Consider the following 144,179-nt stretch of genomic DNA (forward strand, 5'->3'; position numbering starts at 1 on the left):
AAGAAGAGAATGTGGAATTGAAAATTTAAAAAAAATCTTTGCCTACCTACCTATATATAGTGCGTATTTGTTATCTAATAGATACAATTTAATAAAATCTTTAATTTACTTAGAAATTGTTACAACTTGCCAGACTACAGTTCTCATGGATCCTCTACTAGGTTAGATAAGTATAATAAAAAGTCACATTCCAATAGCACTTTAATGTTTGCAAAACCTCACAACTCTTTGAACAGGCACAATATACTGAACAATTAAGTGGGTTGCTCAGGGTCAAAAAGCTAGGAACTGTCCGAGGGGGTATTCAAACTTTCTCAGGTCTTCCGATTCCAAGTTTAGCACTTTCCAGGCTATGCCAGGCTGTCACCTCAGTGCTAATACAGATCAAAATATGATGAGTGAATAGGAGTGCAAAGTGTCCTTCATTCTCAAAGAGGACCAATGACATCAGAAGGGTGATGCCTTGACTTGCAAATGAATTGGATTTAAGTGAGGCAGAGTTGTGCAGTCATCAGCTCACTCTCTCCTACAAGTCATTCAGGGTTCAGTGACAAGACATAGGTCAGGACAACTGGACATGGCCCTGAATGCAGTGAGAGACCTTGGCCTTTTTCCTAGGTGTCAGTTTGTCTGAAGCAACACCCATTCAGTGATTAAAGGCTTGATAAGAATTAAAAGGATAACTTAGTTTGTCTTCTCAAAAGAATCAATTTGGGAGGGGAAGATCCTCAGTCTTTCTGGCCTGAACGGAAACAATTGCTATTTATACTCTGAGCCATCAAAATCCAAACAATAAGCAAGTGAAGCTTGGGCTGGGACCTATTATTGGCCTGTCAATGAGTGCCAGGGTGATTTGGGTTTAAAGGTATGTTTAAGTAGCTCCATTTGAATCCCAATGGGCTTTATCAAAGGCTGGTTTTTCAGAGCTGTATTTCAAGAAATCATAAAAATTACATGAGACAAAAGGTATTTTTCCCAGTTTTTTAAAAACTGGTAGAATAAATAAGTAGGGAAGAAAAAAAGCTAGCCCCCAGCCCCCAAAGTATCTTGTGAGGTATTATAAGTGATCAAAATTTATATTCCTTGTGTGTGGGACGGCGAAGACCCCTACCCAAATTGACTACTCAGGAGCGCTCCAAGTAGGGTGCAGAAAATTTATTAGAATCTCATGAGAAGCGGGCAGTCCCACTGCGAGCCGAAAGAACAACAGAAATGCTCATAGCAAGAGGGCCGCTCCCCTGAGCTCATGTGCAGTTTTTATACATTTTAGACAAAGAACCCCGAAAATTCCACCTTCTATACATTGTGATTGGATAGATAAACTTTTCTTTCCTTATTCGTTCAATGGAATGCGGTGACTGAGGTAATGGCATAGTTCCTCGGGCCATATATATATTCCAGTTCCTTTTTAGGACAATGGTATGCAGCTCAGTCCTCATCTAACATCACATGACTGAGGCCTCCATGCTTCAGCTAATCGAGCTAACAGTTACCTATTAGTACATACCCGGACTGTGAGTTCTTCACCCATCTCATACACTTGGGACAACCACCCACATGTAAGGTATGACTAAGGAAAGATGGTTTCCACCTGGGGAATATGGTACTGTCCTGTGGATTGGGCACTGGTTCTGAAGTCAGAGAATCTGGGTTCCATTCTTCCTTCTGTTGTTGCTTAGCATCTGTGCAACATTTAACTTCCCTTGATCTCAGTTTCCTCTTCTGAAAGATGAGAGGGTTGGACCCTCTCATCAGATGGCCGGTGATGTCTGTTTTGATTGTATATTTATGATCCTGAGGCTACTAGGAGGAGATAGCATTTGATTTTGGCTTTGAAAAAAAGTATGAGCAAAGGTTTAGTCTTGGGAAAGTGTGACATGTTCAGGGTAGATTAATTCAATTTCAGCTCTGGCATGCAAAGAGAATAGTGGACATAAGGTACTAGGCTTGTAGTCAAGAAGACTTAGGTTCAAATTCCACTTACTAGCTGTGTGACCTGTCTAAGTCTCAGTTCTCTGTAAAATGGTTATAAAAATGGTACTTTATTCCCAGGATTGTAATGAGGATGAAATGAGATAATGTATGTAAAACATTTTTGCAAACCTGGTAGTGCTATATAGTTGTGAACTATTATTAGATATTGTGGAATAAACTTTCACCCATATACTTCATCAAATGGAATGAAGGAATGATGTGACAGTCCCATATTAAATACCTGCTGTGTTAGGCATTGGGATACCAAGACAAAAAAAAAATTTTTTTTGAAGTCCATATCACAGAGCTGGAGCCAGAAGGGACCAGAGAGAACATCTAGTCTAACCTCCCTCATTTGATTAGATGAGGAAACTGAGGCTCCCAAAGGTTAAATAACTTGTTTATGGTCACATAGGCAGTTAGGTATAAGAGGCAGGATTCAAACTCAGATCTCTGAATCTGGAGCTAAGCACTTTCCAGCATGCTGTGTTGCCTCTGTTTTCTCAAGGAGTTTACATTACAGTGGAGAGTTTCAAAGCTTTGCGAGACTTGGGTGCTTGACCAAATCAACCCTGTATTTTAAGCAATAGTTAACTATGACCAATCTCCAGTACAAGTTCATACCACCAAGTAATTCTTGCTGAGCAATGATGTGCTAAGCACCTTAAAATCTGTTATAGGAGAAAGTGAGAGCCAGGAATAGAATCCAAGTCTCTTGATTAATTAAATACTCTGTGCTCTTGCCACAAGAGCACAAAAATTTCCAGAAACTTTAAAGAATCAGCAACTAGGTGGCACAGTGGATAGAGAACCAAGCCTAATGTCAGGAAGGTATGAGTTCAAATCCAATTCAGACATGTTCTAACTGTGACCCTGGGCAAGTCATTTAGCCCCTGTTTGTCTCAGTTTCCACATCTATAAAATGGGGATAATAATAGGACCTATCTCTCACGGTTGTGTGAGGATGAAATAAGATAATAATTGTAAAGTGCTTAGCACACTGCTTGGCACAAGGGAAGTGTTATATAAATATAAGCTATTATTATTAGAGAATATTATACTTGGAAGGAGGCTAAAAGATAAAGTGGTCCAACAAAAGTAAATGGGTTATTGTGAGGATCAAATCAGTTAACGTGTACAACACTTGGTAAAAGTTGAAGCTTTATATCAAACCTAGCTCTCATTATTATTATTATTAATTACTTCCATTATGAGCAAGAATTGGACCTTTTGGAGATTGTGTTCCATCTTTAGCACAGATAATAATTAGGGAGAACAGGAGTCTATACCTGGAAAGAAAATCTAAGGATACTATAAACTAGGCAGTAATAACTGAAGAAGGTGGTAGAGAGAATTTGCAGGCAGTAAATTCATCAATGAATGGTAACTGGTTGAATGAAGACCAATGTGGTCTACCCACCCTGAGACACGAGCAGCTTTCACGAAAGGTGCAGAGGATTCCAGAGGAAGGGCTCTAAGGGAATTCCACAGTACAGTGAAAAGGGTCCTGGTTCTCCAGTTGGAAAACATGAATTTGAATCCTGCACCTGATACTTACTATCTATGTTACCTTGGGAAAGCCATTTAACCTTCTTGGCTCTTAGTTTCCTCATATGTGAAATGAAGGAGTTGGATTCAAAGGCTTTTATGGTCCTTTGCAGAGCTAGATCTAGGACTTTATGATCCCCTGACAGCAGAGAGGGATATTAAATGCCCAGTGGGAGCTTCTGTTGATGAACATTAATCAAGATACCCATGTCATTTCTGGACAGTGCCCTGCTAAAACTGACAGGGTATGGGACCTGGACCCTAAAAAAACGCAACCCAGTTCCTGAACTTTCCCACATATCCCCATCTAGATACTCACTTTTTTCAGCTGTCCTTTTATTGTGGCCCTGACCCAGCCCAACGCTCCATTTTCTGTTACATTTGACCCAGCCCAGCCCTTCATTGTCTGTTACCTCCAGACTACCCCAGGCTACTTGCCATTTCTTGATCCCATCCAAATCTTCCCACAATCTTTTCCCCTATAAAATAGTCAGTCTTGTCCCTACTAAATGTGTAGATTCACTAGGAATCTTGCCCACTCCAACTGGTATTTTTTTTTAGTGAGGCAATTGGGGTTCAGTGACTTGCCCAGTCACATAGCTATTATGTGTATTATGTGTCTGAGGCCGGATTTAAACTCAGGTCCTCCTGACTCCAGGGCTGGTGCTCTATCCACTGCACCACCTACCTGCCCCTTCCAACTGATGTTTTAGTAAACTACTTGGACTGAAAGAAGGCCTAAGTGGTCAAATTCTTTCAACGCAGACCTGTGCCCTTTGCCTTTGCATTTTGGGGTTCCCAAGACCCCTAGACTGCAACAGAACCATAAAGGAAGGGAAAGGAGCATGGCCAAGACCCAGCCATTGCCTTAGTGTCGAAATCAATCAACAAGCCTTAGTGAGTACCTGCTTTGTGTTGGGCATAGAATATGCAAAGATAAAAAGAAAGAAATAGCCCCTGCCCTCGAGAAGCTTGTACTGGGGTGGAGTGTGGAAAGAGGGGTTAACAGGACACATGTAAAAGAAGAAATTCTTATATATAAGCTAAAAGCAAAGGATTAGGAAATCTTTGATCAAAATTCCATAGGCAAGATCTTAGAAGCTCTGCAGAGACTAATTACCACGGCAAATTTCCATGGAAATTAAATGAAGCATATTTTTGTGGAAGTTAAATTGCCCCACGAGATCTTTGTAGAGCTGGCCCTCCACAAATTGGGAGGAGAAAAAGTTAATTTTTAAGGCTGTTCTATCCATTTCTTCCTACTGCTTTCTGGGTAACCCTTTCCCCAACTGCACCCATTGCACCATGGAAGTCAGAGGTTGCCCCATGTTCCAGATTCTGACTGTCCTTTTATTCCCTGCCTTCTCTCTCTGGTACCCAGCACCACTTCCTCCACCCTTTTAGAAGTTATTTGTATTATGTCCCATTCCCTCAAGGTTTTGATCTCTGCTAGAGAATAACCAAACTCTGACTAAATGAGTTCAAGTGCTATTGTTTATGGTTGATAATAGATGTGTAATAAAGATTTGCTTTTTAACTAAGACTAAAGGAATGGATACTGGGCACTGTGGTTGGATTTAAAACAATGCGTATGTTTGAACATGAATGCACACACAGATGGTTTGGATGGGTCAGTCTCAATAGGCATTTATTAAGTGTCAACTGTGCACCCAGGGTACAAAGGAAGACAAAAATGATCTCTGCTTTTAAAGACCTCATAGTCTAATGGGGAGACAATATGCAAAAAACCCCCCAACAACCTGTATACACAAGATACAGGGTAAACTGGAAGTAATCTCAGAGGGAAGGCACTAACTAACATTAAAAGAGGTTGAAAAAGGCTTTTTGCAGAAGATGGGATTTAGCTGAGAAGGAAGCCAGGGAAGCCAGGAGAGAAGAAGGTTCCAGTCCTGGGAGATAGCCCTGGAAAATTCCTAGTATCAGGTGTTATGTGAAGAATAAGAAGGAGCCCCGTTGTCACTGGATAGGGAGAGAAGTGGTGAAAATGGAATGAATTGTGGATTTAGACTGGAAAGGACTAAAGAAGCCATTTGGTTTGACTTCCTCATTTTATGTGTAATGCTGCTTCCTGAGTAGCTTAGACTCTATTGCACAGGTGACTTTGGGCCATGCTGGCACCTTACACAGCTTGCCTACAAGTCACAGCAGTCTCTGCCTTGGACTCTCATCACTGGAATTCCAGTGATGGAGATTTGCAGTCTTACAATTTACAATCTTACAATTCCATCTCCAATATGCCTTTACTTAAGAGGACCAAAGAATAGACATGTCAGGGACAGAGCAATGTAAGCACCATATGCATTTCTTCCTCTTCACTTGAGCTGCCTGAGTGAGACACAGGTGACTTGTCTGATTAGTGCCTTTTGGGAATACATTCATTCACTTTTGGCTTAGCAGCTAATTAAAACACTTTTCTTCAACACAGAGCAAGTGGGCAGGAAATAGTCAATAAACATTTATTATATGCCTACTATATACCAGATATTATGCTAAGCCCTGGAGATACCAAGAAAGGCAAAAGCCAGTGCCTGTCCTCATAATCTAAGTGAGATAGTCTCCTGAAGAGGAGAGCCAGGGTCCTTCTTTCTGTGTCACCATGCAGTTCCAGAGACAAGCTCAACAAAACTGCAACGCCATTTGGTAGCAAGCAGAGCTTTGCCATCGAACAGTTCCCCCATTACCATATAGATTAAAAAACAACAACAATGGAAATCAAAACTGAGGATCTGAAAGGTTAAATAATTTGCCCAAAGTCACACAGGTAGTAAATGATGGGCTTTCTACAAGTTAATTATTCAATCAATCTGACAAGCATTTAAGTGCCTACTATGTGTCAGGCACTGAGATGCAAAAGCAAAAATCAAAGAGTCTCTGCTTCTAAGGAGCTTATAATCTATAAGGGGAGACAACATGTATGCATATAGTTATATGCAAAATAAATGCAAGGTGATTTTGAGGTCTCTCAAGTCAAACCATAGAACCATAGGTCTAGAAGTGACCTTAGAAGTTGTCTAGTCTACCCCTCCTCATTTTGTTAGTGATATTACTAAGATGCATATAGGTTGAAATGACTTTCTTAATGTCACAAAGGTAGCAAGGATTCAAACTCAAGTCCTTTGGATTAAAATCTACCATGTTGTCTTCCCAGTAGGGAACTACCTTCTTAACTTGGAATAAAAGTAATTCTGGGCCCATTGATCTTCCAAAAAGCTTCCAGAGTGATGAGGGCTATTCACTGAGACTCTGACATCCATGAAATTTGACCTCAGGTGAATTCTCATTTCAAACAGAATTTCTCTTCATAATAAATTTTTGGTATTTCTGTAGATCTGATTGGTGGTAGGGATGCTTTACCTACCTGCCATATCCCTTTGAAATGTCACAAAAGAATGGAATCATTTTATTCAGTATCTGAGCAGAATAACTGAATTATGATATGGTTCTGCTCCACTTGGGAAGGTCTCAGAGATCTATAACCTCATTTCTTCTAGCTGGTTAGTTTTAGCTACTGCTGCCATATTATTTTGTGTGAATCTCTTTAATGTTTAGATCACAGCTAATTTCTGTCCATCATAATCACATTACACATCCATTGGTCAGTGAGCTGCCTTATAGAGATGAATTGATCACTCTGGGAGGAGCATTAACTCTCAGCAGTTGCTTAGCAAACAACCAATATGGGCTTTTCTCTGACTCATAGCCACAGATGGTACATTTAACCCTGGTCAGCCATCTTGACCACTAAAGGGACCAGCCAAATGAGAGACTGTGGAGATCATTGGAAATTCATTGACCATACTGGATAAAAGCCTCCAAAACAATTTGTCGAGCTCTTTCATGGCCAAAAGCATCTGCAAAGACTGCCCCCTCTAGGCCTGAAATGCATTTCCTCATCTCATAGCTTCCTTGTAAAATCCCTTGTTTCAGAATTAGTGTCCCCGCTATCTGATTCCTTCTGCCCTCATTTGATAGTGCCTCTTCCTCTGAAATTCCTCGGTAATATTTTGTGTTTATCTGTTCATGTTGTTCTTTCCACACCCCCTGACAATACAATGTAAGCTCCCTGCAGGCAAAGACTGCTTTGTTTTTGTCTTTGTACCTGCAACAGTACCTGGCTTATTGTTGTTCAGTCAATTCAGTAGTGTCTGACTCTCAGTGACCCCATTTTGGGGTTTTCTTGGCAAAAATACTGGAATGGCTTGCCATTTCCTTCTCCAGCTCATTTTACAGATGAGGAACTGAGGCAAACAGGGTTAAGTGACTTGCCTAGGGTCATATAGCTAGTAAGTGTCCAACAAAAGATTTGAAGTTGAGTCCTTCTGGCTCAGAGGGTTCAATTCTTTAATGATGATTGGAGAAACAAGGTGATGGTGAAGCCAAATTCTCTCTGGAGTAAGCCAATTATTAAGTATGAGTAAAGTATATCTAATAGATATACAAACTCTTAGCCCACCAGTATACCAGTTAATAATATACCAGTTATGTAATTTAATTTTAAATAGTTAGTTACTAAGTCTAGTTGTTTGAATAGATGTTTAATGTTAAACTCCTAATGAAACATTCAATTTTAAAGATACATGTACCAGTTAATATTTTTTTTTGGTATGGTAGGACAACAAAAATTTATTAACTTGGGATAAAAGATTTTGTGCATCCCCCAGAGTAAGTAATATCTTCTTGATGTTTAGCTTAGTCAGAGGGAAAATCTGGCCTCACTGCAAGCCATCTTCTCCAGGGATCATTTTAGAGTTGAACCATTGGTTTCCATTGTTTCAACACACTCCTGAGAAGTTGGTGAGTATGTATTTATTGGAAGGGACCCTTCTGCTGATGTCGGCATGATTTGAAAGTCAACTCTCTGAGAGAAATTTCTTTCTCTAGAGGTTTGTTGATAAATGGAGAGTTATAAGAATGGAGTTTAGGGGAGGGATAGGTGTATGTGGTGAGTAGAAACCATGTTTTGTTAGTTTAAGTAATAGGAGGAGGGAGGTGTATTGGCATGACCCCTTCTAAGGCACAAGAAGTGAATCATGTACAGCTGGGATGGCAAATTATTTGCTTGCAATATGTGCCACATCCCACGCTTTTGGAAGCCCATATTTACTGCTCCTATGAAACCCAATGATTAATTGTTAATGATGAACAAGCCTCAGGCTCCTTACTCAGATACATCTTTTCTGATGGATATCCTATGTTTACTTTGCACATACAGACCCACTTGATTAAGAATTTATGCAAAAAGCCATAATTCATGCAAATAAATGATGTTCCATTAGAAGTAATTACGACAGCCATGAAATTACTGAGGGTATTGATAAAAAGTTAATTAGGCCTGAGTTATATAAGTCAATAGGACTCTATATCAAGTGAGACAGAGATGTATTGAAGTATTTACCAAGGAAGGAAAAAACCCCATACTGTAAACACCCAGGATTACAAAGGTCTATAAATACAAATGCGAGGTCTATAAATACAAGCTCATCTGCCTTTAGGACCCCCAAATAAGAATTTTTTGTGGAAACTAGACTTTTTTCTATTCCTTTTACTGACTTTTATTAAATTTCCAGAAGACTCAGATTTTTGAGGACAAAGCTGGATTTCATGAGTTTATGAGGACCAGTTTGCCGGCACAGTCAGGAAAGGGAAGGGAATAAGAATTTATATAGTGCCTACTATGTGCCAGGCACCGTGCTAAGTGCTTTACAAAAAATATCTCATTTTATTTTCACAGTAGCCCTGTGACATAGGTATTAGTATTATTCCTATTTTGCAGTCAGTCAATAAGCATTCATTAAGCACCTACTGTATTCTAGGCACTGTGTTAAGCACTTAAAAAAAATTATCTCATTTGATCCACACAACAACCCCATGAGGTAGGTGCTGTTATTATCCACATTTTATAGTTGTGGAAACTGAGGCAAAGAGAAGTTAAATCACTTGCCCAGTGTCACATAGCTGTAAATGTCTGAGGTTGGAGCCAAACTCAAGTCTCCTCAACTCCACCACTCCCAGTGCCACCCAATTGCTGGTGGCACCCAGATACTGGAGTCATAGATTCCAGTTCAAGGCTTGTCCCTACTGCTTATTACCCGTGTGACTTGGACAAGTCACTTAATTACCTTGGGATTCAGTTTTCTCATCTATAAAATGAAGGGCTTGGACTAGATGGCTTCTGTGGTCCCTTTCAGCTCTAGCCATATTATCCTATCTTGAGAAATTCTCAGGCAATGACTACTAGACTGGTGGGAGCCAAGTCTGGAGAACACTGGCATTTGACAATATATAACCCCTTCCCTCCTTTGAACTTCGGTGCATGATTGTGTGGGGAGGGCTGTCCCCTACATGTAGCATGGTGGTATCTTTGTGTGGCTCAAAGGGAGTCAGAATAGACATCTTTAACCTCTTGTCCCCCACCCCCTCCATTCTTCTCCAAGGGAGACATTAATTCTTGCTAGGAGGGGAAGCAGGAAGTTGGGACCAGAGCCCCCCTTCTTCTCCTTAAAGAGGGTGTACCGGGATAGAATTATATCTATCTGCTCCCTTGAATAATATTAGTCTAGAGGATGTGTGGTTTTCAGGTTCAAGCTAGACTCCTAATCATTGTTCATTGTTGAGGGAAAGAAGACCCAAGCTTTATATTAAAGGCTTCGCTCTCCTTCCACCAAATAATAGTTCCACAATGAACATACCTAGCAGGTAGCAAAGAAACCCAAGTTGATAGCATAACAGAAACAAGCGAAAGTATATACCAGAAAATACACAGCAAAAAAACTCTCCAGTTGGGAGCAAGGGTCTTCAGCTTAAACAAGAGAGAAAGTCCTAGATCTTGTCCAAGGGAAAACTCCTAGAATTCTCTGGTGTGGTAAGCTGAAGATAGGGGACATGATGGAGGCTGCTAGCTCCTCTCATGCTGACTTCTTCCCAGAGTCTTCTTTTCAGCAACTTGAAGTGGGGTTGGCATGGTCCAACTTCTCTCTTAAAACTAGAAGCCAGAAGTGGCTGGAGCCAGAAGAGACTGAAAAGCTTGAAGAAATTCTGAAGAGCCTGTCACTCTACTCTTTTGCCAACTCTGCCTTTCCCCTCACACAAGCATGGGGAATTGATCTCCCTAGCAAGGAGAGAATCCCATACCAACAGGCTTTGGGATTAGGTTATATTATGCCACATAGAGTGGCATAATCATTTATATGTATCTGGATAACCAGTTTCATGGATCTGCATTTGTTATGAGGCACTTTGGGTTCTAATTTGAATTTCTTCTTTGGTGTGCTTTTCTGTAGGGCTCCTTGCCACATGGCTTGCACTGAAACTCATTTAATCTGTATGTTGAGAGGGTCTTTCCAGTAATAAGAAGTTGGTAAATGGAACTTAATGGGACATATGAGGTCCCTTTCCACTGGCCAATGTAGTCAGTCAATCAACAAGCATTTATTTATCTTAATATGAGTAGGGCATTGAGCTCAATGCCAGGGATAGAAAGGTAAAAATATGGTCCTGCTTTCAAGGAGCTTACAGTCTAATGGGGAGAGGGATTATGCAGATGAAAACACATGAAACCAGGAGATGGAATGTCATGTTTGAGGAGTAGCAAGAAGGCTTATGTAGCCAGATCATAAAGTACAGAGAAAGGAATAAAGTGTAAGAAGACTGGAATTGTAGGAAGGGATGAGATTGTGAAGGGTTTAAAAGCCAAACACAGGATTTTCATGACACTTTTTATTCTGTGGCAATCTTATTTTGCCCAAGGTCATAGGATCACAGCTCTAGGGCTGAAAAGAAATACAGAGACCATTTAGTCAAACTGCATAATTTTACAGATGAGGTAACTGATGGTTAGAAAAATCAAGTGATTTGCTTAATGTCACACAGGTACTAAATGACAGAGGTGGAATTTGCATCCAGGTCTTCTTACTCCAAATCCATTGCTATTTCCGTTGCACCATTATGTCTTTCCAAAGTCTATAACTCTTTTAAAATTTTAATTTATTTTATTTTTAATTCATGGAATACAATGAGCATTTCCATAACATAATAAAAAATGATTGCACATAAAACTGCAAATCTATCATGTACAACTTATTTCTTTTAAATATATAAGAATGCTAGTATGTAAATTTCTTCTTTCTTCCCCTCCCACTCTAGAGATAGCTACCATTAGACACAAATATGTGTGTACACACACACACACACACACACACACACACACACGTGTAAAATCATTCTATACATCTATCAGTTCTTTCTCTGGATGCAAATAGTGTTTTCTTCCATATGTTCTTTGCAGTTAAATTGGGTATTCATAATAGTCAAAATGACTTATTCACTCAAAGCTGTTCTTAAAATGATATTGCTGTTACTGTGTACAATATTCTCTTGGTTCTGCTTATTTCATTCTTCATTATTTTGTGCAAGTCTATCCATATTTTTCTAAGATCATTGAGATCATCATTTCTTATAGCACAATAATATTCCATCACAATCATCTAACACAACTTGTTTAGCCATTGCCCAGTTGATGGGCATCCCTACAATTTTTAGTTCTTTACCACCATGAAGAGAGCTGCTATAAACATTTTAGAATATATAGGTTCTTTTTCTTTTTCCCTAATCATCTTTGGAAACAGACTTAGTACTGGTATTGCTGGGTTGAAAGATATAGGCAGTTTAATAACTTTTTGGGCACAGTTCCAAATTGTTTTCCAAAATGATTGGATCAATTCACAATTCTACCAACAATGAACTAGTGTCCCAGTTTTTCCAAACCCCCTCCAACATTTATTGCTTTCCTCTTCAATCATTTTAGTCAATCTGATAGGTATAAAATGATATCTCAAGGTATAAAATGATGTCAAATGATATCTCAATGGTATGTCTTGTTTAAGTTTGCATTTCTTCAATCAATAATAATTTAGAACATTTTTATATGACTTGTTTAGATTTCTTCATTGGAAAACTGCCTATTGATATCCTTTGACCATTTCTCAATTGGAGAGTGACTAATATTCATATAGATTTGACAGAGTTCTTTATATATTTGTGATATCAAGCTGTTACTTAAGAAACTGTCTATAAAAATTTCCCCTGATTTTCTCTTCAAGCTGGCAGGCATGCGCTTGGAGCTGCAGTATTTGAATTGCAGTATTGGAACCCATCCTGGGGTTGGGGTGCACAGCTTATATGTCCTTTGAAGAGTAGGTGTTCCCAAGGGGTGCCAATCAACTCTGATTGGTTAACACACTGAGAGGTGGACTATATTAAAATGAGGATCTTGGGGTATGTAACTTAGGTGTCACCTAAATCTTGGTCAAAGAGTAGTCAATTTCCATATCACACCATAGGAAGAATCAATATTTTCCAGACCTGTCTGAGCAAACACAATAAACAGGAACACACCTATTAGCTAAAACTTAGAGTTTATTTTACTGTCTGATTAGATCTTGGCCTGAGTAAATCTTTAAGAAAGACTTCCCACATTTGTTGGTTTCTGGATAAGGAAGTAGGAAAGGAGAAAAAGTTTGGTAAGAACCTATCTACACCTAAGCCTGAGGAGAACACAATAGTCCTCCCTACCTTAGACAAAGCTATTTCTGAGTTTCGGTTGGGATTTGACCAAGATAAGGAGACTCAATGCAATCTCACTGTCACTGTGAACCCTGAACCCCATGAACCCCACAAACCCCAATTTGAATCAAATACTGTTCTAAGAAAGAGACAAATGAAATTGGGGTATATGTGTCCACAGTTTAATTTCTCAAAGTAGCTTGACATGCATTGCATAAGAATTCAGTCCCAAACTGGGCCCCCCTAAGGGGCCAGTTCAGAACTAACTCGATTTAGGATTTTGGGGTACAGTATTATATGCCCTTTGAAGAGTAGGTATTCCCAAAAGGGTGCCAATCCACCATGGGTTCCTTAGATCACTCTGTCCAAAAGGGCTGATATAGCCATCAAAGGAAATACCATCCCTAATCTTGGAAGTCTGCCTCCACCCAAACCTGAGTAGCATAAAATCAATTCTGGCCTGGGTTGGATTTTGATCAAGATAAGAAGATTGAATGCAATCTCCTTATCAGAGATGTCATTTTGAACAATTTTGGACCAAAGGCTGGCAGGGTGGAGCTCTGAGTCTACTAAGAAATTATTTTCCATTATCAGTAATGTCCTTCTGAAGCAGAAACTAAACTTTGGAAGAAAGGGGACTGGGGAAAGCGCTGAATCTCCAAAATAATGATTATTAAAAATCATTTTTCACAGGCTATACTCTTTGGTTCTAATGGGGTGATGGGATCTCGACCCCTAAAAGGAAAAGACCATGTCTTTGAAAGCAGCCCAGTACCTGAACTTTCCCATGCATTTCAGCACCTCATATCACTCATTGGCTGTTCACCGGAGGCATCTGGCCCATCCCAGCCCACCTAGATGCTCAATAATCCAGACCTTTTACTGTGGCTCTCTGACCACTTAACTCCTTTCATTGTCTGCTCCTGGCCCATCCCAGGCTACTTACCATTTCTTAATCCCATCAAGATCTTTTCACTGACCCTTTCCCTTTTTTTTGTTTCTAAGTATCAGTCCTATCCTCATCAAATTTGCAGAGTCAGTAGGAATTTCTGCCTGTTCCTATTGGCATTACAATAAACCTCACTACTTTGAAAGAAGGCTTGAGTGATTGAATTCTTTCCAGATAGACTTACCCTATACCTTTACATTTCAGGGTTCCCAGCAACCCAAACCACAACAGTTCCATGTTGTGGCCCCTATCCTTTAGTCCCCATGATGGAGAGGATAGGGGGAAACATTCCAAAAAGGACTGGTAACTGAGCCAGGAAGAGCTGGCCAAGGTGGTTACATGACTTCCGGTTACATGACTTCTCCAAGTTCATACAGGTAATAAATATCAGGTCAAAATTAGAACCTGAGTCTCCTTGACTCCAGACGTAGTGCTCTTTTTAATTCATCAGTCCTCAAGAACAGGGACACTGACAAACTAATCCATGTAAATTTATGAGAACCCAGATTCACCTTCAAAAAGCTGAATCTTCTGGAAATTTAATAAAATTCAGTAAAGAGCCACCTGCTCCTTGGGTCACTACTTCTGTTTTCTTTCTTTTGAGGTGGCCTTTTCATTGGGACATAACCAATGCTAACTCTTTCTTAGACTTCTGGGGCGGGGAGAAGAATCATTCTTCCTTTCCCATTCCCAGCACCACTTTGCTACATGAAGATGGCTATGCTTGCCCAGATGAGCCTGAAATGGGATTTAAAGTCCTTGACTCTTCTGCTTTGTATTTCTTTCTCTGAACATAGGTAATGGAATAATGATGCTGAAAGATAAGGTTTCCATCTTTTGTGACTATTTTGTGAGCTTGAAAGGTCCAGAATCATTTACTTGGATACTATGTGCCCAGTAGGAGGAGGTCCTAGCAACTCCACCCCTTCTTAGAGGAGGAGTTGAATGCTCACAAGAGGATGGCTGGCCAGAAGATAGGGATCTTGAGTGTCTTACTTAGAAAATGTATATTTAAGGTGAAAGAAAATACCTATTCAGGAGTCCCACAAAATGTCTTTACCTCTTGGGGGAGAATAATAGAAGTGATAGGTTAGAACTTAAGATTAAGTATGTATTAATATGTACTTTTTTTGTGTGTGTGCTTTGTGTTTCTTATTTGGTAGAGTAAATAAATAGCTATCTCATAGACTTAGTATAGGTTCTGGTGTAAAATAAGAGATTAACATGATATCTACTATTTTATATATTGAGTAGCTTTTCTAGAAGGGATTTTGTCAATCCCATTTGGGGAGATTTTAGATATGAGTCATGCCTAAGCTGTGTTTTAGAGATTTTCCCTAGAATTTTAATGAGCCCAGGGACTATGGGGTACGGGGGGTGGGGGGAACCTGATCTTGCCTTTTTTTGTTGTCAGGATCCCTCCAGGACTAAATTAGGAAGTGGTTGAAACTAGAGCCAGGGCACCCTGTGGGAGAGAGGACTGTTACCCCCTGGGCCACGAGTAATGCATAAATAATTGTTGCTATGCCTTTTCACCAAAATGTTCACATTATCCCAGGTGGGAAAAACTTAGGAAATAGGAGTTTTCATAGAAATCCTCTTCTAGATACTGACATGACTGTGAGTGGATATCACCAGACCCCATAAAGTTGCAGGATTGCAGGATTTTAGGATTTAGAGGTGGATGGGAACATTAAAGACCACTTAGTCCAACTCCTAAATTTTATAGATGAGGAAAGTGAAGACCATGGAGGGAAAGGAACTTGGCCAAGGTCAAATGGATGATGGGAGAGCCAGATGTTCTTGTTGTGAGTGTGTACTCATAGACAGTTTTAAGGAATATCTACTTCAAAAAAACAGTTTGAACAACATAATGATGTTTGGTTTCATGATGTTTGATTTCACAGTGAAATTAGCTGTGAAATGCTGTTTTTCACATCAATAGTCACTCCAGCTTTATTTTGATTCTTATGATATTTTGAAGATTATATTGTATGTTATTTTTTGCCTTATAGGTCTTTACAACATAATGTCCAGAAGCAAGAAACTTTGGTGCTCTTTCCCCACTGTTTCCCCCCCCCTTTCCCTTTTCTTAGAATAATAGTAATGATGGCCAAGGCATTGGCCCAGAAATTCTGAAAGGCAGTAGGGCTAAAAGCTAATTGTCTGAACTAACTCCATTACAAACATGGTGACTGGGGTAGGGATACAGGGGTTGAGGAGAGTCAGGTAATCCGGCTACCTGTGGAATGGTAAAAATGGAGCAGGTGAAAGAGAATAGGTCAAAACTTCCATGCTAATCAGCAGTGGGATCAGGTCCATCAGTGGTTGTTGCACACCCAGCCCAGGTCAGATAGAGAGATGCAGTCTCAGAAAAACCAAGCCAAAATAAAACAAGAAAAAAACCTCAAAACCCCAAACTCCCACCCTTATATAGTGCTTTAATATTTGCAAAGTACTTTACATATATTATCTTATTTGATCCTTACAACAACCCTGTGAAGTAAGTGCTATCATTATCCATCATTTAGATGAAGAAACTGAAGCTGAGAACTTAAGCAGACTGGCCCAGGGTTCCATAACTGCTAAGCATCTAAAGAAGGATTTAAACTCAAGTTTTCCTGACTTCAAGTCCACTATTTGGCACCAACTTGTACATACCTAGTTCTCTGACAGCAAAGCACTGGAAAAATTTATTTTGAACCTAAGGAGGTAGTTCAGAAATATAAGAGCTAGATGAAAATTTCAGCTAGTCGAATAAAGAGGAAGTCTGGAGGAAGGGCAGCACACACCCCCAAATTATCTAATGGAGGGTTTTTAAAGATCCTTTAGAAAGGGAAGCTGAGCATATTTGACCAAGTTAGTCCCTGGGGCAAGTGTAAACCTGATGACTAGTAGCCCTTCTCCCTACCCAGTTTTTCCCCATTTCCACCTATCTTGAGGGTACAGGATAAAGGCCATAACCTGGAGCTGGCCCAGAACCAGTGGCAAAAATCCAGAAAGGTGCATACTCCTGTCCATTTCAAGGGGACTTATTTCCAAGTTATGATAATGCAGTGGGAGTTGATTCCTGTGGGATAAATGGAGGGATGAGCCTTATTATTTATTTGAAACAGTGTAATGAGAACACAAATATATTTGAGTAACAAGGTATCATTCTATAATATTAGGTAAGGTTTTGCTGAAAACACTGGGTTTCAAGATAAAATTATTAGTCAGCATGGCAACTTCACATAGAGGATACAACAATAGGTAATAACCTATTAATGAATAAATGCATATTGCTCCCCTGCTTTGCGCAGCACTGTGTTCGGGCCCATGGGTCATAAGAAAAAATCCTCAAGATGAAATTTCTGATCTCAAGGAGTTTACAGTCTAGTCAGAAAAAACAGATTGACACACAGAAAACAAAAGAATCACTAAATAATGAGTAATCATTTAGTGTTCACTAATGTGACCAAGGGCAGCTGGAGAAGGAAATAGCAAACCATGCCAGCATGCCTTGTCAAGAAAACTCCATGAACAGTATGGTCTGCAGGGTCACAAAGAACCAGATGGGACTGAATGATTGAACAACAACAAAAATGTGGCCAAGTCTAATGTACTGTCCTTCTGTGACTGTGTATTTTGAAAGCAGAAACCACAAAGATAGGAATCTCTAAGGGTAGATTTTCAGATATTATGTAATGTCTCCTTCGCTGTTAGATTGTAAACTCCTTGAGGATAGGGGCTGTCTTTTATCTTTTTTGATATCCCCAGCTTAGCACAATGCCTGGCATTTTATAGGCACTTCATGAATGTTTATTGATTGATTGAACAGTGGTAAAAGAGATATTTTTGGACAGGGTGCCCTTCAATTCTGACCATGAATAAGCTCAGTTTTGGCTAAAAAACAGCCAGAGGAGAAGCCAGTGTTACTACCAAAGGGAACCATTTAGACCACTTTCATCATCTTCAGGGATTTCTTGACAGGAAACATTCAGGAGGTTTGATAGTCTAACTCTTGGGTAGGGGTACAACACTCATGTTTGCTAAGTAAAACTGCCTCTTGGGAAAGCCTTCACTGATAATTTCAATATAATGGATGTATTGCAAAGTCTTTATCCTAAAAGATACTTTAAAAATTGAATTTGTTAGACATTTTAAACAAATGATCCAAATACATTTCATTGTTGGGCATGATTCTATTCAATTTGGCAAGAAACAGGCATCAATACCTTGGGTAACCCAAGCAACATCCTTTAAAGTTAAGTTAAAGAAGGAGATGGTTATTCAGTGGGGTGTTTTCCTATCCTTAACTTCCTCTCTTTTGAATCAACAACCAAATACAGGGGAATAGAAACCGGTCTTAGGTGAACAGGCCAGATGCTTTTCCTCTGACTTAAACTCAGAGCCTGTGAGGCCAGGCTGATGAAAGAATAGAGCACTGAGCTCCAAGCCAATGGCTTTGAAGTGGTTCTGAGTAGGAGCAATTTTGACCTTCTCAGTGCTCCCCAGACTCTAACTTCTGCCTCTCTGCCTTTAAACAGGCTTGGAATGCATTTCCTTCTCATTTTCACTTCTTAGAACGCCTAATTCCCTGCAAAGCTTTTCCTCTATTGGAAAGCTTTTCCTGATCCTCCAGTAGTTAGTGGCTTTCTTTCCTCTGTTTATCTCATCTCTACCTCTCTACATTGTAATCCCCCACAGAAGACTATAAGCACCTTGAGAGAAGAACCCATGTTTGGTTTTGTCTTTTTTTTTTCCCCGTTACCCAGATGTGGGTAGGGCCTCTGAAGTTTTAACTGTGCTGTGCTATTTCTCTTGCCCCCACTTCAGCAACATCAGGATATTTTTTCCAGTTTGTTCCTGAGATACCACACCCTACTTAGTTCCTCCTTTTAATACATTAGTACTTCCCAGAGGATCTTCCCCTTCCAAATTTATTCTTTTACAAAGGCAAACTAGGCATCTTTTGCCTCAATTATTACCTGACCTTTAATTACCAAATGGGCATTGTCTTGGTCAAACTGAGACCTGGGAAAGACCTTTGCTTAAAAAGGCCAAGGTCTCCCACTGCATCTAGGGCAGGCCTGTACAACCTGTGGCCCACCAAAGGATTTTGGATGGCCCTTGAAAATGTAGAGGATGTTTTCCTCTACATTTTTCGAGGGCCACCCGAAATCCTTTGGCATGCCTGCAGGCTGTAGGCAACCTGGGCTGCAGGTTGTGCAGGCCTGATCTAGGGCCATAGCCAGTCATCTTAACCTGTATCTTGCTACTGGACTCTGATGACTCTGGAGGAGAGAGTGAGGCTGATGACTGCACAGTTCTGCCTTCTGGAAATCCAAATTCACTTGCAAGTTAAGACATCACCCTGCTGATGTCATTGGCTCTCTTCCAGAATGAAGGATGAACAACGACTTCCCAGAGTTAAGAGAGCCCATAGAAGAGGCTTAATGAGTTCTTTTCTAGATTAGACTGTTGAAAGTAGCTGGGCTTTAGTTTTTCCTGTATTGACATAGACGAGAAATAGTTTTTGATGGGTCTGTAAAATAGCCAGAAGTGGTCTGTGTACTATGGCATTTTTGTCAACATAATAATAACCATCACAGGCAATGCACATCCATCCTATGTTCTGGAGCTTGCCCCTTGACCAACAGTACTGCTTGATTTCCCACTTTGGGTTGAGCCTCCTCCTTAACTGAAAGCAGGGTAGTCTCTAAGTAGCTAAGAAATAATCACATTTATATGACACTTTCCAGATATGATCAGTTGATTCTCATTCAAGAGGATCTTTGCAAGAGGACTTTCCCAGTATCCACACTGCTAGTGCCTTCCCTCTGAGATTATATTCCACTTATTCTGGTTGGTCAATTGCTCACAGACCCTCCATTTTAAGGAAGAGTCAAGGACAGCCATACTCACACTTTCATTCCTCTTTGGTCTCTGGCTCTTATTCTCTGGATTTTTTTCCTCTGCTTTGCCATTATCATGGTACCTTCTCCCTTTTCTTCTCAATTTTCAGCTTCTCTTTATGTGCTGTCTTCCCTCTTTAGAATGATATCTCCTGTATGGCATGGACTGCCTCTCTTTTTGCTTCTTTTTTTATTCCCAGTGCTTAGCACAGTGCCTGGCACATAGGAATGGTTTAATACATATTGACTGACTGGCAATAACCTTCTGATATAGGCACTCCAGGTTTTACTGCCCTATTTTATAGATGAAGAAACTGAGGCTCAGAGAATTCAATCAGTTCACATGAACCCAATGTGATATTTGAACCCAATCCCTTGCTGATTCCAGTTCTTTCTCTGATGAACTACTGCTTCTATAACATGCAAATGTAGAAAAGAATTAAGAATAGTTATAAAGATGCAAGTGCTTGCAGATTAATATTGTGGAGTGAGAAAGAGGATGCAAGGTGAATAAAAAAACAGTTTGGGTTTGGGACTTGAGTTTTGGAATGTGGATTGGCAGAGAGGAAGGGAGATGGCATTCTAAGAGGAAAGTATGATGCCTGAAGGTAGAACAGAACTAAGCTTTGTAACAGCTTCAGTGGAATAGATATTGCTGTCACATATGAGATCAGAAATGAGTTTGGTGAGAAGGGTCAGACTATAAAATGATTTTATCATGAGACTTCTGGTCCAGACCCTTTGGACAGCCTACAGACTAATTCAATCTAGCCCCTATTGTGTATGCCAACCATTTATTAGACATTTATTATGCATAGAGCACCAGACTTATTCAGGGAGTTGCTAAATTGAGATAATACTTGGTCCCTGCCCAGAAAGAACTTGAAGTTTTGTAGAAGGATAAGAAACCCATATGGAAAGTTGTAAAACAGTTCTGAAAGACTTATGAATGCTGATCAACACAATGATCATTCAGGATTTCAGAGGACTGAGGATGAAACATGCTACCCATCTACTGACAAAGAGGTAATAGACTCAATAATTAGAGGTACAATTTTGGACATGACCAATGAGTAAATAAATGCCTGTTATTGGAAAAGAAAACCCAAAAAAAGAAATAAAAAATGTTACTTGGGAAGTTCCTTAGAGAGTTTTAGAAAAAATCCTTTGTAAAGTTGGAGGGAAAAGCCCTTAAGAGCCAAGGGAATAAGGAAAAATTTACTGAAGGGGGCGTTTGAGTTGACATTAAAGGATGGAAAGCAGGTGGAGAGAGGGCTCTTGTGTAAACCTAAAGACATGGAATTATGAAACTGCTGAGCTTGTTTGGGTGGTGGTGGAATGGATTGTTCTATTACTGCCACTGTAGCCTATTGAAATCATTTTGTGAAAATCCTGCTCGGACCTGAGCCTCTGAATGTTAAAGAGTAAAGGGTTATGAACAGTGGTAAATCAACTAATTGTTATTTAAAAGGACAACTATAAGGGGCAATAATACTCAGAAATTCAGACCTGAAGTAGTCTCTAGGAACAGGAGTTCTTAATCTTGAGTTAGTGGTTGTTTTAAAAAACATTTAGATAATCATATTTCAATATGATTGATTTCCTTTGGCATGCTGCGATGAAACATTTAAAGCTTCAAGTTTGACCTCAATGAAGAGATGAGAAAACACCCTCATCAACTTCTTTGCCGAAGTGGGGAACCATGGTTGTAGATCACTACAGATAATGTCAGACTTTTTGTTATTGTGATTTGAGAGATAGATTAAATGCTAGCTTTTAGGCATTAAAAATATTATTCTGAAAAAGGATCCAAAGGGCTCCCTGATACAGAAAAGGTAGAGAACCCTTGGTCTAGGTCATGACTAATGGTTTGTCTATCTATTCAGAATCCACTGACCTTTTCTCTAACTCCTCTCCCATCCTCTACTTATGCATATCCTACTGCTTATTTCCACTTCCCTCTTTTCCCATTTCCCAGTTGGCTCTAAGCCATAGCTCCTCTACTGGGACCATCATGTTGACCTCCTCCTTCAGGGTAAACTGGCCTCTATCCTTGGTCACTCTGCTCTAATAGATGAGCTTTAGCCTTATCTTGCTGAGTCTTGGGTCTCCAAACCACTTTCAAGGCTGCTTCATGCCATACGTCTATGGGTGTAACCCTGTCTCCCTCTTTTCAACTCATTTTTATGTGTTATCTTTCCCCACTAGAATATGAACTCCTCAAGGATTGTATTGCTTGCTTGTAGTTGTATCCCCAGTGCTCAGCACAATGCATGGCATGTAGTAAGCATTTAATAAATCTTTTCCCTTCCTCTCTTCTTCTCTCACTCTCTTTCTCTTCCTTCCTTCCTTTCTTTCTCTCTCTCTTTCTCTCTCTCTCTCTCTCTCTCTCTCTCTCTCTCTCTCTCTCTCTCTCTCTCTCTGTCTCTCTTCCTTTTGCTTGCCTGTGGCTGTTCCCCCTCCCATCTACCTAGCTGTCTCTTTATTTTACCTTCCCTATTTGATTTTTTTTTCTTATCCCTTCTTGCCTTTTCGCCCTACCCCATTTTTAGCTAACCATAATAGGGAATTGAATATATTAAAAACATCTGTTTTATTTATTGAATAAAATTATATATTATTTGATGCTAATTTGAAGCTAAGGTGAGTATTCAAAACAAAATAAATTAAGTTGCAAATAATCTATGAGGTAGCATGTTGTCATGGAAATAACAGTGGTCTTGGACACCAAGGCTTGAATCCTGGATCTAACATTTAACTATATGTGTGATGCTAGAGAAGTCACTTAACCTCTCTGTGTCTCATTTTCTTAGATGTAAAACTGAAATATCAACATTTGCCTTGGGTTTATTACTTATTGTGAGGTGATTTTAAGTCTCTATAAATCTTTTTATAATAATTTTATTGGTAGCTTATGTTTTTAATATCACCCACATTTCCCACTGCATTCTTCCCTTATCCCTTCCTGAGACTGATTCCCTCTAATAAAGATTTTTTTTGAAAAAAGAGGAAGAGAGAAGAAACAAAGTCCCTCAAAATTAACATATATTTTATAAAGTCTGATATTATGTGTAATGATGCACAACTGTGGTTCCCTACTTCTGCAAAGAAGTTGGGGAGATGTCTTCTCATATCTCTTCTTTGGGGCCAAGCCTGATCATTATAATTTCACAGCACTGAGTTTCAATTGCTTTGTTGTTGCTGTTCTTTCTATTTCATTGTGGCAGTCGTTGTGTATATTGCTTATATGTATCTTAACTGTCACTATGGAGTTAGTTTCCACTTCTCTGTAACCCTTGATTTTTGCCCCCTGTGTACTTGAAGAGAGAGGTTCTCAATTTTTACCCTAGACCTTCTGGTTTGCCATTTACCAAGATATTTTAAAAAATTGCCTATCTAAAAAAATTCGGATAGTAATGTTGTAGTTCTTTTAGGATTATTTTCCCTGAAAAATTATGGAACTGAAACAGTCACTGAGTTCCTGGGATCTGTCCTTGGTTCTGATCTGTTCAATATTTTTAATCTATTTGAGTTGGATGAAGACATAGGATGGCATGATGCAGATATGAACCTTGGAGAGATTGCTAATACATGGTTGAAAACCAGGATCCAAATGGATGTGGTTGAGCTAAAATAATAAGCGCCCCCCCCCCAATTTTGGTCTCAGTCTATATTTTCCTTAGTGTAGGTAATTACTGGTGATGAAACTCCTATCAGTGCAGATCACCGACTGTTTTGCAACTAAGGGTCTGAAAGAATTGCCTGGGAGTACTGAGAGGTTAAGTTACTTGCCTGGAGCCACATAGCCAGTGAACTTCAGAGATGAGACGAACTCAGATCTTCCAACTGCTAGGTCACCCAATCATTCTACCTCTTTAGGCCAAATATAATATTAAATTTAATGAGGGAAGGGAAATAAAATGGGGAAAATGACACTGCATTTGAAGTCAGAGAACTTGGGTTCAAATTCTTGCTCTGCTACTTGGGCATTTCATTTTTCATTTATCTAGACCTCAGTTTCCTCATCTGAAAAATGAAGATGTTGGACTAGATGATTAATAAATGATAATAATAACTGACATTTACATAGTTCTACTATGTGCTAGATACTTAACAAATATTATCTCAAACACTTCACAAATGTTGTCTCATTTGATCCTTACGACAACCCTTGGAGGTAGGTGCTATTTATAATTATCCCTCACTGAAGCCATCAGAGGTTAAGTGACTTGCTTAGGGTCACAGAACTAGTAAGTTTAGGACAGTAGTTTTAGTCTAGATTTGAATTTAGTGTTTCCTCACTCTGGGGCCAGCTCTGTCTACTGAAACACCTAGCTTGCTAGTACCCTAATACCTCTAGATATATGGTCCTATATTTGGGTTCAGTATGCCAACTATGGAAATATAGGTTAGTGGAAATGTAATTAGACAATTCAAGGGGAAATGATCTGGGGATTTGATGGATCACAAGGTCATATGAATGTGTACACAATGGCAGCCAGAACCTAGTAGCCTCCTGATAGGATCTTTCTTTTACTCTGAACCTATGACTTTATCAATGTGGTGAACTTCTGGTGTTGAAATTCCATTACACCAGTGCAGATCTGCAGCTTTCTTAAAAAATTGCCTGAAGTACTGAAAACTGTACTGATCACATGGCCAGCATGTGTCAGAGGCAGAACCTGAATGGAGATCTTCATGACCCCAAGGCCAGGCTGCCTCTCAATGTACAATAGGCACATTGTATCCAGAACAAAGGCAGGGTTAACCCAGCTTCGCTCTGTCCTGATCAGTTCTCTGTTGGAATATTATGTTCAGTTCTATGACCCACATTCTAGGAAAGCAGTTGAATAAACTGAATCAAGCCTAGCAAGAGAGTGACTAGGATGGTAAAAGGAGTGGAGACAATGGTAGAAGAGGATCAGTTCATTTGGGAGATGTTGATTTAGATAGGAAAAGATAACATCTGTAGATATAACAGCCATGGCAGTTCTGGAGGTGGGCAGGGGAGTAATTGTCTTCAACTATATGAAAGGCATTTATGAGGCAGAGAGGTTCTATAATTTGTTTTGCTTGACCTTATAGGAGAGAAGAGGGAGTGTTCGATAGGAGATGAAAAGAGGAAAATTTGGGCCTGATGTAAGAAAAACAATAATTGGAGCTGTTTAAAAGTGGGATAAGCAATATCATCATTCTTCCTTCTTCTCTGGAAGATTTTAAGAAGAGGTTGAGTGACAACTTGTTAGGCATATTAGAGGGGTTTTATTTTATATATATATTTTTTCTGTTTAGGTAAATCAAATGACTTTTGAGTTCCCTTTCAGTTCTGTGTTTGATTTTTCTTTTGGACAGTTATGGTTTTAAAGGATTATAGATTCAGAACTGGAAGAAACCTCAGGGCTATCTAGTCAAATTGCCACATTTTACAGATAAGGAAAGCAAGACTCTAAGGTGGTTAAGTCACTTTCCTTGGATCACTCAGGCAATACATCACAGGTAGGATTTTCACCCTGGACTCCGGAGTCAAGGTTCATCCAACTGTACCACATTAATCTTTGACTGTTCTTTCTCCCTCTGATTCTTTTCTTTGCTATCTGTTATTTCTAACAGTCACTGACAATGGAGATTTTATGTGGGTCAGGAGAGACAAATGAGCTTTTTGTTATAGCTGGACACTTTGGTTTGAGTTCTAGGAAACCTAGCAGCTCTTTTGCCTCACAGCAGTGATCAGTCCCTGTACTCTCATATGAATTAACAGCCCCTCTTTCACACTCATTTCCCTCCTATTTCCTCTCTACAAGGCCAGAGAAGTGGATACAGACATCCATCCTCTCATTCTGACATGGTTGGCTTGCCTCTGGTACTTGGTCACATTATTGGCTCCAGGCTATGCTTCTGGTTAGGCATGTGGCCATTCCTTTTATTCAGAGGAGAAATGGCAGCACCCTGGATGACTCACCCTCCAGCCTCAGCTTGCCACAAGCTCCTTCTTCATGTCAGCTGGGCTGGAAGAGGGGGTGTAGGGTATGAGTTATCTTCACAATCATGTCCCCTTGACTAGGAGAGTCATCCAAGCATTATCTCTGTGTCAATCTACAACATTGAGCAGAGACTAAAATGACCTACTGATAATATAGATTGTACTACAGGGCCAGTCAATCACTAGGCCTTGGGATGGGGGGTGGGTGGGATTTGCACATTTTATGTGAGGGAGTCGCAGGATGAACATTGCCATTCTTCCTTTCTTTACCCTCTATTCTTTCACCACTTACTCTCAACCTCATGGTGTCATGGAGATCATAGAGATTCTGACTATTTGTTAATTAATGTTCCCCAGTGATGATGGTTTGATGATCACTTAAATGATGGTCATTCTCAGTCATAGAGAATGAGCTCTCAGGCCAGATTAACAAGACCCAACATCACCATTTAAATCCCTTCTTGGGTATTATCCTCTGTCTTGCCCTTAGCACAGTTGTGAGGAGAACACAAACACATCACAGGAGCATCTAACAAACCTTTTCCAGATGTGTAGCCAACAGGGGTGCACACAACACAAATTAGAAGGATACTCTGTATACAATGTGCCTATTGTACATTGAGAGGCAGGGTGGGCTTGGGGTTAGGAAGATCTCCATTTAAATCTTGCCTTTGACACATACTGGCCATGTGATGAAAGATGAGTAGCTTAAGTTTCTTGAAGCTTTATTGGCCATTTGCTTTTTGACTCTCTCACACTGTAATACCAATCTCTCCAAGTATGAGCTAGTTTATTAAGGATGCTGGAGATAGTACAAATCTTTTTTCTTTTTGCCAACACAGGTCATTTTCTCCAGCATGTTCTTGAGATCTGGTGGCCTGTTTAGTGCCTTCTTTTGACATGTGAGCATCTTCTCTCGAGGATTTAAAAGTATGACAGTAATATCATCCAAGTCTCAAGCAGACTAATTGATATAATTTCTTCTGAGGTCTCCATAGGATGGTCAGAGCCTGCCTTATACTACTAATCCTGCCTAATCCTCAGAATGAAGATATTTGATGAAATGATCTCTATGGACCCTTAGCAATTATGAATATATAATCCTGTAATGAGAGGCAGGGTGGTGTATTGGTCTCAGATCTGGTATCAGAGGTAGGAAGGACTGGGTTCAAGTCTTGCCTCTCATATCTACTAAGTATGTGACCCTGGGAAAGTTTTTTCATCTTTCAGTGCTCTAGGCAGCTCTTTTTTCTTCTTTTTTTAGGCAGCTCTCTAAGACAGAGTATTGGGAAGAGTAGGCAAAGAAGAGGCAGAGAAACATGTTGATCCATATGGTAAACAAATTTTCCTCAGCTGAGCACTTGTACCAATGGAAGCACAGGTCCAAATCTATCCCTATGATGATCCAATCAAATCCCTGGGACATGGTATTCATGGTCATATTCCTGAATTGTTTTGTTTTCATAGAATGATTCTCAGCATACTTACAGAGACAGCCAGTTTAAGTGACAATGCTAGCTATGTTTACTTAGGTAAAATTTGAATGGGGAGGGATGAACTTCATTAATACTACATTCATCTCCTTGAGTTTCATAGACTTCCTTGGAATCACTGCATGTTTAGTGTTGTGGAACTTGGCGATCCCTGCACATATTGTAGAGGACTGCATGCTCATGTGCACCAATCCTGTACGTGTGTGGACTTGACAATGATGCTCTAACTGTTGGTGCATTACTGGGACCCATAATTAGATGAAATGTGTCTGTACCCTTAGGAAAACACCATATGCTTATCTGGCATCCCTGTAAATCACAGAAACAGTGGAAATAGATTGGAGATGGAAAGGAAATGCATGGTCACTTAAAATGACTTTGAGAATCATTTTTTCCCCCCTGCTGTCTGGTTATAGTGAATAGAGCAATGGACAGGAAAAGCAGTGTTCAAATCCTGCTCTTACTAGTTGTGTGACCCTGTACAACTCACTTCATCTGCCTCATTCTCCTCATTTGTAAAATGGGGATATTAATAGTACCTACCTCAAGGGGCTGTTAGGATCAAATGAGATGTCACACATTCTTCTTTTTCTACTATGATCCACAGTCAGTCTTTGACAATTTCACCATCAATTATTTACTCTAAAAGGTCTGTCCTTCACCATTAGGAATAGGGAAGTGGTTCTGAGAGCCAGTGCAGAGGTCAGTCTAGGTTCTTTTTGGGAGGCGATGAGGCTTCAGGGTTTCAAAAAGAAGGGAAAAGAAAATGGGCCATTGGCTGAAAGGTTGGGGGAAAACTAGATCCTGGTGGGCATCAATTCTCACCAGGTCCTCCAAACACTTCTAGATGGTGTCTGGGCCTGCTTGTTGGAAGAAGAGTCAGTATTCATACTAGATATAATACAGAGAAATGTAATGCATGTTGGAGTTTTCTCTGTGTGTCTCTCTCATGCATAATCAGAAGATTCATGATGGAAAGAAAAACCAACCACCTCTACCTTGATTTAGCTATGTATATTTGCACTAAACATTTTATCTTGTAAGTAGCATAATGATGTTTTTATTCTTGTTCTATTCAAATAGTCACATTTATTGATATAGTTAATAAATTCAATTTATCTTCTGACAAAAAATTGGGGGTTTTAGGTCTTTTTTAGTTGCCCTCCAGATCCAGTCACTGGTTTCAGGTTGAAATTACTTTTTCCACACCATCCTGCACCACGAGCTGGTTGATTTTTGTGTTTCCCAGCCCTTTGGCCAGCCCATCCTTTTCCTAATGAAGATAGTCTCTGCAAGAAAGAATTATATCTTTATCTCACTGAGGCAGCTAAGTGGTTTGGTGGATTGATCACTGGACCTTGAGTCAGGGAGATGAGTTCAAATCCTGCCTCACACATTTCCTGTTGAGTGATCCTGTTAACTGCTCTCAGCCTCAGTTTCCTTATCTGTAAAATGTGAGGACAAATTGAGATATTGAATGTAAAGCACTTTGAAATCCCTAAAGTAGGATATAAATGGTAATTATATGTATTTTTATTTTCATATGTATATATTTTTTAAGACTTGGACTTAATTCCACAAGCAGCTGTGCACCCTCAGCCTCTCTTGTCCTCACTCTAGCTTTTAGTGCCTCTCTTATATTTCTTTTTCATTGAGTGGATTTGTTCTCTTTCCCTGGTATGACAAATCATGATTTCTCGAATCACATGTCCTCCCCTGGAATGCTGATTCTCTGGCTTGTAGGCGCCTGTCATCATAGTTTTGTTTTTCTCATTGAATTCTGACTCATCGTGAAATTAGTATCCTCTATACCCCCAAGAAATAAGATTAAAAACAATCTAGGGGCAGCTAGGTGGGCAATGGATAGAGCTCCAGACTTAGAGTCAGGACCTGAGTTCAAATCTGACCTCAGACAAATGATACTTACTAGCTTTGTGACCCTGGGCAAGTCACTTAACTCCAATTGCCTCACCAAAAAGCAAAAAAAAAAAAAACCCAAAAAACCAAAGATCAAAGAACAGTCTAGATCAGAGTGTTAATTTCCCAAGTGCAGCCTGAGCCAGATTAAAATGTAATTGGGAAGTATTTAACAAAATGAATAAAAATACAATACTCTTCATGACCGCATTTAGGGTTTTCTTGGCAAAGATACTGGAGTGGTTTGCCATTTCCTTTTCCAGCTCATTTTACAGATGAGGAAACTGAGGCAAACTGAGGCATTAAGTGACTTGTTCAGGGTCACACAGTTAGAAAATGTCTGAGGTCAAATTTGAACTCAAATCTTTGTGTTGGTGCTCTTAGTGCCACCTAGCTGCCCTGACTTGGAGATACAAGCTATATATTCAATTGATTGGTTATCTACCCAGCTGAATATAGCTTGTACCCCCAAATTCCTCGAACTTCAGTCAAATAGATGTTGCATTCCAGAATTATGTGAATATTATGTTAAAATATAAGTTGAATTGATTATGATGATGATGGCAGATGGAAGCACAGTGAGCATGGGGTCTGGACTTAGATAGACCTGAGTTCAAATTCATTCTCAGAAATTTACTAACTTTGTGACCCAGGAAAAGTCACTTAACTTCTGGTTTCCCTTATATAACAGGGGCAGAACAGTAGCACCTGCTTCACAGGGTTGTTTTAAGAATATAATTAAATAATATTTGTAAAAGTGCTTAGCACAGTACTGGTACATAGTATGTGCTAGATACTTATTCTTTTTTTTAATATACTTATTCTTTTCCCTAACCTTTCCTCCCCCTCCCCATCTTTCCCCTAATGATAGCTAATACACACATATGTTTGTGAAGTATTTTACATGTTATCTTATTTGATCCTCACAAATAACCCTGTGAGGTAGTTGCTATTATTATCCTCATTTTTCAAACTGGGAAATGGAGGCTTAGAGAGGTTATGGGAATTGCCTAAGGTCATTCTGCTGGTTAAGATTCTGGGTCAAGATTCAAACTCAAGTCTTCCTGACTCAAGTCCAACACTCTAACCCCTGGGATACTTGGATGTTTATATGTAACCCTATAAATTAATACATATCTCAGTCAATCCAAGGTGCTCTAAAATATGCATCTAATAGAGATGACATGGGTGATCTTAGAAAAACATGGAAAGAATTGCACAAAATAAGAGTGAAATAAGCAGAACCAAGAGAACGTTGTATACAGTAACAGCAATGTTGTTTTAAGAATGACTTTGAGTAAATAAGTAATTTTGATTATTATAAATACCAAAAGTAACTATAAAAGACATGGAGAAAGCTCTATCTGTATCCACAGAAAGAACTGATAAATAGAAGTATGTATAGAATAATTTTACATCTATATCTATTTCTATCTAATGGTAGCGCTCTCTAGGATGGGGTGGGGAAGAAAAGAAAAAAAAATTTACATGATAACTTTTATATATTTAAAAAGAATAACAAGTTGTACATAATAGATATGCAGTTTCATGTGCAATAATCTTTTTTATTATACCATATTATGGAATTGCTTGTTCTATTCCATAAATTAAGATAAAATAAATTTAAAAATTTTTTAAAATATACATCTAATAGAGAAGACATGGAGGAACTATTTGTCACACATCTTAAAAATAGTTTGATGTAGGCTCACCAACTGCTTTGTTCCATCCTAAGAGGTTAGTACCACATGCTACTGCCTCAACGAGTTTTCTTCACCCATAAAATGGAGATTTGAGTGTCCTCTTAGGCCTCAGTAGTAGGATGTGAATGGATATCTCTGAGCAGATCTTGTATTAAAGATCCCTTTAAGGAGGGATCATCTGAAGGTTCTGGAACTACATGCAAAATCTCAGCTTTATACCATTCAAAACACAGCTTAAAAGTTCCTGTGGTCTTGTACCAGGGCATGCTGCAAATTGCTGGCTTTATTCTGAGATGCTGAATAGATCCAATTGAATTACACTCCAATCACCATTAGCCAGAAGAGGTTAGTGATGATGGCCTGCGTATCCACTCCCAACTGCTGGGTAGAAAAGGAAGATCAAAGTCCTAGGAAATTATTTGATCTCTCATCAGCAAATAGGGTCCCTAGGAGGACACAACACTAATTAATTACCATTGAAAGGAAAGCCTTCCTATTGAAAAAGCTGGGAACAAGTTGCTTTTGACTGATAGCTCTGCCTGTCTCATAGGAAGATGATGCTACTGAGCCAGATCTGCCTGACATATAGGTGAACTTGGTCATCCCAGATGGGGGGTGATTTTAGGAATTCTGGGAAGGTCCTGGTCTCCTTTTCCTCTCCCCTACACCTCTCCCCCTCTGCCCATCCTGCCTCTCCATCACTTAGCAGATAAGTCTTAGCTGGTACCTGAAATTCTATCTTTGAGGCTGCATACTTTAAGGCTTTTAGCAATCAACAATCAATCAACAAAGCATTTATTAAGCCTGTATGTGCCTGGCTTTGTTCTAGGTGCTGGCAATACAAAGACAAAAATGAAACATACCTTGTCTTCAAGGACCTTACATTCTTTTGTGGGGGAGGGGTCATGGAAATGTTCAAATGTAGGGAAATATAAGATACATAGAACTAACTGCAAAGTAATTTGGGGGAGGCCACAAACCTTTAAGGGGAAGAGGAAAGGCCTCATTTAGAAGGTGGCACTTCAGCTGCACTTGGAGGGAGTTAGAGTTAGAGACACAGGTGAGGTGGGAGAACATTCTAAGTGTAGGGGCACCCTGGTTACAGGCACAGAATATTGAATGTCCTCTTCATCTTCCTCATCATAAGAGCAAGCATATACGTGTAGGGGCACCCTGGTTACAGGCACAGAATATTGAATGTCCTCCTCTTCATCTTCCTCATCATAAGAGCAAGCATATATGTAGTTAGTGCTTATCTAATTTTATCTTTACAACAACTCTGGGAGGCAGATGCTATTATTATCCTCATTTTACAGATGTGGAAACCAAGGCAGGATTCAAGTGACTTGCCCAGGGTCACAGAGCTAGTGAGCATGTGAGGTCAAATTTGAATTCAGGTCTTCTTCACTCCAGGTCCAGCAGTCTAACCACTGAGCCATCTAGCTGCCTATATGAGGAATAGCTGGAACATAGAACTTGTGAAGAGGGGCACTGTATAATAATCCAGGAAAGATAAGTTGCGACTAGCTTGTGGAGGTTATTAAATGTCATTGTATACTAGAGTCAAAAGGAAGTCTCTGACGATTTTTCAGCAATACAGTTACATGGTTAGACCTGTGCTTGAGGAATTCAATAAATACTTTATATGCAGCTAGGTGACACAGTAGATCAAGGGCTGGGCTGGAGTCAGGAAGACTTGAGTTCAAATTCAGCCTCAGACACTTAATAGCTGGGTGACCGAGGGCAAGTTACTTTCCCTCTGTTTGCCTCATTTTCCTCAACTGTGAGATAATATTTGTCAAGATCTTAGTATATTGTGACATTTACTGTTCCCTTTACCTCCCAGCTTTGTGGAGCACAGATTTGGGAGAGCAGAGACCTGAAGAAGAAAGATCAGTTGGTAGACTATTGCAGTTGGTGGGCTGGAGGTGATGAAGCCCTGAACTAGGGTGGTTGTGATATGAGAGGAAAGAAGGGGAGAAATGCAGGTGGTGTGGAAGGGGTAGAATTGACAAGACTTGCGATCTGTTTAGATTTGGGGGTGAGCAAATATGAAGAGTGGAGGATGTGAATCTGGGTGACTCGAAGGACAATGGTGTACTCTACAGAAATAAATAAAAGGGGTAGGTTTGGGGGTGGGGTTTGTGAATCTGGTTAATTGCAAATATTTCTGTTAGGGCTAACACTTTCTGCTCTTATGAGTCATTTATGCCTTTTCCCTTCCTCCTTCCTTCCTTCCTCCCTCCCTCCCTTTCTTCCCTCTTTCCTTGGGAGCACAGACTTCAAAGAGCTAACTCAATCCATGAGATCACTCTTCCAGTTCTGAATTTTAAAAAGGCTATATGGGGATTGGTCTGATTTCAGAGCTAAAATCCTGTCAAATAATATAGTTTGATTTGAAATTACTTGCATTAATGGGAGATAGTAATTGTATTTCTCCAATTACTCCTAATGGTCTGAGAGGGTGTTAGCAACATGTGCCCTGAGGGAGGAGGCACTCTTTTCCACAATCTCTTTTTCATCCCTGGGGAATTGCCACCCTGTTCTTTGTTATGTTTAGGGAGGTAGGAATTCAGAAAGCTGGGCCCCAGTGTCATACAGAATATCCTGGTAAGATTGCAAGGAGGGAAGACAGGGATTATTCTTTCCATTTTACTGATGAATCCTAGAGAGGTTAGAGAGGGACTTAATGATTGTTTTTCTACCTAAAGCACAGAGGAAGGAAGAAATCTCGGAGATCATCTATTTCAACCCTTTCATTTTGCAGATGAGGAAATTGGTGCACAATAAAGTGAGTACACCAAGGGCACATCGCTAGTTAGTAGAAGAGCCAAGGTCTCCAGAAATCTTTCCAATAGAAGATGGTTATCCTTGACCTATTTTCTTAGAGACCATCCACACCAGATATAGGCATTGAAAGCAAACCTGTTAGTTTCTTCAGTTACGGAACACATCTAATAATAATTATACTGCCCTAAATGTTGATTCCCTAAACACACTGTAAGCTCATTGAGGGCGGCGGTTGTTTCATTTTTGTCTTTGCGGCCGTGCACCCAGCACAGGACTCAGTACATATTGTTGTTTAGTTGTGGCCAACTCTTTGTGACTCTGAGAACCATACTTCCCATGGGGTTTTCTTGGCAAAGATACTGGAGTGGTTTGCCTTCTCCAGTAGATTAAGGCAAATAGAGATTAAATGACTTGGCCAAGGTCACACAGCTAATATGTATCTGAGACTGGATTTGAACTTAGGTTTTCCTGACTCCAGACTCAGCAATCTATCCACTGAGCTACCTAGCTGCTTTGGTCTGATACATAGTAAACACTTTATGTTTCTTGGTTAATTGATTGATAATCTTAAAGGACTTTCATATGTGTTCTCTCATTTGAGGTAATGTCAGGTGTTATTGTCCTGTTTTACAGATGAGAAAATTGAGTTTGTGACTTGCACAGTAAGTGGTAGATCTGGATATGACTATGTTACTCCCCTGATCAAGAAGCTTCAGTGGCTTCCCATTGCCTCTAGGATAAAATGTACATTCCTCTGGCATTGAATGACTTTTGTAATTTGGCTGTAGACTATATGTCTAGGGTGATCACACATGACTCCCCCTCACATTCTCTACCCGCCGGTGAAACTAGCTCATTCACTCTTCCTCCTCCATCTACCCACTCTCTATGCCTTTGTATAGGGCTATTTAGCCTTCATGCCTAACAGGTTGTCTACCCATACCTTAGCCTCAAAGTCAACCTTTAAGTACCACCTCCTATATAACACCCTTCTGATTTATCCCATTTTCCAACCCCCTCAGCCTCCCCCCATCCCTATACTTTGTATTTCCTTTGGATACATTTCATATCTACTTATATGAGCACACATTTTCTCTAGAAAATGTAAGCTCTTTGAGGGGAGGGATTGTCTTATTTTTGTCTTCTTATCTCCAGTCACATAATAGGTAGGCATCTCAAAATGCTTGTTGGTTGCTTGTTTTTCTGATTCCTATTCTGAGGTTCCCTCCTTATGGTCAACCAGTCAATCAACAAATATTTATTGAATGTGTGTGCCTACTGTGTAAGGTGAAATACTTGAGGATCTACTTTGTGCTGAACTATCACTTAAAGTTATAAAATTATTCTGTCCCGAAGTATTACTCTTTTGTTGGAGGCAACAAGAGGGTGTGTAAATTGATCTGACCCAAATTGGGAAATTCTGTTTATGGGACACCTTTTCCTTGTTCCCCTCTTCCTGTCTCCCATTTCCCAGCATTGCTAGCCCTGGCAGAAAAGACTGGATATCTAGTTGTGTGTTGGCAAACCATCTGGACTCATCTTTTCTACACCAGGGTCCTTCGTCCAAGTCCTTTTTCACTCTCTGAGTCTTTTGAGAAGTGATTTGATTTGAAAGCAACACATTAACCACAACACATTCCCCCTTTATTACCATGGAACAGGAGTCGATAAATTGCCCAGTTCTGGTCTTTGTAGTTTCTGTATGGTCTGGTTGTGTCCCTGCTAATCCGTGATTGGGGGATTGGGGGTGGTGCTGGCAAAGCTGAGGCTGTGGACTCAGCCACCAGGAATCCACAGGCTGAGTCTGAATGACAGGCTCTCAGTCACGTACTGCCTGGACCCCAGACTTGCTGCCTTAAGAAAATGTAATTATGACCACATATATTACAGACCTGATTACCATTCTCCAATGTTTGGAAAAGGACTAAAGGGGAACTTAATTATTCTCGGTGGCTTATTTGGGGGTGGGGTATAAGGATTGTTTTCAGATCTGCAAACAGTTTTCAATTAGGCTTCATGGAGCACAATTAAGAGAGGTCAGGGTATGATGACCTGGTCAAAGGAAATTGTCTTTGCTGTCATTACCTCCCTCCCCCATTTTTCAGGCTAGAGGTAGCCTAGTACCCCTGACAGAATGTTGATTTGGGGGTTTGAGAACCTGGATTTAGATCCTGGCTTTGCCACTTACTGCTAGTGCATGTCCTCACACGACATAGTTCGTGATCTTTTAGTTCACTCACCTGTAAAGTGAGGGGACTAGACCAGATTATGTCTAACTTCTTTCCCAGCTTTAAATCTCTGATTCTATCAGAGATTGGTTGTCCTTTTGGTTGTTGTTTTAAAATTATATATATTTTTTGAATCAGCAAAAAATGATTTTTTCCCCTTTCCATCTCTATTGTCCCAACTGGGGGAAAAAACAAACTCATAACAAATGTGAATAGTCAAGCAAAACAAATTCCTGGATTAGCCATGTCCCCTAGAGACTGGTTTTCCATCAAGTCTAGCAAATTTATTCTGAATCTTCCAATTCAGTATGGATCACCAGAAACCTTCAGGTTCTATAATTTTCCTTACTTCTTCTTAGGCTCATTGGATTTTAGGCTTGGAAAGGACTCTACAGTTTACTAAGGTAAATTCCCTTTTCTCCCTTCTCATATTCTTTTACCACTTTTTCACCATTCTCTTCATTATTACCATCTAGTTCCGTTCTCTGAATCTTTTCTGAGATCCTACCCCCCAGTACCTGATTGATTGTCTTTGGATCCCATATTGATAAAAACCCCTCCTAAACTCCCCAGGCATCTGAACCCAAATGGGGATGTTTTGTGTGAATGTAAAGATAATTCTTTGATGTAATAACAAAATATTAAATCCAAACACCTCAATAACTTGTGGATATATCATTCACTAAATAATTTAAACCTTTCTTGGATCTATTTTCAGCATGGGTAACCTGATTTTTCAAAAGGCAAGGACCGTGCTGGGAACTGTGCTTATTTTGTATGATGCCTAACTTGATGCCATGGGCAGATAAATACAGTGTTGACCTTATGCCATATTGTGAAGTAGGAAAATTTTGTCCTCAATGCCTATATTATCCTTTTCTGGTGCCCTTTAACCTACTCTCAATGTGCCTGCTCAGGCTACATCAGAAGAAATCTGGCCTCTATTGTTACTCTCTTAAGTAATGTCTTTATTGCTGAATATCATGGCCTTTTCTCAGTATTGACACTGTAGAAAGCATTCTCCTGAATCCCTGATGGTGTGTTTCCATTTAAGAAATAAGCATGCTGATTTTATTAACTCTTAATTAAGGCATTTACTAAAAGAAGGTAAAGCAAGATTAATGATGACATAACATTGTATCCATAAACCTGGGGCATGTTCTATTACCATGGCAAAGGATATCTGTCAGAGAGAGTGTACACAAGCTTAAAGTATTATTTTAGTGAAGCACATATACAGGGAACACATGTGCCATTTTATTTCCTTAGGTAAAAAAAAATCAAAGGGGTTCGTCGTCAGTGTTGGATGGTTGGCTCTTTTGCTGGGCCACTCCTCTTCTGAGCTGCTCACTCATCTTTGATGCTAAAATAGTGCTGTGAGGTTTTTGTTTGTTTTTAGAAAGGTCAAAGACCCTTAGCCAAGAATTTGGCTAGTCACTGAGAGGTTTCTACCTTCTAGGAAGGCAATATCAACCAAAGAGAGATAAAGTCCCTGTTTCCATTCACTCCTTTTGAGAGGAAGTGCAGAGAAGGGTTGTAAAGTTTGTCATGAGTAAGCCAGCTCTTCCAAGCCGCTAGTGGCAAGGCAGGGAAAAATAAATTGGCTCAGAAATCTTTCTTTAAACCTTTTCCTGGTCTAAAACTAAGTAGTTTTGGTGAGAAATTTCATTTCTAGCTCATGGTGATTAACACAATCTTCATTTCTGTTGGCTAAGCCATAATCAGGAAATGTACATTTGCGTAGTAATCAAAACAGTTTTGATGTCCAGGATTTCTCAGCTATCAACTCTCAAGTATCCTTTTCAGTCATGTTCAAATTAGATGCTAGTAAACAGGATATACTGAACTTATTTTCTTAGAGTTTTTTAGATATACAAATCTTATATTTGCTTTTGTTTTTAAACTTTAAATTTGAAAAATGGTCACAATCTGAAAAGGACATTCCCTTACACTAATAAATGAATCTTTTCCAAGATGTAGTTAATAACAGTGCATTACCTCTTCCAGAATTGTTTGCATTTTTCAAATAGGATGCTTATTAGTCCAAGTGAATGCATCTCTAATGGTAGAATTTCAGAGACCCTCACTGAACAGAGGAGATATTTTTAGGTAGGAGGTAGGGGGAAGCTTTCCACACCCCTAAAATGTTAACACGAATGTTAACCTGAAGTCAGCATAGTGTAGTGGTTACAGCATTAAACTTGAAGTCAGGAAGACCTGGATTCAAACTCTAGATACTACTAGCTGTGTATCACTGGAAAAGCCAACTATCTTCTCTTAACTTCAATTTCCTCATCTTATAAAATCAATTAATCCATAAACATTTATTAAGCACAAAAATGGAGATGCTAATAGCACCTGCCTCATAGAATTGTGAGCATCAAGTGAGATAATATATGTAAAGCAAATTGCAAACTTATAAGAAATGTATAAATGTTAGCTGGTATTAACTCTATTATCTATGTAGTTCTACTTATTCAGCAGTCATGTATCTGGCAACCTCAACCTCCTGAAATAGCTACAAACTTATAAGTAAATTGGAGTTTTGAAAATGTTTCTGGGCCTTGCAAAAATAGCTGCATAGAAGATCATGGACTTTATTATTTTTATTTTTTTTTTGTGGGGTGGTGTAGAACTTATTTATCTTAATTTTATAGCCAGTTCTTAGTTGCTTGATTGCCCATGACAATCTTTAGTTTTATCCATGTGTCATATGTTTAAGCTATGGAATGTGAGAGATCAGCTATTGTACCAAAAGATAGTGAGGCATAATGGAGGTTGTGCTGAGCCTGGAGTCAGGATCTCTGAGTCTGAGCCCTGCCTCAGTCATGTAACAGCTGCCTTGAGATCATGGGCTTTAGACTCTCTCAGAGCTTTAGACCCCACTCACATTTGTGCAATAATCACAAAGCAGTTCTGGTGTCCAACGGCAAAGTGCTTCTGTCAGTCTGATGCAAATTAGATGCTGGGAAACAGGAAGTTATAGCCATCTTCACCCTGATAGGATATAATATAAAGTGGGGATAATAGTGCTTGTACTACCTACCTCATAGTCATTGTAAAGAAAGTGCTTTCCAAGCTTTGAGTGCTGTATAAATTATTATTATTATTTTGTTCAGTAGTTTTCTGTTGTATCTGACTCTTTGTGACCTCATCTGGGGTTATCCTGGCAGAGTTACTGGAGTGCTTTGCCATTTCCTTCTCCAGCTCATATTACAGGTGAGGAAACTGAGACAAACAGGTTAAGTGACTTGCCAAGGGACACACAGCTAGTAAGTATCTGGGGCCAGATTTGAACTCAGGAAGTTGAGTCTTACTGACCATAAGGCTGGTGATCTATCCGTTGTACCACCTAGCTGTCCATTAATAAATCATTAATGAAAAATATAGCATACAGAATATTGTTATAACAACAGGAATTAAACAAAACAACTGAATAGGAATAACAAATTGCTTTTTGCTCATCTTATATAATGAGGGACTGGCCGATGAGGGTCCAGTCCTTGAAGGTTGCACAGGAGAGGCTACATAATTGATGAGGCTACTTCTGGAAATGTTTAATGATGTGGAATAGAGGGTCCCTGCTCTCTATTTCAGAGCATACATATTGAGTGAGGAAGGAAAGCATTTTGATTGGTTGCTGAGTTGGAAATGAGTGTTTATATGAAAGGCACTGAGACAAATCAATCTCTCACTTCTCTGATGACTAACAATAATTATAGCTAATAATAACTAGCTAGCAGTTACATAGAGCTTTAAAAACCAGGTCTGGGAGGGAAGTCTTATTATTATCCCATTTTTACAGATGAGAGAATTAAAGCAGACAGGTTAAGTTAGCTGCCCTGGGTCACAGAGTGTGACAATGTATGAGGCTGGATTTGAACTGATTTCAGGTCCATTATTCTGTCCACTGCACCACTTAGCTGCCCCAGCTGGTAAAGGAAAGGAACTGCATCACAGCTACAGAAGCAACAGCAGAGCCGTTCTTTCCTTGGCCCTTGATGAGGAGAATAGACCATTGGACTTACTTTGCTCTCTTTACATGGAAACTTACAGCAGTCCTTGCCTATTTCTTATATGATTTTCTTAGTGTGAAGAATATTTCTGTTAAAAAAAAGTTTATTTTATTAAAAAAAGTTGCAGTGTTTCAAATATTAAGTTTTAGTTTTCTGAAAAAGCCATGTATCTGGAATATTCATTAATTGGCAAAATTAATTGTTGGAACTTCCAGTTAAGATAGTCCTAGAGGAACTGAGCTCTCCCATCAAACACTGCAACAAAAATATGAAATAATGAGAAAGAAGGCCAAAGAAAAATAATATAGTCTAGAATTGTACAAGATAATGGCAACAAAGCTCAGAGACAATGCACCAGGGGAGGTGGAAACAAAGTCAGAGCTAGTAGTTAACTATGTACTTTTGGAGCAATAATATGAAAAAGAGCCAGCCCTCACAGGTCTCTACATAGGGAGGAAAACTCTGACTACAATGAAAATTATACTATACGTTGAGAAACCCCAGAGGCAAATACAGAAGAGAGTAATTCAACAATATGTATACATAGAGCTTTGAAGAAAAGAATGGCTTGGCCACAAGGATTTGAAGAGCATCTAGAAGAAATGAAGAAAGATTAAAAAATTAAATTAGAAATGAAATTTTAAGAGGTCTTTCAGGAAAACAAATGGAAAGAAAATAAAGAGCTTAGAGCAGAAAGTAGAAAACTTACCCAAGAACTGGACTCCCTGGAAAACAGAACTCAATGATTCCATGAGATAAGAGCAACAACAGGACGGAGTGAAAAGACTGAAAAATTGAAAGGGCATTTTAGCTATCTACTACCCAATAACCACTAGCATTTATATACTACTTAAAAGTTTGTAAAATGCTGTATGTATATTATCTAATTTGATTCTCATAACGATGCTAAGGTAGGTGCTATTATTATTCTCATTTTTCAGACTGGGAAACTGAGGCTGAGAAAAATTAAATGACTTGTCTAAAGTCATACAAATAGTGTCTAAGGCAGAATTTTAATGTAGGTCTTCCTGATTCTAAGTCTAGCACTCTATCCACTGTGCCACCTAGCTGCCTTTAAATTAGGGTTCAAGTGAAATACTCAAAAGGGACAATATTATGTCATACATGTGTTATGGTTTCCTATACTTACTAGACTAACTGTATGACCCTGGGAAAGTCAGTTAGCCTCTGTCTGACTCAGTCTTCTTGATTATAAATTGAATTAATAATAGTATCTACTGTCTGGAATTGTTGTGAGGATCAAATGAGATAATATTTAAGTCCTTAGCACAGTGCCTGATACAGAGCAGATACTTAATAAATGCTTGTTTCCTTCTTACCTTGTAAACTCCACATGTGACATAGTATATGTGGTAATACATGCCTGTATGATATTTCCTTGGAAAAAGATGAAAAGAAGATATTATTATATCTCCTCAACTTCTCCTCTTGGAACTTCTGGTTTTCTTCAAGACAGCTCAACTGGTACCTTCTACATGAAGTCTTTACTCTTTTGCCAGTTGCTAGAGAGTATATCCAAACTACCACGTATTTATTTTGTATATATTGTGCCTGAACTTGTATGTGTAGATGTTGTCCTCTCATTAGATTATGAACTCCTGGAGTGTAGGGACTGTTTCATTTTTATCTTTGTACCCCTAATATTTAGCTCAATGTCCAGCACATAGTCAATACTGAACAAAGTTTCATGACTGAAAACAAGATGCTCAACTTTTATTTCTTCCACTTTTCCTTCAGGGGATTTGGATTGCCCATGGAGTAGGGTGAGTTACAGTTGATTTCAACTTCATCTTCTTATTTTTGCCTATTACATGCTAAAAGTTAGAGCATTGGAGTATGATTCAAAAGACCTGGATTCTTGTCCTGGCTCTGCCACTTCTTGGCTGTGTAACCTAGGGAAAGCCATATAACTTCATAGGACCCCAGGGTGGGATGGAACCTGAGACCATCTAACCTAAGCCATACTGAAATAAGAATCCCTTAATATCATCCTCAGTGAAGGCTATCCAGACTACTTTGCTTGAAGACTCTAAGTAGAACCCATTTCCTCCTGAGGTAGCCCATGTCAGTCTGAATAGTTTTGCAACTTAAAAAGTTGGCTTGCAAACTCATGGATTTCAAGTCCTTAGAACTGGGTTTAAATCTCACAAGTGGAATGAGCTGGATGGCCTTAGCCAAGCTACTACATGTCTCTGAGACTCAGTATTTTCATCTGTAAAATGGGGATATAAATGTGTACTACCTACTCAAAGTGGTGCTTGTGGAGAAGGCATTTGCACTTAAGGTATCACACATCATACCTCTTACAGATTTTTGTATCTTTCTCAGTTGCTGGTGTACTGTGCTGAGCACACAACTCCTTAGTCAATGACGAGTTTGAACATTAGCCCTGGAAAATTTCTGAAGCTTCTGTTCTATTTTGAACCTCTTTCAGTATAAAACCCAGAATCTCCAAAGGCCAATTCAGCCCTCTACCTATTTATTTCTCTTAATGTTCCCAGGTTCTGCTTACCTGTAGGAAGAACTTACTAATTCTCCATTTTACAACCAGGTTATCTCATGCCCTCCACTTTTGAGTTTAGAATTCTAGTGCATTAGCTCTTGGATGCTATAGCCCAATTGTGCTCATTCTATTGCTCATATAATTTTTCTTTTGCCCCAATCCTAGCCTTCCCTTCCAATTCTAATTAGTGCCAACATATGCCAGTTTCACCTGATTATCTAAAAGATATTCATTGCATTGAAGTGCAGCATATGGTACCACAATCTCCTTACTCTCAGAGCAGGCAGCTTTGCTTGTGAGGCACTTAAGGGCCCTGCTCTACTTTCCTATCTTGGAAAAGAGAGAGCTGGTGGAGTTTGTTTCTAGGTCACACTGACAGATCATATTGTAAGCACGAGCTCCGTTATGGGAAGTATGTCCCATGGCAAAGGAAACTGTGCCATTAATTAAGATTAAGCTGTGACCTGGTAACCTGTAGTTACTACTATGCTCCAAGTGCAGGCTTGCTTCTCTCTGTTCTAGAAGAGAAGGTGAAGGGACTTAAAAATGCTTTTCCACTTTCCGTGTTGTTAAGGATATTGAAGAGTTTCTAAAGGACATGGAAATGAGGCTTCAGCAGGAAATATAAGGGATTTTAGGTGGAGGAGGGGAGATAGCCCTTGTCAAGAGGTTGGGAGTGTGGAAGAGTGTCACACAGAGGTGAAAAGGAGGAAAAAGGACAACTGCACATTTGGAGCTAAAAACCAAACAACTTAGTTGAGGATATTTTTTTTTGAAGAGAAGGGAGCTAGATGCTCTAATATGAAGAAGCTACTCATTCTCTAAAGAATGACTTACTAGAACTTCAAAAGCCAGATGAAAAACATTAAAGTCGGGGGAGAAGCCAAAAAAGCAGTGGTTGGTAAATTCCTGTTTGGGGTACTGAGGTAACAATTTGCACCTTGATAACAAAAACAGCAAGGTCTGGTCTGTGTCTTTTTTTGACATATATTAAAAATATAACAGAGTCTCCCAAAACTTTTCAAGATGGATGACTACTACCCAATTCTAATGATTACTGCCCAGTTCTGGTGGGCACCCATGATGCTGCCAGAAGGAACCTAAAGAATATTATTAAAAACATTGACAAAGTGTTGAGCAATAAACTGAAGAGAAAATCACAGGACCACACATTGTATTTTACTCATTGTTGCCCATTGAAGTCTGGGGGCACAGAAGAGAAAAATTGCTTGGAGAAGTGGATGTCTAGCATGGAAAGTGATGTCTCAGAAAATGATTTGGGCACACTTGAAACAGAGAAACACACAGAGTAAAGCTTTGGCTAAAGTAAAAAAAAAAGAAAAGAAAAGCAGGGATAGCAATTCTGATCTCAGATATATCAAAAGCAAAAATGGACCTAATTAAAAGAGATAAGGAAGGAAACTACATATTGCTAAAAAGTACCACAGACAATGAAGTAATATCAATGCTAAACATATATGCATCCAAATTCTTAAAGGGGAAGTTAAGTGAGTTACAGGTTCATGACCAAACAAGAGTTAGAGAGCATTACAAAATATAAAGTAGATAATTTTGATTATATTAAAAAGAGTTTTTGCACAAACAAAACTAATGCAGAAAGCTGGGAGACAATCTTTACAGGAAGTTGTCTCTGATAAAGGCTTCATTTCTCAAATATATAGAGAACTGAATCAAATTTATAAGAATACAAACCATTCCCCATTCGATAAATGGTCAAAACATATGAACAGGCAGTTTTTCACATGAAGAAATCAAAACCATCTATAAACATGTGAAGAATTGCTCTAAATCACTTTTGACTAGAAAAATTCAAATAAAAACAAATCTGAGATACCACCTCACACCTTGGCCAATATGACAAAAAAGGAAAATGATAAATGTTGGAGAGAATGTGGGAAAATTGGGACACTAATGCAGTGTGAGTGGAGTTGTGAACCAATCCAACCATTCTGGAGAGCAATTTGGAACTATGCCTGAAGGGCAACCAAACTATGCATACCCTTTGATACCATTACTAGGTCAGTATCCCAAAGAAATCATAAAAAAAGGGAAAAGGACCTACATGTGCAAAAATATTAATAGCAGCCCTTTTCATTGTGACAAAATATTAGAAATTGAGGGAATGCCTATCAATTGGAGAATGGCTGAACAACTGTGCAATAAGAAATGATGAACAGGCCAAGCAAAGTGAAGTGAGCAGAACCAGGAAAACATAGTACATAGAATCAGCTCAGCTCTTCTCATACAGCACAATGATCCAAGACAAGTTAAAAAAATCCCAAGAAACTCACAAAGGAAATTGTTATCCACATCTAGATAAAGGACTGAAAGACTCTGAATGCAGATTGAAGCATATTTTTTCACTTTATTCTTTTTCATGGGTTTTCCCCCTTTTGATCTGTTTATTCTTTCACAACTGTTACTAATATGGAAGTGTATTTTACATGATAGCACATGCATTACCTATATCAAATTGCCTACCATTTTAGGAAGAGGGGAGGGAGGTAGAAAAATTTGGAACTCAAAATCTTGTAAAAATGAATTCTAAAAATTGTCTTGACATGTAATTGGGAGAAAAATAGAAATATTAAAATAGTCCTAATAGAAATATTAAATAGATTATAGATATTATTAAATAGATACTATTAAATAGAAATATTAAAAAGAAAAAAAAACAGAAAAAAATAGAGCCTGGGCCTGTGTTGGAGTGCTACTAAGAAAGGATGGTAAGAATGTACTTGTCTGGCATCTTGTAAATCTAATCAAAATAATGTTTCACTAAATGGAATGGTAGAGAGAGAAAACTGCCTATGTATATTGAGCAAGATAGATACAATAGAGCATATGTATGGTGGAGGAAGAACAGCATGCCCAGAAACTAACAGGAGGCAAAATCTAAGAAAGGCTCTAATAGCAAAACCAATAACCTCATATTGCATATACAAATGCCTGAAGTTCAGGAAATATGCAAGAGACTTAATGCAAATAGGTAACTTTGACCTCATAGGTGTCACTGAGACTGGACAGGATGAATATCATGACTGGAACGTGGATCTGGAGGGGTATGCTTTATTTAAAAGAAACGGGATAAGTAAAGGGGGAATAGGGTAGTGTGTATTAAGAAGGCATATTCATAAGGAAATCAAAGAGCCACTTTTGGAAAACGTTATAGAGAGTGTAGAGCTCAACGGGAGAGAAGCACAAGTGAGTTTGTCATGAGACAAAATTGCCCTCTGAGTCGAGGAAGTATGGACCAGCTGGGGAAAAAAAAGAGGAAGTAAATGAATTCAGGAAAAAATGACAAACCTGTCACAGAGGCATAACATGGTAGTAAAGGGAGGCTAGTTATCTAGATATCTGCTACAGCTCTCTATCAAAAGCAGAGGAGCTAAAAACTTTGACCTTTTTAAAAAAATTGTAATTTCATCTTATAAAATGTGGGGGAACCAAAAAGGGGAAATTCTGTACTGAATCTGATTCTGACTAACAGGGAAGAGCTGGTTGCTGGGGTGGGAATAATAGAAATCTGACAGAGGGATGATGATAAGTGATCAGTCAGAGCCAGGCACAGTAGATTTGAAAGGGTTCAAAATAAGGATAGTTAAGATCCTTCAGATTAAAATTATATTGGGAAAATCAACTTAGGAGCATGGCCAACTTGTAAAAATGAAATTTGGAAGACACAAAGGGAAGCAATTTCAATGAGGAGGATAAATGTGAGTTGTCTAGAGAGACCTATATGATGCAGGGGACTTGACAATCAACTTAGATTAAAAAAAAATAAGTGAAGAAGACATGGGTAGGTAGCAGAGGATGGATACAAGAGGATATCACTGGCATTAAAAAGGAGTGTAAAAACTCAGAATCAGTTGAGACCATTGAAGGAGGCTCAGGATAACAAAAATGATTTTTCAAGCTATTCTGAGAAAAGAAGGTGCTCAAAAAATGTTGCCCGCAACCAGATTGTACACCGAATGGAGAGGTGTGAAATAACTTGTGACATGGGCCAGGTGGAGCAGAATTACTGACTCAGTTTATTCATCTGAGGGCACAGGATAGATAAAGAAAATCTAGCCTAACTTCAAAGAGTCCTCCCCGTGAGATACTCCCTAGAACATCTGCTGAGGATGTGACAACATGAATTTCCTTGTTATCAGGGTTCCTAGATTGGGTTGTATTTTCCAAGGTTTTCCCAGCCCCCTTGGTGCCACCTGCATAGAGGAGTGAATGTGTAAATCTAAGGTTCAAAGAGTGAGAAGGAATATCTCAGGGACCTCCTAATCAGGAAGGAATTGGAGAGCTGTACCACTTAATCATTGAGCCCTTTTGGGTAAAAGCCTGGGAAGAGGTCAAACTCTGCCTTGGATCTTAAACCCTTATCAGACTCTTAAGATCAGCCCTCAACAAAAAAAGGAAAAGGGGTGGTCCTTAGAGTGGGTGGAACAATGATAAATAGACAATGGAGAGGTGGCAGAGTTGCTCAATTTTTACTTTGCTTCTTTGTTCTCTTCTGGAGAATGGTGTTTGCACTATAAATGACAGAACAAAAATAGATAATGAAGAGTCAATACTCAAGATAAGTGATGAGATAATGTACAGGGAACATAAGGATGTGACCTCAGTATAGTCTTCATCTTAGATGCATATCATGACTACATAACCACTCATGTGATCATGGGCCATTCTTTGGCACCAACTCTACTTTATTCTGTTCATATATAAAATTCAACTAGATCTGAGTGCAGTGCAGAGATCTATCACTGTCCTGCTGCTGTCCAGCACTGGCGTTGTATGTGAGTCTCTTTGAGTAAACCCTATTTGCTACCATGTTGATTTGAGTCACCTCTTTCTTTGTTATCTCAAAATGGTGAGACTCTCCCTCTGGATGATCTGCTCCCTGACAAATGGCATAGTTGGCAGGAAACCAAAGAAACAGGCCTGGGGAGAGAGGCTTCTGGAGAGGAATCCACATCCATGTGAGGAAGGGTGGTCTGTATGCTAGATGCAGCCCACCATGTGAATATAGAGATATGCCTTCTTATTATAGTTGGATCATCCCTCTGGATGGTCTGCTCCCTGACAGATAATAAGAGAAAATCTAGTTGGTCTTGATGAATTTAAGTCACTTGGCCCAGATGAACTTCACTATTTGGTTCAGAAAGGACTGGCAGATATGATTGGCAAGCCACTGTCAGTGATATTTCCAAGATCATATAAAGTAGTAGTGGTACCACAGGATTGGAGAAGGGCAAGTGTTAACCTGATTTTTAAAAAGTAAAAAGATGGAGTGTGAAACCAGTGGCCTATGAGCTTAACTTAGATTCCTAGGAAAAATTTTTAGAACAGATTATTAAAGAATTGATTAATGAAGATCTGGAAAAAGGAAGCAGGGACTTCATTAAGAATAGGTCATGACAGACTATACCTTTTTTGAAAGGAATAGATCAAAGAAATGTACTAGATATACTCTACATAGATTTTAGCAAAACATTTAATGAAATATCTCATGGGAAAAGATGGAGATAGGAATAGGTGGCAATACAATTAGATGGATTCAGGACTGTTTGAACGGCCAGACTCAAAGAGAAGCCATTAATGGTTTGGTGTCAACTTGGAAGGAGATCTCCAGTATAGTACCTCATGTATCCATGCTTGGACTCATATTGCTAAATATTTTTTTGACAAAACTTAGATAAAGGTGGAGATCTTATGCTTATAAGCATTTCAGATTACTTATAGTTTAAAGGTAGAGCTAACACCCTGGATAAGTCAGGAACCAAGAAGATTTTGACAGATTTGAACATTAAGTTGAATCTATTAAGAATGAAATTCTTGAGGGATAAATGTAGTCTTACATAGTTTCAAAAGTCAAATTCACAAGGTCAAGATAAAGGAAATATGGTTAGACAGTAGTTCAGCTGAAAAAGGCCTGGAGATTTTAGTGGATTACAAACTTAGTACGAGCCTAGACCATTGTATGACAGATTAAAAAAGTGCCATGTGATCTGGGGCTATTTGAGGAGAGTATACCTTTCAGGAATAAGGACATTATTGTTCCACTGTATTACATCTGGGATACTATGTTAAGTTTGGAGCATCATAGCTTAAAAAGGCTACTGATAGGCTGGAGAGTGGCCAGTAGAGGACAACCAGGATACCATACCATAATTTAATTCATTGAAGGAATTAGGGGTGTTTAATTTGGAGGACTCATGGTCATGATGACTGTATTTTTAAAAGGCTGTAACAGGTTAAATGGATTAGACTTTTTCTATTTAGTCCCAGAGGGTAGAACTATGAGCAATGAACAAAAGTGATAAAGAGGAAAAATTTAGGCTTGTGGTCAGGAAAACTTCTTAAATAAGGATGTCCACGAGTGGAATGGGATTCCTCCCTCTCCTTGGAGGTCTTCAAGTGGAGTCTGGATAACTACTTATGGTATATTTAGTAGTGAGAATTCTTTTCAACTATGGGTTGGACTAGACAATGACTGGAACCCCTCTATGCAATGAAAATGAATGTGGTCTCTTGAAATTTCCAAATATACAGATCACCAAAGATCTGAAGGTCATTTGGCTCTTCATTCTGTCTCAATTCATATTTAAAGAATGCCAGGCAATCTCTCATAGTCCTTAAAAGCTTGAGAGCCTGTATGGTGTAGCTCAAAGAGCTCTAGATTTCAAGTAAGGATGAGCCACCAAGCAGAAAAACATTTATTGAACATTTAGTATATTATAGACACTGTGCTAGGTACTGGGGAATACAAATACAAAAATGAGGCTGACTCTAACTTTAAGATGTTCCCATCCTACAGAGCACCTGGGTCAGTACTCCAGTTCTTCTGATTACTATCTGTGTATATCTTGTTGCTCTTTCCTCATCTATAAAATGAAAGGGTTGGACATAAGTGATTTCTAAGTCTCCTTTGAGCTCCAAATCTTATAATTCTCTTAATAAATCAACTTATACTTCAATAGAAGTACTCCTTTGAGTGATTCGAGAATCATGACCCATCTAAAACTTCCCATAATAATTATAACTAATATTCACATAAGGTTTATATTTTGTCATAAACCTTTAAGGTTTGTCAAAGCACTTTACATATATTATCTCAGTGGATCTTTACTATAAGCCTATGAGGTAACTGCTATTATTATTGTCATTTTACAGATGAGGAAACTGAAGTTAAATAACTTGCCCAGGTTCACATAGTGAGATAAGCCAGGATTCTAACTCAATTCTTCCTAACTATGCCATCTATTTGCCTGTCATTTTTTTTTTTGATTCTTATCCCAGGCTTCTCACAAGTCCCAAGTCCTTCATGTGGGTAATGTGGAAGAAAAACTTTGAACTTTGAATTTCTAGCCAATTTATCTCTCTTTATGTATGTATGTGTGTACACACACACACACACACACACACACACACACACACACACGTAATACACACATATATCTATAATATAATATCTATATTGTATACATCTGTAGATAATGGAGACACTGAATGTTGTATATCGTGTAAGTCTATATCTGTCTATCTATCTAGGTATCTATCAAGAGCAGTGCAGGGAGAATGACAGTGGATAGAAAGCTGTCCTTGAATTCACTAAAATCTGGGTTCAAGTCCTGCCCCTGGCACATGCTGGCTGTGTCACTTAACAGCAGCAAGTCACTTAACCTCCTAGTGCTCTAGGCAACTTTCTAAGACTATAAATCAGAGAGAAGGCACTGCACTGGTAGAGGGATCTTCTTCATCTTGGAGTTTTTTATGCCAAAGAAATCACAGATTCAGTCTCTAGTCTGATATTAATATATGCACATTATTGTTTGGAGGGAAGTCCAAATGAGAAAATATCCTCTACTGATTGAAAATTTCCCCAACAAGCCAAAGACAAAATTCATTCAGCAATATAAAGCAAGGTATAAAGTTTAGGTTATGGCTTTTGATCTACCAAACAGAACTACAGAAAGGGTAATGTTGGAGGTAAATGCCTGGAGATCATCTAACTTCCTGGAAAACTAAAGAATCTTCTTCAGGGAAAACAAAGGATCATCTCCCTTGAGTGTCACTTTCCTTTCCAACTTGGCATGTGTTGCCTTTCAAAAGAAAGGGAAAATTGGCTGCCTGCTGAGACTGACTCATATATTTTTGTGATCATATTGTGCCAGCTCATTTACTAGAGGTATCTTCCTAGAGATCTCTCTCATTCTGGACAGTTAATATAACAAAGTAATAAACACATCTCTAGTAAATGTGTGGTTCTGAATCCCTAGACAGTTTATAAATGTCAAAATTCAAATTGTGCTTACAAACCTCCAAATTATTTCTCTCCTTTTCAGTTGTCTTCCCCTGCCTTCCAATCCCCCCTTGTAAATTCAGGGAAATAGAGCTAGGTGTCACAGTGGATAGAGTGCCATGCCTGAAGTCAGGAAGACTTATCTTCCTCAGTTCATATCTGGCCTCAGACACTTATTACCTGTGAACCTGGGCAAGTCACTTAACCTTGTTTGCCTCAATTTTCACTTATGTAAAATAAGCTGGAGAAGGAAATGGCAAACCACTGCAGTATTTTGCCAAGAAAACCCCGAATGGGGTCATAAAGAGTTGGACACAACTGAAACAAACGAACATTAACAAAGCTTTGATAGCTATGTGGTTTTAATGTTTTAACTATATAAGAAATCCAAAAAGCTACATAAAGAGGCACCATTTAAAAATGTTAGCCACCAAGTCTTGATATGTAGGGGGTAGAAAACTAGTAGCTTTTACCTTTTTTGCCTTGTTTCCTGTTGGGATGGATAAAAGCAGGAAGTAGGTAATGGCAGAGAAGAGCAGGGTGGTTCTCCACTCCTAGGAGAGCACCAGGAATAACCCAAGCTGGTTTCACTAATAGACACTTGCTGCTTCAATTCTGCTACTGGTAGTAGTTGTTGGACCATCTCTTTTCCTGTGTAGCTGTATCCCCTGTGCTAAGAACTCCTGTTATCCTGTTAGGATAGTAGTGGTCACTGAGCCCCAGGCTCTACCCAGGCTGGAAAAAATCAACATAAGGACCTTGGATAGGGCTCATCTTTGCTATCTCTTGTCTAGCACCACTTCCATTGTCTTTCCTTTTTCCCTTGGCATCTTCTCCAAACCAGTAAGAACTAGGAGGTTCTCCAGAGAAAACCTTTACAGCCCCATATTGCTTTCAGGTCTCTGATTTTCACTGGGCTTAGTGAGGAGTACCACAGAAGCCTGAAAATCTGTTCTTTATATGGGCACAGTGGACCATCTTTATTATTCCTTGAATCATAGAGTAAGTCTCAAAAATGCCCTCCCTTGGAATTTGTTCTAAGACATTGGAGTGTTGCATATAAATGTGCTCCATCTATTCAAACTGGTGGTTTTCCTTTTAATTTTGGTCAGATTTGGATCCCCTTGAGTTCATAACAAGCTTATGAAACAAGGTAGTATTGTAGAATTAGTTGTTAACCCATGGAGCATTAATAACTTGGAAGAAAGAAATAGAATCATGGTTAGGGGCTAAGAAAATGAAGAAAGTGTCTAAGATTCTTTGTAATCTGCAAATATGTTATGGACTCCTAATAATCTCTTCTGAAGTGAAAATAGCCTTGAGTTAAATGGCTACAGAGAGGCTCTCTAGCCATGTAACTTTTTTTTTTAAACATATCTCCATACTCCAGGAAGAAAAATACATCTCTGGAATCCAATAATGCCACATAGAGGAAAGGTCTTGTTATCACAAGCTCTCACTCTGACTCCTTGAGTGAGTTTTCCTTCCACCTGAAATCAACAGGCAAAAATCAATGATAGTAGGCATTTGGTTCATTGAGCAGTATCCTTGTGGATAAGCTTAAGGTTGATGAAAGTGAAGGAATAATGACAGCACTAGCTTCAGCCAAGCAATTTAGTGCCTGCTACTGCAGACATTGCTTCACTGAAGTTCTCACATGGCCTCTCAATTTCAACTTGAATCACCATCAGCTCAGTCATAGGCAAGTGTCGGTCCCTAAGCCTCTTTAGTACTTAGTCCCTCCTTCTCTCTCTACTGTCTGGACATTTTTATAGGGTCATCCATCAGGAGACCTCCAAGGGTAATCAAGCCCAGCTCTTTGCCTCTGAGCATGACTAAACAATCTCAAGTTAAGACAATTAAGTATTGGTTCTATTGCCAGAGGTCTCTTGGGAAGTGGGAAGTGATGCATGCTTCTTATTAGATGTTTTTCCCTAAGACCCAAGCATGTTCATTGACAGGATGTTCCTACTAATGCCCTATTTGTAGTATTTAGAGCTACGGTGGACTTTTGTTCAACAGTCTCACTTTATACATCAACAAACTGGGGGTCAGAAAGATTTAATGCCTTGTGCAGCTAGTAAGAAAAGCTGGACTTCAGACCCTGGCTTCCTGGTCCCCGTGACTTTAGATCTAGTGTTCTATTTACCCCACTCTTCTTCTCAATATACTACAATGCCTCATCTCACTGGCTCTGATTTAAACTCCTTTCTTTTTACTTTCTTTGCCAGAAAAGATGGAAAAATTGCTAGCCACTCTTAATGGGACAATTCATGGCTCCATGTTATATTTTCCAACTGGAGCCAATCCTATGACATAAAAATCTAAGGTCCTAGCTCTGTGTGCCTTGCCTCCTCACTTCCCAACATTCTAATAAAGATGACTTTGAAACAGGATGTTAGCCAGAGGCTTTTCAACTCCAAGGAGAGAATAAAAACAAATAGGATGATATTTTGTACAGGGGACTTTAGATTAGATATAAGGAAGAATTTCCTGATGGTGAATGAGGTTAAACTGCTGATTATGGAATCATCTTCTCTGAAGATCTTTTATTTTTAATAAGAGAAAGAATGGACTGTCTTTGGACTGTGGATTGGTTTACATGTCATTGGGTGACTTTGGATCCCTTATTCTGTGTAACATCACTGAGCTGAGTTTTCTTTGAATATTGGAAACAGGACCCTGCATACTGAGTCATTGAGAGAAGTGTGACATTGTTCCTGAACCATTCTTTCAAATTTGGTTTAATCAGGGAGGTGGCAGGAATGGAGCTACACTTTATGGTCAGTATAAACTAGGACCAGGGATACCAGGACTTTGGAAGAAACTGGGTATATAGCTGCACAACCATAACATCTCATGACCTAGAGAGATGAATTGACTTGTCAGTGTTGAGTCATTTGTGATGACTTTAATCTTTGTCTATTAGGAGCCAGGTTATTTTTTTAAATCAATTAATAAGAATAGTAAGCCTTTCCCTCTAGCCAAGGAACATATTTCTCCTTGGTTTTCTCTTAAGAATCCTGGAGTCACAGTTGACACGATGAGAACCAGTCCCCTCACAGACCAATAAAATTGATTCCACTTTCTCATCACCAGTTAAATAAGTGATCAGTGTTATAATGGGATTAGTAATTGATTTGACATAGCTTCCCATCTTTACATGTTGACTGCTGAAGTGGTTTTCAGTATTGAGGTGTTAGAGGAAAACTGTTTGGTAGAAAAGAATAATATAACATGACATAACATATTTCATAGTATTAGGTATAGAGAATGGACAGCATGAAGATTTATGGTTTTTCTCCTTTACTTTTAATCCTTAATGTTTGGTTGTCCTCTGGTGAGGCTGCTGGGCACAGGGAATAAATGCCATGTACTGCTCTCGTTCTCTCCTGTCTATTTCAGTATTTATGCTGTGTAGAAGGTGGAAACTGCTGAAACATTTCATGGCCAAGTCATTTCCTCCTGGCAGTGACTTTCCTGCTCCTGGAAGGGGTTCCAGCTTTTCAAAGCATACCATGTCAAGTAACACCTTCTACTTTGTCAGTCCCTTGAGCTGCTAGAACCTTCCCCTCTAAGGCTACTTTCCATTTATTCTGTATGAATCCTGTATATATCTATTTGTGTGTGTGTGTGTGTGTGCATGTATATATATATATATATATATATATATATACACATGCACACACACACACACACACACACATATATATGTGATACAGTCTTTCCTGCCCTATTACAGTGTGAGCTTCTAGGGGGCACGGGCTGGTTTTGCCTTTATTTGTATCCCCAGTGTTCAGCACAGTGTCTGGTACATTGTAAGCACAAATATTTATTATTTGTTGAGGCTAACTTCTGTACCCTAGTCCAAGGCACTGCAGAAAATGGTTTTGGATTCTGTATTGTCATGTGGAACTGACTTGGACAAAGCCCCATAGTATATGTTAGAAGCATGCTTTCTTTTGGGAGCTTTTGTTAATAATTAGATTGAATGTCACTGGAGGAGTGGTTCCCACCCTACCTTTTGGGACTTGTGTCACTCTGAAGTTATTTTTACTTTTGTAAAATATAAGTGTCATATGGCATGCATGAATATTTAATTAAAGTCAATTAAAATGTTTTTTAAAACTTTTGAGAGTTGTATAACTCCTTAAGATAATAAAAAACAACCTGGGGTATTACCAAGTCAGAGTTGGGAATCACTGTCCTAAAAAGTAGCTATGTTCCCACTAATAGTCTGGGAAGTGCCCACCAAGGCTTTGTGTGGGTGAAGGATTTCAAATAGACTCTGCTTGAAGACAGTAATCTCATTGATATGTCTAGAAAGGATCAACAGGACCTTTCATTTCTTGGTCTGTAGGTATGGTAACAACACATCTCACTTGTCTCTGGGTGGTTTGGGAGAATCAATGGACCAAATTTGTAGAATTCCTAATTATTGAGAAAGAGGGAGTAAAAGTTAGAGAGAGTCAGAAATATGCAGGAGAACATCACCAATTTGGATTCATTGTGGGAAGTCCATCATGGATTAGTAAAACATCTAAATTAAAAGATCTTTGAAAAACAAATTTAATTTCTTTTAAGAAGTCCAACAAAATGTTGCCACATAGAGGACTTTACAAATCCCTGAACTAAAAATTAGGCCAGAATAATTTGTAACAAGATAGTCATGGTAGCTAGATTAGTCCTTCAAAGATAATTCAAAACAGTTTATCCATATATGATTACTTCCTCCTGCATTCTGATTTATATAACGTACTTAGCAAGTTCTCTTTTCAAAGATAAGCTTAATCTCAGCCCCTGAAGTGTTACATTCTGAATTAGTAGGGTATTTTGTATGAGCTTTACTTGCTAATTTTTAAAAGAGCAAATATTACCAAAGGTGCCCAATTTACTGATAGAGGGACTAGAAAAATCTGGATTTGAATCAAGATATCTTAAAGGTGTAGACTGATTTTTCACAACAGATAAGTTGTATTTATATTCATAGGATTTTAGAGTTGGAAGGTATATAAGAAATCATCTAGTCCAAAGTCCTCACTTTGCAGATGAAGAAACAGAACCAGAGAGGTTTTAAGATCACAGATTTAGAGCTAAAAGGACTATAGAGTCCATCTTGTCCAACAACTTTTTTGTGCACATGATCAGATTGAGGTTCAGAGAGGCTAAGTGATCAAGGTTCACAGATCTGGAATGCAAACCCAGGTCCTATTACTCAAAACCTGCAAAAACCTATTACTCAAAAACTTTCACTACTGTACCATGCTGATTCTCATCAGTTTCCATAGTCACTCTATTGCTTTTTGTAAATGATATTAACAGTAATTTTCACATGATTCTTCAGATTGTAAAAAAGCAGTTACTAACTGCTCCTGCTCATAGTAAACTTCATTGACCTAAGTTTCTGTATTCATACAGTTTTCCCCCTTCTTAGTCCCTGTTCAATTTGTAGCTGGTCAATTTTCTAAAAAGTGCAGTAATTGAAGTACTTTTAAATTCATTTAGTGTCCTGATATATACAGATATTGTAACTGCTAACAGCAAGTGAAGATGGCTAAAGTCCTACATTGGGTCATATAACTATGAATGTTATATGTCAGAATAGTATTTCTCAACTGTTATGCTATAACCCTTCAGTGCATTTCAAAGCATTTAATGGTGTTTCAAGGCAAACCAGGCATTCTTTATAGCTCTGGCTCTAATTCCCCACTGCATGGATTGTAATGTGACATCCTGAAATCCATACAGCAATTTAATGGTAGAGCTAGGACAAAAGCTAAGATCTCCTGACTCTCAGTCCAGTCCTCTTTCTACTAAACCAAATTTTAATAAATTAAGTCAATATTCTACCAATTCAATTAAATAAATGTTGGGTGAATTGAATTTGCTGGATATTTTAAGTATACTGGTAGGGTTTATTTTTAAAATGAATCTCACTATGAAAAGGTATTATAAAATCAGCAATCATTTTACAAAAAGGAATAATGCTCCCTAATTCATTTATGTGTGCATCTGTGTGTGTATTTGTGTAAATCTGGATTTTCAAACATCAGATTTCACCCACAACTATGAAATTAATGAAACTAAAAGACTGTAAAATGATTTCAGAACCATGGACAGAAACAAATCTCTTTACTCAGGAGAACTAAAGCAAAAGTGAAATAAGTTAAAGCTATTTTAAAGAGTAGGTGCTACATAACTGCTGGAAGCCAACACGAAGGGGCAGAAGGCGAATACTGGAAGGGCTCTTTATGTATTGCTGCCATGAAAATTAGATCTGTATCATTTTAACTACTGTCGCCTAAACTTGTCTGCTCTTGGTGGTTTTTAGCCAATAGGTAAGTTGCCTTATAGTAAAGGATCTTGGAATATGAGGATAAAAGCTATGGTCTACCATGAATTAGAGGATTTTGTTATTCTAAATATCAAACATTGTTGATGCATTGTAGGTACTGACCTGGTCGTCAAGAAAACCATTATTATATCTGCCAGGCTTAGCTCTCTAAGCTCTTAAGCTCTCACTGGACCAATAGATTAAAATATTGGGAAAAATAAGATACTATCAGACTTATCACAAGTAATTCTAGAATACCAGTGAGAAAGAAAATTTGAGATGTTATTTTAGTTTGTCTTCAAATAGAACTAAAAGGAAATCATGCCACAGAGATGAGAACCCATATCATTAAAAAAAAATTCTGTAAAGAAGGACATACCTTATCTTCCCATGGGAAGCAATTCAAATATTTAGTAAACATCAGGGTTGATCTTTTTTTTAAATTATAGCTATCCTCCTTCATCAGTGTCCCATTCTGACACCTCATTTGGAGTTATGGCAGTAACCATGGGTTCTTAAAGATTGGGTTCCTCTTTGGCCCAACCTTGCTCAGTTCTTCAGTAGTGGCCTCTACTACCCAGCATAGATCTTGAATTGCTCTGGGCATTTGTCTCCCCTCCTCCATCAATGGGATATACTGTGATCTCAACCCCACACATATGCAAGGTCTCTTCTCTCCCTTCAAAAATTATCTTAAAACATTAATTGAAAAATGCCATTTATCTTGTTCATGCCAGATACTTTTTATAGTGCTTGTCATGGGTACCAGAATTGCCAGTTATGGCTCTGATGGTGAAAGAGTTATCAATTTTTAATGTAGGACCAGTCTTTCTAAGAGTGGTAAAGTTTATCTTCAGAAAGCTGGATCTCAGGTAAGAAGTTTTGTTGTTGTTGTTGTTTTACTATGTCAGCCTATGAAACATAGAAGGGTTGCAGTCTTCATCAGTGAAGAAAGTATCTACACTATTGAAATCATGACTCTTTCAAAGTATAAAAGTATATCTAACTGTGATCCCTAGATGCTATCATTTAAGCCTATTTCCTCATGTCTCATATGCATGGAGAATATGATGGAGAATATTCAATGACCATTCTGTAGGTAACAATACTCCATTAACATGGTGATTTTAACATCAGAATGTTGATGATGAGTTTGTTTCCCCTGCAGTTTCATTCTCCTTTTAATCAGAGAATTTCTTTCCTCTATCTTTCCTGGCATGACAGTGACACATCCTCCAATAAACCCAGGAAATTCACAGTTCTATTTATCTCAGTAGACACAAGCCTCCTAACCACCTTGTTGTGTCTGGCAAATACAAGGGATTAATTGCATATTGCCATAATGGCTGAGCCATCACATTTAGCTGAGTGCACTAATAAAAGGATTATTATTTAACAGTTTGGCTTCCATAAACTGCCTTTTATCTTGCTTTCCTGGATTGGTAGGAAAATTAGAAAGCTAAACCCAAACCTATAAGCTTTACTCTGAAGTTATAACACAACTTTTCAATAATTTTCTTCCATATGTTTGTATTGTAATTTTTATTCCCCAAATTTATTCCCCAAGATTGAGACTAGTTATGTTAGTATGAATGGCCATTTGAGTGGAACAATGTGGAGCCTGGAAGATAAGTAGCCAGGATTTCTGGGCACAATCAATGTTCTATTCTCTAGCATGGTCAGGTAATGGAGCATCCTAATTCATCCAGTCTTGTGGTTAAAAGAAAGTGATCCTATGTATCATATATGAATCACCTATAATTGAAGGATTAGAAGATCATAAAATATATTAAGCACTAAGATTATTAACTGAACATAATTCTCTTTGGTGATTGAGAATTTTGCAAAGCCTCAGGGTTATTATGTGACTTAGAACTATAAGGGGCCTTAGAAACCATCTAGTGCAAGCTCTTTTATTTTATAGGTAAAAAAACTGAGGCCACAGAGAAGGGAGTCACATGGGAAGTAAATAGCAGGATGAGGATTTGAACTGCAAAGCTACTTTGACGACATCATTCTGTCTTTCATCATTATGATCATCATGCATTGTTGTATCATAATCATTATATTAACATATGGCTTTACACGTACAGGAGAGATTATTGATAGAGAAATAATGGACTTTTCTGTAACAGAGTTGACTGGTTTTATTTTCTATGCTTACAAGAAGAATGGTGTCTCTTCCCTTCAAATGTATTCCAAAGAAACAAAAATGTATCTTTTGGTCACAGAGTAGATGCTACTCATGCTTCCTTCACATAAAACTAGTGTAATGCATACGGTGAGACAGGGCTCTCTTCCTCTTGATATTGCCTTTAGTTTTCTTATATTTGTGTACATATTACATCCCTCAGGTAGAATTTACATTCCTTGATGGCAAGAAATTATCATAGATCATAGATCTGGAGGTGGAAGGCATTTTAGAGGTCTACTAGTCAAACTCCCTCATTTCAGAGAAGGGAAAATTGAGGCAAAAAGACTTCACCAATGTCACACAGATAGCAAGTGGTAGGGCTGGGATTTGAACCAAGGTCCTCTGAATCTGAATCTAGTTCTCTTTCCACTATATCATACCTTCTCCATGACTTCTTGGTTGTGACTTTGTATCCTCAGTCAGTAAGCATTTATTAAGCACCACTATGTGTCACGTACTTTGTTAAGTGTACCTTGTACAGTACCTTGGATGTAGCAAATTAATAATGGATGTCTATTGTATTGAATAGGTAAAAGGCACAATTCAGATTTATCATTTTAGCTTTTCAGTTGCTTACATAAGTACTCCCAATAGCCACAAACATGAAAAACAAAGTGTGCACCAGGTCCGAATTTATTATTCATACAAACCAGTTTGCCAAACACAATATAGTATTTACTTAAGAAAATATGAACATTTACAATTTAGATATACTTCTTATTCTTAGACCTGGAATACCTAAAATGCAATTTAACTTACTTAGTCAGTTTAGACGTTCCCAACTGGCCCCTTAGTCACTTTTCTCAAGCACGTTACTGTAATAGACATTCAATCCTCCGTAAATTGATTTTTCTTTATCATCTTCTCTTTCTTCCTCTCTCTTCCATTCCTTGTCCCTCTAAGGCATTCTAGTTCCCAAGTGGTTTAATGAAAATACAGTATGTGCTTGTTTAACTTTACTGTATGCCCACAGGAGGTCCAAATCATATAGCAAGATTTTGGCTCATTAGCAGTCTTTCCAAGGAGCCTCACAGACCAAAAGTTAGGACACAACTCATGGACAGTGGCTCCAATATGGCAGATTTCTTTAGTCAAGGCTTTGTTTCCCAAACCAGCCTAAAATAAAAGTCTTCAGAGCATCTATTTTCATTTATTTATTTATTTTCATCACTATTAATAATAAGTTAAAGCCCTCGATTTCTCTGAAGCAAAACTGTTCAAGAGACACATAAGAGACACAAAAGAGACACATAATGAAATTGCTCAAGAGACACACAGAGACATTCATGTGAATTCTAACCAGAAGAGAGTAAGGATTTGGTGGAATGGCTTAAAAAATCAGATCTCTTTCATATATTACTTATAAAAATATAAAATATAATCCAAAGGAAAATCAATGACACCACTAGTCGATAGAGTCTCTATTGTTAAGAAAAGTAATAAATTGAAGCACGTGGAAAAACATTCTTTATTCTCAGTCTTAAAAAAAACTTAACAAACCTCAACATTCAAGTTTATATGTGATTAGTATAGAACAATGGAATTCATATAAATATTGTCTTCCATGATAAATACATTCACAAAAATGAATCACTTAATCTTTATAGATATTGCACTTGAACTCATTCACGTAAAACTTAAACTAGCATTCCTTGTCACTAAGCATTTAAAAAATAAATAGACCTATTATGTATTGATACACTTTGGTAAATATAAATCCACAAGAAAGCACTCATTTAAGGAGTTAATAGAGAACAGGTAGGGCCATGAAGACTGAAACAGTAAAATATAGCCACTTCTTGGAATTTGGGCTGCCCAGGGGAGTCATGACTAACTGCAATAGAGTGGTCTTTTCCCATTCATCTATTGCAAGTCCTGTTCAAATGGATACACATACACACTCAACTTTGGGACCCAAATAAAGTTAAAACAGATCACTAAGGTAATTTGTTCTAGTGAGAACCTTATGAGATTCTCAAGGAAACAAGGGCCGTTATTGTAAAAGCATACCATTTTGAATTTTCAGAATCATTTTGGAAGGATCACCTAAAATTCTTCTAAAACAGGATGATTTTTCAGCCCTATAACTTCAGGCAGAGTGTGGTGAGCTATTGAAAAATAACTTTCTTGAATGGATTTCCTTCCTTAAAATGGAGAATTGGATGCATATGAACTCAAATCATTTGGGTGTGTATGTGTATATGTTTGTAGGATATCACAGGGAAAACCTGATTCATTGACACTCTGTATTGTGTTTGTTGGGAGTATGGAAGGAAATAGGTTATCATCATTATAAACGTCCAGCTATAAATCAGAACTAACCCTACTGGATAATGGGAGTCTGATATGGAGATGCAGGTATGCTTCCCTGTTATGTTAACAGCTTCTGTTTGGGAAACGCTTTGGGAAAGCTGATTGTACATATAAATTGTTGGGGAGAGTTGATTTTGTCCTTGTTTAAAACTTGGAGAACTCTCATAACTGAACCCGAAATATTTGGCCCATTTTTACCTCACCTCAAAAAAAAAAAGCAGATCAGAATGTCTGTACAAGAAGAAGTGTGGATCTTGTTTTCATTGATGCATGGCTTCCATAAAAAGCAAGCTTGAAATGCTATGCTTAAAAGGTTTATTTGGATTGTTGAAGAAAAAAACCAACATGACGACAAGCCTTTTAGATGAAAAACATTAGAGTGCTGTGTCCATGTATAGTTCCACAAACTCATGAGCCTCTGGAAAATCTAATGAAAACTAATGGCAATAATTTGCTGCTGTTGTTGTTATTTTGGGCTCAAGAAATCTTCCTCTTCTTTTACTTCCCAGAAGATCCTTTGTATTGGGTAAAATGAAAAAAATCTATACATAAGGTTAGTTTGTGGGGATGCTTCTTGGTTTCCCAGGAAATATGAACAGAAAGTATTTTGTTCTAGAGATTTTTCCAAGAGAGCCTATCAAGAGTGAGAAGGACAGGTAAAGATTCTTCTATTTCCCAAAGTGTCATCTTTAGCACCAGCGACTGATGAATGGGGAAATACGTCAAGTCAAAAACCCCTTTTTCGGTAAGTGCACCAAATGCAAACACCTTGAAAAAATGCAGAGACATTCAATCTTAGGAGCTAGGAATAGCATGATGAAGAGATTACCTTAGCTCATTGAATAAAGAATATAGTATCAGTCAAGCACTACTGGGTTTTGGGTGTATTGAAAAAATGAGTTATTTCCAGTGACCACATAGAGTGCTGAGACTTGACCACATACTATTTTTTATGCCATTGGTCCATACAGACCCAAGAGCAAAGTACTCTTGCCCTCCATAAAGGTATCAAACTGGCAGGGATTTTCGCTCTTAACATGACTTGCCAAAAAAAACCAAAACAAAATTATGCTTCTTTTCCTTTTCTACCAGACCAGCATTCATTCTACCAGTTCGATAGTCTTTTACGCTATAGAGACAAGAAATCTGATTACCACTCTTGAGAAGAGAAGTTTCAGCAAGTATAATGTGAAGATCTCAGAGCCCCATTGAATGGAGCGGAAGTGAAAATAGCAACCTGGTCATGGGGATACTTTTATAGGCTTCCCATTTTTATCATATTGATAAACCAGCATTTTGATACAGTGGGAATTGGCTGGTGAAATCCAGGGACTACTTGTTATTGAGAAGTTATGATTAGTATAGAACTGGACAGGCTGCTTTTGACACTTAAAGAAAGCTTTCAGTGTTCCAGCTGCCATGGTACGGAATCGCTTACTGATAAAACAATAGAGGAAGAAATTGATTGCAGTGTTTAACAAGGCCAGCATATTGGCAATGTCTGATATAATATGCACCAGCCAGCTATTGTGGATAGGTGACACATAAAGATGATATAGGATCATTATGATTCTGGGTGCCCAAAGTGTGGCAAAAATGGAAGTGATGGTGAACAGGATAGCTGTGGTTTTTCCTGTGGAATAGCCACGGAGTCGGAAATTGCTTTTTTGCCTAAGCTTATATACAATGATAGAATTTAAGATGAAAAAAATGGAGCAGGGCACCAGGTACACGGTGAAACAATGAACCCAGATGAGGACATGGTGCATAGAAGTGCTGATATAGTCTTCAATCCATATATTGGGCCACCAGTAATATGGGATGCTGGTCAGAAAGCAGGTAATATAGACACTTACGATGACTTTCCGAGTGCGAGCTGGATAGGAAACAGTGTGGTATTTGAGTGGATGGCAGACTGCAATATACCTGTCAATAGTTAATGGAACAGTAATCCAAATGGAGGTGTGGATGGAAGAAAATTCCAGAACTTCTATGATTTTGTCTGGGACATGAGGCATCTGTTTGTTTAAGATAAAATCTTCCAGCAAAAAATCTACAAACACAATGAAGAAGAGGACCATGATGTCAGCAGCAGCAAGGGCTAAGAGATAGTTATAGGATGACTTCTGTCTACGTGCCACTAGCTGGGACAGGATGATCACAGTTAGGATGTTAGCTGCAGAGAAAAGAGAAATTAATACTGTTTAGAAGTGCATATGACTTATTGGTTAACATCAATCCCCAAGCCCACATCTCATGGGTTTATGCGGTGGCAATCATGCAAAGTGGAGACAAAAGGCCCAAATTCTTTTAATGGGTAGTGTGCACTTTACTATTATATTAGACAACCATCATTTAAATGGGTCCTGGCAGGATGCATGGAGATTGACTGGTTGAACCCTTGAGACTTTTCTCCTCCATTAGACTGTGAGTTCCTTAAGGGCAGGGAAAGTCTTTTGCCTTTTTTTGCATTCCTGTCACTTAGAGTATCTGACATATAGTAGGTGCTTAATAAATGTCTATTGATTTATTGATTTCTGATTGGGGATTCTAGACTTAAGATTCTAAGAGAATGATTTTCAGGTTCATTTTCAATTCCTCTTCCTCCTTTTGTATCAGTTTCTTTAGTAATGGGCTATCTTTATTCAGAAGATCTATAGATTCTTTGGAAATAGTTCACTGAATAACTCTGGGTAAATTTATCTTTTCGAGCCTCAGTTTTCTCCTCTCTGAAATGAGAAAGTTGGACTAAATGATATCTTTTTTTGAAGATTTTTGTTGATCTATTTTATTTTTATATCTCTTACGTTTCCCAATATTTCCCTTTTCTCTCCCTCCCAGATAGCTACCCGTTATGACAAAGAAAGGGGAGTAGGAAAACAACAGTTCAGCAAAACTAAACAAGATATCAATGAAGTTTGACTTTATATGCAGAGTCTACCATTCATAGTCCCTTCCCTCTCCATTCCTCATCCTCTCATCAGTAAGAAAGAGAACTGCATTTTCATATTTTTTTCTGCTGGGACCAAACTTGGTAATTATAATTAATTTTTTTTTAGAATTCTGAACTTGAGCAACAAAAAAGTACATTTCCGTACACCTAGCATACTACCAAAAGAGGAAAGTATATTAAAGCTTGAATCACTATTTCGCTTGGCTATCTTTTGGAAAAAAAACTAACCACTATAATAATTCCATGTTATTTTCAAATTGTTCTGTTTGTTGTATTTCCTTCTGAACTTACTTCTTTCCTGTGTATTAAGAAATGTTTCACTGGCCTACCTTTTGGGCATTACCAAAATGTAAAAAAAAAAAAAATCATTTGAATGAGTAAGCCTAATTAAATGAAAAAGAAAAAGTGGTCATATGCAAAGATATAAATTTCTTTTTGAATCTTGAGTTCATCATCATTTTTCTCAGGAGATGGGTAACATGCTTCATTGTAATTCTTCTGGAGATATGGTTGGTTATTGCATTGAAAGGAGTTCTGATATCTTTCAAAGTTACTTATTTTTATAATATTATTGTTTTTGTTCTGATTTCTCTCACTTCTCACTGCATCAGTTCATATTACATAAAATCCTTTACAATTGTAATTTTTATCATTTCTTGTGGTGTTGTATTATTTCATTGCATCCATATACCAAAATTTTAAAGCCATTCCCTAAATGATGGGCAGTCCCTTAGATTCTAGTTCTTCATGCTTTTTGCTTTTTCTTATTTAAAATCCCTTTCAGTATCATGGAATTCGTTTTGCTTGTAACTATTTCTTCCCCAGCATTATCCTCCCTTTTAACCCTTCCCCCCCCCATTATGACATGTTTCTTTGTTGTATTTGAGGTACTTCTACATTAAACTTTTTTTTGCATATGTATGTGTTCAATTTTCCTTTGTCTATTTCCAACAAGTGATGCTCATTTGATGTTCATTTCCTCCTACCCCTTCCTCAATGCTTGTATACCTTTTCGCATGCACTCCAATGATAAGAAATAGCAAGTTCTACTCACATCTTCTTCCTTTCTATGTAAATGAATTCCTTTTACTCTCCTTTTTCAAATACTCTATAAATGCTAGCTATTATTTTACTAAATTTTTATTTTTTTAATATAAATTTATTTATTTTTAGTTTTCAACATTTACTTACACAAGATTTTGAGTTCCAAATTTTCACCCCATCTTGCCCCTCCCCCACCCCAAGATGGCATGAATTCTGAATACTCCTTCCACTAGTCTGCCCTCTCTTCTATCTCTCCCCCAGTTCTCTTATCCGTTCCCCCTTCTGTTTTCCTGTAGGGCAGGATAGATTTCTGTACCCCATTTCCTGTATTTCTTACTTCCCAGTTGCATGTGAAAACATTTTTTTTAAACATGTGTTTTTAAAACTTTGGGTTCCAAATTTTCTCCCTTCCTCCCTCCCCACCCACCCTCATTGAAAAGGCAAGCAACTTAATATAGGTTATACATGTGCAGTTATGCAAAACACTTCCATAGTAGACATGTAAAAAACAAAGTATATTTCCTTTCATCCTATCCTGCCTTCCCTCCCCCCACCCCGTTTATTCTATTCTTCCTTTTGACCCTGTCCCTCCTCAGAAGTATTTACTTCTGATTACCCCCTTTCCCAATCTGGCCTCCTCTCCATCATTCCCCTGGTCTTTTGTCCCTTTCTCTCCCTATTTTCCTGTAGGGTAAGACAGATTTCCATACCCAAGTGTACGTTGAGTGTGTATGTTATTCCCTCCTTAAGCCAAATCCTATGAGAATAAGATTCACTCATTCCCTCTTACCTTCCCTTGTTTCCCCTCCACTGTAAGAGCCTTTTCTTTTCTGCTTTTTTTCTGAGATAATTTACCCCATTCTACCTTTTCCTTTCTTCTTCTCCTAATGCAATCCTCTCTCATCCCTTAAGTTTTATTCTCCAGATATCACCTCTTCATTTTTAACTCACTTTGTGCCCTCTATCTATCAATCTAGCTAGACATATAATTTTTTCCCTCCAACTACCCCAATACTGACAAAGGTCTCATGAGTTACAAATATCATCTTTCCATGCAGGAATGTAAACAGTTCAAACTTAATAAGTCTCTTATGATTTCTCTTTCCTGTTTACCTCTTCATGTTCCACTTGAGTCCTGTATTTGAAAGTCAAATTTTCTATTCAGCTCTGGTCTTTTCATCAAGAGTGCTTGAAAGTCCTCTATTTCACTGAATGACCATTTTTCCCCTGAAGGATTATACTCAATTTTGCTGGGCAGGTGATTCTTGGTTGTAATCCTATCTCCTTTGCCCTCTGGAATATTATATTCCATGCCCTGAGGTCCTTTAATATAGAAGCTGCTAAATCTTGTGTTTTCCTGATTGTGTTTCCACATACTTATTTTTTTCTGGCTGCTTGTAATATTTTCTCCTTGACTTGGGAATTCTGGAGTTTGGCTACAATATTCCTAGGAGTTTTCCTTTGGGGATCTGGTTCAGGAGGAGGTCGGTGGATTCTTTCAATTTCTATTTTGCCCTCTGGTTCTAAGATATATCAGGGCAGTTTTCCTTGATAATTTCTTGAAAGATGATGTCTAGGCTCTTTTTTTGATCATGGCTTTCAGATAGTCCAATAATTTTAAAATTCTCTCTCCTGGATCTATTTTCCAGGTCAGTTGTTTTTCCAATGAGATATTTCACACTGCTTTCTAATTTTTCCATTCTTTTGGATTTGTTTTACAGTGTCTTGATTTCTCATAAAGTTACTAGCTTCCAATCACTGTATTCTAATTTTTAAGGAAAGTATTTTCTTCAGTAAGCTTTTGGACTTCCTTTTCCATTTGGCCAATTTTGCTTTTTAGGGCAGTCTTCTCCTCATTGGCTTTTTGGACCTCTTTTGCCATGTAGGTTAGGCTATTTTTTAAGGTATTATTTTCTTCAGTATTTTTTTGGGTCTCCTTTAGCAAGCTGTTGACTTGTTTTTCATGATTTTCTTGCATCACTCTCTTTTCTCTTCCCAGTTTTTCCTCTACTTCCCTTACTTGCTTCTCAAAATCCCTTTTGAGCTCTTCCAAGGCCTGGGACTGATTCATATTTTTCTTGGAGGCTTTGGATGTAGGAGCTTTGACTTTGTTGTCTTCCTCTGGTTGTATGTGTTGGTCTTCTTTGTCACTAAAGTAAGATAATATAGTCTGACTCTTTTTGTGCTGCTTGCTTATGATCCCGGCCAATTACTTGAGTTTTAAACTCCTTGTTAAGGCAAGAGTCTGCTTCCAATGTGGAGAATGTATTGTCCCAAGCTTCAGGGGTTTGTATAGCTGTTTTCAGAGATACTTGTAGGGACTTGTAAATTTTCAGTTCTTCCAAGGTGGTATGAGAAGGGGTGAGATGTTTACTCTTTTCCTGGCCTGTGCTCTGGTGTATGAGTAACCACAAGCAGTCTTTTCTGTCTTGGAACTGTGAGGAGAATTTCTTCTTCACAGCCACTACAAGCTCCACCATGGCAGCGCTTCTCCTTGCCCCACGACTGCCACCCAGAACTGTGACCCAGATCCAAGCACGGGCAAAGCAAGAGATTCCTGCCTCAGCACTGGCAAAGAGATCCCTGCAATCCCCCTCTAATCAGCCACCTGATTTCCCCTCAGTCTGTGGGCCAGAAGCCGAGGAGGCAGCTGCTATCCTGGGCTGCGCTTGGGACTTTTGGCTGGGGTCTAGCTTCTCTCTCTCTCACCGCAGAAACAGACTTTTCCCACTGACCTTCTAAGTTGTCTTTGGTGTTCGTGGGTTGAGAAGTCTGGAAACTGCCACAGCTGCCCAGGATTCAGTCCTCTGAGGCCTGTTCCAGGTTGGTTGCAGCCTGTTTGCCCATGCTGCACTGCAATCCTCTACCTGCCTGGCACGATATACCTTTCTGATCAATGATCCAGGTTGTCTTGGGCTGGAAATTTGCTTCACTCTGTCTTTTTGTGGGTTCTGCTGCTTTAGAATTTGTTTAGAGCCATTTTTTTTTTACAGATATTTGGAGGGGTTTGGGGGAGAGCTCAAGCAAGTCACTGCTTTCACCCCGCCATCTTGGCTCTGGCTCCCAATGCTAGCGATTATTACTACTGCTAGTAGTCATCATTTATATAGGCTTTAATGTTTGTAAAGCACTTTGCAAATATTTTCTCCTTTATCTTTACAAAAACCCTGTTTTACAGAGAAGGAAACTGAGGTCGCTAGATAGTCTGTAACTTACCTAGGGTCACACAATAGTAAGTATCTGAGGTCAAATTTGGACTCTGGTTTTCTTGACTCCAGGTTCCATACTCTATATGAACTACCTACAGGCTAGCTAAAGAGCAAAACTTGTAGGTTGTACAATTGTGACCCGTGGCCCATCTTACTGGCCAAAAAAATGAAGTAGATAGGTGCAGAGAGCTAGTAACCCCAGGACAGACTGGTAAGTACATTTAGATTACTCAGATTTTTAAAAAATGCTTTAACTCAGGTAGCCCATAGAGGCTGTATGAACATCCCCAAGCTTTGGATTCCTGTAACAACCTCTGGCTAGAGGCTAGAAACAGTGGCTAGAAAGTTTCCTTGGTTTCCTCATCTATATAGTGAGGTTTTTGTAAGGTCAAAAGGAGAAAATATTTGTAAAGTGCTTTGCAGTGTGTAAGACAAGCTCTTTGGATTTCAATAAGGATAAACTTACCCTCTGAAGACCCAGGGGGCCATTTAGTGAAATCTCCTTATAGAATAATCTTCTTAGCACAATATAAGGAGATACTTAGCTGTTTTTCTCCACAATGTAACCACAGTACTTCTTGCTCATGCTTGAAAGGCTGTGTCAGAATTGGTTTTGAGAGGCCTATTCTTCCCCTTCCCCATCTCAAAATGCTATGGAAAAGTGTTTTGAAGTGGTGAAGAATTAAGTGTCCAAATCACATTACAGGTTGACTGGCTCTGGGCTCTTACCTTGTCCCTCTCTGATTTGCCTTGATCATTGCACTAAAAGCTTTGTATCTTACTTGTATGCAGAATAAGATGGCAATCAAATTGCCAACAGCTTTCATTGGAGCTGATAGAAGTTTACCCACATGATTAGGGATAATTCAGGGGTTTGAGTTCACAGTGTGCATGGGAACAGTGTTGCCACAAAAACTAACTGGCTGCAAGGCTATGAAATTAAGTTGAGTAAAATAAATGCTGATCTGGCATTAGTCCAGCATTTAAATAAAAACAACACTCCCTTCAGTAGGCCAGTATGAAAACTGAGCTAACCCTTTTGGGGTCTGAGATTTGAGGTCATTCGGAATCAGGTGAAACCCTAAAGCTTGAGTGGGGGCACATCTACCTCTTGAGCCAAATCTTCCCCAATGGTTGCAGCTGGGGGGTGCAGTGGACAGAGAGCTGGGACTGGAAACAGGAAGACATGAATTCAAATCTAGCCTCAGTCACTTAATAGCTGTGTGACCCTGGACAAGTCACTTAACCTGTTTCCTCATCTGTAAAATAATAGCACCTACCTTGCAGGGTTGTTGTAAGGATCAAATCAAATGAAATAATATTTGCAAAGTGCTTAGCACAATGCCTGGTACATAGTAGGTGCTATATAAATGTTGGCCATTTTTATTATTATTATATTTATAAAGTACTTTGCAAAGTTTAATATGCTTTACAAATGCTAGTTATTATTATTAACTAGCTTGCCACCACAGTGGGGATGCTCAAGGACTATCATTTAAGTATGAAGTTACTTTAGTGGCTACGCTTTACTTTATTCAACAGAAATCATCCTGGAAGAGTGTGTAATTTGATTTTTTTTGGGGGAAGGGGATAAACAAAATTCTGTTTTATACAAACATTTTACAATGAGAGGCAGTCTGGGGGCAGTGGCTAGAGTTGGTCTGTTAAGTCAAGAAGACCTAGGTTCAAGTCCAACTTCTGACACATACTGGCTGTGTGACCCAGGGAAATTCACTTAACCTCTCAATGCTCTGGCATCTCCCGACGACTGTAAGTTGCATTGAAGATGCCAACCTATATTGGTTAGAGGGGGTTTTCTCGCCTGGGAGTTGCCTGTACCAATGTAATCACAGATCCAATCACTGTTTCTATTCTTATTTTACAATAGTTGGGCAATTAAAAGATCCTATTGTGAAGATTGCTTTTGAACATGAAATAACAATGCCTTTTAATTTGCTATTTTCTCAAGTTTGTGCTTTCCTAAACTGAGATATGCTTAAAGTAAGGTATACCTATACTGATTTGTACTTGCTAATAAGTTGCTTTCAAAAGGATTAAAAAAAAACCCAAACAAATCATCTTTTCCATGTGCATATGTTTAATTTGGTAAGAAAGTTTGGAACCTTCATTCTGACAGCTAGAATGGTATAGTGGATAAAATGTTCAATTTGGAACCAGGAACATTGACATTCAGATTCCCCCCTTCCTAGCTGTGTGACCTTAGGGAAATCATGTAATGTATTTGTGCTGTAGTTTCCTCATTTGTAGAATGAGGGTGTTGGACTTGCTGATTTCCAAGGTCTCTTCTAGTTCTCAATCTATAATTCTATGAGCAATGATGTTGCTTTGAAGCTTTTGTATTCAAAATAGTCCCACCAACCAGCAACTTCCAATCTAGGTGGAGCTGACAAGACATGCATATAGAAGAACAACGTGGGCGTTAAGCATCAATGCAAGATGAATATGAGGCAATGTCTGACTAAGTGATGGACCAAAGAAACAAGTGTGTGTGTGTGTGTTCAAGGATGGAGAGCTGGCACCTGGTTTGCTTCACTGGATAGATGATGAGAAAAGGGGTACCAGTCCAAGGACATAAAAGAATGTAAGTTGTATGTGAAACGGGGCGTGGACAATGGTGGATTCTAGGGCAATGGGAGTATGTGCTTTGGGAATGTAGACTCTTTGATTTAGAGCTCGAAGGGATCTTAGAGGTAACCCAGTCCTAGTCCCTCTTTTTTTTTTTTTCAGAGGGGGAACTGAGTGACAGAGAAGTTAGGCAAGTTGCCCAAGGTTATACAGTGACAAAGCTGGGAGTTGAACTTATGCTTTCTGATTCCAAGTAATAAATGTATTTTCACCTACCCATCAAGCATTTATTAAGTAACTATTGTATCTACATCATTGTATTGGCCATTGTAGACGGGGGATTTGGGTCTAGGGTGGTAAAGATTCCCAAAGAGGTAAAATACATCATCTGTGCATTGAAGGAGCTTACATTCTAGTTCCTGGTTGCAGATGTCTTAATAATCAGTGATTCAGTAGGACCTGGTCACCTGTTTCCCTGAGATAGCTTCCCTTGTCCTGGCTCTCCCCCATGCCTGGAATGATCCATCCCCTCACCTCAGTCTTGGCTTCTCTGGCTTTTTTCAGGACCTAACTCAAGTCCTACCTTTTCCAGGAGGTTTTTTTTTCCCCCATGCCCCCTTCTCTCCCAGCCGCTAGTATCTTCCTCTCTGATACTGTCTTCCATGTACTCTAAACACACTTTGCGTGTACCTAGTTATTTGCATGTTGTTTCCTCAGTTAGAATGTAATCTTCTTACAGTGGCCATTTTGCTTTTCTTTGTATCTCTAGTGCTTAGCACTGTGCCTGGATCACAGGAAGTGCTTAATAAATGCTTATTGATTGATGGTTGACTTCCACAGCAGTTTACCCTCAACGCAGTTCATCGTCATGCAGAATTCAGTCCCCAGGAAGTATCTGAGGAAGCCCCACTCTCCTGCCAAGTTGATCCAGCAACTGAGAGCCATGTTTTGAATTTGTCAAGGGCTAAGAGCAGCAACATTTTCACCCAACAGACGCTCTTAGTCTCTTCTCCAACTATGAAAAAAATATTGTGTCATAACTAGAAGAAACAAAATCTTTTTTCCTCTCCCTTGGAATGCCCCCCAGGAGCTCTTTTTTCCCTCCTCCCATTACTCATTGCTTCCATCCATCTTTCCCAAAGTTTCATTGATTCCAGACTTCCCATTGGAATGAAACATGTTGGAGGCAGATCCGGCTGACTCAGTCTTTTGGGAAAGGTAGCAATGGTGTTAGCTGGTTACAAGGGCTTGCAGGAGAATTTTTGGGCCTGGGACCACTTTTGCTTTTCAGGGTAATGATTGAGAAAAAAGGTTTGGTGTTGTTTGACCTTGGGCAAATTATGTGCCTGTGAGCAAGTCACTGTACATCTCTGAGCCTCTTTTTCCTTACCTACAAATTTAATTCAGTTCAATAAATATTTATTATATACCTACTAGATTCCAGGCATTAGGTAGTAGGTACACAATAACAACAACAACAACAACAACATTGTCTTCTACACTTAGCACAGTGCCTGGCACATAGTGGGCACTTAAATATTGTTTGATTGATTGAGGAATTTATATTCTATTCATAGTTGGACTAAGTCAGGAGTTCTTAACCTTTTTTATATCATAGACCCCTTGGGCAGTCTGATGAAACTACTCAGAAGAATGTTTTTCAATGTATAAAATAAAATACACAAGATTACAAAGGGAACCAATTACCCTAAAATACAATTATCAAAGCACTTAAAAAAAAAAGAAGTTCATAAATCACAGCTAAAGAACCTTTGGAAATGATTCCCAACGGTTCTCTCTCAAAAATCTATAAATCAAAATCCTTGAACTTTGAGGTTCAAGGAAATCATCTTTCCTTATTGATTCGGAACCAAGAAGTGATGACATTAGGCTACTGGAGTAGTCTTGCTACTTTCTGTATTGCCCAGTGGACTTGTAATCCTCAACCTATTTTCTTGTGTTCCCTCCACTCCCCTCTTCTGCTGTTGAATGGGATAATAGAAAGTCACAGCAGAGGCTGTGACAAAATCAGAATCATAACGGTAGTCACAAGGAAAGGAGAAGACCAAGCTCAGGTAGTTTGGAGGCAAAAAGGTTCAAGAATAGCTATAAAGGACTAGAGGCAAGACAGAACCAGGCAGTCTAAGGTAAAATACCAAGAGGAGCCCAGAAAGACTATTATGGAGTCAGGAATTGTGCTGAGTGGTTTATTGGTGCCACAAACCTCTCAGGCTTCTTGAGGCCTTTTACTGAGTGGATGGTGTAGCGGAAAGAACACTGTAATTAGAAGACCTGGTTCAAGTCTTGGCGCTGCTACTTTCTCTCCTTGGTTTAATATGTTTGGACCTCAATTACTTCATCTGTAAAATGAGGGTGTTGGAGTTGATGATGTCAAACGGTCCCTTTCCCCTGCCAGCTCCAAATTTACCATCCCATGATCCTTAGTGAGCCAGCATTTATTAAGCACCTACTATGTCCCAGGCACTTTACTTAGTGACGAAGATACAAAGAAAGGCAAAAGATATTCCTTGTAGTCTCTGGTTGACTGTGACCCCTAGAACAGAGTTCTTTGGGCTAAAGGGACCCCATCAGCCTCTTGAGGTGGGGAAATCGTTTATATTAGTCAAAGAGCTTTATTGTAAACCTTAAAACATAAGTGTTATCTACTATTTTGTACTATATAAATTCTGCTATTAATTATTAATAGCAAATATTAATATTGATAAATCTTCATGATTAATAAAAGCAGTGTTTATATAGTGCATAATAGTAGCCACAATTTATATAGCACTTTAAGGTTTGTAAAGCACTTTGTAAATCTTTGTTTACGTAGCACTTATATGCTATAACAGCTATATAAATGCTGCCTCTAATAACAATAAGTAACAATAGCCAGTATTTGTATAGTGCTTTAAGATTTGCAAAGCACATTATGTATGCTAACACATTTGATCTCCACAATAATTCTGCAAGGTAAATGCTATTATTATCATCCCCATTTTACAGATTAGGAAACTGAGTCTGAAGAAAGTTAAATTACTTTGTCCAGATTCACATATCTAGTGTCTGAGGCAGGATTCAAACTCACATCTTCTTGGTACAACATTCTATCTATCTACTGCACAGCCTCAAGATAAGGAGAAAAAACCTTCTCACTGGGGAATAAAACCCCAGTCTCCTGTTTGATAGGCCAGGAAACCCTTCCATTAAATCAAAGAGGATTGTAGTATCTTCTTCTTCAGAGCTGTTTCCCATAAAGGTGAAAGAACTGGATCCTGAGACCCCTCAGTTATACACTTGACATTGGGGTAGCTTTAGTATATTGGTTTGGCCAGTCCTGTCTGAGTTACCCTGCCCTATAAATCTAAGTTGGCAAGAAATTTCCCCAAAGTCCATGCAGTGGGGTGAAGTATATTGTTCTAAATCAGGGATCTGTAACCTTTGTTGGGTTTTGGGCTCCTTTAGCAAGCTGGTAAAACCTATCCCTTCTTGGAATAACATCTTTTTAAAAAATAATAATTGAAGGAAAGGAAATACTAAATTTCAGTTCCAAATTAATGGAAATAGAAGTAATTTTTTTTCCCATGCAAGTTCACAGCCTGCTTGAAATGTATTCATGGGACCCCTTGGAAGGCTGTGATCTTCATGTTAGAACCCCTGCTCTAAATCATTAACAAAGATGTTAGGAAAAAAAGGGCTTGTGTCCTTGAAACTGAGAAGTGCTATTTTGGGAGGAAACTAACTAGATAAATGGCCAAGATCCACACACAGACCTGTGATGGAGGCAGCATGGAGTGGTGAGACTGGAGTTATAAGACCTGAGTTTCAATAGTAGCTCAGTTTCTTACTCTCTGTATAACCCTGGACAACTCACTTCCTTGACCTCACTTTCTGAATGAATGAATGATTGAAGTATTTATTAAATGCTAATACAATGAAGAGATTGTACTAGACAATCTCTTAAGAGCCTTCCATCCTGGGTCTATGATTCTAAAATCTTAATTCTATACTTCACATGAGAAACTAAGCTCCATTCTTATGTATATGTTTGAGTCCTAGAGGCTGGACAGGACAAGAAACTCCTATCTCTTACCATTTTCACAAACTGTCCTTTATTATTTATACTTCTAAGATTCTGGTTTCATTGGGGTTAGTGCCTCCTCCACTGACACAGATTACAACTTCACAACTAAGTAGATGGTCTCTAAGAGTTGCTCATCCTGAAAATTTTCATTACCCAGTTTCCAACCTGGTAATGAGGTTTATTATTTATATTCAAGATTAATCGAGTTTCTCCTTCAGAGGCTCCAGGCTTTATAATGAAGACTGAACAATTCAACACTCTAATGGCAGAGATAAGAAATAATGTAAGGGAGGAACTAAGGAAAATATGGAGGAAAAATGAGGAGTCAGAGGTCGAACATTTAGCAGCTATTTAGTTAGGGTTGTGCAGGTGCATATGATTACATACTTGCACACAAGTGTGCCAAGAAGAAAGGGAGACAGAGAACTACAAGGGCACCTCAGCCTTTCCAAATCATTAGAGATCTTTGATTAAAGAGTGAGATCAGCTTTGGGAAATGAGACACACTGAAAGCCTCAAAAGGTGACCTCCACGAGTAATCATGCTTCTTTATGAGCCTGGAGATAATGATATCATTCACATGGGCTATTGACCTGGGATGAAGGCCTTGCAGTTATGCGTCATTGGCCATCATAGTTGGCAAAGACATAAAGGGTCTCTGAAAAAGACCCCGAATCTGACTGCTTAGCTTCTTGGAGTCAGAGCTTTAGGGCCCCTGGCATGAACAGGCAGTGTGAGTCTTGTTTTGGGGTCATGGAGTTTCAATGTTAGCTGTAAGATCCAGCCTCCATTTGAGCAGGTGAGGAATCCACTGGGCAAGCCAACAGGTGTAGCCAAAGTCCAGTGTAACTTAGCCTTTTATCACACAGTTTTGGTTACGCTACCAATCAAATCATGATGTTGAAACATAATGACCCACATGAATAATAGTCACTTAATCCCAGAATTTGAGAATCAGAAGGGACTTCAGTGGCCATATGTGAAAGGAAACCTGACCAAAGCCTCTGCTTGAAGACTCTAAAAAGGAAGAAACTGCCACCTCTTTAGGCAGATTGTTCTACTTCTGGACAGCTGTAATTGTTAGGAAAGATGGTCCTGCATGAGCCAAAATTAGCTTCTTTTGAACTTCCATCTGTTGTTCAAGGTTCTCCCCTCTGTGAGTAAATGGAATATCTATTCCCTTCTCCCCATTATAGCCTTTCAAATACTAGAAGACAGCTAACACATCCCCCTGAGTCTTCTTATTTCTAGTTTAAACATGCCCAGTTCATTTAAGTAATGTTCATATGACATAGACTCAAGGTCCTTCATCATTTTGGTTGTCCTCTCTTGGGCACTCTCCACTTTATCAATGTCTTTCTCAAACCATGGTGCCTAAAACTGAACATAAAACTCTAAATGGGGTCAGATGAAGATAGCATACAGAGGGATTAACACCTCCCCAGTAGCAGGATTGGAATGTCAATTAAATTGTGCTGTGCCTGTTCCCCCTGCCATCATTTATTTCCTTTCATTGAAAAAAAGTTTATTGATGGCTTTTGTTATAACATTATTTTATAATCAGAGAAATATAATTAGAAATATTTGTAAAGTACTTTGCAAATCTGAAAGTGTTATATATATAAGTACCAGTTGTTTTTGTTATTACTGTATTATATTACAGCAGTAATTCATTTCAAGATATCCCCTATTCCCTCCCCACCTTTATGATAAAGAAAAATAGTTAAACAAACTTTACTAACAGTGACTATGTCTGAGAATATGTATATATGACATTCCATACCCATAGTCCCTCACCTTTCAAAAACAAGGAAGGAAATCTCACCTCCATTTGTTGTGTCAAGCATGGTCTTTATGTAAAGCATGTTACATTCTACATTGTAGACAGCTTACATAAACTTTGTCATAGGCTGAGATGTAATGATTAAATGGAAAACAAACTGGGCTAGAAGATAGGACAAGGGCCTTACTCCCTAAACTGCCCTTGACTTCCTTTGATAACTTGGGTGGATGCCTTAGTTTCTTAGGTTTTCTTAATCGTGGAGGTGAGGGAGGGAGAACATTCCAAATATGATGGCCCACTTGTACAAAGGCAAAGAGGTTAGAGATGGAATAACATGTATGGGCAAAATCTAACAAGCCAGTTTTACTGGAATGGAGATTGCAACAATAGCAGCATTTATATGGCACCCAGCAGTAGCCAATATTTATATAGCCCTTTAAGGTTTGTTGTTGAGTTGTTTAAGTCATGTTTGACTCAGTGACCCCATTTGGGATTTTCTTAGGAAAGACACTGGGGTGGTTTGCCATTTCCTTCTCCAGCTCGTTTTATAGATGAAGAAACTGAGGCAAAAAGGTTAAGTGACTTGCCCAGGGTTACCCAGGTAGCAAGCATCTGTGGTCAGATTTGAACTCAGGTCTTTCTGGCATGGTGCTACCTAGCTGCCCCTTTAAGGTTTACAAAGCTCTTTGGTAAAGGCCCATCTGTAGGGTGTTAACCAAACTCTCTGTCTCCACCTCTTAGGAAGCTACCAAAGATAAATAAGAAGGTTTGAATGAACTCTCATAGGTTCATCAGAGCAAAGTAGCTTTTGTAAGTGAAGGGGATAACATTTTTTTTGCCCCCATTATCAGTTTCTGTTGAACCACAGATGGACTTGGTTTGGTATGTTGAGCTGAAATTTCTATATATCAAAACCTTTATTTTTAAATATTCTAACCCATTTTAATTAGTGCTTTAGTGATGCATCCCCATCCTACTGACAAGCTAAATTGCTAGGTATTTATATTTGACATTTCTCTAAGTTTGTAATAATTGCCTCTCTTGTGAAGCGAACTCTTCAAACATTGAACATTTCATTTCCTTCGTACAGATATTTTCTTTCCCACTACCCCCCTTGCCCCAAGGCAAATAAAGAGCAGTTAGAAAATGCCTAGGGATCTTAAGAAGAGGAAACCTGGAGGGGATAGAAATGATGTTTGTATATGAGACTTTGGAAAAAAAAGTGAAGAGTCATATTTTCCACCTCTTATTACTCGACATTTGGTGTAACTTTCAACTTCCAAAATGCCATATCAGCTTAGTTTTTCACAATGGCATTTTTTTTTAATCCTTGGAAGGAAAAGGCTGTGGATATTGGTTATGGCTGTATTTGTGTTTGTCTATGTGTCTGATCTTTTGTACATGTAATGGTTAGGTAGATTGAATTGCTCAAGTAATCAAATAAGATAATATAATAATAATGGTGATGATAATAATAATAATATTTTGTTCTTGTTCTTCAGTTGTTTTCAGTGGTGTCTAACTCTCTGTGGCCCCATTTAAAGTTTTCTTGGCAGAGATACTAGAGTGTTTTGCCATTTCCTTTTCCAGCTCATTTTACAGATGAGGAAACTAAGGCAAACAGGGTCAGTGACTTGCCCAAGGTCATGTAATTAGTAAGTGTCTGAGTCCAGGTCTGAACTTTAGATCTGGTATTTTATCTACTGTGCCACCTAGATGCCCTAATAATAATGCTAGCTAACATTTATATAGCATTTACTATGTGCCAGGCATTGTGCTAAGCACTTTATAATTATCTCATGTGACCCTCACAATAATCCCAGGAGGTAGGTGCTATTATTATAACTCCATTTTACACATAAGAATATTGAAGCAAACAGAGGTTAAGTGACGTGCCCAGGGTCACAAAGGTAGTAAGTCTGTGGCCAGAACTGAAGTCAGATTTTCCTGTTTTAGGCCCAGTGTTTTACCTAGTGCTCTGCCCAGTTATCTCTAAATTAGGGATATAGTGTGCTTTGCAAAAGTGCCACAAGAATATGATAGTAGTGAAAGCAATAATAGTAACTATAATCATAATCTCTATCTACAATTCCATTTCTTTAATACACATTTTTTAGTGAGCCTAGTTCAGGATCATATCACCTCTCACCTGGACATCAGGAGCCTCCTAACTGATTTCCCTCCTCCCAGTATCTCCTCTCCATTCTCCATACAACTCATAAATTTAGAGTCCTAAAACATAGATTTTACTGTTACTCCCCTACACAAAAATCTTCAGTTGTTCCCTGTTACCTTAAGGATAACACACAAAATCATTGGCCTGACACTTAACAGTCTTTGCCATCTGGATTCTACTAACCTTTCCAGTTTTATTTTGTTTTCTCCTCCTTCTCCTCCTCCTCCTCTTCCTCCTCCTCTCCATTCCAATGAAAGTGGCTCATTGGCTTTTCCCCACTTATCCCCCACCTCTCTACCTTTGTACAGGTGGTCCCCATGTTTGGAATGTGTTCTGTCCTCACCTCCACCTTGTAGAGGTATGCTCCCTTCAACACACAGCTCTGGTGTCATCACCTACTGATCCCCCCCACCCCCATGCACATTGTTAATGTTTTCTTCCTATTGAAATTACATCGTATTCCTTTGTATTTACTTGTGTACATATATTCCTCCCTCCACACTATGTAATCTCTTTAACTGAAGGGACTGTTTTGTTTTTGTCTTTGAATTTCCTGTGTGTTACATTCAGTAGGTACTTAATAAATGTTGGGTTGAATTGAATTTAATCAGTTAAAGCAAGAAAATTTATCTAGTTAAGACCACAGCATGGAACCCAAAGCAACTGCTTTCATGGGAGCTGGATTAAATTTGGTGATCAAAATATCAGAGCTTCCAAAAAGTAAATTCTTTCCCCGCAAATTGTCATCAAGACAATTTAAGCTATCCAGTATGTTGATAGGTTCCGTCAGTTTTGCCTGTTGATTATTTCCAATTTATCTTGTATATAGCTTATTTTTACAGTTATTTACATGCTGTCTCCCCCATTATATTATGAGTTCCTTGAGGAAAGGGACTGTCTTTTACTTTTCTTTATATCCCTTGGAGGCAGCTGGTGACGCAGCAGAGAGAGCCCTGGGTCTGGACTCAAGAAGACCAGAGTTAAAATCTAGCCTCATACGCTTCCTAACTGTGTGATCCTCGGTAAGTCACTTAACCACTGTTTGCCTCAGTTTCTTCAACTGTAAAATAGGGATAATAGTAGCACCTAACTCAAAGGGTTGTTGTAAGGATCAAATGAGGTATTTGTAAAAAGTGCTTAGCAACAGTGGCTGGCACATATTAGGAGCTATATACTTATTCCCTTTCCCTTTCCTAGTGCTTAGCATAGCGCCTGGAAAAGAGGCTGCTCAGTGGATAGAGCACTGGTTCTGAGTCAGGAAGAGCTGAGTTTAAATCCAGCCTCAGACACTTCCTAGCTGTGTGATCCTGGTCAAGTCACTTCACCTCTGATTGCCTGATAAAATGGATTTGCTGGAGAAGAGAATAGCAAACCATTCTGGTATCTTTGCTAAGAAAACTCCAAATGGGGCCACAAAGGGTCAGACATGACTCAAACAACTGAACAATAAAAGAGGAAATGGGGTAAAATTTTGGCAAGAAATATTTAGGATATACGTAGAGATGGACTTCTTATTAACCACAGTGATTGGTGGAAGAAGAAAATGAAAGGAAACAGGAAAGTATTATATTCAAAACCCTGAAGGTCTGTTAAGTATAGGAAAAAGCAACCATGTGCCTTGGGTGGTTTTTCTAGAGACAGGGTGCTCAACTCTACAGCCTTCGAAAGTCCACTCCATATCACTTCATCCTAAGAAATAACAATGAGGAATTCAAAGAATCATACTAAGACATTCAAGTGAAGTAGAATGAAGAACAAAGAAAACGATATTCACATTGACTACAACAATGTCAATGAAAAGAACAACAAAAATGATGAAATGGAACATTGCCTAATTTTAATGGTCAAATTTAGTCTGGGAAACGACTTGAGAACCTTAACCTTCTCTCCTCTTTGTAAAGGTGGAGGACTAGGGATGTGGACTATTGCATATATTGACAGACTTTGTCACTGTCACTTGATTTTGCTGAACTGCTTCCCTCCCCCTGCCCCCATTCAAGTCTCCCTTATGCTAAAAACCATTCCCTCAGTCCTTGTACCCTCTCAAGTTATCACCCTCTATCTTTTTATACCTTCATTGCTGAACCTGTGGAAAAGATCAGTCAGTAACAATTATCCCCACTGCCCCAGAAGCTCTCACCCTTGTCATGAGCAGTGTCAGATTTCATTTCACAAGCCCTGCATCTTATAGGGATTTGCTCCTAGGTAGATTGATGCCATAATTCTTGCCTGGTGGCTGCATAGAAAGTGCCATCCTTTTGTAATTTATGGCTGGTCTCACTGAGCCATCCAGAGCTGGGATTTCACAATGTGTTCTACTGCTTCTATTTATGCTATTATAGTAGATAGCATGCTGGCCAGAAATTTGGAAGAACCTGGGTTAAAACACTTCCTCAGACACTAGCTATATTACCATGGTCAAGTCATTTAACTTTTTTGGGCTCTAGCTTCCTCATCTACAAAATGGAAATAATAATGCTTAATGTTTATACAGCACTGACTACACAGAGTTGTTATAAAGATGAAATAAGATAATATATGAAAAGATCACGACTAACTTTAAACATTTAAATATCATTTGTGATTACTACCAGTTTTCTTTCACTGTCTCCTTCTCAAACCTATCTGCTTCCTTGGAAAAGGGTCTTAGGAAAGGTGAGGAAGAAGGCTAAGGAGCTCAGGTATGAGCACAAATCACCTTGTGCTCCTCATCTGAATCATGGATAATACCTTGAAGCCCTTTCCATGTACCTCTGGCAGAGGAAGTTGCACTCACCCTAAAGGTTGTGAGAGACATGGGAGGCATTCATTCACCAAACTGTCTGACTGTAGCTGCTGCTCATATAAGAGATGATTGTGGGCTTCCTGGTGTCCTGCCTTCCCAAATCTCAGGACAGGGGCTTCTGAATGTTGTAGCTTCTTGTAAGATTGCCTCATTTCAATGGATCATTTAGGGCACATGAGTTCCAACGGCTTCATTAGGGGCGGGGACTGGAGTTCTGGAGTACAGTTACCCAATGTATAGTCCTGAAACTGCAAGAGAACTTTATAGGTGGAATAGAATAAGCCTTTCATGTGCCAGGCACTGCTAAGTACTTTACAGTTAGTATCTCATTTGATCCTCACAACAACCCTGGAAGGTAGATGCTATTATATGCATCATTTTATAGTTGAGGAAACTGAGACATAACAGAGGTTAGCTGACTTATCCAAGATCACACATGTTTGAAGCTGAATTTGAATTCAGGTCTTCCAAACTCCAGGCCCAGGGCTCTAGCTGCCTAGATTGTGGAAAAGGACTAGGGACAATTCTATTGATCTTTGTATCTCCTCTCACCCGGCAGAATCACAGAATGTTAGAATTGAAAGGGACCTCGGGAATCATTTCTTAAGAAATTTTTATTTTCTAGATGAGGAAACTAAGTCCTGGAGAGGCAGGAAAGTGACTTGTCCAGGTGACTCTATAGGAAGCCTAACTGAGACTTGAAGGCAGATAAATCTTGGGGTCATATAATTTAGAGCTAGAAGGACTGTGTGGCTCTAATTTCTACTGTCTGTGTGTCTATAGGCAAGTCCTTTTTCCTTTCTGGGTTCCAATTTCCTCACATATAAAATGAGCAAACTGGATTCAGTCCTTTTGACTCCAAGTTCACTGCTTACTCTAATAAATAATACTTTTTTCCCACAACAAATATAATAAATATGTGTTGAATTAATTTGAATTTAGTCCATCCTTGGCCTCTGGGCTTAACTTCACCCAATGTATCCAGGTGAACGAGCAACTTTAGGAAGGGAGATGCCACAACCTCCTGCTACCCCCTATTCCAGTGCCAATCATATATCGCTGCCAGAAGGCGCTTCCTTACAGCGAACCTAAATCCCTCCAGCTGGAACTCAATACTTTTCTCTTGTTCTGTGTATAAGGGACATAAAGCTCATGTTGTTTACCAACTTTTATTCATTCATTCATTCATTCGTTTGTTTGTTTATTTATTTATTTATTTTTAGTTTTTAACATTCACTTCCACAAGATTATGAGTTCCAAATTTTTCCCCATTTCATCCCTCCCATACCCCAAGATGGCATGCATTCTGAATACCCCTTCCCCTAATCTGCCCTTCCTTCTATCTCTCCCCCTTCTCACATCCCCTTCCCCTTTTATTTTCCTGTAGGTCAGAATAGATTTCAATACCCCCTTGTATAGCTTGTTTCCTAGTTGCATGTGAGAACAATTTTTTTTATATTTGTTTTCAAAACTTTGGGTTCCAAATTTTCTCCCTTCCCACCCACACTCATTGAGAAGGAAAGCAACTCCATGCAGGTTATATATATGTGTAGTCATGCAAAACACTTCCATGTTGTGAAGAACTAATATTTCCCTTCATCCTATCTTGCCCTCCATTTATTCCATTTTCTCTTTTGACTGTGTCCCTCCTCAGAAGTGTTGCTTCTGATTACCCCCTCCCTCAATCTGCCCTCCCCTTTGTCATCCCCTGCTCTGCTATCCCCTCCCCCCCCCCCATTTTCCTGTAGGGTAAGACAGATTTCCATATCCAATTGAATGTGTATCTTATTCCCTCTTTAAGCCAAATTCAATGAGAATAAGATTCATTCATTCACTCTTACCTTCCTCCACTTCCCCTCCACTGTTAAAGCCTTTTCTTGGCTGTTTTATGTGAGATGATTTACTCCATTCTACCTCTCCCTTTCTCCTTCTCCCAGCATAATCATCTCTCACACCTTAATTTTATTTTTTAGATATCACCCCTTCATCTTCAACTCACACTGTACCCTCTATCTATCTATCTATCTATCTATCTATCTATCTATCTATCTATCTATCTATCTATCTATCTATCTACCTGTCTGTCTATCTATCCATCTATGTAACCATAAATTTTGTTCCCTCCAACTACCCTAATACTAATAAAGATCTCATGAGTTATGAATATCATCTTTCCATGTAGGAATGTAAATAGTTCAACCTTAATAAGTCCCTTATGATTTCTCTTTCCTGTTTACCTCTTCATGCTTCTCTTGAGTCTTGTATTTGAAAGTCGAATTTTCTATTCAACTCTGTTCTTTTCATCAAGAATGCTTGAAAGTCCTCTATTTCACTGAATTCCCATTTTTCCCCCTGAAGGATTATACTCAGTTTTGCTGGGTAGGTGATTCTTGGCTGTAATCCTATCTCCTTTGACCTCTGGAATATTATATTCCATGCCTTCCAGTCCCTTAATGTAGAAGCTGCTAAATCTTGCGTTATCCTGATTGTGTTTCCACAATACTTGAATTGTTTCTTTGAAAGACATTTTAAAAATCACCCTTAGAAACATAAGGATATGACTATAAATTTAGAGTAGGATATGATCCCATGGGTTCTTAACTTGTGGTCCATGAACTTAAAAATGTTCTGAAAACTAATATTTTGATTTCCTCTTTGGGGTCTACTCCCCGACTTTTTCCATCATGCCCCAGCATCCTTCTTCCTTTGGAAGTTCCTTACCTTCTCACACAGGAAATACACTCTGCCCTTCTGATTGGTTGGTTACACTGGAAGGGCAGCCACGCTTAGCACATAATAAGAACTTAATAAATGCTTGTTAACTTGTTGACTAACTGTATTTCAGCATAATGGACTTCTGTTGTAATTCTATATATTTTATTTTATGCATTTATACACATTAAACTGAGAAGGGGTCCCTCGGCTTTACCAGACTGCCAAAGAGGGTCCATGACACAAAGAAAGTTAAGAACCCCTCATCAAGGCCAACCTCTCATTTTAAAGAAGAAGCAGCTGAGGGATGTTAAATGACCTGCCCTAAGGCAGGAAGCAAATGGCAGAGTTGGGACTCAAACCCAGGTCCTTTGACTGCAACCCCCACAGTCCTACTACTGTATTCTTCATTGTTTTAGCCTTTCATGAGTCTAAATTCACCAGTATTTAAATTCAAATTTAAATGCAGTTGGCTCCTCTCTTAGTTTTCCTTACCTTTCTTTTGTTCCTTTGCCCATAGTTGAATGTAGTCCCCTAGCATCATACGGACAGCAGGCAATGTCTATGTCATCCTCTCCTTTTGTCTCCCTACCCATCTGTGTCCTATGCCCTGTGTCCCACATTGAGCCCATTTGTTCAGTGATATGGTTGGCTGGTTCATCCTTCCTCCTTTCTTCCCTTTCTCCCTAGAGCTGAACATGATGGTGGCTGCCAGGGCCTGTCTGGTACCTGCTGAGAACCAAGAAGCCTTCCCCTTGCCAAAGAATTGTAACCAAGGTGGCCAACAGCCAGTGGAGTCTGACTCAGTTGCGGGAAAAGTGAGTCAGCACTAGGCCCTCAGTGTTAGAGCCAGCCAAGCCAATGAATTGACCTTCTCTCTACAGCAACTCAGATCTGTTGGCTGCCAGTTCCCTTCTCCAAGCTGTCCACCAATGGCAGCTTCCTTGGTGGCTCTGGCCTTTCAGTAACCATAGCAACTCCTAGGCCCAGGCAGTGAAAGTACTAATAGTATTGGTCAATAGATGCATATCATCATCATCATCAAGAATTAATTGTTTTAGGTCTATACAAAGTAATTAAGGGAAATGTGGAATCCATGCCACTTTCTCTGGAGTTTACATTATAAGCCAAGCAATATGGTTTTAAAAAACAAGAACCTTGTATATTATAGGGATAGGGACTGAACCTGAGATTTAATTGGAACAGAATTCCTAGATTAAATTCTCTCTGTGTGAGTTGGCACCTTCTCTGGAACTTACAACCTTGAGACTTGCTTAGAGCATTGAGAGGTTAGGTGATTTATTTACCCTGGGTCACATAGCCAGTATGTGTCAGAAACGGGACTTGAATCCAGGTCTTCTTGGCTCTGAAGTCATGGCAGGAAAACAATCACATTTGTTGGTTATCTTGAACCGTTGTGGCTTAGGGCCAATGAGTATGAGATGTAGAAGAAGTTGAACATTGGTGAATGACCACAAGCCTCAGAGAGACATATAAGATTTAATCTTTGCTTCTTTGAAGTTAGATATTTCCTACCTCCCTCCCTCCTTCCCTCCCTCCCTCCCTTCCCTTCCCTCCCTCCTTCCTTCCTTCCTTCCTTCCTTCCTTCCTTCCTTCCTTCCTTCCTTCCTTCCTTCCTTCCTTCCTTCCTTCCTTCCTTCCTTTCTTCTTCCCTTTCTTCTTTTCTTTTTTCTTTCCTTCTTTCTTTCCCTATCTCATTTAGGCTGGAAATACAGTAACCACTCATGGTCCGATCTGGCCCAGTTCACTTTCCCTTAAGCAGCGCAGTTGGTTTTAGCCCTGCTATAGCCCAGAATTTCTGGATTCAAATGATTCTCAGCTTCTCCAGAAGCAAAGACTAGAGGAGTATGGCACCACAACTAGTCAGATATTTATTTCAAAAGGTGATTTTAAAAATAAGATTAATTTAAAATAATATTAATTCCTTCCCTCCATTTAAGGAATACATACCATATTTGCTCTCATAGTATCATGGAGATAGACTTGGTATTCTGGAGACAGATTAACTATACTACTCATGCAATAGTTTCCTCTTTAGGGTATCAGCCATTTATCAAACTTACATACTGTGTTTCTATTGAACTTTCTATTTAAGAGGATGATTTTCTTTACTTAGAGCTTCTTTCTTGATTATAATCCTTAGTTAATGAGAATGTGCTTGGATTTCACAAATTTGTTAGAATTTCACACCTGGGAGCCTTTCACATTTTAATAGCTCTCAGCAAGGCAGGGAGTCCTTACTTAAATAATTAGCCTTGGGAACAGTAGTATAAATAAAAACACAATTCACAAGTGCTGGTTGCTCTTCCCTCTGTATGACCATTAACCTATGGTCATTTGGACAGATACAGCGAAATTCATTTTTGAGTTAGTGGACAATAAGGGGAAGGTCAGGATGGTCTTCACAAAAATCTCACAAAAGGTTCACAGAATCTCCCCCAAAAGTTGGAAGGGACTTCAGAGACCATCTTGTTCTATCTATCTCTGAGCAGGAATCTCTTCCACAGTATCCCTGACAAATGGTCATCCAGACTTTTCTTGAGGACATCCCGTGATGGAGATATCACCCCATTAAGAGTAAGCCACTTTTGCTTAGCTCTAATTGCAAAGAAGTTTTTCCTGACATTAAGACTGAATATCTCTCTCTCTGCAACTTCTGCCATTGCTTTTAGTTCTGTCCTCTGAGGCCAACGAGAAAAAGTCTAGTCCCTTTGCCACAATTGCCATTAAAATACTTGAATGAAGAGAGCTGTCACATCTCTCCTTTTTTCTTGGTAAAGCACCCCCTTTTCCTCCAACTGTTTTTTTTTTTGTGCTTTGCTCTCCAGTCCTCTCAACATCCTTGTACTAGACACAATGCAGGTTTTTGCTGTCCATTCTAAGATGTGGCTTCCAGAGATGAACATGATATTTTGGACCATGGTCTGACAAGGCAGAGGACAGCAGGATGGTACTTCCCTTGTTCTAGCTAGTAGGCCTTTTGATTCAGCTTAGGATAGGCATTAGCTTTTTGGGGCGTTTTCATATCACATTGTTGACTAATAATAACAATAACAATAATAACAACAACAATAATAGCTAACATTTATGTAGTGTCTACTATATGCCAGGCACCATACTAAGTAATCACTTTACAAATATTGTCTCATTTAATCTTCACAACAGTCCTGGAAGGTAGGTGCTATTATTATCCCCATTTTGCAGTTGAGGAAACTGAGGCAAACAAAGATTAAGTGACCATATTAAACTAGCAATCCACCCTAACCCCAGATCTTGTACAGAGAAAGATGTTATCTAACTATCCCCCACCTCATCCTGTAATTTTTATGCTGCTTTTTAGAATTCATGGATAGATATTTATATTTTAATTTGTTGGATTTGGCTCATAATTTTCATCTGTTGAGACCTTATTGGTGCTTTACTGTTTTTTCCACTGTGTTAGCTTCCTCCCAGTTTCATGCCATCTGCAAATTTATCATCTATTACCTTTTATGGCACCATTGAAATAATTTATGAAATTGTTGAGCAGCGCAGGGCCCAAAGCCTTATTCCATGTTGACAACAAACCATTAATTGATTACTCTTTCAGTCCATTAATTCAATAAGTTTCTGCTTCTACCTAACTGTATTAGAATCTAGCCCACATCTCTCCATCTTGTCCACAGGATGTATCATCTGAATCTTTCTCATTGCTAAAATTTAAAAAATAAACAGAAGGGAGGAAAAAAACCTAATTCCTTCTCGGGGATCCACCTTTCAGTCCCAGGAATTAAATTGAGACCTCCTTCCACTGCCAATTTCAATGTCTAGTGAACATTCACTATTGGAAACTTCTTCCTACATGTAACTTTAATCCAAAGCTCTTCTATCTCTTTCTCTCTTTCCACATGCAGAAGTTTTGCCAGTTCTACTTATTGTCAAATATACCATCTGGTGGCTGCCTTGGGGGAGAAAGAGGTTCATTTGTTTTTCTGTTTTCTTGGACCCTGGGTGGTGGTGACTGGATAGTTGGTGACCAATAGAAAGCCAAAAGCATCAGATGCTCTTCATCTGGAGCTCAATGTAGATGTCAGAGGCTAATTGCAATTTCTATCTGGTTTTAGCTAGTTGATTAAATATCTTAAGCTAAGTACTATTCCATCTGTCTCTTCAACAGTGGGTGCCAGAGGCAGGTATTTTTAGCTGTGGGGCAAATAGTTTAACAGTTTTGCATATAAAATTTATCCATTCTGACATTGAAATTCAATCATATCTTTCTTCCTCAAGAACAAATGGGGTTTCAGTTTTATGATTGTTTTAAGAATGATACCAGTATTAGTGTCCTTTTAAGAATGACACTAGTATTGAAGTTATTTCCTTTACAGAGGCCACACCTTAAAGGGACATTCTTGCTTCCTTTTAAGTGGAATCTGCTTAGAAGGGATTTGGAGTTCATACTGATTTTTTTATACCAAACCTTTCTCCTATTTATGTTTCCCCAGGGTGTCCACTTCAATTCATCCAATTTAAAAACAAATAAGGCAAACCAAATCAATCAGTATAAGAGAACTAGCATATTTGGGGCGGGGACTTCATTTCCCACAAACATATGTGAAGAGCAGTAGGTGATGATATTACCCCAGCACAAACTCAAGCTAGATTGGAACATTTTAAATGAGAGATTAAATGTTGTCTTACAAGAGAAAAGAAGTGGGAAGATTCAGAAAAGAGGGGAAAACAGATGAAGGAGCAAGTAATTGTTCTATGCCATGTCCTACTTTTTGTTACTCACAGAAGTATTTCCTATTCAGGGTCAATGTTAGATTCAAATGTGCTTGGCTTCCAAACTTCCAGAGCTTTCCCCATTTTGTGCCAATTTAGATGTTCGGATTATGGTATTTTTCTTTAGATAGGGAGACTCTCCCCACCTCCCAGTTTGTGTACAGGACCCTGAAGCTTCCCTGTCTAATGCCAAGAGACAATGGATTTCCAGGCATTAAGACTTTAGCATTTATCCAATGGGTAAGTCATTGCTTTTTTTCTCCCAATGGTTCCTTGCTTGCAAAGCTAAGTCAACAAATGGCTCAGGGAAGTATGGTCATGTGGATTTCTAGCTCCAGCACCACCAACCTCTCTAGGAAACATGATGTGTGGAGGTTGTACTTGGGGACCTGAGTGGTGAGAGAATATATAGACTTTATTGTGTTCCATGTTACTTACCTCTTATGTTAAGTAAATTGTCTTTTTTCACTAATACAATTTGAGACCATGTGACTGATTTGTGGTTGTCCAAGGGTATTCAGAGAAGGGAAAATGGAAACACTTCTCTGTTCTCTGTGTTCTCTATGAATGTAAGTTGATGATGGAACCAAACAAGTTGTAATAACCTGAATGTAACATTTGGAGTTTTAGTAAATTCTCTAATCTCTGGCATAGCTGGAAAATAAATTCATATGTTTATTCATCACTATATCTTAGAGATGCAAGGGAAGAAATAGTTCGGTTCTCAACGTAGAGTCCATTTTACATTCTTAAGTGTCTGTTCAATTCAACAATTTGTTATTTATAGTTTGCAAAGCATTGTGCTAATCAGTGGAGCAGGAATAAAGATAAATCCCTGCCTTCATAGACCTTACAGTAAGAGAGTTAAGAAAAATATCACAGAAAATGATAGAAAATGGAATGCGATGAATGCATTAGAAAAACACAAACAAAATCACTTTTGACTGACAGTTTTAAGGAAGACTTCATGAGTGAGTGACACTTGAGCTGAATCTGAAAAGAAGATTTTCAAGTAGTTGAGATGGTGGAGAAGATGACATTCCAGGTATTCAGCATGCCTGATGGATATTCAGCTTAACTTGGCTTGAACAGTTTCAGTGATGGTTAGGGGTGTGCTGGAGCCAACTTAAGTCAGTTGGAAGAGCTGATTGTTAAATTTTCAGTGTGAGCATTTACACCTTGAAAATTGGCAAACTACAAATCTAGGCTTAATTTATTGTTTTCTTGATTGTCTAGAACTTTAAAAAGTACTAATAATTCAGATTAAACCTAAAAATGTATCTAGCATACTTTCTTTCATGGAGAGATGGTTATTAACATTAACCAGCAAACATTTACCAGGAAACCCTTGGTGATAGTAAACTTACTACATAATAAGGTGCCACTTTTCATTTTTAAATAGCTAGAAAATTCTTTCTTAGATTCTTGCTAGAACTAGCAAGTTCTTAGAGATACTAATGTGAACTAACATTAGTAGCTCTAGAACTTCTAGATCTGTCCTCTAGAACAACATATATAAATTGCCTCTCTGTTCCCCGTGAGACCTTTCAAATATCTGAAGATAATATCATGTCCTTCCTAAGTGTTCTAAATATCCTCTTTTCTAGGCTATATTTAGAATCAAGTAGGAGTGGCTAGGCCATTCCTAATCAGTTTCATGCCTCATGAAAAACCACTGTATACTCCAATATTTTAATTCAGGTGAAGTCCAATTTTTGTTTTCTTCCCAGATATAAAAAAAAATGGCCTAACCATATATATTGGGAAAAAAAATGAATGAAAAATGTGTGTTGCTCAGACTATGACGTATGGTTGGACAGTTAGAACATTGAATTTGTCTGTGAATATATATGTACATATATGCACACTAAATTCACAGGTTTTGTGTATATATATATATATGTATATATATATATATATATATATATATAAAACTTACAAACTATTTAATACACAAAAATATAATATGTATATTACATACACTATACATATAAACTTGAAAAGACATGAGCAGAACTAGGAAAATAATTTAGGCAATGATTACAATATTATAGAACCTTTTTCTAAAAAGACTTAAAAAACGTTAAATTAAAAAAAAACCTTTAGAACTTTGATCAACCTAAGGATAAACTAAGAGTCCAGAAACATGAAGATCAAACAAAGCCTCTCACCTCCTAGACATGGTCTATTTGGGAATTTATTTTGTTTGATTATATATATTTATAACAAGGGTTTTCTTTTTCTTTTTAATGGGAGAGATAGAGAGAAAAAAATAGATTTTGTTGATTGAAATAAATAAACAAACAAATAAATTTATGCTATTTAACCTCAAGTAGGTTCTTACTGAAGCAAGATGATCTTTTGCTTCTTTCTTAATTGATTCTCTATCTCATTCTTCATAGAAGCTATTCCAAACATTCTTTTCTTAATTCAATCCTTCTACACTTTCCTGTCCCTAAACTCTCTTGAGTGAAGACTTCCTTTCTTAATTTTACTGTAAAGATTAAGGCCATTTGCTATGAGCTCCCTCTTCTCATAACCTCTCAGCATTGTAACTCTTCTCTTCTCTTTCCTTCAGTTTCCTATAATGCGATGGCCCTTCTTGTCAAAGCCAATCTCTGTACAGGTACCCTTGATTCCATCTCCCTTTTTTCTAGCATTTGACTCATCAATCTTCCCTTTCTAATCTTTAATCTCTATTTACTGGCTTCTTCTATCATGTCTTCCACATTTCTCCTATGTATCTTCTCTCCACTCACATGGTCACCCCCCTAATTTGGGCCCATATTACCTTTAGGCCCATATTACTGTTACAATGATCTCCTAATTTGGCTCCCTGGCTTTTAAAGACCTTTCCAACCTAGCCTGAAAGTATCTCTGGGGTTTTACTGTATTTTATTTTTCTTCTTGGATGCTTTGATCCAGCCAAACTGGCCTTCCTTTTGTTTCTTACACACAGCATTCTATCTCCTGTCTCCATGTTTTTGTACTGCCCATCCCCAACGCTTGGCAATGTATGGCCTTTTAAGTTTCAGCCCACAAAATCTTCTTTTGAGTCACTGCTAAAACATCACCTTCTCTATGAAACCCTTCCTGACAAGCCAGTTGTTAGTGCCCTCCCTCCCTACAAACCCTGTATAACTTTATCTTGATTTTTCACATACATGTACATGTTATCTCCCCCTCATAGAATTTAAGCTCCCTAAGAGAGGGACTCTTGCACATTTTGTATCTGTATCCCCAGTAGCTAGTGGTTAGAGAACTAGACCTGTCAGGAAGACTTAGGTTCAAATCTGGCCTCAAATGCCTACTAACTGTGTGATCTTGGGCAAGTCACAACCTCTCTCTTCCTCAGTTTCCTCTTCCATCAGATGGGATCACAATAATAGCACCTGCCTCCTAAATTAATTATGAGGATCAAATGAGTAATATTTGTGAAGTGCTTAGCACAGTAACTGGCATACCAGGCATTTGATAATGTTTCCTTCCTTCAAGCACACAGCCAAGTGTGGGCACATAGTAGGTGCTTACTAAATGCTTGTTGATTTCCTGACTGATCAATAGGATGAGGGAACAAAAGCTAGACAGGGTGGGTGAATGCTACATTGGTACCCCTGAATTATTAAAAGATCTAGAAGAAAGTTTTCCAGCATATATGGGTAGGTTTTCTATGGGGGAAACAATATGTATAAATATAAATAAATGCAAATTAACTTCAAGGAGGCATTAGTAGCTAAGGGAGGATCAGAAAAAGCCTCTTACAGGAGTTGAATGTTGAGCTTGGATTTCGGGACAGTGAAGGATCCTAGGAGGCAGAGATGTGGAGGGAATGCACTCTAGATATGGGGGACAGCGTGTGCCAAGGCATGGAGATAGGACTGAAGAGGAGCAAGAAGAACAATGTGGCTAAACCATTAAGGGGAGTGATATGTAATAAGCCTGGAAAGGTTGATCCCACATTGTGAAGAGATCGAAATGACCGTGGAGGGTCTTGAGAGGGGAAGTAACTTAGTCAGAATTGTGCTTTAGGAAAACCGCTTTGGCACCTTAGTATTGGCTAGCATTTATATAGCATTTTAAGGTTCGCAAAGTACTTTATATTATCCCATTTGGTCCTCACTAGAGTTCTGTAAAGTAGATGCTATTATTTGCATCATTTCATAGATAAGGATATTGAGGCTGAGAGATTATGCTCAGATTACTTGCTTAGTATCACACAGGTAGTAAGTGGCTGAGACAAGTTTTGAACTCAGGTCTTCCTGATTCTGGCTAGCACTTTCTGTACTGTACCCCCTAGATGCCTGCTTAGAGGCTAGGACAGAATGGGGAGAGAAGGGAAGAGAGACCAATTAGGAGATTACTGCAAAACAGAAATAAAAGGTAGGATCAAGAAGATTTAGCAACTGGTTGACCATGGTGGGGAGGGGAGAGAATAAGGAATCAAGGATGACTTTGAGGCTGTGAATCTGGGTGACTGGAAGAATGGTAGAATATAGGTAAGGTGCCTTCAACAGAAATAAGGAAGTTGGGAATAAGGACAGTTTTGGGAAAAGGTGCTAAGTTTTGTTTGGACATGTTGAATTTGAGGTGCCCATGAGATATCCAGTGAGAAATATCTAACAGGTAGCTGATGATGTGGATATGAAGCTTAGCTATATAGATATGAAAATTGCCTGCATAGAGACAGTAATTGAACCCATAGGAGCTAATAATAACATTGAGAGAGAATGAGGAGAGAGAAATAGGCCTAGGACAGAATCGGGGGGGGGCGGGGCAGGGAAGGACAAGTATGAAGATCCAGCAAAGAAGACTGAAGAGAGGTAGGACAAATAGGAGAAAAAACAAAAGTGAAGATTGTAAGGTCAGGATTGTTTTAAAATAATAATAAAAAAACATATTAATCCATTCTTCTTTCTATCCATCTATCTATTCATTCCTCTACCCATTTATTTATTCACCCTTTATTCATCTATTTTTATTTATTCATCTGTCCGTCTATCCATTCATCCAGATATTCTCATCTATTTATTCATTCAGTTATTCATCTGTCATCCATTTATCGATTCATTCATTAATTTATTTATTTATTCATTTATCTGTTAATTTTTTATTTCTTTTTAGTTTAATTTCAAAATTCTCTCCTTTCCTTCCCCTCTCCCCCACCAATTGAAAAGGTAAGAAATATGATATCCATTTTTTCTAATAACAACTTGTAAAGACAAAGTACTTTGAAAGACCTAAGAACTTTCACCAACCATGATTCCACGGGACTGATGGATGAAGCATGCTATCCTATTCCTGTCGGAGAGGTGGTGGATTTAGGATGCAGAATGAGACATACACTTCTGGATGTCACCAGTGAGGGAATTTGTTTCACTGGGCTATGTATATTTGTCACAACAGTTTAGTTTTTCTTCTTTTTTCAGTGGAGGTAGAGGTGGTGGAAGAGAGAGAATATAAGTTCTTTAATTGGGGGAGAAAAGGTTTTAAAAATCTCAAGAGAAACATTCTCTGTAATATCCCTGGGAAACATTCTGGTGTCTCTCACTGCATAGAATTGGAAAATTCTTTCTTATGTCAAACTTAAATCTCTTCTGCTGTGGTTTAAGCCTGTTTCCTGCTATGGTTTCAATGAAAATATAAAACCTGCTGGTGGTAATTTACTCAATCCTAACTCAGGTTTCTGTAACACCTTCAGCTTTATGAAATGCTTTTCTTACAACTACCCTGAGTCAGGTGGTACAAGCATGATTATCCCTATTTCATAGCTGAGACTTGGAGAGATGAAGTGGCAAGGTCCAAATTACACACTAAATGGCAAAGTCAGAATTTGAACTAAGGTATTTTTTTTTAAGTGTTTAAAAAAAATTGTTTTTTAGGCATTTGGGGTTAAATGACTTGCCCAGGATCACATAGCTAGTAAGGAACTAAGGTCTTCTGACTCCAAGTCCAGGTCTCTTTTTACTACACCAAACAAATACTACTAATGTTTACTAATAATACTGTTGTTCTTATAAATAACAATAACTTCATAAATCTAGAGATGGAAGGGTCCTTATACACCATGTTATCCTACTTTCCCCTTCTCCTTATTTTACTGAGAAATAAACTGAGGCCATGGAGGGTAAGTGTAAGTGTCAGAGGGAGGATTTGAACCCTCAGTACTTCTGACAGTGGTCAGTGCTCTTTCCACTGAACCACAGTGACCTTCATTTTGTTCAACCTTCCCTTCTCTTGTTCAGCCTATTTTCTGTCCTTTCTGCTAGACAGCTATGTGGAACAGTGGGCAGAGTCAGGAATACATGAGTTCAAATCCATCCTTAAGACATTTACCAGCTTTGTGACCCTGGACAACTCTGTCTCCCTCAGTTTCCTCAAGTATAAAATAATAGCACCTATCTTCCAGGGTTTTTGTAAGGATCAAATGAGATAATATTTGTAAAGTGCTTCACACAGTGTCTGGCATGTAGTAGATGCTTAATAAATGTTTGTTTCCTTCCTTTGTGTTATCTTTCCAACCATCGTAGCAAAATGCCTTCTCTTCATCCTACTCTTGGAAAGCAGAGGCTACAGCTGTGGGGAGAATCAGTGAGAGCTATTTTCATTCCCCTTTTATTGATGAGGGGAGAATCTCCAAGAAGCTGTTAATGTTGTCAGAAAATTTCTTATCACATAAACACTCACCAAGGTGTTTATTTTATTTTATTTTTAAATTTTATTCATTATATAATAATATTAATTAATTAATAGTATTGATGTACTATCTATTATTTTAGATGAATGCCAGGATACTTTATTTCTCTTTGGTTCCAACATTATAACATGAGTTCTCTTGGCATTATAACATGAGTTCTCTTGGACTATAGAAAACCAAGGGGCCACCTGGGTCAAATGACTGCAACATCAGCAGTCAGGCAATGTCATCTCCAGACAACAGGCATACCAAGAAGAGAGTAGTCAAGCCCCATTATTCAGAGACAGCAATGTGGTAATTTTCTTCAGTAGGAGAGATTGTTTTTGTTCATACAGTGAATGCAGACAACAGAATGACATTCAGGTCAAGGAGACATAATTATTATGGAAATGGTTTACTCATATTTGGCAACTTAAAAAAAAATCAGTAACAACCCCAAAGTCTGTAAGCAACATGAGGAAGTGGAGGGGCACAGCAGTTTCTAACATTAACTCTAAATTTTGAGTTTTGTTCCTTTTTTAGAGATGTTAGGGAATATATTTTCGCTTTAGCTTCATGTCATTCGGAAAAGAAAGCAGATCCTACCCATGTGGCTTACAGTACTCAAAGAAGACACATAAATCAGAGTCTCAGGTTGGGGGGGCAGAGCCTTTGCCTGTTGAAGGTGTGTCCTTTCCCATTGACTTCTACTGTGATTTTGAAGATGCTCTGTTTTCATTTGGGAATATATCTTCTATGTCTTCCTAACACTTTAGCCATCTACAACCCTTAGCCTCACAATCAAGTAATAATAGGTAACATTTATATAGCACTTTAAAATTTGCAAAGCATTGCCACAGGTTATCTCATTTGATCCTTACAACCACCTTAGGAGGTAGGACCTTTTATAAATGAAGAAGGGCTGAGGCTGAGTCTGGTTAAATGATTTGCCTAAGATTACAAATAAGTAGTTAATGAGCCATTAATGAAGATTTAAGTGAATTTGGGGAGCTTTCTATTTGGAGGAACTCTAATGAAGTTCTTTTTTTTATTTGATTCAGTTTAATAATTTAAAAGATCCAGTGTCTATTAAATACAAAGCATGGTAATAAGTACTGGAGATTCAAATAAAAAACCAAAATAATCTCTGCCTTCAAGCCTATATTTTGTGTGTGTGTGTGTGTGTGTGTGTGTATTGGGAGGATAGACAGACAGTTTAAGTATAATACATATATGCTAGGAATATAAGCTCTTGAGAATTCTTATCTCAGATGAGATGTGTCTGCTAGCAAAGCTACATCTGATGTAAATTCTTATATCAGCTCTTCTCTCCTCATTCTCCCCATCCCCTCATTTCTGCTTCGTAATTTTGAATGGGGGAGGGAAGGAAGAATTTTGATTTACTGAGTTTTCCTTTATTTATATAGATTGGCACGTGTGTGTGGCAACTTAGGAGAGTACTGCCAAACGTATATATAAAAAGTTAAATGACTTGTCCAGGGTCACAAAATGTCAGAAGGAGGACTTGAACTCAGATCTGTCCTGACTCTGAAGCTGGCTTTCTAGAAAGCTGCTATGCCACAGTGCAACTCTTTGACCATTGGACTTCAGCTGGGGCACGTATGAATGAGAATGGGAATTTTAGGTATGCCTTAGGAAGACTCCCTCCTCCCCCTCAACTCCCATTAGAAATGCTAGGTTACCATAGGTCTAGCACTTTAAAAAAGTCAAATAAGTTACGGTTGAGAAGAAGGAATTCATCTACCTGTTCTTACTTGAAAATAATTTTAAATAATTAAATCATCTGCTTCAGGAGACGGACATGGGGACAACAAGAGAGCCATCAATCAGTGAAGATGTAATAGTCAAAGTGCCTGTAAAAGCAAGGGCTGTGGAGACCAATCCAAATTAAAAATTGCAAGGACAGAGAGAGTGTTCTGAGTCTGTGCATTCGTAGAAGGAATGACCCTGATGTGCTTTAGCATTGACTTCTGCAGGATTGTGAAACACACACAGACATCCACCAAAATAAACAAACCTGCTAGATTCAAAGGTGGCACTGGGCTTTCCCTTTATTTAGCCTTAATGGTTGGCATAGAAATCACAACCACCCAGATCAAGAACCTGAGTTCTCTGACAAGAGCTCTTGCTATGGCAACTACCTCTCCAGCAGCATACTTAATTGTTGCAAATGGGGAAAAAAAAAACCACCACAAAACACCAGCAACAAAAAACAAGTACTCAGTACCTGTTCGTTAGTGATTTTTGGCTGTGACCCCCTAATTTGGTTTGTCTGCCTTGTTGCTGCCACAGAAACCAATCTGGGTTCCTTGCATTCATGAGGCAGAGGAATGTTATTTATCTGCATTCACAAGACACCTGGCTCAGGGAGTAAATTTCTTTGACTAAACACTTAGGAAAGGCAGCATTAAGTTGTAGATCAAGAAGCAGCCTCATTTGGTAGGTGAAGAATCTAAGACACAGATTAAGCGACTTGTCCATGGTCACACAACTAGTATGTTTCTGACCTGGGAATTGAACCCACGTCCTTTTGACTCCAAACCCAGTGCCCTATCTACTAAGTCATGCTTGGGGTTTTATTATTTTTCTCTTAAGCACCTCTATGACAGATCAGGGTAAATTGACTAAAGCCCAAGTTTTTCTTCAGAGGGAAATTATTTTTTTAGTAAGTACAGTGTAACCCATGTGTGAATTGAAGCATGACCCCTGACAGTATAGATGTGGGTACAATCATTGGTGGGGGCAGGTGTCTTTCAGAAGATTTCAGTGTACCACTCAGGGTTTCTTTTGGGTTCAATAGAATCTGGTTTGTATTTCTCTTGAAATAGGTCCTTAGCTCCCCTGCAACAACCCAGGCTAACAGGGCATTAAGCATAGGAGGGGTTTTATTTAATCTGAGAGAAAACACAAATGGGTTTATGCAGAAACTCTTCCCCGATCAGGAAAACTCTCTTTTTTTTTCTTGAGAACATCCCTCTGCTGGATCCCATGTTTCCTCAGTACCTTTACCAGTCATAAGACTTATAATATCTGTGAAAGGATAGCTATGGATTACTTTTCAATGAGTGAGATTCCCTGCTATACTGATTTTTCTTTCCTTTCAGCACTATAAAGATAGTGTAGCCTGTGGACCCCCTCTTTAAGTCTAAGTGAGGCAGAGATGCCTGGACTCCTTTTTCTCCTTCCTCCAGCTAGAGTGGAGAGCTTCTCCTAGAACGTCTATTGAAGCGGGGTGCCCAAGTCAGCCCTTCATTTCCCACCCAGCTCATACTTAAAGACTTCTCCATCTTTCCTCCATGTGTACTCCCCCACACTTTTCAACTTCCTTTTGTGTATTGTATTCCCTCATTAGACTGTATGCTCCTTGAGGGTAGGGACTGCTTTTGTCTTTTCTTTGTATCCCCAGCCCTTAACATGGTGCCTGCTACTTAAATGTTTGCTTACTGACTGACTCCCATTTCTGCTTCAAATCCCTTTCCTCTCACTGAGGCCCCATCTCTCTTTCCACACATGACTTACCATCTGACATTGGCCTTTATGTGCCTGGAATTTCCTGGCAAGACTGCATAGATTTGCTCAGGCCTCCTTCTAGGTAGGCAAGTATCTTTGTGTCTCCATATTTGACCTTCTGAGCCTTGTGTGTGTCTCTATCTGTCTCTGAATTTATATCTGACTGTCTGCTTCATTCCATCTCCTTTAGATGGCCAAGCTAAAGGTCCAGCTCAGGTATGGGAAATCTTTCATTCCAGGGGCATCCCTTTGGGCTTCCTCATTGCTATTGTCATTTCTGAAGCTATCAATTTCATTTAGTGCTGGTAAAGCAATGAGAACTCAAGACAAAAATTCTCACCTTTCTAGGGAATTTATATGCCATTCAGGAGAGCAGGGGGGAAAGAGTGACATCCTCCCCCCTACGCACTTATCAAGACATGCATGCTTTGTCAGAAGTGGCAGGAAAAGAGGTAGCTTACAATCTCATAACTTGAGACAGTTATATAGGACTGAAAATAGTGCTTGTCTTTTTCTCCATCAACAACCATAGACCAGTCCTGAGAAAGTTCACCTAACAAATTTTCTATAACTCCCTTGAGCTGCTTAGCACAATGCCCGAATACAGAATAGCTGCTTAATAAAATGTTGATTGATTGATTGATTGGATCAACCTGGAAAACTTGACTGTCGATGGGAACTCCAACTTTTGTCACCTGTTTTGAAGAGGTGCAATGAAATTTAGCCTTTCCCTCTCAGAATAACCCTGGTGGTCCCCCCCCCCCATTCCATCTTAAATTATAGTACCATTATTGGGTTGCTCTTGGAGAAGTTAACCAAAGAGTAGCATTGATAGTTCTTTGGAGATAAACTCTGCCTGTGTCCAACAATCCATGGAAGATGATTTCTTATAGCAGCATTTATGATCTTTGGTACAGATGTACGAACTCCCAAATCTCATTAGTGATTGGAATTTCCAAAGCTTCTATTTCATTAACGAGCCACTCAGAATCTGAATATCCCTGTCCCCTGGCAGAATATAATTCTGCAACTCTAACACATAGTGCAGGACATTTGACATAGGGTTACTTCATCTAGAGACAGATTTAAGGCTATGGGGTGAAGGCTTTAATTCTAAAACTGTGAAGTAAACAGAGCCAAGAAAGTAATACACACAATGATTATAGCAATGTAAATAGAAATAATTACCAAAAAATAAAAAATGAATTGAAAAATTATAATGAACAAGCATGGCTTGAAAGAAGTAATATGGGAAGACACTCCCACCTCATCCCATTGCAGACCTGGGAGGTCCACAAGTGTACACTGCACCCAGTTTCAGACTGTATTGATTAATTATGCTGATTTGTTTTTGTTTGCTTTCAAATACATTTTGTTATGTGAGGTGGCTTTCTGGGAGAGGGAAGGAGAGGAATCCTGGGGAAAAACTATATAAAAGTACATCAATACAAACATTTTACAATTTTGAAACTCAACATATTCATATTGATCTTCGTGACAAGAAGGCAAATCAACTTTTTAAGAGCAGGATAATTTTGTTTCCTCCCTGTCCATCTTATTCCCATAATCCATATGTTTTGAAGTTTTACTGTGGGAATCATGTGTTTAATAATGGTCTAGATTTTAATCATTTAATCATAGATTTCAAGTGCTAGAAGAGAAGGTAGATATCATTGAGTCTAACCCTTCACTTTATTTTGTAGAGAAGGAAACTGAAGATCAGAGAATAGTGATTTTAGTTAGTGGCAAAGTCAAGACTAGAACCAAAGCTTCTGAAATCTAGATCCCTGTCATTTAGTGATGCCTTTCAATGTATTTTAAGGACATATACCCCAGTGAGGTCCAATCATAGAATCTTGGAGTTGAAAGGGACCCTGGAGGTCATCTAGACCAACCCATATTTGAAGTAGGAATCTTCTTACAAACATTCTTGATAGGTAGTTGGTTATCTCTCCTCCGCTTAGTCAACTATGTAGGAGTAAAGGAAACTGTCTTATTGAATGGCCAGTGAATCTTAAATGGAATGGGACCATGGGGCGTTTTTGTTTCCTGTTACTGCTATAGTGCAGGAGCATCCTTGCTGTGCTTCTGACTCCATGAACTTTGACAACATGATGCCTTCTCATTAGAACCTCTTTAGCCTCTGGAGTCTTCTTACCTGGAACATCCCTGCACTACACTGGCCCCCTTCTGTCACTGGTGAATTCCTTTCAGGCCTTCTTGTGGGGGATGGCCAGCCATGCGTCATCCCTTTCTCAGCTGTGTTTGAGGGCTTTCAACATTATGCCTTCTCATGGCTATATTCTGTCTATCTCCCTTCAGCTCCCTTTTATGTGTTCTTTTTTCCTATTAGAATGTAAGCTCTTTTAGGGCAGGTACTGTCTTTCTTTTTGTTTGTATTTATATTCCCATTAGTTAGCACAGTCCCTGGCATCTAGTAATTGTTTAGTAAATGCTTGTTGCTTGACTTGTATCAGTAGATGATGCTAGCAAAGAAATGAGGCAGGCACAAGATGCAGATGTTGAATGACACTATGTGGCCTTTTCCCAGACTGATCCACGAATACCTTCTAGTCCTAGTCATGGAAGTTGACAGAATCAGGAGCTGTTACAAGAACATGGCCTTTTGGATCCCCAAATCTTCTCTTATTCCTATTGCCTCCACTTTTTCTCCTCTCTTTGTGTGCCTTTGGTAAAGAATAAGAGAACTAATGTTGAAGCATGGTGTTCACTTCCTCACAGAGAAAATGATGGACTCAAGGTGCAGAATAAAACACCCATTTTGGGGATGTGGCCAATGCAAGAATTTGTTTTGTTTGGATATGCATATTTGATACGAAGATTTTTCTCCAACACCTTTTCTTCCCTCACCCCCAACCTCCCCAATCCATACCCAGGGAAGCTGTCAGAGGGAGAGAAAATTTTTGTTAATTGAAAAAAAATAAGAGGCAAAATGGACCTAAAAATATTCTTCCTTTCTTTTATAGCAGGGTAATGGAGACTTATTTTCTGTCGTAAAAGAAAAAAAAAGGCCTTGGCTACAGGAGGCTCTGGAGATGGAGAAAATAAATGAGTGTTGAAGAAACAGTGTTGTTTTGCCCTTGAGCAGGAGGAGAAATCTTAGGAAAAGTTGGATGAAGAGTGGGACACAGGGATGATTGAAGGAGTTTGGCCAGTTTGAGGGATTTAAGTGGAAAATTTGATTTAAGTGAGAAAAGTGTGAGAGAGGTGGAAGGTGACCAGTATGTCTGATAACTTCTTTAGCTTTCCAGAGGATTGTTGAAACAGTCTTGGCCTCAAGGAGTGTCTGGAGTGGACAGATCAGTTGAGGGGACTTTCTTTCAGGAAGAGTGATAAGAGCAAAACTTTCTGTGTCTCCTCTATATGTCCCACCCCTCATGTCTGACAGGACAGGTGTTAAATCAGAAGTTTTCTTATCCTTTAAAGTTTGTTTACATGTTTCTATAATTAGTCCTAATGCTTGTTTAGATAAAGTGACTGATCATAACTGCTTCTAGTTTATATACTTCATGATTTGTGAGTAGATAGTGTCAAGGGAAAGGACACAAGTGAGAAAGAAAAGGACATAGAGCACGGACCCTTTCTGTTGTAATTGTGGCTGAGGGCCGTGGAGATAGTGAGAGAGAATCTAATTGATTTCATATTTTATAAAATATAATTTTCCAAAGCAGAGCAAGCAGGAATCTGATTTTTTTTAAAGATCAAAATGAGAGGTGAAAATAGTAAAATTATCTCTGTGGGAGAGGGCAGAATAGCTGTTGTTGTCATGTTGCCCATTCCCCCATTGTTCCCTCTTGCTGTGCTCACAGAGACTCAAGCCCACCCTTGTGCCCGACTCCTGAAGGGTGAGAAGTAACCAGAGAGTAGAACACACCAAAGAGGAGGAAAAGAGGAGTGTATGGAGATTGAAGACACTCATTTACCAAGTGTGGGAGCCAAAGGAGAGAGGGTGAGAATCCTACTTCTCCCTTCCTATAGTAGTACAACTGATGAGTTTTTTGCTTCATGCAACAAACCCTCAAAGTCACACTATTATAACAGGAAAAAGGTACCTAGGACAGGTGGAAGGAAGTAGGTGGCGCAAATAATAGCAACTGACATTTATGTTTTGCTTCAAGGTTTGCAAAGCTCTTTATATACATTTCCCCCCATTTTCATGACAATCCTGAGAGTGGTACTACAGGGTTTGGGGTTTGGACCTTTTATATTATTGATATATTTATTATAAGAGAGTTCCTGTTGAAGAACTTCCTCTATTGAAAATTGTAAAATGGCAATGTAATTTTTTGAATTAGGAAGTTGGCTGCATCACTGAAAAGTTGAATAACTTGCCCAGAGTCACACAGACAGTCTATGTTGGGGACAGGATTTGAATCTCCATTTTACTAATCCTGAGGCCAGCATTATTAATTAATCCACTACATTATTCAAGGTGTTTAATTTCATTTTCAGGATGCAGTCAAGAATGGTACTGTCTTTGAAAAATGCTGATCAAGTTTGGTTTGGGTAAACATATGAGAGTGATTCTCCTGTATTTTGAAGGGGATTGCCATCTAATTTTCACTAACCAAAGAATTCTAGAGATAGGAAGAACCTGGTCTAGCTTCCTGCTTCAGGCAATGACATGCTAGGTATATTGTAGGCAATCAAAAACTATGTATTGGGAACTTGGCATCTATTGTGTTATGAGAGAATCAAGCTTTCAGAGCATAAATGATGCTCCTGTCATAAAAACATCCCACACTCTTCTTCTATAGCCCTCTGCTGGCAACCTAAGTATTTGGCCAACAGTTATACAAAATCTTGGGTTCTGCTTTGAATAGATTTATAAAATGTTAGAGCAGAAAGGGAACTCTGATGAAGGAATATAGTGCCCTTGACTCCCTTGATATGACCAGTAAGTTTCCTTTCCAGGTCACTTTCCTAATCACATCCCCCTATTCTGTAGTCATGAGGATATGTTTCCCTTATAGACTATCAAGGGTCACTGGTATTGCAGTGCTGCTGTGGCCCATTCTCTCTGTCAAGCTGATCAGACTAAATGCCTTTCATTTGTGAAATGATGGCCATGAAGGTGACATTTCTCATCTTCCTTCACTATGCAGTGGTATTGCAGGGAGGCTCAGTCTTCTTTCAGTTGCCTAGACTCAGAAAAAAATGACAGCTTGGTCATCAGTGGGAGTTACTAACTGATAGTACCAGGATGAGAATTTTCTTTGTGCCTCAGGCCTTCTCCTAAAGTCTCCTTAGATAGTGCTTTCTGATTTTCGCAACAAAAAGGTGTCCTTGCTAGGAGGACATCCTGGATTCTCTCATTTCTCTTTGCCAACATTTTTCCTGGAGGGTAAAGATGGGGGTGGGTAGGGGGCAGAAAGAAATGCTTTAGGAAGGAGGGGGTGTGACAAGTGTGCTTCTGTGCATAATATATGAGGTATGGTGACAAAGTAATGTTACTGTTTTTTAAATACACAACATCCTTGATTGTTTGAGCTAGAGAAGACCTTAGAGTACATCTAATCCAACCCTGTCATCATATAGCTAAGGAAATTGAGACCCTTGGAATTTAAATGATTTACCCAAGGTCATGCAGTCAGTTAACAGCAGAGCTAGAATTGGAATGCAACTCTCCTATGCTATTTTCATTATACCAAAAACATTCTGAGCTTCTCTTTGGAAATTTCCTTCAGACTCTGTGGCATATTATGTTTTAAAAATTATTGTCATTATTACTAATAGCAACCATATTTTGCATATGTTGAAAATACTTTTACATATTCTTGTTTTTGATTGTATATGTTATCAAATTAATGACTTTAATGATGACAAATTCATCATATTTTGTTGATGACTTTGAGAAACAATAAAATTTATTGAGGGCCAAATGTAGTAAATAAGTTAGATTATTAAGCCAGATCTGGTCTTTTTTTTTTCAGGTTTGACCAAAGTAATTAGACTTTATTACAAATAGACCCATTTACTTTTGTAACTGGTAGATTTTTTCTGAAGGCAATTCCCACAGAGGGATTCCAAATAGATTTCAAACAATGGCATCCTTGTTGGAAAAGGAGACCCTTTAGAAAGAGTCAACATTCATCAATGGACCCATGCATTTAGGTATGCTTATCAAATTTACCTCATTGCTGGACAGTTACGCATAAAGGAATGAAGATTCGAGTGATGGATAGGTCACTCTCCCCTTCCCCCAGATGTGTCTTGTCAAGTTCTCTAGTGTGATAAAGGTAGACTAGGTTAATAAGCACTGCCGTTTTATAACAAGCAAGCCAGGGACTAAATTCTTCCTTTTTTGTGTTCCAGAGCCTATTCCTCTGTACCACAGGACACCTTTTACTTATTTGTCTTTTTCTGCCATTGCCCTATTTCACCACCTTCGAGGGATGCTATTCATCTTCTTTATTAGGGCAGGTGATGTTGCTTGTACTCTTTTCCATGGAGTTGTGCTGATCAAGCAAAGGAGTGCATGGGAACAATTGGAATCTAGCCATTGGCCATCTCTAGCCTGTGCTGTGCTGTGATGTATGTGTGTGATTCCCTCTGTTCAAAACAATTTAACTGATAACTTGCCTTTCACATTAGATTAGAATGAAAAGAAATGGATGTAGCAATATGTTATTCCCCTGACTCTGCCAATACACAACACCTTGGCAAACCAGAAGAAAAGTTAACCCCTGATATTTAGGCCTTCATGTTCATGGGCTTCAGCCCGTTTCTTCCCTCCAAACTAGGGAGTAATTTGGTTTATTTCCATAAAGGTCAGGGCCAGATGTTTCTCCCATTCTATCGGCTTATAATATATCAAGCATATTGAGACTCAAGTGGGTAGCAGCAAGGTAATTAAAAAACTTAAAATTAAAATGTGCTGCAGTTGAGAAAGCACTGGCCTGAGTGTCAGGAGATCTCATATCTAGTCCTGACTCTGCCATTATCTAGTTGGTTATATCACTTGACCTACATTATATCATCTATAAAATGAGGTGGCTAAACTAGACAACCATTAAGGTCCTCCCCAGCTTTAAATTACTATGGTAATTATGGCATTTGGTTGAGGCAAAGGATAAAGTGCTGGATTTGGGCTTTGGGAAGATCTTGGTTTGAATCCTATCTAAGACACTTACTAGCTGTGTGACCCTGGTTAAATTACTTACTTTCTATCTGCCTCATTTTCCTCTTCTATAAAATGGGGATAATAATAGTACTTACCACCTAGAGTTATTGTGAGGATCAGATTCTATATCTATTTACTATCTATCCATATATGTGTGTATATATCTATATCTATATCTATATCTATATCTATATCTATATCTATATCTATATCTATACACACACACACATACACACACGCACACATACATACACACATATATCTACTTGCAAACATGAAAGTGCTATATAAATTTCAACTATTAGTAAACCATTATTTCTTCCATGGATGACCTTGGGGAAGTTACTTTACCATTTTGAATTTCCATGTTTGAAACATGTGAAATGGGGGGGGGGGATTCAGACTAGATTAATATTTCTTCCAGTTGTAAAATTCAATGTCTCTGTGATTTAAAAGCAGCTGGTCCATGATGAACCCTCCTCTTGAGAAAATAAACTATGACTTACTTTCTAGAAAAGTGAAACTTCTCTCTTAAAAACCCAGTACATTCTACCAAGAAACCCCACCTCCCAATCTTGGCTTACTTAAAGGTATAGAACCTGGCCCTTCCTGCATTTCTTTGTGTTGATACAAAGAACTATCCCTGACATGGTATAGAGTAGGAGTTTTTGGCCTGAGATCTATAAACCTCCAATAAGTCTAGAGGCCTGTGAATTTGCATGGGGAAAAGATTTTTTTCAGTAGCTTCTAACTGAAATTCAATATTTCTATCAATTATGATTTAGGCAACAATTACTCTGAGACGGGGGTGCATAGGCTTCACCAGACTGCTGAAGGGGTCCATGAGGCAAGCAAACAAAGGTTAAGAATCCCTGATGTAGAACAAAGCCCTCTAGAGGATTGAGGTGGTAGTGACAGTGGTAAGAGAAAGGGGTATTATGGGTTTGTGTTATGAATCCAAGATATAAATTGTAGCTGTAAAATTAGGAACTGGAGTCTTGGGTTCTAGGCATGGCTTTGCTGCTGCTGTGCTCTATGATCAGGGACAAATCACTTCCCAGAATGGCTCCCCCCTCCCCCTTTAGTCTAAACACTTTGCAAACTCATATCTGAGCCAAAGTCCGAAGCTTACCCTAAGATATTTCATGCTATTCAAACTTTCCTGGCTATTCCAGTTCATTGAATCAGAGTCATAGTTAATATTTCTTTCTTAGATGCATATTTCAGTTTCTCTTTTTGTTTTCCCACCCCAGTCCTCATGAACCTGGCTCACTCTTATTCCTTATTTGGTGTCCCACCCATTTTTAACCTATGGATATTCTGGGATGCTCTCTGCAGTGACTTCTATATCAACATCACCTATATTTTGGGGTATAGGACACTGGCAGTGCTGATGTTAAACTCCCTGCTCCGCTACCCCCAAAGCCATATGAGAAGGGATATGCCAAAGGTAGAAGAATAGCTGCTACCTTTCTATCTTTATTAATGGCCCCAGCTAGTCAGTTTAGAGGTAAGATTTGTCCATTTCAATCACCAGATGCATTTTGTAGCTTTATATGAGGTTAAACAACATCTGATCATTTCTAGCGATTTTACTGAACCAGATACAACTATTTGAGGTCAGGGAAAAATAAGCTCATGCGTCATTCTCCTAATATTTTGGAATCTTGCTAGAACAGGGTCCATAATAGAATGTGGCTTGATACAAGGCAGTTTAGACAAAGCATTGAATTATTAGATGTCAGTTTTTGAAACAACTCCAGAGATCATCAGAGGATCATAGTTCTAGAGATAGAAAGGGACCTCAGAAGTTGTCCAGTCCAACGTTCTCATCTTTAAGATGAGGAAATAGAGGCTGAGGGAAGGGAAGTGATTTGTTCTCAAAATTACTAAGTGTCACAGATGGGATTTGAATCCAAGGCCAAATCCTTTGACCCCAGAGCCTCTTTCCACTTTGCTATGCTGACTCTAATTTGATTCTCTCATTTTACTTCCAAGCCGTGGGCGGCAAAGTAATTTAGCCAAGGTCATTCATGTAATAGGCAACAGGGCTGTGACTAGATTCAGGTGCCCAACATTCTGTCTCCTACACAGCTCACCTGTAAGGCAGCTTTATGAGAAGGTATATTGCAAACCTAGTTGGAGGGAGGTCCTGTATTAGGAGAATCTATTCATGATGTGAAAACAAGAACAACTTTACAAGTCAAACCAGCAAGCAGTGGATTTAGGATTTTGCCATATGATGTTGCATGCTGTTCGATGAAGTGTCCAAATAAGCTCTCATCTGATCTTAGTGAAGAATGTCAGAGGGTAAAGTAGGTATTTTTTTTGTAAATATGTCAGAAGTTCAAGCATCCAAGATGTCATTGTTTTCCTCACTATAAGTAGAAGGCACAGTTCCTTGGGGACTGTGTAAGTAGAATGGCTTCAAATGCTACTTTGGCCCAAACAATCTGTTACCTGTACAATCTCACCTTGACCCTCTTTGAATGTAGGTAGGGCTAGCCTTTGGATGACATATGTTGTGTCTTGAATTCTAGATTTGGGATTGGGAAGACCTGAGGTCAAGTATAATCTCTGACACTTACAACGAGCTCTGTGGCCATGAGGCAGCTGGTGGCTTAGTGGATAGCATGCTGGGCCTTGAGACAGAAAGAACTGAGTTTAAACCTGGCTGCAAACCTTTATTAGTAGTATGATCCTAGGCAAGTCACTTACTTAATCTTTATGTGACTCAGTTTCTTCTACTGTAAAGTGTGGATAATAATGATACCCACCTCCCAGGGCTGTTGCAGAGATAAAATGGGTTAATATTTGTAAGTTGCTTAACACAGTGCCTGGAACATAGTTGGCATTTAATGTTTCCTTCCTTCTTTTCTTCCCCCCTCCCTCCCCTTCATGTCCCCTCTCCTCCCTTTCCCCTACCTCCCTTCTCTCCTCCCCTTCCCTCCCCTTCCCTTCTTAACCTTCTGTATTTTAGTTGACCTATCGGTAAATTGGAGATGATATCTATAGTTTCTACCTCACAAGTTTGTTTGAGGCTCAGATGAGCCAACATACATAAAATACTTTGTAAACTTCATAGTACAATGTAAAGAACACTTAGCTCTGAAGTCAGAGATCTAGGTTCAAATCCAGCTTTAGATGATTACTATCTTGGTGATCTTGAACATGTCACAAATCACTGGACTGGTGAGGTTTCTTGGGGCTCTCACTCTTTGATCCTAAAAATAGCCAATTTTCAGCTCCGTACTTGAAACCTTTCCAGTTTGTTTGTACTGGCAAGAACTTACACATGGTTTTAAGTATACAGGTATCTTCTAATAACTCCTAACAACCACCCCCTTTATTATTAAATAACTCCATTACCCATGAATATTGATTGTGTACCCATTATGGGTTTCACAACTGTAATCCATGTGAAAAATGACTAAAAAATGGCAAATGGAGGTTTCTATAAGAGACCACTGGGTTTGATGGTATTGCTGAAAACTGTCACTTTGACACTGTGAGCCTCAGTTGCTTTATCTGTAAAGAGAAGGAGTTAGACTAGATGAATAATAAAGTTTATTCCAACTCTAAATCCTATGAGTATGTGACTGGCATCATAGATCCCAGGGAATCTTTGTTTTTGTTGTCATTGTTGAGTCATTCAGTTTGGTCCAATTCTTCATGAACCCATGGACATGGACATGCCAATGTTGTCCATGGGCTTTTCTTGACTAAGGGAACCTTAAAGGCTATGAAGTCCAATCTCTTCATTTCACAGATGAGGAAACCGAGGCACAGAGAAGCAATTGGTCCAGGATCACACAGCTAGCAAGTATCTGAGATGGAAATTGAATCCAGGTCTTGAGTCTAAGTCCCTTACCCTATGTATTATATCAAGACATTTCTCAACTATGTGGCCTTTCACAGTCCTTTCCTGCCATGTCTTATGATGTTGGACAGTTTCTGGAGAGGATTGCTCTCTCCCTCCAGTTACCATCCTGCTTCCCCTTCATTGTAGCATAGCTCACACCCACTCCACATTCAACTCCAAATTCCCATAAACATTTCCTACCCACAGTGCTGTGCTAATTTGGAACACTTTGGGTGAGCCCACTGCTGGGAACAGTAATTCAATTAAAATCTCAGTTTTCAACAATATCATCAAACCCTGTGGTCTGTTACTTCACACCCAGCTTAACTGTGTGTTCCTGTCAGCTGCAGAATAATGAGAGTTCTCTAATTGGGGGGAGGGGGAGGGTATTACACTGAAAGTCTCAGTAATAGGAGTAATATGCTGAGCTAAGTACTTTTTCTTTGCCTCTGCCTCCTCAGGCTCTTCCCAGGCTGATGGGTGAATCTAGTCGGTCATTCAGCTCCTAATAACCACCTGCATTTTCTGTTAAATAACTCTAGTGCCCATGAATATTGCTTCTGTATACACTGCAGACTTCACAACTGTAGTCAGTGCAAAAAACAACTAAATAAAACAATGCCTTTTCCCGCTCAGACATGACCCTTGAACCACCCTTGCAAGCAATTTTCAAAAATCATTGGACCGTGAAATTTGCACATGCCCCATCCCCATCCCCCATTCCCTGCAGCCACCCCCTTTTTCATCTGGCCATATCTACTCTCCTCCCCCTTGCCTTACACAGCGAGGCTGGAGCAGACACCTTCAGAGTTCCCTTCCCCACCCATCAATGATTCCATACAAAATAAGATGTCCAATTTTTCTTTTCTTCCAAATGCCCCATTTTTACTCTTCCTTTCATCTTGTTACTTTCAGGCTCTTTGCACAGGCTCCTGGTTGGGGGGGGTCGCTTTCACTTCATGGTCCTCCTACCTCTTATTTCTGTCTGGGCAAGTCCTTGCTTTTGAAGCTTCCTTAATTGGCATCAGATCCAGACTCTGAAGGTCTGAGCTGTCCAGCATTTTGTCACCTAGAGACACAAGTCCCCATTTTTGGCGCCATCACCTTGGGATGACATTCTGTCCCTTCAATCTCTAAAGATGATGTAGCTAAAGGAGAAAGGTAGGAAATGAGGTGAACGCGGCTAGCCTGCCATCCTGAGGGAGAAAATTCTGAGGTTAGTAAACTATTACTCTGTCTTGGCTATGTGTACTTTGGGGAGAAACAGGAGATTAGTGTTTCCTGTTTTCCCTCTGGCACTTATTGCCACTAGAAAACTCAGTTATCAAAGGGTGCATCAGGAAGGAGCAAGGGAAGCCCAGGAGAGAAAAATTTGTTTGCTGGACAAGAATTATTCCATATGTACAATACTTACAATATATGTTCTCATTTGCCTGGTCTGACAATAATTTGCCTTCTTTTTTTCTTCTAAGATAGCAGTGATTAATTCTTAATAATCACATTGTGGAGTTTCACTTATATTCAAGAAAGTGGAGAACCTTGGAAATGAGTACTTTTTTTTTTATGGCTATCCACTTCAGTGGAACAAAAAGGAAATGAGATAAAAACAAACAACAGTGATGGTTGATGGAGACCCTGAGGCTCTTTGAATGCATTTGGAGGGTAATCTCAAGATTCAAATCAATTAACAATCAACAAGCATTTATTAAGCACCTGCTATGTGCCATATACTGTGCTGGCTGGGTATACAAAGTGCAAATTGGAACTGTTCCTGTCCCCAAGTAGTTTGCGTTCTATCCAGGGTAGCCGTGCATAGTCTCAGTTCAGGCTTTCTTCTTTCTCCTCCCCCATCCCCCAGGCCTTCCCAAGTACTGGTTGTAAAGGATGGATCTGTGGCTAAAGTGTATATGTGTATGAGGGGAGGGGGGTCTATAGGGGTGGGGTTCTGAAATTCCTGATTCCTCCTGAGCCTCTTGAAAGGAGGTATCCAAAGTGCAGTGGGCTCCCTCACATAACGGATCCGAACATAAGAAAGAAAACCCACACTCCTTCCTTCCTTTCAGGAATTCTGTACGAATCTCAGCTACACTTTAGGTAGAAGATGGAGAGGGTTGGGGCAAAAGAATAATCTCCACAGCGCTGCCTCCTAGGACAAGAGATTAGAAAGAAAAGCAAAGCCAAGGGGCAAGGACGGTGCTCAAGGAGACCATCACCAGGGAGGCTGTGGTGATATGTGTGTGTGTGTGTGTGTGTGTGTGTGTGTGTGTGTGTATGTGTGTGTGTGCATGTGCATGTGTGTGCGTGCGCGCGTGCTCTCATCATTTCTAAGACACAGATCGAGGAGATCTATCCCATCCCCCCTGCTCCCAGCCCCCTCCCCAACCATTCCTTAGATCCCCTACTCCCTGGGGAACAGTAGATCTGGAATACAAAGGGACAGACAAAGTGCACTTTTCCATCCTCTTTCCTCAGAGAAAGATCAGTAGTGTCTCCTTTTTGATCTCAGACTTGATCTTGGGGTTAAGTCAGGACAGCCTCTCCGGCGCTTGGGGGGGCAGGGGTCTGGACAACCAGAGGACTCAGGAAACTGACTGTCCCAACCTGGGCTGGAAGGAGGCAGAGGACAGGATGGGCGGGCATCTTCTCATCCCTCCCCTGCACTTTGCCAAAGCAGCTGTCTACAATGCTCCAAGAGCAGTGCCCCAGCTGCAGGCATATCCCAGGTGCTTAGTGGGTATCAACTTTCCCAGCGGAAATCCCTTCGCTGCCTTTTGGGTATAAACTTTTCTGGTATGGTCAGCTGGGGATGGGTGGGCTGGGGGAATTGGTGGTAAGAGTTCAGCATAGTGGGGAGTCAGGGACTTCGGTCATACCACCACCCCCTCCTCACCTCGCAGTTGATTTGCCCCGCAGCCCTCACGCATCTTCCCTTACAGTCCCCTCCGGAAGCCACACATAGGCACGCAGACACCCTGACACCCGCATACACAGACCTACATGCCACCCCCTCCCATCCTGTGTCTTACACACATATACACATGCACACGTCCCTTACCTGGCAAGCCAAGGCAGAGTAGGAGGCTGTAGTAGACGACCGGCACCAAGCCCAAGCCGCAAGCATAGCGGTTATGGGAGAAGAGTGAGCTGTTGGTGAGATGGAAATGTGTGTGCTCCATGAGATCTGGGGAGGGCTCTCCGGGGCGCACGTCTTAGCCGCCTCCCAGTCCGGTTCTGGCTTCCAGCCTCCAAGCAGCCAGTGCAGTGGCAGCGGCTGCTGTGGCTCTTCAGCGCCTCCTTCCTCACAGGACCTCCTTCTACCCCCAACCCCCGCCCCTCTCCTGAACTCCTTGCTCCTTCCCCACCCCCTCCTTCCTTTCCTCTCTGCCTCCTGCACCTGCCTGTCCGCACTTGCTGCGCCCTGGAGTCCTCACTCTATCTTCCAGATCCCACCCTACCCCCCAAGTAGTCTCCAGGGGCACAGGCTCGCTGCAGTGGTTTTTTAGGAAGGCAATAGGGGATAAGGTGGAGGATCCCCATTATCCCTTCTCCCCCAAACTGTGGCTGATCAGCTTCCCAGTGGGAATGGAGAGGAGATATCTCTTGCTTTTGGGGGTGGTGGAGGCACTTGATTCTCTTGTCCCTAAAACCTAGAAAGGGATTCTGAAATGTCTCTTCCTAGCCCCTTCTAGTCCTCAGAAGAATGGGGGAGCTGTTTCACTCAAAGAGCAGGCAGGCTGGAGTTAACAGGGAGGAGGGGGATGGGCTATGAAGGAGAAGGAGGGCTGAATGTAAGGACAAAGTGCTCCCTTTCCCCCCAGGAGGGGCTTGATGTGGGTATGACTTGTAATTTCCAGCAGAGGCTCAGGTGGCAATGAGAGTTGAACACCTCTTGTGTCCTCATTTTGCCTTCCTCTTCCCCCTTCTTTTCCCGGTTCATTGTGCATCCAGACTGTCTAATCTCCCTCCCCTGCCTCCCCCCCCATTCTTTCCCCTCTCTCTCATCTACACCAGGCCTAAATCTATTCAGGAGAAGCTGCACTATCCCTAGGCTTTGATCCACACTTGGCAAGGACAGAAAAATATCAGAGGTGTGTTTTGGGGTGTGGGAGTAGGAAGAGGGCAAAAGGTTAATAGGAAACCTTCTAGGAGACTTAGGAGATAATAAATGCCAAGCTATTGGTTATTTTCCTCTATATATGTACCTCCTGGGAGCCTTCCCCACAGGACTGGACCAGAGATACTGAGTCTGCCTGCCCTGGGGAAGGAACATAAGCTTTAGGAGCATTGAACTTTCACCACAGGGAAGGGGGGGAGGGAGAGAGAGGGAGATGTATGCATGTATGTATGTATGTATGTATGTATGTTCCTGGAGCTGCTTCCTTTCCTGTACATTAGAAGATGTAGGTGAGATCCCCACCTCCAGGGCACAGTAGGAGAAAGCTTAAAGGGGTCATGAGGCTTGGGCTTGAGACAATAGCTATTATGTTCAGTGTTAGCCCTACTTGTCAGTGGAGTAGGTGGTGACCTCATATTCACACCCCCCCCCCCCCTTGTTTCCCTGCCTAAAGTCTTACAATTTGAGCTACTACTTAAGGTTAATACACTGAATTTCTGGAAGGCTCTTGTGGAAAAGCAACATGAGCTGAGAAGGTTGGTCATAAATATACACTAAGTTTATCAGATTAGCAAATGGGTCCTCTGGCACCTTTTCCCAACCCCTTTACCCAGTGAAGTACAAGACAGTCCAGAATAGAGGATACCCGTGGGGAGGAATGTCCTTGATGAGGCATTACCTGCTGTGGCAGGATGTCAAAACTAATCAAGAAGAAAGTGACATATCATGGCATTATAAAAAGAGTATTAGATTTAGCATCAGAAGAGCTGGGTTTGAGTCCCAGCTCCAATACTTGCTCTCCATATGACGGGCATTGGGGAAGTTACTTTCTGACCATCAGTTTGCTCATCTGCAAAAATGGGGATAATAAAGCCACTTCACAGGGTTCTTGTGAAAATTGAGTGAGATCATGCAAGTAAGGGGTTTCGAAATTATAAAGTGCCAGTTAAATGTAAATTACAGTTTTGATGAAATTGTATAGTTCCTCCAGGAAAAGGAGGTAATCTAGTTTAGTAGAAAAAGTCCTGCACTAAGAGCCAGGAAAACCCAAGTATAAGGCCTAGCTCTGCAACTGAGACTTGTATTAATAACCTTGGACAACTCATTTCCCTTTGGTAGACCTTGGTTTTCTCATCTTTAACATTGATTTAATCTATGTTTGGCTCATAGTGATTGCTTTGAGCAGTTTACAAAACTTTTATTACCAAATATCTTTTTTTTCTTAAAAACTATAATTTTTAAAAAGCCCTCATTATTTTCCAATTGCTACTATCCCCTTTGTGAGTCCTGTTCCTCTTTGGATTTGATCATCTTTTGGATTGGATCTTTCTCTTGGGGTTCACTGTGTGTGTTCACATTGCTGCTGCACTAAGACTGTAGAAGACGCAGGGTTTTATGGCAGAGAATTCAGATATTTTACTGGTCTGCAGTAAGATTTAGGCTGGAGCAAAAAAAACCTGTGTTTAATGAGATAAAGTATTTTTGGTACTTGCTCGACCCTCCTTCTCAGGCATCACAGAATCCCATCCTATTAGAGGTGGAAAAGACACGAGAAATCATTGAGTCCAGTGTTTCCCAACCGAAATCTTTTTTTTTTTTTCGGGTTCTCCTGCTTTGACTGTAGCCAGTGTCATACTGAGTCCAAAGAGTATGATTGACTGAGTGGGAGGAAAAACTTCCAGGAAGTGTATGGGATATGATCATCTTGACCTTCCTTGCTCCTCCACACTCAGAGTCATAGCCCTTTGGAGTTGTGCCTTAGTCTAGAGCAAAGAGTATCTGGTCCTTAAGATCTCAGGACCATAGGTTTATAGTTCTAGAGCTGAAAGGGTAACACTAGTGGCCATCTAGTCCAACTTCCTTATTTCACATATGACAAAATTGAGGCCTGAGGAGGTGAGGAGACTTACCCAAGGTCACACTGGTATTTCGTGGAATCTGAACTTACATCCTCTGTTTCCAGAGCCAGTGGCTATGAATGTAAAGCCACAGATAAATTTCCATGTCACATCTTAAAATGAGGACTATCAGAGGCCATCTTTCATTTGTATTGACATAACAATAATAACTCATTTCTATAGTTGTAGTGGCCCAGATGACAAGTGGCTTTATAAAGGCTTTGGTTTCCACATTAGCTTTTAACTGCTTTACTGCCACTGTCATTTTTTTTTCCTCATCCCATGTAAGCTTCTGTTTGGTTTTGATTAAGTAGGACAACCACAGTACAAAGGGCCATGGCTTTATCAGTATCCTGAAACAACAGCATATCTGGTTTATTGATTAGGATTTATTGGCCTGTTTTTATATCTCTAACCTAGAGTAACTTATAGCAACTGTTTTCTAAAATGTTCTTAGGTGTGTTCATAGAATACCGTGTTAACACTTATAGTACCCAGAGTTGGGCAATTAGGTGCCACAGTGGTTAGAGCACCCAGCCTGAAGTCAAGAAGACTCATCCTCAGTTCAAATCTGGCCTTGGACACTTATTAGTTGCGTGACCCTGGGCAAGTCACTTAACCCTGTTTGCCTCAGTTTCCTCCTCTACAAAACAAGATGGAAAAGGAAATGGCAAACTACTCCAGTGTCTTTGCTAAGAAAACCCTAAATGAAGTCACAAAGAGTAAGACACGACTGAAACGACTGAACAACAATACCCAGGGATATCCAGGGCTTCATGGAAAACCATTGTCTTGGGCAGCTAGGTGGCACAGTAGATAGAGCACTGGCCTTGGAGTCAGGAGGACCCAACTTGAAATCCGGCCTTAGACACATAACACTTTCTTTTTTATTTCATTTTATTTTTTAAAAATTTATTTTATTAATTTATTTTGATTTATCAACAATCACTTCCCTATGCTTTTGATTTTAAAATTTTTCTCCTCCTTCCTCTCCCCCACCCTCCTCAAGACGGTGCACAATCTGATATAGGCTATATGTTTACATTTCTATTAAACATATTTTCACATTAGTGAAGTTGTAAGTAAAAATTAAAACTAATAGGAGGAACCATCAGAAAGAGGAAACAAAGCTCAACAGAAGAGAAAAAAAAAGATAGTGATTCAACTTCCATAGTTTGTTCTTTGGATGTGGATAGCATTTTCCATCACTAGGCCTCTGGAGATGTCTTAGATCCAAGAGTGGGTTCTTATCCCAGAAGCTGAGGTTTTGGGTTTATCAAATAATAGATAACAACATATTGTAGGATTATGGTTTTTAATCCATTCTGCTATCTGCTTCCATTTTATGGGAGAGTTAATCCCATTCACATTCAGTTATGATTACTATCTGTGTCTTTTTCTCCATCCTTTCCCCCCCTTTATGCTTTTCTTTCTCCTTTCTCCTTCCCCCCCACTAATGTTTTGCTTTTGACCACCACCTCCTTCAGTCTCTCCTCGCTTCTATTATCCCTTTCCCTTTTCTTCCCCTTTGCCCTTACTGCTTCTTCCCTCCCTTCTATCCCCCCTCCCTTTTCTTTACCCTTTTCCTTCCTACTGCCTATAGGGCAAGTTAGATTTCTATACCTAAATGATTATGTTATTCCCTTCTTGAGCCAAATCTGATGAGAGTAAGGTTCAAACAATGCTCACCCCCTCTTCCCCACTTTCCCTCTGCTGTAATAGTATTTTCTGTCTTTTCCTATAATGTAATTTACTCTTGTCTGATTCCTCCTATCTCAGTACATTTTCTAAGATCAGACTAAATCCACTTACTTGGATCCATTTAACCCACTTGATTAGATTTTTTTAATATTATTACATCAAAGTCAGCTAATATCCACCCCCTTTATGTATATGCCTTTAACATGGTGTTAATAACAATACAGTTCTCAAGAGCTGCAAGTGTCATCTTCCTTTGTAGGGATGTAGACAGTATGCCCTTATTAGCAACATTTTGCATCTTTCTGTCCCATTTACCTTTTAATGTCTTTCTTAAATCTTGTACTTGAAGATCAAATTTTTTGTTGAGCTCTGGTCTTTTTATCAGGAAGGCTTGGAAGTCTCCTATTTCGTTGAATATCCATCTCCTCCCATGAAAAACTATGCTCATTTTTGCAGTATAGTTGATCCTTGGCTGCAATCCAAGCTCCTTTGCCTTGGGGAATATAATGTTCCACACCCTGTGGTCTTTTAATGTAGAAGCTGCAAAGTCCTGTGTAATCCTGACTGTGGTTCCATGATATTTAAATTGTTTCTTTCTGGCTGCTTGCAGCACCTTCTCTTTCACCTGGTAATTTTGGAATTTTGCTATTATATTCCTTGGCGTTGTCAATTTGGGATCTCTTTCAGGTGGTGAGCAGTGTATTCTTTCTATGGTTATTTTACCTTCTGGTTCTAGGACTTCAGGGCGGTTTTCCTTTATGATTTCCTGAAAGATACTATCTAGGCTCTTTTCATCATGATTTTCAGGTAGTCCAATGATTTTTAAATTGTCTCTCCTGGATCGATTTTCCAGGTCACTTGTTTTACTGATGAGGTATTTTATGTTTTCATCTATTTTTTTCATTTTTTTTTTTTGTTTGACTGATTCTTGCTCTCTCATAGAGTCATTAGTTTTGTTTGTCCCATTCTAGTTCTTAACAGATTGTTTTCTTCTATTAGTTTTTGTACTTCCTTCTCCAATTGGCTAATTGTATTTTTAAGGGACTTGTTTTCTTCAGTGTACTTTTTTTTCCAATTGGCCAATTGTATTTTTGAAGGACTCTTCTACCTCTCTCATTAGACTTTTAAAATCCTTCTTGAGCTCTTCTAAGAAGGCTTTTTGGGCTTCAGACCAGTTCATATTCCCTTTTGATGTTGCAGATGTGGGTTTGTTGACAATGTTGTCCTCTTCAGAATTTGTCTTGATCTTCACTCTTCTCATAATATGAATCTATGGTACATTTCTTTTTACCTATGGTTTCTTTATTCCCTGGCCTTTAAAGAGATTGAGCTCTCCTGCTGGGGAACAGAGGGAACTGACCTAGGCTTCTTGTGTTGGTAGCCTAGGTCTTGGTCACTGGCTTTGTGTGCTGGGGCCTTTTATGTTGGCAATTGGAGGCTGTAGGGTTTTGGCAGCTTACCTCATGTTGGGCTGGAATCAGCAAGGCTTGAACTTTCAGGCAATTCTAGGTTGCCTGCTTTTCCTTTCCTTTAGCTTTCTTCAGTTCCTTTTAGATGGGTGCTGCAGGGTGTTTATCTGCCTGGGGTCCCTTGCAATGCTGCCTCCCTCGTTTGTGCTGATGCACTGGGAGATGCCTTTGCGGTAGAGTGCTGAGGCAACTGGTGGTTTTCTGAGCTGGTTTCCACCGGTTGCCTCACTCTCACTGAGGCACAGGTGTTGGTGTTTGCCTGCTCTACCACCTGGGATTCAGGATCTCCTCTTGATTGACAGTTGGAGGCTGTAGGGTTCTGACAGCTTACCCAGTGTTGGGTTGGAATCAGCAAGGCTGGGACTTTTGGAGGACTCTAGGTTGCTTTTCTTCAGCTCATTTTAGATGAATGCTGCACCTGGGCCCTTTGTAGTGCTGCTTCCCTTATTTTTGCTGTGGTACTGGGAGACCTGTTTGCTGGGCTGCTGTACTGCTGTTCCCTGTTCAGCTCTTCCAGGGTTTTTTTTTCTTTCTGGGGTGATATTTTCTGGGTTTTCAGAGGTTGATAGGGGAGGGTTAGAGCGACTACCTTTTTACTGCCACTGTCTTGGCTCCCAAAATGAAAGCCACATAACACTTTGTAGCTGTGTGACCCTGGGCAAGTCACTTAACCCTGATTGCCTCACCCAAACAAACAAACAAAAACCCCATTGTCTCAAGAAGTTCTTTTCTCCCCATCATTATCCTGCCAGGTGACTAGAGTGGGACAGTTACAAATGGGGAATCAGGTTATGTTCCCATTATACCAGGCCATTAGGCAAAGTTTTCTGGAGGTGTAATTTCACCCTGTGTTTTCTCATTCCTTATTATAATGATAGTAGCTAATATTTATTTACTGCTTTGAAGTTTGCAAAGTACTTTATAAATATTATCTCATTTTAAAAGAGAGATTAATTTTAAATGAGAAATGCTCTTTTGGTGATCAACAACCTGGGAGGTAGGTGCTATTTTATAGAAGAGGAAACTGAGACAGACAGAAGTAAAGTGACTTCCTAAGGATCACATAGTTAGCAAGAGTCTGTTGTGCAGGCCTGCTATAGATCAACAACCTGCCTTCTGCTCTGATATGTCCCGCTTCCCTCTGGACCTTCACAGTGCACATGACTCACAGTATAAGTAAAGAGCTAGGAGCAGGTTGCTCTTGGAGGTACATGATTTCCTGTGATAATAATCCTTTGTTTTAACCCTTGGAGCTGCTCAGGCGATGTGACTTGTAGGCCTCTTTTCAGGTCTGAATGAAACTGACCACCGCTGTCTCTTCTCTTACCTTCTTTCACCAAGGCTGAGAATCTTACACCTTTCTTTGTTGTTGTTTTGCCTCTCTCATTCTACATCTCTCTTTCAGATGCCAGCACCTAGGGATACATCTTTCCCTGTAGAGGTTATATGAGTATGCAGGCCTACTTCAAGGACCGGGGGGGGGGGGAGGCTGGCATTCTCTCCGTGGGTACCTTTTGTAGCATACCAGTGGATTCCTGAAAAGGGGGAAAATCTCATCTGAAGGTTGGTTGTGGTGATCGTCAGATGATTTATATTGTCTGCACTGTTTTAGCTCTTGTTAGCATGGCCAATTAGGAGCTGACTGTCACTAAAATGATGTAACTTTGGGTATAGGTCTTTTTTTCAGGGTTAAATGAGCGATTTGAACTCAGAAAAATGAGTATTCCTGATTCCAGGTCCTGTGCTCCATCTACTGAGCCACCTAGCTGCCCCTTAATGCTAGATAGTTCTTGTCAATTTTGTTTGCAATATAAGTACCTGGAGGGAAGGACCCATTTCTCTTACACGTTCTGTACAATTCTGAATGTGTAGTGTCTGAGCAATGAACAATATAGAGACACAATGGAACTTTAGATGGTTGCCTAAAATACTATTCACAGCCAGCCAGCCATGAGAAAATTCTGCTGGTCTCTTGGGTTTTCTTGTATTTTAACCTTGCTCAACTGACAAAAAAAGTCCAATTTTCTTTAAAAGTTGCTGAAATGTGGGAGAAATGTACTACTAAGGACTGCAAGAGGAAAGGTACTTGCCGGAAGGCTCCCTGCAGGGATAAAACATAGAAATACACAGAAAAACATGACTCATCAATGCCCGGAGAAGGCAAATTTATCAGGGAAGCACAATGTGTACAAAAGTGAGTTGGATCTTAAAGGATGCAGATAACAGCAATCTTGTAGTCCGTGCCTCGGCTAGGGGCAGAGATGACCTGGCTTGGTTGTCCAAATCTTGTAATATTCTGAGTATCTGGGTTTGATCCTCTCTTCCTGGGAATGGCACTGAAGTACCAGAAAGAATTAGTCACTCAGATGAAAAAGGGATTTGCCAACTCAAAGCCCAGTTTACGGAGGTAACTGGGAGGAGACTAACGGACAAATAAGCATTCAAGTATACATATATGTATATTGCATATATCTGTATGCATATGCATATATACAGATATATATACAGTATAAGGATACAGAATAAATATTGTTCTCAGTCCAAAAGATGGAAAGGCTTTTAATGTATGGAGGTGGGGTGGGGCAAGAGGAGAGTTACTACAATAGGATTGGAAGATGATCTGGTTGGGAATCTGGAGTCAGTGAAATGTAGTGAATTCTCATTAGTCACCAGAGCCTCAGGGTATGAGCTGGAGATAGGGTTGGGAGGTGTACAGCAAATTAGCCGTATAGTGTCATAGCAAATGATATATGTACCTATGTACATATATATGTGTGTGTGTGTGTGTGTGTGTGTACATATATATGTAGAACCTATCTATATTATAATGTATTTATACACATCACATATACATAAACACATATAACACAGAGACATACATTTTTGTGGTTAAGTCATTTTAGTCATGTCTTACTCTTCGTGACCCCATTTGGGGTTTTCTTGAGAGAAATACTAGTGTGGTTTGTCATTTCCTTCTCTGGTTCATTTTACAGTTGGGGATCTGAGGCAAACAGGGTTAAGTGACTTGCCCAGGGTCACATAGCTGGTAACTGTCTGAGGCTGGATTTGAATTCATGAAGATGAGTACTCCATCCACTGTACCACCTAGCTGTCTCTACATGTTAAAATATAAGGAGACTATATATATCAATATATCATACATATATGCATATAAGCACATAACACACATAGGTATATATGCACACAAATATACACATACATGCATGTATGTGTGTATAAAAGATTGTTCCTTTCAGACTATGGCAAGATAATGAGATGCATCCCATTTAAACTTCATTTATACCCTATACAGGGTGAGCCTTGTTCAAATTTGAGTGTATCATTTTGTGTCTTGTAAATTACATAAAACTTCAAGGAGTCTTTTTTGTTCATTGTGAATGATATGAGGTGTTGACTGGATTGTTTGTATAAGAAAAGGCCAGGAAAACAGCTGAATAACCAGAGGAGAAAATGAAGTTGCCCTTCTTTTCCCCCAACTCACTTATTTGCACGGACCAATAGGTGAAATTCAGAGTTTAAAAAATCAAAAGAAAACTAGGGAAAATAAAAAGCCAGAAGTGTTTGGTAATTATTGGGTGATTATTGACTATCTATGGACTGACCGATAGAGAGGAATATTTGGAAAATGTACTTCCCCCCTAAACCTTTCCCCCTTCTCTCCACCATCTCCCAGTCCCTCCGTCTTATAACCTAGAAATAATTCTGGATTCCTCATTATCTCTTAAACCCTGCCCCCTCTCCACATCCCCCATCCAAGCTGTTGCTGAGGCCTATCACAAGGAGTGTCAGGATAGATGTCATGTGACTACACTTCCTTCCTCCAGACTATGCACCCCTCTGACGTATTTTTGTATTTCCTTTCACTCATTGGGGTCTTCTTGGGGACCTGAAGCCTTTTCTTCCAGGCTTGGGGAAAAATTTTTTTCTTTAACTTTATTTTTCTTGTTTTTCTTGGTTTTTTCTTTTTTAAAAATAATTTATTTTTAGCTTTCAACATTCATTTCCATAAAATTTGAGTTTTAAATTTTCTCCCACTCCCTCACCTCCCCTCTCCCAAGATGGCATGCAATCTGATTATAGGCTCTATTTATGCATTCTTATTAAGCATATTTCCCATTAGTCATGATTAAAGAAGAATTAGAACTGATGGGAGGAATCACGAGAATGAAGCAATAAAACAAAATAACAAAAAAAGGAAAGCAAATAGTATGCTTCCATATGCATTCAGACTCCATGGTTCTTTCTCTGGATATGGATAGCATTTTCCATCATGAGTCTTTTGGACTTGTCTTAGATCCTTGCATTGCTGAAAAGAGCTAAGTCTATCAAAGTCATTCACACAATGTAGGTGTTATTGTATACAGTATTCTCCTGGTTCTGCTCATTTTACTCAGCATCAGCTCATGTAAGTCTTCCCAGGTTTTTCTGAAGTCCTCCTACTCATTATTTCTTACAGCACAATAGTATTCTATTGCAGTCATATACCACAGCTTGTTCAGCCATTCCCCAATTGATGGGGCATCCCCTCAATTTCTAACTCTTTGCCACCACAAAAAGAGCTGCTATAAATATTTTTGTACATGTAGGTCCTTTGCCTGTTTTTATGACCTCTTTGGGATATAGCCCTACAAGTGCTATTGCTGGGTCAAAGGGTATACACAATTTTACAGCCCTTTGGGCATAGTTCCAAATTGTTCTCCAGAATGGTTGGATCAGTTCACAACTCCACCAACAATGCATTACTGTTCTAATTTTCCAATATTTTCTTCAACATTTATCATTTTCCTGTACCTCAGAGAGTCATTTTGATTTGCATTTCTCTGATCAGTAGTGATTTGGAGCACTTTTTTCATATGACTATAGATAGCTTCAATTTCCTCATCTGAAAACTGCCTGTTCATATCCTTTGACCATTTGTCAATTGGGGAAGGACTTGTATTCTTATAAATTTGACTCAGTTCTCTATATATTTTAAAAATGAGGCCTTTATCAGAGACACTGGTTGTAAAAATTCTTTCCCAGTTTTCCTACTTCCCTCCTAATGTTGGTTGCATTGGCTTTCCTTGTGCAAAAACCTTTCAAGTTAAATAGAATTAAAATTATCCATTTTGCATTTCATATGTTCCCTGTTTCTTGTTCGGTCATAAATTCTTCACTTCTCCATAGATCTGATAGGTACTTTGTTTTGAAGGTTTATCATCTTTATAAAACAGTAAACATGCTCTCTGATTCTCTTTCATAATACCCTCTTCCACCCAGGTTGTTACTGTCCTTTTCCTTGAAGTTACTTTGTTTTCTCCTCCCCTCTCATATTAATTATGTTGTGAAAAAAGAAATAGTTTGCAAAATAATTACAGTTTGCAAAAGGAAAGAAACACAAAAAATAAAGAAAGTGAAAAAAGTATCCTTTGATTTGCATTCAGACTCCATCAGTTCTTTCTCTGGTTGTGGATAGCATTTTCCATCATGAATGTTTTGGAATTATCCGGGATCATTGCATTGCTGAGAAGACCTAAATCCATCATAGTTGATCACTGCACAGTGTTGCTGTTACTGTGTGCAATGTTCTTCTGGTTCTGCTCATTTTGCTTTGCGCAAGGTCGTGTAAGTCTTTCCAGGGTTTTCTAAAATCTGCCTGCTCATCATTTCTTGCAGCACAATGGTATTCCATTGCAGTCATATACCACAGCTTGTTCAGCCATTCCCCAATTGATGGGCATCCCCTCAATTTCCAATTCTTTGTCACCACAAAGAGAGCTGCTACAAATATTTTTGTACATGTAGATCCTTTCCCTTTAGTCATGATTTCTTGTATTACTGGGTCAAAAGGTATGCACAAAGGGTATGATTACCCTTTGGACATAGTCCTGAAATTGCTTTGTATTTACTTTGGGTATTTAACATTTCTTTTTACTTGGTTGTGTTCGTATTATTCCTCTCCAATAGAATATAAACTCCTTGAGAATGGACTAATTTATTGTTGTCCTGATATCCCCAGTGTCTGGCGCAGTACCTGGCATTTAGTAGGTACTTAATAAATGTATGTTTAATTGCATGCTTGTTCAATTAGCATTATGAACTTACTCATGTTTTCTATATGTAGAACATGTTTCTACACATACAAAAAATTCTATTCGGATGTATCTTAATCCATTTGTGGGAAGTTTCCCTTCCCAAATTTACTATTTTTGGTCTTTGAAAACATGTTTGGGGGTATAGACTGTGATTTAATTGTTGTAGGGAATTCCTAGTGAGAGTACTACCTCCAGTGCTCAACAGCAACTACTGTGAAATTTCTATTATTAGAGTTTCCTACAGGCACTGAGAGGTTAAGCAAGGGACTCACTATCGGTACGTGTTAGAGGAAAGACTTGAACCCAGGTCTCCCTAAAGCTGATACCTACTCCTCTTCTGGGGAAATTAGGTGGTTTTTATGTATTTATTTTTTTATTTCTGCTGGGATAACTTTTTGGAGAACTATAAGGATTTTCAAACCTGTTGTCAATATCTCCACGGGATCACCTGTAGTGGCAACCATTCCATGGAGCATGTGTGGGGATAGAGGTCTGTCCTACTTCTTTCTGGAGGGAAGCCACATGTGACTCCCATGTATTCTGGCCCCTTTGCCAAAAGGGTTCCTGTGTCTGGGGTGTATGCTGATTGATTGGGAAATGAACCAGAAAGAGCTGCCCACTGAGTAGGCTTTCAGAGGAAAGGCCAAAGTCTCTATCTCCCTCTTCTTCTCTTGAGTGTGTTGCTGGGGGCTCTGCCAGCTCCCCCTTGGACTTCCTGAAAGGAAGGGGTGGGGAATTTTTCCCCCTCCCTGTCTTTAGAATCAGCCCTATTGGCTCTGAGCAAAAATATGCACTTGTTAAACGAGCTTGTGGCTAGCTCTCAATCCATGGTTACTTCTTTGGCTTTGTGTGTGTTTACCTGAGCCCAAGTGAGCAGAATGCTATCCTGAGAGATGCATTTCCAACTCTAGTAATAATTTTATGAGTTCAAGTGTTTGAAAGTTTCTGGGTTCCACTTCTAAGAGGCGAAGATGACCATTAACAGGACCATCCTCTCGCTGAAAAGACCTAAGCCTTTGCTGGTTAGAAGACCAGGATTCATATTTGTTGCTAGGAGAGAAAAAAATTACTAAGAAAATGAAATCTGTTTAGCAAACTCACAATGTCCTGGAAAATTTTACTTTCTTCCCAGGAGAGTATCTAGGGTTATTTGTCAATGCACACTTTTGTATTGTAAGTCTTTTGGGTTGTAAGCATTTCTTTTGTGGCAGAGGAAAGAAATATCTGTCCTATACCTGATAACTGCTACTTTATGCACTGAGTTACTTTTCTAAAAGGGATGCTGCTGATTCCTTTTGCAGAGATTTTGGACATGAGCCAAACTAGGGACAGCTAGGTGGCCAGTGGATAGAGTGCCAGACCTGGAGTCAGGAAAACTCATCTTCCTGAGTTCAAATCTGGCCCCCGATACTTACTAGCTGTGTGTCCCTTGGCAAGTCACTTCACCTGTTTGTCTCAGTTGTCCCATTTGTAATATGAGGTGGAGAAGGAAATGGCAAACCACTCCAGTATCTTTGCCAAGGAATTCCCAGAAAGGGTCACAAAGAGTTGGACATGACTGAAAACGACCAAACAAACCTAAGCTTGATATCTATCAAGAGATTTTTCTCTGGAGTCCAGGATGGGAGAATAATGAGTCAGGGAGTGTTAAAAAAACCTGATTACCTCTTTGGTATCTGGATCTCCCCAAGAATGAACTCAGTCTACGTGAGCCTTTGCCCGAGACTGTTGTGGGAAGGGATCCTCCTTGGATCCCGGGTAACACAAAGAATCTCAGAATTGGTGGAAACTTTAGAGGTCACCCTGAAACTGAACAGGAATCTTCTTTACAGAAATTCTCATCCAGCTTCTACTTAAAAGCCTCTAATGATGGGGAGCCTGTAGCCACCCATTCCATTTTGTTAGAAATATTTTCCTCATATGGAGATAAAATATTTGCTTTTTATAACTGCTTCTTACTCCTAGTTCTTTTCTCTAGGACTAGGCAAAACAAATCTAATCATTCTTTCAGTTGATAGCCCTTTAATTCTTGAATACAAGTATAATTTCCCTCCTAAATCCTTTTCCTCTCTGGGTTAAACTTCATTAAAGTTCTGACCACACCATTCCATCCCCTTCTAGAAACTTCAGTGGTTTCCTATTGTCTCCAGGATATAATACAAATTGCTCTGTTTTGTATTTAACCATTCACAATCTGTATTCAATCTTTATTTCCAGATTTATTTTATATTACTCTCCCTCATGTGATCTACTTTTCAGTGAAATAGTCAAAACCTGTTGTTTTCAATGCACAGAATTCCTTCTTCTACCTACATGCCTACGTATAAAGCATTTCCTGTACTTAGAATACTCTCTTCTGTCTCTTGGAATTAATATCTCCCTTTAAGGGTAGGTTCAAGTATAACTTCCTACATGAGGTATTTCCTGATAGTCTTGGTTTTAGCATTCCTCCACTTGCAATTACTATATATCCATATATATGTAATCACACTTATACATACATATATATTTATTTTGTATTGAATTTGTAAATGTCATTTTTCCAGGGTAGAATATAAGCTGCTTGGGGCAGCTAGGTGACACAGTGGATAGAGCACTGACCCTGAAGTCGGGAGGACCTCAGTTCAAATCTGGCTTCAGATACTTGACACTTACTAGCTGTGTGACCCTGGGCAAGTCACTTAACCCCATTGCCTAGCCAAAAAAAAAAAAAAGAAAGAATATAAGCTCTTTGAAGGCATGGACCTATTTTCATTTCTGCCTTTATATCCTCAATACCTAGCACAGTGCCTGGAATCTCATGGGCACTTAACAAATGCTTATTTAATTGAATTAATTCTTGTGTGGTATAGTTGCCTGTCTCTTCACTATATTAGATGTCCTTCTCTGGACATAATCCCAGGGGTGCCTTCTAGGTCCTTGCGTGCAACCTTTTGACTGAGTCCAAGTTTTACAAAACAAATCTTTTTATTAAGGGGATTGGTTCTGTGAAGTTTGGATTCAGTGAAAGGGTCATACTTGGGGACCTAGAGGTCCACATGTGAACTCAAAGTCACAGGTTCCTCATCCCAGCATCAATGCCCTTAAAACAAAAGCTTACTGTAGTGGAAATTCAATTCAATTCAAATTAATAACCATTTGCTAAACATTTTCAAGGCTGCTGAGGTCAGACAACAATTTTCAGAAAACATGCTTTCAGACACTCTTGTGTCTGAAAATATGTTTCTATCCACCCCATCAAAATTTTTATTTGTTGGCATAGACATGGCAATTGGGTTTAAATGATGCTCCGGAGAGCAGGCAATGTTACCTAGGGTGTCCCAATACTGGATTCTCAAGATGACTAAGATCTGTCCGTGTATTTATGTGGTGAAGAAAAGAGTAAGCTACAATTAACAATCCCATTTTGTGGTTCCTCAGTGAATTCCTTTGTTATATAGAAGTGTAAGGTAAACTTGTCCATTTTTTAAGTATTTATTGATGACACTGGATCCCATAGCATGGCAAGACCGTCCCCAAGAGCACCCCTCAGAGACATTGCCCATGTTTATCAAGGAGCAGGGTCTGATTTCACTTCTACTGATGGCAAAATCATTCCTTTGATCACCTCTTCATATGACTTCCTTTGCCAAAGTAGTGCATAGTTTCAGTTCTCATAAGGCCATCCAGAGTACTTGGGCAGGGGGAGAGAGGGTTACTATAGAGTAGTGATTAAAGTTTTAGACATGGGTTCAAACCCTAACTGTGACACTAGCTGTGTGACTTTAGGCAATAAACGATCTCTGTTCTTTGTTTCCTCATCTACAAAAGGAAAGAACTGGACTAGATGGTCTTTAACTTGGTCTAACTCCAAGTTTATGCCCCTATGACTTTGGTTTCAAGGCCAGTAGAGCAGATGGTAAGAAACCTGAAATACCATCTCACTGAGAATTATTCTTTATCATGCCATAGTCCAACCAGGCCCTCCCTCTGAGTCTTTCCTCCTATAGTGCCTTTCTTTCTAGAAAGTCTGAAGAGATCCTTCAAGAGACCCTGTCTGTGATCAGAGAGAGCACAGCTAACTCAGAAGGACCAAATATTATATAGACCCTGACACTTGAAATCATCATGGGGATACCCTTCACAGGGTAAATTATGATGGATACCTTGCTGCCGGTTGGTGATTTGCCAATGGAAGCATTTTAGTCTCTCTACTGTACTGAATGAGTCAAATTAACCCAGTGTTCTATTTTTTTCAATGTATCTCTTTGAGGAGTGGATACTTCCCAGCTGGTCCGTGTAGCCAGTCTAAGTTTTTAGAGATGTCTGCACAGGAAGAAAAAGCCATAGAGACTCTAAAATGGAAATGTAGGTGCCCATACCTGATGTGCACTAAGAGCTAGGTTGGCCGTACATATATGTTGTTGTTCATTCTTCATTTTTGAAGAGGACCAATGATGTCATGGGGTGATATCTTGACTTGCGAAAGTGAATTGGATTTAAATGATGCAGAGTTACACAAAGTCATCAGCCTCACTCTCTCTTCCAGAGTCCAGTAGCAAAGCAAAAGTCAAGATGTCCAGTGATGGCGTGGGGTGCAGTGAATGACCTTGGTATCTTCGATGCTTGACCAAGCTCTAAGTGCTCCACAGCACCTATTTCAGCTGTCTTTATGGCTGTTGGAACAGACTGTTCTCACCCACCCATTCCAGTAGGGAAAGTCTTCTCATGCTTGGGATAGCTATCCCCTTACCTCACCCATGGGTTTGAAGCCAGTTGGTTACCCTCAACCTGGTTTAGCCTGTCTGCCCAGATGGTTTTAACCAAGATGTGGCCACTGTGCATGCTGCAGCTTCTTGGAGCCACAGGTGAGAGCTGGGTGGTAGATGGACACCCTAGTCCTCCCTGAACGCCCCATATATATACCCCACAAGGTATCTCCAAGGCCCTGAGTGTTTACAAATATATGCTTTGCTCTCCTGAAATCCTCAGCTCTATAGCTCCCAACGTATTTGATAATAAAGAGATCAGAAGGAGACCATTGTCTCAAGAAGGCCACTGTGAGAAGGTACCTACTGACTAAAAAGGAGTAAGGTACTGACTGTCATCTCTTTTATAAAACACATTATAACATTTATTGATCTTATAAGTGGGAAATCAGGGTCCAGGGTCCTGAGGGGAGGACCTAGAGTGGAGATGTTTCAGTAAACTAGTGTAGACAAACTTGGTGGATGAAAGGAATCATAGAATCATAGATTAAGAGCTGAAAGGGATCTCGGAGGTCAATGAGTCCAATGCTCTTATTTTATAGATGAGGAAACTGAGGAACTATAGAGGTTAAGCAACTTGTCCCTGTTACAAAGCTGGTAAGTTTTTGAGTTAGGATTTGAACCCAGGTCTTATTGATTCTTAGTCCAATGCCCCACCTATTATGCCATGCAGTGTGAGGATATAGAACTAGAGAGGGCAGGCTTAGCATGATGGATCATTATTGTCAAGGGCCTGGCTGAGGAAAGGGAGTTTGCCTTACTGTATAATTTAATTGAGTGATTTACCTTTTTTTTTTTTCTCACTGCTATCTTCTTGCAAGGAGAGAACATGTTGGTTGGGTACAGGCTCTCGCATTCTTGCAAAGACTGAATGCCCTTCTTATCAAATTGTTGTTTTCAACTCAACTAACATTTATTAAGCATCTATTATATATAAGTGCAGACAGGCAACATGTTATAGTAGATAGCAGTCTTGGAGTCAGGAAGGCCTGGATTCATGCCTTGCATCTGACCCATAATAGTTGTGTGAACAGGGGCAAGTCTTTAATTTCACAGTGCCCTAAAGTAATAGGAGTTGTTGACTGATCTGCTGATTTGCATTGGTAGAGAGAGTTTTCACAAGAGAATTCCCTAAACTAAAGCTATAATTTCTGGAATCACTGCCCTGCCCCTCCTCAGATGTATAAACACAATACATTCGATATACAAAGATTAAAGTGGGTAAAAATCCTTGTCTTCACAGAACTTACATCCTACTGGGTGAATGGTGGTAGGAAAGATGAAGATTTATGAAATATACACAGATAAGTAAATACAAGATAATGGGAGAGAGAGAGAGAGAGAGAGAGAGAGAGAGAGAGAGAGAGAGAGAGAGAGAGAGAGAGAGAAAGATTTTGAGTAAGAGTTGACCCCTAAGCTGAATCTAGAAGGAAGCAAGGGATTCTAAAAGATGGAGGTGAGGAGGAGGGGGAGCATTCGAGGCATAGGGGAAAGCCTAGGCAAAGCCAAAGAGCAATGAAATGGTGTTTGGACTTTGGAGAACAGTTAGTAGGTGAATTTAATCTTTGCTGCTGCGACATTTGCTAAGTGCATTTGAGATTCTAACAGGGAAGCCCTTTGAAAATGGGCCTTCTAGTGATGTCAAGGCTGAAATGAGCAAAATGGCTCTCTAACATCGGCAAATGTTGCCACAGCTGGACTTGCCTCTGCTTCTCTAGCCTGCAATTGTTTTTAGTTGCCTTAGTGTTCCCCAGGCCCTAGTGCTGAGAATCCCCTTACCCTACCTGCTTCCTCAATCTCTACACCCCCAGATTCTCAGGATGGGAGCAGTTTTCCTGGTGCTTTCCTGTGTGAGGGGATTATATGTGGATATCCTCTCTGGATAGTGTTGATGGTGTGTTAGATCTCATTGTGATGATGCCCGTAGCCCATAGCAGGTAGTGGGAAGGAGAATCCTTTTGGCTGATTTCATCCTTGTCCTTTTCCTCCCTGCCATGCCAGCACTCTTTTCATTTATAGAGAAATAACTTACCTGTTTTCCAAACTATGAGATGATAGCAATCCTGCTGACCTAGAAAGCCAGAATAACTGTGTACAGGGTGGGAGCTGTTGAATAAGACATGAACATAGTTAATTTTTCTGCTTCTAGCCAACCACATGTGTATGGCTCTACACTGAGATGGTTTGGTGTTCAAAAATCATGAACTCTCCATCTGCTCCTTGTTGGCCATGTGTGACTCAGAACTCTTGTAAGGCCTTTGAGATGACTGGGTATCCCTTTATTGAACAGCTAGGTATCATGTAGAGTACTAAGACTTGAGTTCAAATCCCACCTCATGCAGTAGGTGTGTGATCCCAGGCAATTTAATTACTTAATACTTCTCAGCCTCAGTTTCCTTATCTGTAAAATGGGGTTAATAATAACTCCTGTTACACAGGATTGTTGTCAGAATCAAATGGGATGATATCTGTAAAGTGCTTTGCAAACCTTAAAGGGCTACATAAATTCTAGCTATTATTGTTGTTATATTGTTTTTGTTAACCATTGAACAGGAGGAGCCAATGACTCAGTGGACCTTTGGAAAGGAGAGTGACTTTCCACCTATCTCTCTTCCTGTTCCATGTTGCTACCTCACGTTCACTATGCTTCCAGTGAGTGGTATAGGAGCAAGGGTAGTTTGCTTTATCTCCTGCTTCTACTGCTTCTCCCTCCCCCTTTTCTTTCTTGCTTTTAAGTTAATGAATATTGTTACTGAGATGGATGTCTCCAGGTTTGGAGATCTCTTTGTGAGTTTGAGAAGGTTGGTTTAAGCTGATAGATGCCATGTCCCTGAAGCAGTTGGCTACTATCAGGATGATGAGATCAACACTTTGCTCATCTTGACAGAAGACATGGATCAGGCTGAGATGAAATGTGTTCTGATGAGGTTTAAGCATTAGTCGTCTCATAGAATGTAATAGCAATTGTAAGTTAAGTTAGATATTGTCAATAACCAGAAACAAACCTGGTCCATGTTCACATATCAGCAAATTGTTCAGGGACTCTATCCCTTGACATCAAATTTTTAAATAGCAGGACTTAAGAGGATCACTTGGCTGCAGAGTATATCAAGATCTTCCTCAAAAAAAGCTACATGGAGACTTATCATGACAACCTCTCACTTCAGGCTATAGACTGATGCCTTTGAAATGGTGCCACATTTGTTAGGTACACAGTCAGAAGGGTACTGCTCCTACTGCTTGCAAACTGGAACCAAGAACACTTTTTCATCTCCTTTAGAAAATGATCAATAGTGATTTAACAATATGGGCTTCTACAGGTGACTTGTTCTAGAAATGAAATTCGCATCTGTGAATCTTCACCCTTTGCTCCTGTTGTCCTTTGAGATTTTTTTTTGTTGCTTGTTTAAAGACACTATGGATATTGGGGGTTGAGAAAACATTAAGGTTGGGAGGGGTAACTTCTTGTTCTTGTTTAGACATCATGTCTGAGGGAAGATTCTCAGGTTGTTGAAAATAATTGATGGTACTTCTCCAGGTAGTAAGTTGTAAAAAGGATTCAACTGTGGGTAAATGCTATGAGATTGAATGATACAGGGTTGGGCTTCTAACCTGGGGATAGGCACCAACTATTCTGAACTGCAGATGTGACTGCCATGGAGAATTCCTCAGGAAATACGATAGGATGGATGTCCCTTCTCTTGACACCTGGTCCCCTCTGCCACCACATTGTGAGCCAATGAGGACATCTGTAGTTCATAAGAGACAGAAGGGGTAATGGTAAGGGGTACTGGATTTGAGACTTGGCTGTACCACTTACTAGCTCTATAGTCTTAGACAACTTCCTTCCCATCTTTGGGCCTCAGTTTCCTCATCTGTAAAATGAAGGATGGACCCTGAGGCTTCCTGCTATAGGTCTGTAATCCTGTGGTTACGGAACAGTGGTCTTTTTAAGGAAGGTCTTTGTTCTTAAGAAGCAAAGGACAAATGAAGGATTTATTACATTCCAGGCAAATATACATACATACATATGTATATACACATATACCTATTTATCTATACTTCATATATAGATATACCATTTTATCTATAACTATAGGCAATGTACAGAGACGTATATATCTTTATAGCTACACATATCTATATATGCATATGCATAGATGGGTATAATGCAGGTTGCAGGATATATGCCTGTGGGGACCTACATGTAGGGACTATCCCAGGAATCATGCTGTGGCGCTCTCTGGATGACTTTTGGGATCATGCAGGGCTTAGCACTAAAGGATTTGTGTTTTGAGATGATGAAGCAATTCCCTTACCTGTCATTTAGTCAAATATGTTTATCAGCATACAAAGGAAAAAGAAACACACACATAGCTATCAGAGATTCTTCTGTTAAAAGAACCATAGTGTATGCGGTATTCAGGGAGGACTAGCACCTCAGGTGTGAGGGCTTGCTGAACCTTTTTCATGGCTGCTCATCCACTTTTGGTGTCCACTTCTCACCCAATTCTCACCTGTGGCTCAAAAAAGCTGAAGCATGAGCAATGGTCACACCCTGGTGAAACCGTCTTGGCAGATGGGCTAAACTAGGTTGAGGGTAACCAACAGGCCTCAAATCCATGGGTAAGGTAGGAGATTGTCTGCCCCAAGCATGTGAAGATTTATCCAGTGGAATAGGCGGATGAGAACAATTTATTCCAACCACCATGAGGGTGGCTGAAGCACTGTGGAGTGCTAAGAGCTTGGTCAGATATCCAAGGTCATCCACTGCATCCCAAGCCATCACCAGTCATTCTGATTTTGTCTTGGCACTAGACTTAGATGACTCTGGAAGAGAGAGTGAGGCTGATGACTTTGTGCACCTGTGCATGATCTAATTCATGCATGCAAGTCAGCATGATGTCATTGGTCATCTCTGAAAATGGACAAACAACAATAAGAAGGACCACATGGCAGCTTAGTTGACCTACCTGAAGGCCTTGAGTAGGTCTGATGAAGCAGAGGAACAGTAGGGCTTCAATAACTGGGGTGGGGGATGATCGACCAAGTGGTGGTATGTGAATATTCTCTCAAATTGACCAACCAGAGTCCTGCTTTACCACGCTCTCATTCTCTGGTACTTGGGACAAAAGTGTGTCCTTTCTACCATGAAAATACAGCTTTTGATAATCTGCTGCTTAAGGTCCCCTACAGTGATGGTAAAGCAGTTATGTGCATGAAATTGTTCCCTCACAAACACTTTGGGAATAGAGCAATCCAAATAAAAAGTCAACAAAAATGTATTAAATGCATGCTTTGTGCCAGGCACTGGGAATGCAAAGATGAAAAGGCAGAGTCCCTACTCTCACAGTGTTTATATTCTAGTGTGTGTGTGGGTAGGTTGAGGTGGGGATAGGAGCTGGATTTGTGATTTCATTGGTATAGAGATATCTTGGATGAGGAAACTGTAGAAGTGCAGGCCACCTCCTGTTTACAACGTAGTCTTAGAGAGTTGCCTAAAGCGTGGACAGTGTAAGAGATTTGATTAGGATCACACAGCCAGTGTGTGTCAGAGGCAGGACTTAAACCATTTCTTCTTGTTCTTGTTGTTCTTTTTCTTTTCCTTCTCCTTTTCTCCTTGTCCTCTTCCTCCTCCTTCAAAAATGAGAAATTTGAGCATGAGGAAGACTCCACAACAATGGGAAGAAACCATGATGTTAACTCTGACTAGGTCTTGTTACTGCCAAGTTGGCAGGCATGGAGAAAGTGAAGCAGAACTGGTATCATTGAGAGTTGTCTGATGGGTATAGAGAGAAACAGAGAGCTCTTGATGAAGAAATGTCTCCAGTAAAGGTTTTCATGTAATTTTTGACTGGTGGGGTTGAATGAGAATAAGGGATACCTTGAATGAAAGCTGGTTTCCAAACTATGACTTTTCCTACTGACCTTCCAAGTTGTCTTTGGCATTTGTGGGTTGAGAAGTCTGGAGACCGGTACAGCTGCCTATGATTCAGTCCCCTGAGGCCTGCTCCAGGTTCACTAAGGGCTGGTCTTTGCCTGCATGCCCATGCTGAACTGGGTTCCTCTCCCAGCCTGATGCAATAGATTTTTCCAATCAACCATCCTGGTTGTCTTGGACTGGAAAATTGTTTCCCTGTTTTCCTTTTGTGCTTCTGCCGCTGTAGAATTTGTTTACAGTCATTTTTTGCACGTATTTGGAGGGGTTTGGGGGAGAGCTCAAGCAAGTCACAGCTTTTACTCCGCCACATTGGCTCTGCCCCCTGGTTTCTAAACTATGATGGACACTTTTCACACCTTCGTTTTGAAGGCAATGAAATGTCATTGAAGGTAAAGTTAGGGGAGTTAACTCCAGGAAGACTTCTCTAGAGCTTCTACTCTAATTTTTACTGATGATTTAGGAAAAAGTGATGAGACAGACCCTGAAGGGCTGTGCTTTGTATACAGTGACCCTGGGGATGGGCATAAGACTCGGGTGTTGTGGAGGTGAGGAAGGAGGGAAATTGGATTAATAGATGCCATGATATTTCACTAGGCAATCAATAAAACAAATCAGGTCTTGATTTTAAGCATTTCAGATTTCCATGTGTACATGTTCACACTGAAAATTTGACAACTGGCTCTCAAAAGCTGGTTCAAGCCAGCTCCAGCACATCAATGCCTGTGGGTGTGGGAAGATGTTTGGAAGATGATTGGGTGTTGTGCTCCTTGAAAAGGTAGCACTTTTCAGTAGCTGGGTGCCGTATTAGATAGAGCATTGGAGTTGAAGTCAAGAAAACTGGAGTTTGAATCTTGCCTCTGACTCCTACTAATATGCTATCTTGGGTGAATCAGTTAATGTCATCTCAGTAAGCTCATCCATAAAATAAGAATAATAACAGTACCTATTTCACAGCATTGTTGTGAGAGCTAATTAGATGATATATGAGAAGTGCTTTGAAATGCTGTATAAATGTTATACATTTTTTTGCAATTTCCCCATGTTTAATAAACCATGTGGCTATAGAAAGTTGATTGCATGCATAATATAAACATACAGGGTTAAAACTGAGTTAGGAAATTTCCCAGAGGTAGGGGGAGGGGCTGGATCCAGATATTCTATATCCTGAATCAATATTTTCAAAGCAATATTTTATTTTTCATTCCCTAGTATAACTTCAGAACCTAGTCAGTGAAGGTTTCTCTTTATTCAGCTCTTTGAAGAGGGCAGCTGGAGTGGGGGAATAGAAAGAGGAGGCTGGTAGGTGGAATGGGTCTGCCTCTGTAGAGAAAAGCCTTTGAACATTTGCCAAACATCTTGATTGGAACCCTGGGCTGGAGTAGAGCACCACTTGGTGGGAAAAGTTATAAGCCACCCATCCTTTGTGGTTAATGGTAAAGTAATACCTTGCTTAAAACTGAGGGTTTTCAGAAGGCAGGACTTGAATTGGGGTAGATTTCTATTTTGCTACTAAAGCATCTCGTATTACCTGAGATACCTACCAAGTGTATAGACAGTCTTCCCTGGTGTCACATGTCTGTACAACCCTCTTTGGGGCAACAGAACATTGGACTAGATATCCTGGGTTATGTCTAGCCTAAGCTCTGCTAATAAGCCAGTTGTGTGATTTACAAGTCATTTCATCTCTTTGGGTCTCAGTTTTCTTATTTGTAGAATTAGAAAATGTCTAAGGCCCTTTCTTTCCCTACCATCCTTTGGTTTTAATTTTCATAAAAGATTCAAGTAAAAATGGTGCTTCATTTTATGTTTCTTTGGTCCTTTTCCAATGTAGGAGGGCATGCCAACCAGTTCCCATGTTCAGAGATTAAGTTCATATGATCCATACCATACCTGACCTTCTCAAGAGGACACCAGGTTCAAGGTGTGTCATGGCATAGTGGATAAAGTGTTAAACTGAGAGTCAGGAAGACCTGGGCTTGAATCTCACTTTTAACATGTTTACTGCGTGATCCTGGGCAAGTCCCTTCACCTCTGGGCTTCACTTGTCAAAGGATAATATAATAATGATAACCCCTCCATCCAAGCATTGGTTCAGGTCAAATGAAAATGTGCATATAAAGCACTTTGCAAACTTGGAAGTATTCTGTGTGTCCATTATTATTGTATGGTTCCTCATTCTTCAGTGTCCTCAAAATCCAGCATTAGAGCTATTTTTGAGTAACAAGATTTTGCAATTGCTTTTCCAATCTGGGCCTCCAGGGAGTATATTAATGCTTGACAGGTTGTTTCCTTTCCTAATCTCTCCAAACTCCCTAAAGACAATGTTTTCAGAGATGGAGTAGGTCCAACTGAGTAGATCCTGAAACAGAAGTAAGTAGGGGAGAATCCCAGTCTTTGGTTGGGATTCCCATGCTGATCACATGAAGGCTAATGATGCCCAACCAAAGAAGCCAGTATCGTTTGACTAATGAGCTAGCCTTGAGTTTTGCAAAGATACATAGACAAATAAGAGGATCTGAACGTCTTTGGAAGCAAATCAAATCATATGCACTTGCCTTTAAGAGACAGTATTGTAGTCCTGTTCTTTCCTTCTCTTTAATACAAAGGGTTTCCCCTAGGATTTTCCAAAGGATTTATGAAGATGTGGTCAAGAGCTGGGAGGCCAACAAGTGCACGGAGCTATGTGAAATCTTATCCGTTTTCTGGCTGTTTTCCAATTCACAGGTTTTTAAGGGCTCTCCCGGAGCTTCTGCCTTAACGCTTTCCTCCTCTCCCTTCATCACTTTGCCCCTCCTCTCTGCCCATAAGTTCAAGAGAGTTGTATGCAGGGGTATATTGACAAATGTTAACACTGTCTGAGGGGTGCAGAATGTATATGGGAAAGAATTTTAGGTTTAATCTGTATAATTAACTTTTTCTTCTCACTTTCTGAAGTCTAGTAGACAGTTAACAAAACGATAAATCAAGCCTTGATTTGTAGTGTTTGCAGATTTCTGAGGTGTAAATGCTTACCCTAAAAAGTTAACAATCTGCTTTTGCAAGTCAGTTTGAACTGACTTTAGCACTGCAGCCTCCCCCCCCCACCCCCACCCCACCCTGTAGTTGTGTGTCTCAGAAGGGGAGAGGCAAGTGTGGTTATTGAGTTGACAGAGGTGCACTCGTGGTGAAGAAGGTCTAGTAAAGTAGGAAAGGATTACAGATGTCATGTTTTAAAGTCCAACTTCCTTGTTTTTTTCAGATGGGGAAACTGAGACCCAGGGAGATGAAGTGACTTGTCCAAGGTCATATGGGTAACAGGTAGTAGGGCTGGGATTTTAACCTTGGTCCAACTCCAGATCTATCCTTCTGCCCCATTACATGAAATTACCCACTAAAGGGATGATAGAGGAAATCACAGAATCTCTAGGTTGGAAGACAGAGATGGGAGACAAAAGAGACACTGAAACAGAGACAGACACAAAAAAAAGAGAAGTAAAGACAGAATGATCAAGACCTAGGCAAGAGAGACACTATCAGAAAGAGACAGAGAGATAAAGACAGAGACAGACACAAAAAGGTAGGGAGAGGGATAGGATATGTAAGCAAAGACACTGAGAGAGACAGATACTGAGAGTCAGGAAAGAGGAGAGAGACAGAAAGACACAGAGACAGAGTCAGAGAATGATGGAAGGAGAGATAGAGAAGCTCTCTCTTCCCCTCCAATGATCCCCTCCCAGGGGCTTGCCTAGATGTCCTCCACCCCTAGATTGTACTTGTCACTGGATTGCCTGACCCTAAAGTAGCTACTTTATACATAGGCCCAAGGTGTGTCTGATTTTTTTAGCCAATCACAGTATGTTTTCTGTGTGGCATCATTTATTCTTATCCAATGATCAAAAGATTCATTGCACCAGGGATGTGGGCTGTCACTTCACCTCAGCCCTGAAAGTTAATCAGCTGGGGAGAATGTAACTGCCTTGTCTATCTCTATAATAGAATGCCTTTTCTTGTGAATTTGCTCATTGTTTTTTTTTCCTGTTTTTGACATTAACCTGGTTTAGCATTTATTCAACTCTGTTTCTTGGCTAATATTACATGTGATTTTTAGATGCTAAGTTTCTTGAAGGCACAAGATTGTGCATTCTTCACATTCTGTAGACAGGATCCGACTAAAGTATTAGACATGTAATAAACATTTACTGATCAAGAGATTCTGGTAAGGAATCCCTAGTTTTATGGATGCCCATTCCCTACTCTCCCATTCCCTGGTCAGTCAGAACTTTCTCTTCCAGACACGGTTGACAGTTGTCTGGGGAGGAGAGGGAAGGGGGAGCAAGGCAGGAGAGAGCAGGTCACAGATGAGATTAGAATTGCAGTGATTAAATGCAATTTATTTTACAGGCAGTGGCTGTGCCTTCCTGGATGTCTCCCCGTACTGATCCCACAGATTCCCCTCCCATTGCCCTCAGTACTGCAGTGTGTCAAAAGAGTCAGGGAGAGATAAGAAACGAGTTAAGCCAAACTGATCAATTTCACCAGGGGAAATGGTTTTGCCGCAGAGGAGTAGAGCCTCTGGAGCAGGGCTAATAATGGAATGAGCTGAAGTGGGTGTTATGGCAGTCCTATTGGTGTCTCTCCTTTAGCAGAAGGCTTACTGTGGTTTGTCTTTGTTGCTTTCCAGAAAAACAGCTGCAAAATCCTCAGAATTTGGAGAAGGAAAAGAAATGAAATGATATTCGTGTTTTTCCCAGATAGCTACTTTCCTTTAGGCGAAATATTTCCCTACCAAAAGAGCATTAGTTCTTCTCATCACTGTATTGTGTATGGATGATCTAAGTCAGAAAATGAGCAGCAGGCCTTATTTGGAAGCATGTTATCACCATCATTAAGCATCCACAAGATGTCTGACTATGTCCTAGTCATTATGGGTTTTCAAAATTTACTTACATTTGGTTTGTGTGGTCTAAGAGTTTGCTGGAGGGACAAGGTAGATAGTCAAGGTCTGGCTAGTAGCCAAGATGATGGAAGAACAGTTAGTGGATTCATACAAGGTATTTCTGTCTCATTTTTGATACCCCAAATTAATTGTTTTTATAGGGCTTTGTGTGTTAAAACATTGATCACATAAAAACAAATTTGGATTACAGGGTCATAAAATTTACTGATAGATGGGACCTTAGAGGTCATCTAACCAGGAGTTACATGAGGTCTGTGATTTTAAAAAATATTTTGATAATTGTATTTCAATATAATTGGTTAATCCTATGTACTATATTTTACTCATTTGAAAATATTCTAAGAAGAGGTTCAGGCTTTACCCATCTACCAAAGGGGTCCATGACATAAAAAAAATTCCCTGATCTATTTCTGTTCATTTTCTCAGATGAGGAAACTGAGGCCCAGATAATTTAATTGATATGCACAAGGGAATGGTTGAGCTAGAATTCAAATCCAGGTCTTCTGATTCCATTATACCATACCACTGGATTTTCAAACCGATTTTACATTTCACACTGGGATTCTAGGCTAAGAAAATATTTTTATGTACTAAAGGTCCTCTTCAAGAAAGATATTATTGTTTCTCTTAACCCTTCCCCAATGGGGGGCTGGATATGAGATTTGTCCTGGGCTAAGTTGAGATTAATACATTATACAGACGGGGCACCTAGGTGGCCCAGTGGATAGAGCACTGGCCCTGAATTCAGGAGGACCTGAGTTCAAACCCCGCCTCAGACACATAACACTTACTAGCAGTGTGACCCTGGGCAAGTCACTTAACCCCATTGCCTAGCCCCGCCCCCAAAATAAATTATACAGACCAAAACATTTGAGGAAGCAAGTAAAGGCCTCTGCTTGCAAATTCCCACATAAAGAGGGACCCCATGCACAGAACGGTTTAGAAAAAAAGCCACAGTATGTATTTAGGGACCGGGATGCTACAATGAGGTTACCAAAAATGGAAAGTACTGTTCTGTTTAGGAGCAAGTGTTAGTACCAGAATCAAAGCAGGCTCAGGAAACTAGTAATGTACATAGTCATTCAGTCCTGTAAGATTCCAACTCAAGAAGTGGAAGGGATTGAGGAGGCTATCTGGTTCAACCTTTTTATTTGACAGATAGGGAAACTGAGGCCCAGGGAATTAAGCGACTTACCCACAGTTCTAGGGATACTAAGCATCAGAGGCAGGATTTGAATCTGGGTCCCTCTGACTTCAGAATCAGTGACTGTTTTATCTTATCACCCTGTCTCCATAATACTGGGGCACTTTCAGCACAGTGGATAAAGCACAGGGTCAGGAGTCAAATATGTCCTCAGATACTAGCTGTGTGACCCTGGACATGTCATTTAACCTTTTTTGCCTCAGTTTTTTCATGTGTAAAATGAGCCAGAGAAGGAAATGGTGAACCATTCCAGTGTCTTTGTCCCCCCAAAAAGTCACCCCAAATGGTATCATGAACAGTTGGACACAGCTGAAATGACAACAACCACCAGCTTCCTGGCTTGTTGTGAGGATCAAATGAAGCTTCCCCTAGTTTAGTTGTAGCTGGAAGCCCTCTTGCCTATCAACAGCATTACTCTCCCAGGGATATGGACAATTCTAAGCAATTGTGGGCAGCAGAAGGCTTTATTAAAGAATTAACCCTTGTAGGAGAAGGTCAAAAAGAAGCATGATACACATATTTCCTAAGTAGAATCATAGCACAATAAGGAACCTTGGAGTCCACCTAGTTCACGGTTCCCTGAGCTTTTGTGGAGAGGTGTTAACTTTCTGTTCACCCAGAGAAGAAAGAAAACTAGGTCAGAGGTGTGCAGTGGACAGAGGTCCTGGTGTCAGTAGGACCTGAGTTCAAATCCAGCCTCAGATACTTACTAGCTGTGTGATCTTGGGCACTTAACTCTGATGCCTCCAAAAAGGGGAGAGGGAAAGAAAAGTAGTTCAGGAGTAAAAATAGGATATGCTGAGGATCAGGTAGGATCAGGTGGGGCGGGGTAAACAGTATGCACTTCATGTGAGGAGCAGTGTGGGAATGGAAAGTGCTTCAATAACTCCCTGCCATGTTTCATGCAGAGGGGAGTCATAGTGGTATCTTCCTGCTTTACCCCTAATCTTGGTGAAAATAGTAATAGACTATATATGTCCCTCAAAC

General features: G+C 39.5%; 1 protein-coding gene across 1 annotated transcript; it reads right to left on the reverse strand.

Moving 5' to 3' along the window:
* Positions 1-60,232: 60,232 nt before the first annotated feature.
* GPR139 (G protein-coupled receptor 139) lies at positions 60,233-114,295 on the reverse strand. Its single transcript, XM_020965386.1, has 2 exons — positions 114,142-114,295; positions 60,233-63,938 (listed from the first exon to the last, which is right to left on the reverse strand). The coding sequence occupies exons 1-2, from the start codon at positions 114,260-114,262 to the stop codon at positions 63,004-63,006; spliced, it is 1,056 nt and encodes a 351-aa protein (XP_020821045.1). The 5' UTR covers positions 114,263-114,295; the 3' UTR covers positions 60,233-63,003.
* Between the last annotated feature and the right edge of the window lie 29,884 nt (positions 114,296-144,179).

This window comes from Phascolarctos cinereus, unplaced genomic scaffold, assembly GCF_003287225.1.
Source record: "Phascolarctos cinereus isolate Bilbo 61053 unplaced genomic scaffold, phaCin_HiC Scaffold_4;HRSCAF=312, whole genome shotgun sequence".
NCBI classification, from domain to species: domain Eukaryota; kingdom Metazoa; phylum Chordata; class Mammalia; order Diprotodontia; family Phascolarctidae; genus Phascolarctos; species Phascolarctos cinereus.

Bases quoted from the DNA above. Each gene is read 5' to 3' on its own strand.
- GPR139 (XM_020965386.1), bottom strand. From the start codon at position 114,262: ATGGAGCACACACATTTCCATCTCACCAACAGCTCACTCTTCTCCCAT. The intron at 63,939-114,141 runs GTAAGGGACGTG...TTTTCTCTGCAG, and splicing joins ACTCTGCCTTGGCTTGCCAG to CTAACATCCTAACTGTGATC.